Genomic DNA, 144179 nt, shown 5'->3' with positions numbered 1-144179 from the left:
CACCAGAGCTCTCACTTCTTCTCTAGTTATTGTGAGAACTGCAATAACTGATCCTCAATTTCTGCCCAATTGTAAATGCTGTTCCAGGATCCCCCTTCTCCTTTCTGGTCACTTGGCAGGGGCTTGCAGACAATCAGAGTTCTCTAGGTACCATTAGTCAGAGGCAAAACCAAGGACATCTCCCCGCTCAAAAGCTCCTCTTTTATTATTCCTTAACTCCACCTCTTCTATCACTCATCCCTCCAGGGACACTTTTCCTCTGTGTTATGTTTCATAAAAAAAAACCCTCCCACTCAGAGACCTCCCAGTCACTCCCCTCAGTGACTCTGCACAGGGATTCTATCTTCAGTAATCCGAATTCAATAAGGGATTACACCTATTTAGCAGCAGCTACAAACGCAAAAAGAATGTTAGGTATAATTAGTTAAGGAATGGAAAACAAAAATGAGGACGTTATAATGACTTTGTATCGCGCCATGGTGCGACCACACCTTGAATACTGTGTGCAATTCTGGTCACCGCTGTCAGGAATGCGGGAGGTCAAAATTATTGCTGGACATACTTATATTAATATGAAATCAGCTTGACATAATATTAAACTAGCTTCTGACCTCTGATAAACTCTCCTCCCTCCCCCTCCCCTTCAGGAACCATTGAGGATGAAATGGACCAAATGGTGCTCAGAGAGGGATTTCAAACAGGACAACCTGTGAAAGTTGTCACCTTTCTTGACTTCAGAAAGTATCTGGAGTTCTGTAAAGGAAATAACTGGGGAAAGAGAAGTTTTTGATCTCTCTCTGCTTCTGTTCCCTCTCAGGGCTAGATGCACTAAACCTTAACGACCCTCTAACAACCCTTTAATGAAGGAAATTCCTAACCGTTGCATGCATTAAAGGCCTTTTTCCTAAGAAGCAAGCAGCTAACGAAAACGGAATGAAAAGGAGAAACTACCATTGAAATGTGGTCAATTCGGAATGCACTAACCATACCGATGATTGCAATGAATCATTTACCGTCAGAAATTTTATGTGTGCTCAGACCTGTCGTTAAGGCCCCCTGCACCATAAAAATCCAAGCCAGCATGTTTAAAAAGAAAAGTGAGATACAAACACAAACACGTGGCTCTCCGCTTTCCCCTGCATCATTACAAAACAAAACATACTGCTTCTCCCTGCAGCTTAAAAATCCTGTCTCTCCCCTTCTCCAACAGCTTTGAAAATTAACACTCTATCCCCTAAAGCCAATTTTCCCAGTACTGTAAACAAACTGCAAAGAGGTCTTTTGTTACAAAAGGGGATTTACGAGGGTCGGTTGTTCTTTTTAGAGTTATCTTCAACTGCACTCTTCTGCTAGATCAGACAGCTAAAAGGCTTGCAGGTCGGGATCCCCCCTCGCACGCCCCAGTCTGACGTAAGCAACCTACGTAGGTTTAATGCGTTTGTGGCTGCTCTGCGCATGCTTAAGAAGCAAATTAACGACGGGGATAAGGTACGCTTGATACATTGTACTTTTCAATACCGCACCGAACATTTCTGAGCTGTTTTTTTGTGCATTCTTCGTTGTTTCAAATTCGTTAAGCACTTTTATGATTTAGATTTTTTAACGTTTGGTTGATGCATCTAGCCCTCAGTTCTTATTAGGTATAAAGCAGAGCTCATGAGGGCACTAGGGCTCTCTCTGTCTTTCTCTGTGCAGCAGAGCACAGAGCTCAGCTTGGGGTCTACTGCCCCCCCCCCCTCTCTGTCCCGGGCACTTCTCTGTGTCCAGGGCACTACGTTTCCCTCTTTCTTTCTCCCTGCAGCAGAGGGCATGGGATTCTGCTGGGCTGTCTTTGTTTCTTCTTCTTCTTTCTCTGCACACCTCCATCTTTAGCCACCAGAGCACCTGACTCTGCTCCCCCCCTTCTCAGACAGCCCTAGTCCAAGGTTTCTTTCTTCCTCTAAACAAACACCCTATCCTTTCTTTCTCCCTCCCTCTAAACACACACCCCAAGACAGCTTGTACCCTTTTTCCTGTACTAAGTGCTGTGAGCCAATACATATATGCAAATAGAATATACTTTATATATCCAAATCCATGTGGATTGCGTATTCTTTGGGAACCCACTGCCTCTGTGAAGTGGACCCCGGGACCAACCCTAGACAACAATTGCTGACAACCACATCTTAAAAAAAGATATAGTGGAATTAGAAAAGGTACAGAGAAGGGTGATGAAAATGATAAAGGGGATGAGACGACTTCCCTATCAGGAAAGGCTAAAGTGACCAGGGGTCTTCAGCTTGGAGAAAAGACTGCTGAGGGGAGATATGATAGAGGTCTATGAAATAATGAGTGTAATGGAATGGGTAGACATGAATCTCTTGTTTATTCTTTCTAAGAATATTAGGACTAGGGGCACACAATAAAAATACAAAGTAGTACATTTAAAACAAATCAGAGAAAATACTTCTTCATTCAACATGTAATTAAACTATGGAATTCTTTGCCAGAGAATGTAGTAAAAGTAATTAGCTTAGCGGGATTTAGAAAAAAAGTTTGGATAGCTTCCTAAAGAAAAGTCCATAAGCCATTATTAAGATGGCCTTGAGGAAAATCCACTGCTTATTTCTAGTATAAGCATCATAAAATGTATTGTATTGTTTTGTGATCTTGCCAGGTACTTGTAACCTGGATTGGCCATGGTGGGAAACAGGATGCTGGGCTTGATGGAACTTCAGTCTGTCCCAATATGGCAATACTTATGTTCTTATGTTCTTACTGGCACTGAATATCAGCTGGCACCTGCATAACTTCTGGGTACTGACCCTGAAGTGTTCCGATCCCCTCCCCCCCCCTCAAAGCAACAACATACTCTCTCCCAATCCTCCCTCACTCCCACCCCTGGAACATCAACAACCCCCCCATTCTGATCTTCATTCCCTCCCTCCCAGCTCCTAGAACATCTACAACAAATCCCCTTTCTGATCACCCTCCCTCCCACCTCTCCTAGAGTATCACAAGACCCCCTTCCCCAGGATCATCCTGGGCCTACCAGTCTGATCTCTAGTAGTCTAGTGGAGAACAAGCAGGAAATACACCCACTTGTTCCTATCCATAGAGCATGCCCCTTTGAAATGGCTGCCGTGACCTCTAATGATACAGTGAGAATGTTGATAGAAGTTATGGCAATCATTTTGAAAGCACAGCCACGATGCGCAGGAGCAAGTGAGCATTTATCCTGCCGATTCTGTGATATATCACCAGGGACTGGGCAGGAAAAGCCAGGGGAATCCTGGGGAAAGGGGTCTTCTGATACAGGGGAGGTGGGAAAGAGGGAGGGTGAATATTGTCAGTAGCACACGTGAACTGCGAATAATTAACACAAGAGAACTTACCATCTGCTATTTAGGAGGCACTAAGTACTCCCCTAGTACATCTGTGTTATCCAGTTAGTGTGCGCTAGTGCTAGCTGGATAATGCTTCCATACTCACTCCCTGCTCCTGACACATCCTCTCCAAAAAAATAACACACAGCACATAAAATGCTTTACTGCATTTTGTGGTAAGTAGGGGCGTTGTTAGCAGCCCATTTTTGGGGGGGCTCCAAGATAGATTGGGGGGCCATCCTTTCCTCTCCCTCCCCCATTAGAAATTTTATCTTTGCTGTTAGGGATGACCAAGCCTCATCAACTGTAGAGCTCCACGGCCTGAACCTCCCCTGGTGCAAAGAAGTTGGCAGCGTGATTTGCAGCCGCTGATGCTGACACTGCTTATGCATGCTGAGTTCATGCATGCAAACTGAGCATACACAAGGAGTACCGGCATCAGCATCTGGGAAAGCACACCGCTGACTTCCTCATACCAAGGGAGATCTGAGCCAAAAAGGTCTTCAGATGGCAGGGCCATTCAGTGTACTGCTGTTTGGGGGGTGGGGGGAAGCCCTGACCTTGGCGCCCTGGCTATACCACAGGTGGTAAGAGTTTTCTCACACTTAAAGTATGCATTGGTGCTTAATACCTTTTAGTAAAAGGGCCCTATATTTGTTAAAGAAATCCATCATCACCTGCAGCTTATTTTTGAATTCTGAAATTTTTTTATAAATAATGATTTTAGTACCTTTTATTTCTACCAAAAGATTATTGGACAGCACCGTGAAATCCTTTGAGGCTTGTTGCTGTACCCCTCTTCAAGCTGGTAAGTTGCTCTTTCCAGACTATAATGTATAACCATGACCTCTTCTTCTGATGTGGACTGCTCAGACCTCTGGTGCAAAAAAAAAAAAAAAATCAATTGGCGTGTTTCTTGGTTTGGCAGCCCTGTGCACAACAGGTCCTTTATGACAGCGATTAAAATTAGGTTCACTTCCAGATGAAAGGACATTAGTCAGCAAGGAAGAGGGCAGTGAGGTGAAACATGAGGGTGTTCAGGAAAGAGAAAATTCACTAAACTGAAAACCAGCTGATGGTCTAAGGCATCATCTTTTAGTGCATTAACACAATAGGGGACCTCTAAGTGGGAAATGCAGAAGCATAATGGCTGGATCTCTAAGGCTTCATAACTATTTTGATTTTAAGAAAGAAAAATAAATCTCGGACAGCCTGTCTGGCTTGGTAGAAAGCAGAACTAACAATATTAGCTTACTGAAACATCCTCTTAATTATCCAAAGTATTAGGGCTAATACCAAAAGTTAATTGGTACAGAGTATGATTTGTATCTCTATATGTTATAGAAGCAAATAGAATTTCTTAACTTAATTTTTTAACTCCTACCAATGTTTCACTTGAAGGAGAGGCTACTAATTCCTCTAGAAAAACAGAGTGGTAAATTGAACAAACGGCAATAAATCACAAGGGATTTAGCAAGGTTATGAAATGATACTCAATCTCCTCTTCAGAATCAATGAATGATTCTTTCTATGAGAACTGAAGCATTTTGATGGATGTATGGAACAGATTAACAAAGCAGTAATCTTAGACAATGTTTACATATTTATATGTCTCTGGACCAGTCCCATTGAAGGGCAGAAGTGCACATAAGATCAAAACCATCACAAGCTGAGAGACCAAGGTCCTGAACTATTATTTTTTCTTGCAGAGAGAGGGGCATTGTAAATATGATGTCTAAGTCCAACTTTGGACATTTTGCTCAAAACGTCCAGAATCCAAATAGCAAATATAGCCATTTTTGAAACAGTAAAACATCTTTTTTTATTTTTTTAAATGAGCACTTGCTGGATGTTTTGTGCTATGTGCATTTATCTTTTTGGTCCATTTTTGAGAAAAAAAAAGTCAAAGTGAAAAATGAACAAAATCAAGCCATTGGGATGTAGGAGGAACCAACCTTCTTATGTAGACTGGCCACACAGACATCCCAGCAGAGCAGAGTGAACCCTTGGAGGCACTGCAGTGGACTTCACCTAAAAGTTCCCAGGTACACATCTCTCCATTGCTCACTTATATTGTATAGTGAGCCCTCCAAAACTCACCAAAAACCTACTGTAACCAACTGTATACCACTACAATAGTTCTTATGTCTGTAGGTGTCTCCTATATATATGAGTATAGTAGGTTTTTGGTGGGTTTTGGAGGGCTCACACTTTCCATCACAAGTGTAACAGTTAGAGTGGATTATGGGCCTGGGTCCCCTTCTCCATAGTGCACTGCTCCAACCATTAGGCTACTCCAGGGATCTGTTCGCAGCTCTAATAGGACTGGCTATAACAACTGAGGCTGTCATAGAGGCTGGTATGTACTGTTTCTTTTTCATTTTGGGGTGGTGAGAAGGGGTCAGTACCCACTGGGGGAGTAAAGGAGGGTTACCTTTATTCCTCCAGTGGTCATCTGCTCATTTAGGGTACTTTTGTGTAACTTAGACATTATTAAAACAGGTCTAGTTCAAAATATCTTAGTTTTTGTCCTGGAAATTTTTGTTTTGTTCCTTTATGGCTGAAAAATGTCCAGATCAAGGGAAACCCAAATCCTGCCCTTAACACACCCATGACATGCCCCCTTGAGATTTGGATGCACTCAGACGAACTGCATAGAAAAACATCTGGAAAATGGGTTTTGAAAATACTGATTTGGGCATTTTGGTGAGAAGAACGTCCAAATGCTGCTCTAGATGTTTTTCTCTTTGAAAATGAGCCCCATGGGGTCCTAATGCATAAACAGCAGTGTTTGACAGCTTTATGTGCCTGAATATTTTTAAAAGATGTGAAACTTGGCCATCTTTGTAGTAAATTTAGCCAATTAGCAACCATATGAAACTTGATGTAAATTCAAAATTAATTAGCTGCTACAATGCAACAGCATGTAGCATAGCTCATAATTTAAGAATATTTTGAAAAACAACAATGATGAGTGGAGTGGAACAGGTGGATGTGACTAGGGGGCATGCGATGAAATACAGTGTAGTAAATTAAAACAAATCGGAGAAAAACATTTCTTCACCCAACGCATAATTAAACTCTGGAATTCGTTGCCGGAGAACATGGTGAAGGCGGTTAGCTTAGCAGAGTTTAAAAAGGGGTTAGACGGTTTCCTAAAGGACAAGTCCATAAACCACTACTAAATGGACTTGGGAAAAATCCACAATTCCAGGACTAACATGTATAGAATGTTTGTACGTTTGGGAAGCTTGCCAGGTGCCCTTGGCCTGGATTGGCCGCTGTCGTGGACAGGATGCTGGGCTCGATGGACCCTTGGTCTTTTCCCAGTGTGGCATTACTTATGTACTTATGTAACATGAAAAAAATATCTTTTAACCCTGGTTTTCATAAAATATATGTAGTTATATGGCATCCATAACTAATTTCTTTGTGTACATTTTGTATGCACCTCTTTTACATCCAAAGAACAATTGCATGTGAGGAGGCAGCTAGCCTGTGGGAAGTCCCATGGAACAGTACATTGTCCTCTAAGCCAATTACCTCAAATTATACTTGGCTATCCTACAAAAAATTACGGGGTCAATATTCAGTGGGTCTCACTCCGCTTAAGATAACAAGATGACTTATGAAGGTTATCATTAGGCGGATTTTCAGCATACTTTTCTGCTTAAGTTGTTCACTGAATGTGTGGCCCTAATCTTACATGGATAGGGTATGGAGGGAGGAGGCACTCGTGAGCTATAGGAAGATTGATGTGGGAATGAGGGGCTCTGCAGTAAGCAAGAGAAATAACATCATTTCAATGCTCTTGGTGTGGAAAGATGTGACAATCATATCCAATATGATTGCACAAAAACCTGGTACAATAATGTTTTTACACTGAGTTCTAGGGGAAAATGGCAAAAACAGATCCTCCTTTACCACACAAGGCCCCAGCAGAAAAGAAACATTGACACCAATATGACAGCGATTACCGAGCAATTGCAAAACATCATGACATTACTTACGGGAAAAAAAGTCTGTAGTGAGGGACATAAGGGCACATATTGTTCAAATGAAGGAACGTTTTGCCAGCTTTGAATTGTGGATGGTAGCAGTGGAGAATCGTATAATCAGTCTAGAAGACAATGCAGTGCAGTGCCAACAGACTTACAACATGGTACCTGTCCTATAAGAAGCTTTTGAAGATGCAGGTAACCACAACAGAATATATAATTTACATATATTGCGGATTCCTGAGGACTGTGATGGTGCAGACCCAGTTTAGTTTTTAGAAGACTGGTTAAGTAAACTTCTCCAGTTAAAACTTTCATGCCCCTTTGAAACAGAGCATGCCCACAGAGTTCATGCATATCCAGCAACAGGTCGTAAGATGCCTCAGCCTTTTGTGCTTAAGTTCCTCAGTTTTCCACAAGTTGCTTGGATCCTCAAAGTCATAAAGAATAACCTGGTCAATATTCAGCCAGTGGTGGTCAGCATTTTGACTGTCGGTGGCTAGATTAGCCCCAGGACTAACATTAGGTCCTTGGTGGTCGAGATGGTCATTGGGACAAGAGTGGGTGCTGCCTTAAAATGGGGGAGGTGACTCTAGCAGCAGTCTTGCGGTACTACCACTAGAGGTTAGCCATCCAGTATGGATGACTGACCTCTAGTGGTAGTACTGCAAAACTACCACTAGAGTAGCATCCACCAGTTTAAAGCAAAAAAAAGTACACACCGAGCACTATTCTATAAATGGTGCTCTGAGTTGGGTGTCATTTATAGAATAGTACATAGTGCCAGGATCCACACCCAACTTTGGGTACAAGGATTTATATCAATTAAAACCTGGTGTAAATTCTTGTGCATAAATTAGTGCGTAGATCCTGCAATACTGCGCACATCTATAGTGAACGCCTATGACCCACCCATGTTCCTTCCATGGTCATGCCCCCTTTTCAGTTTCGTGCTATAAGATTTGCCGGCACATTTTATAGCAAGATGCACATGCAAATCCAAATTGTTGCCAAATATTGTTAGCGCCCAATTATTGGTGCTAATTGGCTCATTAATTCTAATTTTGGGCGTGCAATCGTTGGCACCATATATAGAATCAGGGGGATAACACATATGTAGATATGAGAGCCTAGTTTATAGACTTGTTCTATATAAATTTAAATTTGTTAAATTTAATAGATTTACCACCTAGAAACAGTTCCAGTTCTTCCCAATCCTATTTAAACTGACATTACCCAGATTGCTATGGCCTAAAATACATATCTACCTATGCATCCAGCTTCTCTTTCATTGGCACACAGCTATGGAATGCTTTGCCCAAATTCTTAAATCAACTCAGAACCATCTAAATTTCAGGAAATTACTGAAGACATCCTTATTCCAGAAGGCTTATCCTCCAGACTCAACTTAAGTTACTGCTTTTTTGTCACAGCAAAATTTTTGGACCTTATTGATCTTTTATTATCTCTTATTATCTTTGTTGTTTTATACAATACCTATACGATCACTACCTTACTTTACACTGTTTAACTGTATTTTACTGAACTGTAGTCTGCCCTACGGTATTGTGTAAGCAGTGGTGTGCTGGAGCAGGCTCTCACAGGCTCGCAAGAGCCGGTTGTTAAGTTTTTAAGAATTTTGGGAGCCGGTTGTTAAAGTAGGGCCCTCCATGGCTACTTTAACAACTGGCTCCCAAAATGTGGGCTTGGGTCCCCTACTGAATTCTCTTTTACTTTGCTGGTGGGGATGCTGAGCCCTGCCAGCCAAGTAAATAGACTGCTGCTCCTTGTTTGCAGCTCTGAGCAGCAGGCTGGGATTTCTCGAGCATGTGTGAGAAGTTCCAGCATGCTGCTCAGAGGAAGACCTTGGGAGTGGTGGCAGTCCATTTATTGGCTGCCAGCAAAGGTATGCCTAGCGTGCCTGCACGAAGGGAGGGAGGTGAGAGAGACAAACATGTGGACAATGGGGAGCCGGTTGATATTGTATATCTGGATTTTCAGAAGGCGTTTGACAAAGTGCCGCACGAAAGACTCCTGAAGAAATTGCAGAGTCATGGAATCGGAGGTAGGGTATTATTATGGATTAAGAACTGGTTGAAAGATAGGAAGCAGAGAGTAGGATTGCGTGGCCAGTATTCTCAGTGGAGGAGGGTAGTTAGTGGGGTCCCGCAGGGGTCTGTGCTGGGTCCGTTGCTTTTTAATGTATTTATAAATGACCTAGAGATGGGAATAACTAGTGAGGTAATTAAATTCGCCGATGACACAAAATTATTCAGGGTCGTCAAGTCGCAGGAGGAATGTGAACGATTACAGGAGGACCTTGCGAGACTGGGAGAATGGGCGTGCAAGTGGCAGATGAAGTTCAATGTTGACAAGTGCAAAGTGATGCATGTGGGTAAGAGGAACCCGAATTATAGCTACGTCTTGCAAGGTTCCGCGTTAGGAGTTACGGATCAAGAAAGGGATCTGGGTGTCGTCGTCGATGATACGCTGAAACCTTCTGCTCAGTGTGCTGCTGCGGCTAGGAAAGCGAATAGAATGTTGGGTGTTATTAAGAAGGGTATGGAGTCCAGGTGTGCGGATGTTATAATGCCGTTGTATCGCTCCATGGTGCGACCGCACCTGGAGTATTGTGTTCAGTACTGGTCTCCGTATCTCAAAAAAGATATAGTAGAATTGGAAAAGGTACAGCGAAGGGCGACGAAAATGATAGTGGGGATGGGACGACTTTCCTATGAAGAGAGGCTGAGAAGGCTAGGGCTTTTCAGCTTGGAGAAGAGACGGCTGAGGGGAAATATGATAGAACTGTATAAAATAATGAGTGGAATGGATCGGGTGGATGTGAAGCGACTGTTCACGCTATCCAAAAATACTAGGACTAGAGGGCATGAGTTGAAGCTACAGTGTGGTAAATTTAAAACGAATCGGAGAAAATTTTTCTTCACCCAACGTGTAATTAGACTCTGGAATTCATTGCCGGAGAACGTGGTACGGGCGGTTAGCTTGACGGAGTTTAAAAAGGGGTTAGATAGATTCCTAAAGGACAAGTCCATAGACCGCTATTAAATGGACTGGAAAAATTCCTCATTTTTAGGTATAACTTGTCTGGAATGTTTTTACGTTTGGGGAGCGTGCCAGGTGCCCTTGACCTGGATTGGCCACTGTCGGTGACAGGATGCTGGGCTAGATGGACCTTTGGTCTTTCTCAGTATGGCACTACTTATGTACTTATGTACTTATGTACCCCCGGCCACCCCTGGCCCTTCCAACTGCAGAGCTGGCTATGTCCAGAGAAAGAGCCTGTTGTTAAAAATTTACCAGCACACCCCTGTGTGTAAGCCACATTGAGCCTGCGACTAATGGGAAAATGTGGGGTATAAATGTGTTAAATAAATAAAATAAATAAACTACATAATTCATTTTGGGTATCAATTTCATAAATCTTTTCCCCTCTATGTGGAAGAATACTAAACCAGAAAAGCAAATTAGTTCTTTTTATTGTACTTATTCAGTCCGTATGGCTCATGTTGTAATTCTATGTTGTATTGTCTTCTGTGATGTGTGATTAGTTGCTGTAAGTTTTGAAACATTCGATCTTACGGGGCAGAAGCTCTATTGATGGTTAATTTCCCCTTCTGCCTCTGGATATGCCCTGCACCCATTTCCTGACATAGGATGTAATCTTTTTCCAAATCAGTCACCCTTAGAAACAGGGCATGTTGCAGACGTTGTTTATCTTTAGTATAAGGCTCCACTTCAGCAAAGGACTCTGAATTGACATTGAGACAACTATTTCACTGAGACCCCCAAGAATGCATCACTTTTTCACATTGAGTTTCAATCATTCCTATACCTAGAAAGGTTTGTTGCAGTTTATTTTATGGACCCAGGCTTTGTAGTAGTACCCTCCATTCTATTTCATTTTACAGTAGGTTCTTCATTCAATTGCTTTGTAATAAAAAATATTTTGGAAATTAAGAAGCAGGTCACTGGATGGTTGAAATCAAAGTCAGATGTTTAGCTATCTGTCATAACTACACAGCAACACACAGAGTGAGGGTACAACATTACTTTAGGATTAAAAGTAAATTGTATTGTATTATAGTGATCTGTATGTCCCTATTTTCTTGGCCGTCAATGAAATTAGACCTATATTGGATGCCCTTGGCTTGTTTTGTTTTGCATTAACTGGGTCATACTTATCAATTATGTAAATCTGATACTAGACTCAGAGATTTCTTCTAAGACATTTTTTTTATCACATACAGTACATGCTCTGTTTAATGCAATAAAGAACATTGTTACCAAAACTAATCAGGTAAGACCAAGGTATACTACAAGTGGGGGGATTATTTTGGTAAACATTCCCCTGCAAATGTATTCTGAAATTTAAAAATGTGAAATATCATTCCTACAGCTCCCAGCACAAGCAGGTATTTGCAGAGGAACTCTCCACCCTTCTAAAAACCCATGCGGTTGAACCTGTTCCACCAGGGGAAGAAGGGCTGGAATTCTATTCCAGGTACTTCTTTGTGCAAAAGAAAACAGGGGAGATGCATCCCATCCTAGACCTAAGGGCCCTGAACAAATTCCTAGTCCGAGAAAAGTTCAAGATGGTTTCCTTGGGCCAGGGGCGTAGCCAGACTTCGGTGGGAGGGGGTCCAGAGCCCGAGGTGAGGGGGCACATTTTAGCCCCCCCCCAGCCATTATCGACCCCCCCCCCCCCGCCGCCGCCCCCCCCCCCCCCCCCCCGCCGCCAAATGTGACGACGTTGTACATGCAGGACATCAGACTCACAGAAACAGAATGAAGCCTGGCTGATCTGCAACGCTTCATTCTGTTTCTGTCAGAAACAGAACGAAGCCTTCGCAGGAAGAAGAGGACCTCCTTGGCTGGCGGGGATAGGGTCCCCAACCAGCAAAGGTAGCCCACGGCGAAGGCGGGGGAGGTTTGGCAGCAGGAGGGGGGTCGAGAGGGTCATTGGCAGGGGGGGTCCAGGGCCAAATCTACGGGGGCCCAGGCCCCCTGGCCCCACGTAGATATGCCACTGCCTTGGGCACTCTTCTTCCCATGATTCAGGAAAATGACTGGCTATGCTCTCTGGACTTAAAGGAAGCTTACATTCACATCCCAATACTTCCAGCTCACAGGAAGTATCTTCGGTTTCAGCTGGGAACACAGCACTTTCAGTACCATGTACTGCTATTTGGCCTGGCGTCTGCGCCCAGAGTGTTTACAAAGTGTCTGGTGGTAGTCGTAGCGTCACTACGCAGACTGGGAGTGCAATGTGTTTCCTTATCTCGACGATTGGCAGTTGAAGAGCACCTCGATGGACGGTGCTCTGGAATCCATGTGAATGACTTTTCAGGTGCTGGAGCTACTGGGGTTTGTAATAAATTACTCCAAGTCCCATCTCTCTCCTGTTCAAAAATTATCAGATACTGCATACAGTTCAAGCTTCTCCTTCTTACCTACAAATGTACTCAGTCTGCAGCCCCTCATTACCTCTCTACCCTCATCTCCCCTTACGTTCCCGCCTGAAACCTCCGCTCACAGGACAAATCCCTCCTCTCAGTACCCTTCTCCACCACTGCCAATTCCAGGCTCCGCCCATTCTGCCTCACCTCACCCTATGCTTGGAATAAACTTCCTGAGCCCTTAAGCCAAGCCCCCTCCCTACCCATCTTCAAATTCTTACTCAAAACTCACCTCTTCAATGTTGCTTTCGGCACCTAACCTTTATACCTTTCAGGAAATCTAGACTGCCCAATTTAACGACCCCTACTTGTCTGACTGTACATTTTGTCCTTTAGATTGTAAGCTCTTTGAGCAGGGACTGTCCTTCTATGTTAAACTGTACAGCGCTGCGTAACCCTAGTAGCACTTTAGAAATGTTAAATAGTAGTAGTAGTAGATGCACACTCAAGACTTGATGGGTGACAGAGTTGTTAGGGGTGCTGTATGTGTGGTACTTATGTTCAGGCCTGCGGGGCATTCTCATGCACTGGATCATTTGTGGTTCCTCCCGGCGCACACGCCTATAATGGCACCATAGGGTCTCCAGATCTTGGTGTACCCTGAAATAGCTGCAAAACACAAGATAGTAGAGACAGGGTTCAGGTGCTTGGCCTTCTTGCCTTCACATACTTAATTCTTTATTAAGACATGTTATGCACTGCTCGTCATATGGCCTGGGACAGATGGCAACAGGCAGATTGGAGGGGAGAGGCATTACACAACACAGATAGGGTGTGAGCTGAGGTAGGCTTTGGGACAGAGGGTAGCATGGGGGGCCTTGTTGTGGAGCATGTGCCTATGTTGCTGGAAGGTGGGGATGGTCATTAGGGTAAGGCAGGTGTGCTTTGGGACTGCCTCACTGTACTTTAGTGAGCTGTTGTAAATGTAACCATCAATATGTAGGCATGGGCCAGGATGGGGGTTGAGGTGAAGGGGTACAGCCCCTCATTTTAGCTTTGCATGGTTAGTGGAGGGGGACCCTATTATAACTTGTCATTATGTATTCTGCACATTGTGATTTCAGCACTGATTATTTTTTCTTTCATCTGAAAAAGCAATTACATGTTTTGGAACAACACCCTGCCTATGTATGGTGCTTGCACATGAGTGGTGCTGTGTTCCTGGGGATCTTGCTGTACACTGAAATAGCTGCAAACATAGTGTATTTTCAATTAGCGGAGATGTTTTTTGCCAACATGTGGGGGAGTATTGTTTCAAAACATATACTTGGTGTATTTTGGAATCTTGGGAAATGCTTATATATATTTTTTTCATTATGGCCTTTGACTTTTGATGTTTTGTGATAAATATTTCTGATGTCATTTAGGTGTCATATTGATAATGCCCCTCCACAACTTTCTTGTGTGCATTATAAAAGCATATTATTCATAAAAGCCTTACTGTGTATATTAAAGTAGCCTAGAAAGCCATTTCGAGCATCCTAAAGGTACCATGATCTTAATAAATGAATTCCATATTAGCATGAGGATTTAGCTTATGTGAGGAAAATAATATAATATTCACCTTCTGTGCTATTTAGCAAATTCTCACTAACAGCATGCTGTTTAATTCCTTTCTCAAACTAGGTGATAACTTGCTAATGTACACACTATTGAGAAAGCTCAGCAAACTGCTAATAGAGAACTTGAAAAATGAATGCAATACATAGAAGGAAACTCATAAAACTGTACTCATAGGCCCTTGAGGATGAAGGCACTTAGCAGCATTGTTTTTGCCAAAACAAAACACAGCCAATACATACTTTTTTCAGGAATTCTTTCACACTTACATTTATACACACATTATAAATGTTTTCTAATACAAACAGCTACACATGACAAAGGCTCTTCAAATTTTGTCTCACAGTTAATGATGTACTCTGTACAGAGATTTCATATTGATGTGTAACTGGACAGTCTTGAAGGCGCCAGAATCATTGATAGAATCCTCAGTCTCCTTGTTTTGGTTACTCCAGCTAATGAACGCTGCAGGCATCCATAGACATGGCAATACACAGCAGTTTGATGGGAGCTTAATTTCATCCTCCTCACAAAACCAGGAGGTCTCCTTCCAGGGGAGCTCTCCCTAGGGTGCAAGTGACAACCCAGCCTTTCTTTCCTCCCCAAATGAAAAAGAGTGTTTTCAGAAGCCAGCAGCAGCAGGACAGTGAAGACACAGAGGAGGAGCAAGAGGATAACAGAGTGAGAGAAGGAAATAATAATGAAGAGATACTGGCCCACATTTGAACACTTCAAAGTATAAGAACATAAATGTTGCCATACTGGAACAGACCAAAGGTCTATCAAGTCCAGGATCCTGTTTCCAACAGTGGCCAATCCAGGTCACAAGTACCTGGAAAGATCCTAGAAGAGTAAAACAGATGTTATGCTGCTTATCCTAGAAATAAGCAGTGAATTTTCCCAAATCCATCTTAATTATAGCTTATGGACTTTTCTTTTATGAAAGAACCAAACCTTTTTTAAACCCTGCTAATCTAACTGCTTTTACCACCTCTGGCAACAAATTCCAGAGTTTAATTACATATTGCGTGAAGAAATATTTTCTCCTACTTTGTAGCTTCATTGCATGCCCCCTAGTTAAATTGTTTTTAGAAAGAGTAAACAAGCTATTCACATCTGCCTGTTCCACTCCACTCAGTATTTTATAGACCTCTATCATATCTCCCCTCAGCCGTCTCTTCTCCAAGCTGAAGAGCCCTAGCCACTTTAGCCTTTCCTTAAAAGGAAGTAATCCACTTTAACATTTGAGGCACCCTTCTCTGTACCTTTTCTAATTCTGCTATATCTTTTTTGAGATGTGGTGACCAGAATTACACACAGTATTCAAGGTGTGGTCAAACTATGAAGAAAATACAAAGGCATTATAACAGCCCCATTTTTGTTTTCCAATCATTTCCTAATAATTTCTAACATGATATTTGCTTCTTAGATGTCACCGCACACTGAGTAGAGGGTTTCAACGTATCATCAACGATGACACCTAGATCCGTTTCCTGGACAGTGATTCCTAATATAGAACCTTGCATCACATAGCTATAGATTGGGTTCCTCTTTCCCACATGTATCACTTTGCACTTGCACATATTAAATGTCATCTGCCATTTGGATGCCCAGTCTCTCAATCTTGTGTAAGGTCCTCTTTACATTTTTCACAATCCTCTTGCAATTTTACAACTTTGAATAACTTTGTGTCATCAGCAAGTTTAATTACCTCACTAGTTATTCCCATCCCTTCTATCCATAGGGATTCCAAGATGTGTTTTGTGTCCTGCAGAATTTTTAGTCTATTTGATTGAAGGCCCTCTTTAACCATATAAAGCTACCGTCCACCAATTTGGTACACCCTATCACTGCACTATGATTTGTACTCTGGTATGACAGTGACCTATTGGTTATCTTCCTTCCACCAGGTCTCAGAGATGCCTATTATACCTATCTTTTCATTTAGTGCAATATATTCTAACTCTCATATAGATATTTCAAACAATGTGTGTTGTTCCTATTTACAACTTGCTCAGCAGGTGACAATGATAATTTGCAGTTTTTAAAATCTACCTGCTCTGTATTTAAAGACACCTGGAGGGGCATAATCGAAAGGGATGCCCATGTTTTTCTGAGGACGTCCTCGCAGGACGTCCCTTGAAGGGGCGGGGAAACCCATATTATTGAAACAAAATGGACGTCCATCTTTCATTTCGATAATATGGTCGGTGACGCCCAAATCTGGAAATTTAGGTTGTTCTTAGAGATGGTCGTCCTTAGACTTGGTCGTTTCTGATTTTTGGCGATAATGGAAACTGAGAACGGCCATCTCAGAAACGACCAAATCCAAGTCATTTGGTCATGGAAGGAGCCAGCATTCGTAGAGCACTGGCCCCCCTGACATGCCAGGACACCAACCGGGCACCCTAGAGGGCACTGTAGTGGACTTCAGAAATTGCTCCCAGGTGCATAGCTCCCTTACTGTGTGTGCTGAGCCCCCCTAACCCCCCAAAACCTACTACCATCAACTGTACACCACTGCCATAACCCTTATGGGTGAAGGGGGCATCTAGATGTGGGTACAGTGGGTTTCTGGTGGGTTTTGGAGGGCTCCCATTTACCACCACAAGTGTAACAGGTAGGGGGGTGATGGGCCTGGGTCCGCCTGTCTGAAGTGCACTGCACCCACTAAAACTTCTCCAGGGACCTGCATACTGCTGTGATGGACCTAAGTATGACATTTGAGGCTGGCATAGAGGCTGGCAAAAAAATTAAAACAAAATTTTTTTGAGGGTGGGAGGTGGTTAGTGACCACTGGGGGAGTAAGGGGAGGTCATCTGGTCAGTTCGGGCACCTTTTCATGACTTGGTCATAAGAAAAAAAGGACCAAGTAAAGTTGTCCAAGTGCTCGTCAGGGACGCCCTTTTTTTTCAATTATGGGTCGAGGATGCCCATGTGTTAGTCACGCCCAAGACCTGCCTTCGCTATGCCTCCGACTTGCCCCCGGGAACTTTGGTTGTCCCCGCGACAGAAAGCAGTTGGGGACGCTCAAAATTGGCTTTCGATTATGCCGATTTGGGCGACCCTGGGAGAAGGATGCCCATCTCCCGTTTTGTATCGAAAGATGGGCGTCCTTCTCTTTCAAAAATAAGCCTGCTGGTCTACTATGGTCTTTACTGCAACTTCGCTATTGAGATGCCCTATCTTCTCTGTTTTTGGTAATATTTTTAAAGATACCTTATTCTGAACCATGTGCTTTTGAGTGACTGTTGGCCTTCCCTCCAGTTTCTAGTTTAAAAGATGCACAATCTCCTTTTTAAATGTTGATGCCAGCAGCCTGGTTCCACCTTGGTTAAGGTGAAATCCATCTTTCCAGAATAGGCTCCCCTCTCCCAGAATGTTGCCCAGTTCCTAACAAATCTCAAACCCTCCTCTCTGTACCATGTTCTAATCCAGCATCGAGACTGCGGAGTTCTGCCTGTCTCTTGGGCCCTGCGCTTGAAACAGGGATTACTAATGAAAATGCTATCCTGAAGGTTCTAGATTTCAGCTTTCAATCTAAGAGCCTAAATTTGGCTTCCAAAATCTTCCTCCCACATTTTCCTATATCATTGGTATCCACATGTACCAAGAAAGCAGGCTCCTCCCCAGCACTGTCTAAAATATTATCTAGGTGACATGTAAGTTTGCCACCTTCTCTACCATGTTCTTATAGGTCTCAGCTCCTCCATGTCTGCTACTTTAGCCTCCAAATATTGGATCTATTCCCTGAGTGCTAGGAGCTCTTTGCACAGAGTACACACATATGATTTCTTACCAACTTGGAGATAATCAGACATGTGACACTCAGTGCAATAGACTGCTTCCTGCTGCTGGACTGCTACTTGCATCTTATTATTGGTGATTTCTTAATTAAGTTGCTCATGGAGTGGGAATATTTAAACTAAAGTCCCCTAAGACTGCTAGTTATATGATAGGCTATGCTAATATTTATTTTTTATTAATATTATTTTTATGTTATTTGTAGGTTCCCTTCTATGTATCTAAATAAACTGTGATTGCAGTTTAATGTTTAATGTAAATTTGCTATACCAGTTCTCATGAACTAGCAAATCAAAGTGGTGCTAATCAATATAAAAAGGGAAAAGAACTCCAATTGTATGATAGGACAGAATAGAGAGAATCAGGGATCAGACAGAGAGACCATAATCAGGATGATGTCAAACTCAAAGAGAGAGATAAGGGAAAGGGACTATAAAGGGACAGAGAGCTGCAGCCACTAACTCTGACCACAAAAGAATGAGCTTACTCTACTCTTCCTCAGAGCATCTGTTAAATCTCCAGTGTCGAGGAACCCTGCACTCAGCATTTGTGTCTTCTGAACACTTATCGGCTTCTGCGATGAATACCTAATATCTTTATTACCATGTAATTTAAATGTGCTGTATCAAGGTTTAGGCACAGATAGCTCTGCACAAAACTCCTTTTTATATTATGTTCTACAAAATTGTGTGGTAAAACTGAGCTAACCTGTGCACAAAGCCTAGAGAGCTTGATTGCAATGACCCCACTGTTAGCTGACTTGCTGAAAGGGGAATGACGTGACATTGGCTGTGTCCTAAAAAACGGCTCAGCTGGAGGATTCTTTTAATGGAATTCTGTCAGCTCCCAGAGTGACTGAGTCTGAATTCAACTCCTGACCTTGCTAAGAGAAAGAGACTTTTGAGACATATTATACACTCTCAAGGGTTATTTGATGAATCACTATAGAGATGATCAAATAATGGTTCTTCGAAGGCTGCAGATGCATCCACTCCAGACTCCGTTCCTTTTATCTTGTTGCACCCTATGCCAGGAATAGACTTCCTGAGTTGGTACATCATGCTCCTTCTCTTGCCCTATTCAAATGCAGGATAAAAGCCCACTTTCTTTTTTTTTTTTTGGGGGGGGGGGGGGACGGAAATATCTTTAATAGTGAATCAAACTGTACACATCAAATGAGCAAAACTAATTTTAACCCCATATTCACCTGTTCAGTACTCATGTATGTCTTAATCATTCCCATAATAAATAACTTTATAATCCCGTATTTGTCCTGTTTGTCATAAATAGAATGTAATCTCTGGTGAGCAGGGACGTCTCTTAACATGTTTGTGTACAACACTACATATGTCTGGTGGCGCTATAGAAATGATAAGAAGAAGTAGTAGTAGTAGTAGTAAATGTACTTGCAACTTTGAAAGCTTTATAGATAAATGCATACAATGTGTTTAGATTTTTTTTTATTAAACAACACTTCTACTAACATATAGTCATGCTTAAATAGAATATTTTAAATCTGTAAATTTGTATGAAAGGCAAATGAGAAGCAAAGACGATGTGACAAGAAGACTTTTTTCTTGCTCCTGCCCAAGTAGCTCCTTCAATTGAAATGGTTGCTGGCAGCCCCTAGTGGCAGCACCCTTATTTGACCAACTTCTAGCAGTAGCCCTATAAGACAACCACTAGAAGAACACAATTATTTTTTTTTGGGGGGGGGGGACCTTTTAGTAAGGTGAGGTGTCCCACAGTAGTTTTGTGTTTGGCGTGTGCTATCCATGCCCTAAAATATGGAAAATATTTTTTAGCACTGGGGGTGTGTTTGGGGGCAGAGAATAGACATGCCCAGCACTAATTCGTTAGTGCAGCTGCATTGCCACATGCTAACCAAATAAAAAGTGATTAGCGTGTGAGCCCTTACCACGTAGTAAATAGTTGGTGCTAAGGGCTCCTGTGCTAATGGCCATGGGCTAATTGGGAAATTTGCATGTGACTATTAATGAGGGAAATTGAAAATGCAACCATTTTACTGCCACACTAAAAGTGGCCTCAGTGCTTAGTAAAAAGACCCCTTGGTTTGCATTTATAATACACAATGAAAAGGAAATTGAGAAATGCTAAAAAGAAACATTAATACACCAAATAATAAACGTAATATGCAGCCATATATAGCCCACAAAGGAAGGGGAGGAATCTTATCCCTTCTCCACTACTGCCAACTCCAGACTTCGCGCCTTTTGTCTCGCTGCACCCTACGCCTGGAATAAACTTCCTGAGCCCCTACGTCTTGCGCCATCCTTGGCCACCTTTAAATCTAGACTGAAAGCCCACCTCTTTAACATTGCTTTTGACTCGTAACCACTTGTAACCACTCGCCTCCACCTACCCTCCTCTCTTCCTTCCCATTCACATTAATTGATTTGATTTGCTTACTTTATTTATTTTTTGTCTATTAGATTGTAAGCTCTTTGAGCAGGGACTGTCTTTCTTCTATGTTTGTGCAGCGCTGCGTATGCTTTGTAGCGCTATAGAAATGCTAAATAGTAGTAGTAGTAGTAAGATAAAGCTCAAGAAAAGGGGGGAGGGGAGAAGCCATTTTGACTGAGGGAGTCACTGGGGCAGAAATGAGGGGGGGGGGGATCACATTCCTTGATTACTCTGAGTGAATCAGGGTCCTAAAAATGGGTAGGAGCAAGGAGTAGAACAAGCCTCAGTTATTGATGAAATGGGCCAGGCTTATGGGAGTCTCTTTCCCACATTTTAAGAATGTGACACTGTGAACTGTAGTATAAATTACCTTTCCACATGGATAATTTTTTCAATGGATTATTATAATTAATTTAGATAATGGCAGGTAAAGACCAACTGGTCTACATAATCTGCCCAGTTAGTCTGGTCCACACTGCTGATGTTCTACCAAGATTATGCCCATAGAAGCTTGTCCAAGTCAGTTTCTGTTATCTTCTTCATTGATTATTTTAACCCGATGGAGGCTTAAGTGACTTGTCCAGTGTCACAAGGAGTTGCAGTAGGAAAATAAATAAATAAATAACATACCTGTTTTGGGATCTTGCCAGGTACTTGTAACTTTGATTGGCCACTGTTGGAAACAGGATGTTGGGCTTGATGGACCTTTGGGCTGTCCCAGTATGGCAATACTTATGTTCTTATGTTCTAAATGCAGTGTAGTGTAAATGGCTAGCTCAGAAGGCCATTATTTCCATTTGTAGATACACCAAGGTGCAGAGATTTCAAGGGGACTGAAAAATTCTATATGTAGATCCCATATTATAATGGAAATTGTAATTAAATCAATTGAAAATAGGGGCATTGATTTTCTGTGGGAATTAACTGGGTAGGAACAGCTTCTACTAGGGTCAGTCCTGCTCATTGGGCCCATTTATGGAATTTCAGTGACATTATCCAGAAGATGCCACTGATTATCCAGTCAGGTCTCTCTGTTACTATCCAGGTATGGCTGGGGCAGTCCGGAGGCAGATCTCAGGCAGAGACAGGAATTACTGGTTAGTGACAATTTTCAGTCCACTAATTGGATAACTGCTCGGATAAAGTCAGGACAGAAAAAAGTCTGTCCTAATTTTATCTGGTTACCTACCTGGATACTGCTGTGAACATCACTAGTTCTCAGTAAGTATTGCTGGCCAACCTACACACCTGAAATGAAAGCCTAATGATGACCCCACTAGCCAAATCTCTGGCCAACCAAGGCCTCAACCCATACATCTACGCAGACGATGTCACGGCGGGGATAGTGCTGGGAAGACTTATACGGTCTGTGCCAGAGCCGGTGGTTGGGAGGCGGGGCTGGTGGTTGGGAGGCGAGGATAGAGCTGGGCAGACTTATACGGTCTGTGCCAGAGCCGGTGGTGGGAAGCGGGACTGGTGGTTGGGAGGCGGAGATAGTGCTGGGCAGACTTGTACGGTCTGTGCCAGAGTCGGTGGTTGGGAGGCGGGGCTGGTGGTTGGGAGGCGAGGATAGAGCTGGGCAGACTTATACGGTCTGTGCCAGAGTCGGTGGTTGGGAGGCGGGGCTGGTGGTTGGGAGGCGAGGATAGAGCTGGGCAGACTTATACGGTCTGTGCCAGAGCCAGTGGTTGGGAGGCGGGGCTGGTGGTTGGGAGGCGGGGATAGTGCTGAGCAGACTTATTCGGTCTGTGCCCTGAAGAGCACAGGTACAAATCAAAGTACGGTATACACAAAAAGTAGCACATACGAGTTATCTTGTTGGGCAGACTGGATGGACCGTGCAGGTCTTTTTCTGCCGTCATCTACTATGTATGTTACTATGTTACTATGTTAACTCAGCCTAAAAATCATGAACTCATGGGTGGATGCATTCCAACTAAAACTTAACGCAGATAAAACACACTGTCTCATCCTCTTATCCCAATACAACATGAAGAAACCCAACTATATAAACATCCCAGACTACACCCTTCCTGTATCAAACAGCCTGAAAATTCTCGGAGTTATAATCGACTGAAACCTCACGCTAGAAAGCCAAGTGAAATCTACAACAAAGAAAATGTTCCACTCAATGTGGAAACTCAAAAGAATAAAACCTTTCTTCCCAAGGGAAATATTCTGCAACTTGGTACAATCCAACCTTGCAGAAATATCTGAAAAAATAATCACTGGCATGAACATCTTAGCCTCCTGGGCCAATGCCTTCAAAATGAAATTGAATAAAGGAAAAACCTAATGCTTAATCCTCACATCAAGACACTCCACTCTACTCCCAACCACCCTGATGACCCCTGACGTCACAATCCCAATATCTGACAATCTAAAAATCCTAGGAGTAATGTTAGACAACCACCTAATGCTAGAAACTCACGCAAAAGCCATGACAAAGAAGATGTTCAACATGATGTGGGTACTGAAAAGAATAAAACCATTCCTCCCCAAATAACCTTTCCGCAATCTGGTACAATCCATAGTACTCACCCACGCTGACTACTGCAACAGCATCTTCATTGGTTGTAAAGCCCAAATCCTGAAAAAACTCCAAACCACCCAAAACACGGCAGCCAGGCTCATTTTTGGTAAATCACGATTTGAAAGTGCAACACCACTCCGTGAAAGACTCCACTGGCTCCCTATCAAAGAACGAATAAACTTCAAAGTCCACACATTGATCCACAAGATCCTCCACGGAGAATCTCCAAATTACATGACCAACCTAATCGACCTTCCAGCAAGGAATGGGTCCAAATTTTCTCGAACATATCTCAATCTTCACCTTCCCAATTGCAAAGGTCTCAAATACAAAACCTACTACGCATCCAACTTCTCCGTTATAGGCAGCCAACTCTGGAATGCCATACCAAGATACATCCGAACAACCAACAAACATCTACCCTTCCGAAAGCTGCTGAAAACATACCTCTTCAAACAAGCCTATCCAAACAACCTAACTTAATTTACGAACCTAATCCACACCATTAACATTAACATACCTCAATCCTTCCCCCACATCTCTTCCTCTTGTTCTTCTCTATACAATTGTGTTATTCTCTGTGATACTTTGTACTCATACATCGTGTTATCTCTGTGATACTTTGTAACCACACATTATGTTATCTCTATGACACTTTGTACCCATACATTGTAGTATCTCTATGATACTTTGTACCCATACATTGTAAGCCGCACTGAACCTGCTATAGAGCGGGAAAGAGCGGGGTATAAATGCTACAAATAAATAAGTAAATATGGTACTAACCTGCTTATTTTCGAACGAGAAGGCCGTCCGTCTTCCGACACAAATCAGGAGATGGCCGGCCATCTCCTGAACCCGACCAAATCGGTATAATCGAAAGCCGATTTTGGCCGGCTTCAACTGCATTCTGTCGCAGGGCCAGCCAAAGTTAAAGGGGGCGTTTTGGCAGGGCATGGAAGGCGGGACGGGGGCGTGGTTACAAGATGGCTGGCTTCGGCTGAAAATGGAAAAAAAGGCCTGCTCTGACGAGCACTTTGCCGGCTTCACTTGGTCCATTTATTTTTAGGACCAAGGCTCCATAAAGTGCCCCAACTGACCAGATGACCACCGAAGGGAATCGGGGATGACCTTCCCGTACTCCCCTAGTGGCCACCAACCCCCTCCCACCCTAAAAAAAACATTTTTTGCCAGCCTCTATGCCAGCCTCAAATGTCATACCCAGCTCCATGACAGCAGTATGCAGGTCCCTGAAACAGTTTTAGGGGGTACTGCAGTGCACTTCAGGCAGGCAGACCCAGGTCCATACCCCCCCTACCTGTTACGCTTGTGGTGGTAAATGGGAGCCCTCCAACCCCCCCAAAACCCACTGTACCCACATGTAGGTGCCCCCTTCATCCCTAAGGGCTATGGTAGTGGTGTACAGTTGTGGGGAGTGGGTTTGGGGGGGGGGGATTTGGTGGGCTCAGCACACAATGTAAGGGAGGTATGCACCTGGGAGCAATTTTTGATGTCCACTGCAGTGCCCCCTAGGGTGCTCGGTTAGTGTCGTGGCATGTCAGGAAGACCAGTGCACTAGAAATGCTGGCCCCTCCCACAACCAAATGCCTTGGATTTGGCCGGGTTTGAGATGGCCGGCATCGGTTTACATTATCGGCGAAAACTGATGCTGGCTATCTCAAACCCGGCCATCTCTGACATTTGGCTGGCCTCAACCGTATTATCAAAACAAAGATGGCCGGCCATCTTTTTCAATAATACGGTTCGGGACTGCTCTTTGCGGCGCCGGCCATATAGATGGCTGGCGCCATTTGATTATGCCCCTCCATGCTACCTAGACTACTGTAATGGAATCTACATGGGATGCAAAGAACTAATCATAAAGAAACTCCAAACAGCTCAAAACACCGCAGCCAGATTTATATTCGGAAAAACAAGATTTGAAAGCACCAAACCCCTATGAGAGAAACTACACTGACTCCCAATCAAGAACATATTGCGTTCAAAATCTGCACCTTGGTTCATAAAATTATCTACGGTGATACCCCAGGATACATGACAGACCTCATTGACTTACCAACACAACGAGATCAACACGCACATACCTAAATCTCCACTTCCCAAGCTGCAAAGGACTCAAATACAAATCAACCTATGCATCCAGCTTCTTCTATATAAGCATGCAACTATGGAACGCACTACCAAACACTGTGAAAACAATGCAAGACCTATCAAACTTCCGGAAGTCACTGAAAACTTACCTGTTCAAAAAGTCATAGCCGAATGATCCAACTTAAATGCCTAAATCCCGCAACACAACGAATCTAACACTCAAAATGGACATAACATAACTCTTCTCCTTTCCTATTCCATAATGTGTCTGTCACACATGATCTGTACCATAATAATATACTTGTCATACTGGAACTGGCGATCGCCAGCACGGTGCTATGTAAGCCACATTGAGCCTGCAAATAGGTGGGAAAATGTGGGATACAAATGCAATAAAGAAAATAAAATAAAGAAAATTAAATTAAAGAAAATTATATAAATGTGGCTATTTTACTGCTGCACTAAAAGTGACCACAGTACACAGGAAGCCCATGCAATAACAACAGTGCTGGCCAATTTACAGTGCTGCTTAGTAAAAGGGCCCGCAAGAAAATTATTAAAGCGTAATTCCAGAGAATACAGATAATGACGTCATCCTACTATTGTTTACCCAATGAAGTTAATACCATTAATATCACTCAGGCAATGTAAATGTGTGTAGTAAAAAAATTCCTGTATTGACTTTTGCATCTCATCTGTGGCACAAACAATTGCCAACTACCAGCAAGTTTGTTTCTGGGATCTCCACCAGTAACTGAGGAGACAATTGTGCTAACCTCTGTGGTGTCTACCTTCTGAAACCATCTTGCTGTGAAGCACTGCAGGAAGTCTGGAGGTTTGGACTGTGACAACTGTTCCCTATCAGGCATATACCACCTAGCCATCCCCTTCATGTGTCTGGAACTGCTGTAGATCTGAGCCAGTGCCTTTGATGTACAGTTGGATACAGAGGGTTTTTGGTGGGCTCACAATACAGTATAAGGGGGTAATGATGAGATGCGTACCTGGGACCTTTTATGTGAAGTCCACTGCAGTGCCCCCTAGGGTGCCCCATTGCTCTGATTGGATGTCTGTATGGCCAGTCTACTAAGAATGCTGGTCCCCCGTACATCCCAATAGCTTGTTTTTGTGGGTTTTTCCCAGTTTTATCAGAAAATATAGTAATTTCCAACTAGAAAAATAAAAAGCTAAACTGAACAGTCTATATCCCATATACACTTACAAAACTTCAAAGATTTGATTGCAAAATGTATTGAAATGTCCTGAAGAAATGTCTAAATGTTTTGGGGTTTTTTTTAAATCATTCTCTCTTTATCTATAGGTATACTGCCATCCACAGGACTCATTGGATTGGAATGTCTTTCTCTGGATTTCCTAAAGATTAGGAAAGGTGAATAGTGGAGCTAAGAGTACATTAGAAAAGACTGCAGGAAGCAGATACCATTATCTTCCTCTAGTTCCTCACAATAACAACAATTACCTTTGGCACAGAAATCCTTTTCTGTTTCACATAACGGCTAATTAGTTGTGTTCATCAGTACATATTTTGGAACATATAGACAGTCACAGTGTTCTGAAAAGGGCTTCTACCTTCTTTCACCATCCAGGTCACTTATTTCTCCAAATCAATTCTGAACTACATGGAGGAGTGGCCTAGTGATTAGGGTGGTGGACTTTGGTCCTGGGGAACTGCGGAACTGAGTTCAATTCCCAGCACAGGCAGCTCCTTGTGACTCTGGGCAAGTCACTTAACCCTCCATTGCCTGCCACATTGAGCCTGCCATGAGTGGGAAAGCACAGGGTACAAATATAACTAAATAAAAAGGTATACATCTATATTATATACAGACCATGGCAAAGGCAATAGATTCACAACACATGGAACACAATATTCCAAAGCAATGATTGTCTCCTTTCATTTTCTCAACAATTAATGACGTTTAATTAGGTTTCAGGTCATAGGGAGTAGGAGAAGGACAATAAGAGAACATTGATCTACAAGCAGACCTTGGTTTTAATGTAATAAATATATAAACAAATAAAAGGAACTCATGGAGTGTATTCAAATAGAATGAAAACATTTCAAAATGGAGGGTACATAAATGTGACCGACTGGAATTAATGTAGCATTTTGTGTCTGAGTCTTGCCACATGATGAAGCACGACCTTGGATGCAGTTTTAAACAATATGTTGTCACAATATCAGTAATCTGTAATTATCCAGTGTGCTTGTTTTCTAGAGGTTTTAAAAGTTAAAACATGGTTTAAATCATTTCCAGTCCAGAGGGATTTATCTCCTGGACAACAAAAAAAGAGAAATCAAAGACAAAGATTACAGGTATTTCTGCCCTGAAGAAATAAACATGTTTTTTTAAGTCAGCACTAATTACAGTTTAACAGAGCGGTGTCTAGTACCACTGTTCAGCTATACAAGTTCATAAAGGTGTGTTTTGCTTCTCTAGCTGGTCACCATGACAACTATAAAGAGAATTCTATAAGAATTAGGTGCTCAGACTTTGTTTATTTGAAAGGTTTCTAGCATATATGCCTCTACAAAATTGTTGAAAATGTATCAAGGAAATAGGATAACAAGAAAATGGTATAGATAGATAGATAGATAGATAGATAGATAGATAGATAGATAGATAGATAGATAGATAGATAGATAGATAGATCAAAAAAGGGAACATAAAGTGATACCATTTTTTGTACTAACAATACATTTTCCCCCAAATTCTATAAATGGCACCTTAAGTTGTGTGCACTAATTTGGCCACATGGCCAAATTGCGCACACAACTTAATTGATTAACAAGCCAATCAGCATCAATAATTGGTACTTGACAACCAATTAGCAGCACTAATTAGTTTTAATTAGAATTTACATGGTGTGCATAAATTCTAATGCACACAGTTAAAAAGGAGGCGTGACCATAGGCGTGGGAATTAAAAAAAAAAAACTTTGCACACCATCATAGAATACACCCGATCTGTGCCTAACTTAGGTGCAGGTATTTAGGCCTGGTTTTATGTGGCCTAAATGGGTGCACCTAAATTTTAGGTTCAAGAATGGTGCATGAGCATGTTCTATAAACTATGCCTAACTTTAAACTATGCCTAACTTTACACATAGTTTATAGAATCACGTTAACCATATGGTTTTATGTGCCAATTTTTAAGGTGCCATATATTTAGAATTTCCCATTTTTTGACTAGTTTTTGGAGGTTAATACCTCCTTCCTCAGGTCAGGACAATATCAGAATCTCATTATGTATGTACGTGGTGACTATCCATTTAATTTAGACCTGCAATTGGGAGGCCTAAATTAAACAGATAACTTATCTGTTTAGCAGCTGAATATTGCTGCTAATCAGATAAGTGTTGGCTATGCCTTTGCTCCTCCCAAGTGCAAGGCCCTTATTATATGGCAAAATATGGCCTTCTAGCCTTTGGCACCTGACAGAAAAAAACCTATTTTGAATATTGGCTCTGATGATTTATTTTATTCCATTTACTTTTTTCCCCTGTTTAGAAGAGATCAAAAAATATCTATGAACACCAGGGCAATATTTTGCCATAACAATACCTATCAATTGTAAAGCATTACTGAATATACACAATACTGCACAGTGGAGACAACTATTCAGATATAATATGTCCCTACCCCAAAATAGCTTACATTCTAATGGGTTACCTGAGACAATGGGAGATAAATGATAAAGATGATAAAATACATATTCTTCTTCCATTGTCCATTAATGGGAAATTCTATAAGCTGGCACCTAGAGGTACGTGCCACTTAGGCACATTAAAGGTGCTAATGATTGGCAGGCATCAAAGCTACACTGGCTCCCACTTAAAGAACGCATCATGTTCAAAATATGCTCCCTAGTTCACAAAATCATTCACGGAGAAGCCCCAGCCTACATGTCAGACCTGATAGACTTACCACCCAGGAATGCTAAAGAATCATCCCACACATTCCTTAATCTTCACTTCCCCAACTGCAAAGGTTTAAAATACAAACTAACGCATGCGTCAACCTTTTCCTACTTGAGCACTCAATTCTGGAATGCATTGCCGCGTAACTTAAAAATGATCTATGAACTAACTAACTTCTGTAAACAACTGAAGACCCATCTCTTTAACAAGGCATACCACAAAGAGCAACAAATGTGAACTCTTCACATATATCCAGAATTGTCTTACAATATCTGCTTGTTATGCCATTATCATGTTTTATCATTATCATGTTACCCAAGACCCTCTGTAATACTAAATGTCTATTTTCTTGTTAAACTACTACCGGTATCATGTTTTATCACTATCATGTTACCCCAAATCCTTCTGTAATACTAAATGTTTATTTTCTTATATATTTCCACCATTCATGATGTATTGTAAGCCACATTGAGCCTGCAAAGAGGTGGGAAAATGTGGGATACAAATGCAATAAATAAATAAATAAATAAATAGACTAAGCACTATTTTATTAAGTAGCACCTATGTGCCACTGTGCCTAACTGCACAGGGGAGTATAAGTGGGCAAAACATGGGTGAGCCATGGGTGTATCTCCCAGTTATGTGTTTAGTTCATAGAATAGTATAAATTACACGTGTCACTTGGCACAGTTAGGCACACTGGTTTATGCCTCCCATTGACATTGTATAAGAGGGCATGCCTATGGCAACTTACACTAGTATTCTATAACAGAATTTTGACATCAAGATACCATTATTGAAATGTCACTAAATGCATGTCATTGGGATGCCTAAACTGAGGCACCAATTTATAGAATTGCCTGAAGAAAGAGCTGATGGGATGGAAAGACATATAAGAAGTGGAAAGACAGTGATCCAGGCTGAAAGGCGCTAATAAAATGGCTACTAACCTTGCGTGAAGAGTGTAAATAAAAGCAAAAAAAAAATAGCAAATCAATATGGTTCGCCAAACAAGTGACTGAGAAAATAAAGGCAAAAGAGTTGCTGTTTATGAAATACAGGAGAACACAGAAAGAATACTGGATGAAACTGAAAGAAGCCAAGAGGGAGATATGTCTGGTGAAAGCAGAGGTGGAAGAACAAATGACTTGACATGCAAGGAAGGGAGACAAGAATTATTTTCCAGGTATATTAGTGAAAGAAGAAGGTTAAAAATTGAATTGTGAGGCTGAAAGATGCTATGGACAGCTATGTGGAGATTGATGAGGCAAAAATGAACATGCTAAACAAATACTTCTGTTCTGTGTTCATGGAAGAATATACTGGAGAAGGACAACGATCAGCTGGTAAAGGTACATATGAGAATGCAATGGATATTGCAACATTCACGGAAGAATGTGTTTATGAACAAATTGAAAAATCGAAGGTGGACAAAGCCATAGGACCAGATGGGATCCATTCCATGATATTGAGGGAGATAAGAGAGGTCCTGGTGGGTCCCAAGACTTGTTTAATAAATCCTTGGAGACAGGAAAGGTTCTGCAGGATTGGAGAAGAACGGATGTGGTCCCTCTTCATAAATGTGGTGACAAAGAAGAAACTGGAAACTACAGGCCAGTAAGCCTCACTTTGGTTATTGGAAAAGTAATAGAAGCCAGAGACAGACTGACCATTCAGGCAACTGGGCAGTGCCAGAGGGCTCAGGGCAGTGAAGGGGGGGCTTAGTGATAACCTCCCATGTGACATGCCTCATGCCCACACCTCTATTTCTCCAGACTGTGATGCTCCCTCTCTTTCTTTGGCGCTCTGCTTCCGTCGGAGAACCCCCCCCCCCCCATCCTGTTTCCTCCATGCAGGAAGAGCAGCATCAGCAGCTACATTTGCAGATGCAGCTGATGCAAGAACTTCTCTCCTGTGGCCCATCCCCCTTCTGAGATAACTTCCTTTCTTCCTTCTGCAAGAGCAGATCACAGCAGAGGGAAGGTCCAGTATCAGTGGATCCAGGCTTGAGGACAGTGAACTGAGCAACTTAGCACTTGATTTCTCAGCTAGAGGAGGCTGCTGCTTCATCAGGGATTGTTAAGGTGAGTTTGCATGAGAAATGTTCTGGACTGTCTCAGATTCCTAAAAACTTAAAACACAAAGCACTACGCTAGACATTCCTCATCGTGGAAGTAATGCCTGGTGCAAGATTAGTCACTGTCTTAGTGTGTGCTGCTCCCCTCCCCTCTCATGTTAGAAATAAATGTTATGTTATCAAAATATTGTTTCAGTCACAAAGTGTGATGTGTGCATGGTGGGGTGGGGGGGGGGGGGGGGATGATGAAATGGAAGTGATAAAACTACATCTATCTTTAATCTCCCTCTCTTAGAACATCTACCTGCCTCCTTCTCCTTCATATGTTCCCTTATCCACATCTATAATACAACAGTCCCTGTTCAAATTCTACTTCTGTGCTTCAGAAGGTCAAAGAAATGTTTGAAAGTGCTCTCTACCTTAATTCCTTCACCAAAGCAGGTGAGACTTAGGATATCGTCTCACAAGACTCCCTTTATTCTCTCAAGAAATCTAATGGATGATTTTAGTTTGGTTCTCTGATGAGATTTTTGTTGTTGGGTTTTTTGTTGTTGTTTACAAAACTATCTTTTTCATTGTTTGTGACATTTTCCACAAATGATTATGGCATTTCTTTAGAGGGGGATGTGTGGGTTGGGTAGCTGGTTGATGCTTTTATTTATTTGATTCAAGCTTTGCATATATCTCTAGCCCTGAGTTCTGTTCCCATTGCTGACCCACATCACTATAATCTGATTGATTTTCAAATGGTTGACCATCCAGCTTATAATCGAACGAGAATAACGCCCAAGTTCCGACCTAAATCGGGAGATGGGCGTTTATCTCACAAAAACGAATAACGCGGTATAATCAAAAGCCGAATTTGGGTCGCTTTCAACTGCACTCCGTCGCGGATGCAGACAAAGTGGACGGGGGCGTGTCGAAGGCGTGTCGAAGGCGGAACTGGGGCGTGGTTATCGGGCGAACAGAGATGGGCGCCCTTCGCCGATAATGGAACAGTTTTGAGCTAGAATTTAGGACACTTTTCCTGGACCCTGTTTTTTTACGAATAAGGCCCCCAAAAGTGCCCTAAATGACCAGATGACCCCCAGAGGGAGTCGGGGATGACCTCCCCTGACTCCCCCAGTGGTCACTAACCCCCTCCCACCACAACAAATGATGTTTCACAACTTTTTACTTTCACCCTCAAATGTCATACCCTCCTCCCAAGCAGCAGTATGCAGGTCCCTGGAGCAGTTGTTAGGGGGTGCAGTGGACGTCAGGCAGGTGGACCCAGGCCCATCCCCCCCCCCCCCACCTGTTACAATTGTGCTGCTTAATGCTATTAGTCGTCCAACCCCCCCAAACCCACTGTACCCACATGTAGGTGCCCCCCTTCACCTCTTAGGGCTATAGTAATGATGTAGACTTGTGGGCAGTGGGTTTTGAGGGGATTTGGGGGGCTCAACACCCAAGGGAAGGGTGCTATGCACCTGGGAGCTCTTTTACCTTTTATTTGGTTTTTGTAAAAGTGCCCCCTAGGGTGCCCGGTTGGTGTCCTGCCATGTGAGGGGGACCAGTGCACTATGAATCCTGGCCCCTCCCACGAACAAATGCCTTGGATTTATTCGTTTTTGAGCTGGGCGATTTCATTTTCCATTATCGCTGAAAAGCAAAAACGCCCAGCTCACACCTTGACGAATAAAACATGGGCGTCTTTTTCTTTTAAAAAATACGATCCGCCCCGCCCCTTCACGGACCCGTTCTCGGAGATAAACGCCCATGGAGATAGGCGTTTCTGTTCCATTATGCCCCTCCATATCAGAGTTGTAATTCTTCCCTGGTTTGATGCAGAACCAGTGATCTGAATGGGATGGGATGGGATAGTAAGAGAGGTGGGGCCCAATGATCCTTATTGCCCGGGGGCCCCAGATCACTGTTAGTCCACCCTTGATGGAAGCATTGCTGAAGGAAAGGATAGTGAATTTCCTGAAATCCCAATGAGTTAAAAGATCCAAGGCAACATGGCAAATCATGCCAAATGAATTTGATTGAATTCTTTGAATGTGCACTAGATGTAATCTACTTGAATTTCATCAAAGCCTTTGACATGGTTCCTCATAGAAGGCTCTTAAATCAAATTTATTCACAAATTTACTATCCCGTCCATCAGAAACATCTGGGCAGCTTACAATCTAAAACTTAAAGTGAGAGCAGAAGAAACACAATCACAAGACAAGAGAAAAAAGAGGGAGGGAGGAGGAACTATAATGTGGATAGGAAAGAGGGGAGGGGAAAACACATAAGGGGTACTGTGGTACACAGGCACCCTATGCAGGAAGTCAGGTAGGGTAAGATTTCAAAAATAAGTGAATTTTAAAGTTAGCCTTGAAAAGCACAAGAGTGGACTGAAGCCTAAGGTGGAGGGGGAATTCATTGCACAGTTCTTGACCTTGTATAGAGAAGACAGAGCATCTAATGAACTCGTAAGAAATTCTGTGAAAGGAAGGAAACACAAGTTTATTCTGTTGGAAGGAATGAAGGTTGTGGGGTGGACAGTAAGGAATAAAATACTGAAGGAGAAATGAGAGATGACTTGTGGTACAAATCTTGTATACCATAAGGAGGAGCTTGAATAGGATGTGTTGAGAGACAGGCAGCCAGTGGGCATCTTTCAAGAGAGGTGTAATGTCAGGATTGCTGGATGTCAGGATTACTGGATTAATATGAAACCAGCTTGACTTACTTAGATTAATATTAGACCAGCTTCTGATAACTCTCTCCCCCTCCCTGAGGAATCACTGAGGATGACATGGACCAAATGGTGCTGAGAGACCTGCTAGCCCTGGGTTGTCTTAATTGCTCCTGATTAACATACCTTTTGTCATATCTAAGAACAAAAGAAGCCAGACATAGAGGCTCCATGAATAGGGACTTCAAACAGGAGAACCTGTGAAAATGTTCACCTTTCCTGACTTCAGAAAGTAATCTGGAGTTTTGTAAAGGAAATAACTGGGAAGGAGAGAAGTTTTTGATCTCCCTCTCTGCTCCAGTTCCCTCTCTGTTCTTATTAGGTATAAAGCTGGGGCACTTCTCTCGGTTGGGGGCACTTCTCTCTCTGTCTCTCGGCAAGCAGAGCACAGGGCTCTGCTTGCACCACTTCTCTCTCTGTCTCTCCCCCTGCACCTACCCATCTCCAGCAACCAGAGCTCCAGCTCTGGTCCCCCTTTCTTCCCCAAAGCCTTCTCTCCCAGAGCCCATGGCTTAGCGTTCTTAGGCCCTGGTCCCTCTTCCTTTCTCTCTGCACACATATATACCTCTTGCAGCACAACCCCAAGGCTTCTCTCTTCCTCTGAACAAACACCCTATCCTTTCTTTCTCTCTCTAAACACACACCCAGAGACTGCCTGTACCAGTTACCTGTACTAAGTGCTGTGAGCCTATACATATCTGCAAATATAATATACTTTATATATCCAAACTCATGCGGATTGTGTATTCTTTGGGAACCTACTGCCTCTACGAACTCACTGCCTTTGTGAACTGGACCCCGGGACCAAACCTAGACAACGATTGCTGACATGTAATATAACCATATTTTTTGTGGCTGGTAAGGTGTTTAATGGCTGTGTTTTGTATAAGCTGAAGGCAGGTTAAATCTTGAACTCTGTCCCTGTAATACAAAGCATCGCAGTAGTCAATCCAAATAAGCATAAGGGAATGAAGAAGAGTATTCACAACAGAGGAGACTAAGAAGGGGCAGATAGAACAGTTCATGTGTAACTTGTAGTATGAACTTTTCACAACTGAAATTTGAAGGACAAGAGTTAAAGAACTGTCCAGGATAACCCCCAGGATTTTCACACTAGGTAGCAATGGAACTGGAGTGGTACACAAGATTAGAAGCAAAGCTAATGTCTGACAAGCTGAAGTTAGGACCCAGAGTGGTGAATTGGATTAGAAACTGGTTAACAGACAGCGCCAGATGGTGGTGGTCATTGAAATTTACTTGGAGGAAGAAAAGATGAGTTGCGGAGTGCCTCAAGGATCGGTGCTGTGGCTAATTCTGTTCAATATATTTGTGAGCAACATTGCTGAAGGGTTAAAAAGTAAGGTTTGTAATAGATTGAACACCCCAGAGGGAGCGGAAAACATGAAAAGGGATCTGCAAATGTTAGAAGAATGGTCTAATGTTTGGAAATTAAAATTTAATGCAAAGAAGTTCAAGGTGATGCGTTTGGGGAGTACAAATCCAAGGGAGCCATATATCCTAGGTGGGAGGCTGATATGCACAGAATGGGAGAGGGACCTTGGGGTGATGGTGTCCGAGGATCTTAAAACAACAAAACAGTGTGACAAGGTGGTGGCTATAGCCAGTAGGATGCTAGAATACATCGGAGACGCAAACAAAATAGGCAATGTGATAATAATGGGTGACTTCAATTATCCAAATATAGACTGGGTAAATGTAACATCGGGACACACTAGAGAGGTACAATTCCTTGATCAAATCAAGGACAGCTTTATGGAGCAGCTGGTGCAGGAGCCGACAAGAGAAGGAAAAATTCTAGACTTGGTCCTTAGTGGAGCGCATGATCTGGAGAGGGACATTATGGTACTGGGGCCACTTGATAACAGTGATCATAATATGATCAGTTTTGATATCAACCTTGAAGTAACTATACACAGGAAGTCAAATACATTAGCGTTTAACTTTAAAAAAGGAGACTATGATAAAATGAGAAGAAAGGTGGAAAAAACTTAGGGGGACAACTGAGAGGGTAAAAACTGTACAACAGGCATGGACGCTGTTCAAAAATACCATCCTGGAGGCCCAAGCCAAACATATTCCACAAATTAGCAAAGAAAGACGGAACTCCAAAGGACAGCCGGCCTGGTTGAAAAGTGAGGTGAAGGAAGCTATTAGGGCTAAAAGAAATGCCTTCAGAAAATGGATGAAGGAACCGTCTGAAAATAACAAGAAGCAGCATAAGGAGTGTCAAAGCAAATGTAAGGCGAAGATAAAGAAGGCCAAGAGGGATTACGAAAAAAGATAGCATTAGAGGAAAAAAGCATACTAAAAATTTTTTTCGGTATATTAAAAGCAGGAAGCCGGCAAAAGAATCGGTTGGGCCGCTGGATGACCGAGGGGTAAAAGGGGCGATCAAGGAAGACAAAGACGTAGCAGAGAGATTGAATGAATTCTTTGCCTCGGTCTTCACTGAGGAAGATTTGGGTGGGATACCGGTGTCAGAAATGATATTTCAAGTTGACGAGTCGGAGAAACTTACTGACTTCACGGTAAACCTGGAGGACGTAATGGGGCAGTTCAGCAAACTGAAGAGTAGCAAATCTCCTGGACCAGATGGTATTCATCCTAAAGTACTGATAGAACTGAAAAATGAGCTTGCGGAGCTACTGCTAGTGATATGCAATTTATCCTTAAAATCGAGCGTGGTACCGGAAGATTGGAGGGTGGCCAATGTAACGCCCATTTTTTAAAAAGGTTCCAGGGGAGATCCGTGAAATTATAGACCGGTGAGTCTGACGTCGGTGCCGGGGAAAATGGTAGAGGCTATTATTAAAAACAAAATTACAGAGCACATCCGAGGACATGGATTACTGAGACCGAGTCAGCACGGCTTTTGTGTGGGGAAATCTTGCCTGACCAATTTACTTCAGTTCTTTGAAGGAGTAAACAAACATGTGGACAAAGGGGAGCCGGTTGATATTGTGTATCTGGATTTTCAAAAGGCGTTTGACAAGGTACCTCATGAAAGGCTACAGAGGAAATTGGAGGGTCATGGGATAGGAGGAAAAGTCCTATTGTGGATTAAAAACTGGTTGAAGGATAGGAAACAGAGAGTTGGGTTAAATGGGCAGTATTCACAATGGAGAAGGGTAGTTAGTGGGGTTCCTCAGGGTTCTGTGCTAGGACCGCTGCTTTTAATATATTTATAAATGATTTAGAGATGGGAGTAACTAGTGAGGTAATTAAATTTGCTGATGACACAAAGTTATTCAAAGTCGTTAACTCGCGACAGGATTGTGAAAAATTACAGAAGGACCTTACGAGACTGGGAGACTGGGCGGCTAAATGGCAGATGACATTTAATGTGAGCAAAAGAACCTGAATTATAGCTACGTCATGCAAGGTTCCACGTTAGGAGTTACGGACTAAGAAAGGGATCTGGGTGACGTCGTCGATAATACACTGAAACCTTCTGCTCAGTGTGCTGTTGCGGCTCGGAAAGCGAATAGAATGTTGGGTATTATTAGGAAAGGTATGGAAAACAGGTGTGAGGATGTTATAATACCATTATATCACTCCATGGTGCGACTACACCTTGAGTATTGTGTTCAATTCTGGTCACTGTATCTCAAGAAAGATATAGTAGAATTGGAAAAGGTGCAGCGAAGGGCGATTAAAATGATAGCGGGGATGGGACGACTTCCCTATGAAGAAAGACTAAGGAGGCTAGGGCTTTTCAGCTTGGAGAAGAGATGGCTGAGGGGAGACATGATAGAGGTATATAAAATAATGAGTGGAGTGAAACAGGTGGATGTGAAGCGTCTGTTCACACTTTCCAAAAATACTAGGACTAGGGGGCATTCAATGAAACTACAGTGTAGTAAATTTAAAACAAATCTGAGAAAATTTTTCTTCGCCCAACGCGTAATTAAACTCTGGAATTTGTTGCCGGAGAACGTGGTGAAGGCGGTTAGCTTGGCAGAGTTTTAAAGGGGGTTAGACGGTTTCGTAAAGGACAAGTCCATAAACCGCTACTAAATGGACTTGGGAAAAATCCACAATTCCGGGAATAACATGTATAAAATGTTTGTATGTTTGGGAAGCTTGCCAGGTGCCCTTGGCCTGGATTGGCCACTGTCCTGGACAGGATGCTGGGCTCGATGGACCCTTGGTCTTTTCCCAGTGTGGCATTACTTATGTACTTATGTACATCGAGGGAGGCATAACCAGCAGAAGAAAGTCACTGGTGTGATCCCACCTGGAGTATTGTATTCTGTTTTGGATGTAAAAAGACTAGAAGTGGTCTAGAGGAAGGTGCCAAATATGATATGGGGCTTGTGCCATGAGACATGTGAGAAGAGACTGGAAAACCTGAATATGTAGAGCCTAGAGGAAAGAAAGGACAGGGAGATATGATACAGATGTTTAAATACTTGAAAGGTATTAATACAGAAACAAATCTTTTCCAGAGAAGGGGAAATGGTAAAACTAGAGGACATGAGCTGAGGTTGTGGGATGCTAGACTTATAAGTAATGTCAGGAAATTATTTTTCATGGAGAGGGTGGTTGACGCCTGGAATGCCTTCTTGAAGAAGGTGATAGAGACAAAAACAGTGACAGGATTCTAAAAGGTGTGAGAAGAACACAGAGGACCTCTATCTAGAAAATGGATGGTATTCAAAAAAACCCTTAACTGGCTGCATGTGTGTGTGGATGTGTGAGTGACGCTTGGATGGCGACTCTGGCTGTGGAGAACTAAGGCTGGTGCTGGGCAGACTTTGTAGGTCTGTGTTCTGTATATTGCAATTCAGTTTAGGATGGGCTGGAAAGGGCTTCAATGGCACACCTTCAGTAGCTGGAACTGAGGACAGTGCTGGGCAGACTTTTACAGTCTGGGTTACACAAATGAAAGACGGATTCAGATAGGCTAGAATGGGCTTTGATGGCACCTCCAGTAGTTGGAACATAAGGACAGATTATGGACCTCTAGGGTCTATGTCCCAGAAACACCAAAAAAAGACCGTGATCAAGTATATAAAATCACATTCATTGTTGATTCAATCATGAATTGATAATAAGTGTGACTGTTGGGCAGACTGGATGGACCGTTCAGGTCTTTATCTGCCATCACTTACTATGTTACTATGTACCTGTAAAACTGCTTACAGTAAGTTCTGCCTCCTATACCATGCCAAGTGCAAAAACATGACCCACTTACTCAAATACTGGAGGGATGATTACCTTTTGAAGTAAAACAAAAAACGGGATTTCTTTAAGTTGAATTTGTCTGCCTCCGAAAATGAATTTTCCTTTGACAAAATCCAGCTCTGGAAATGTTACTTTCCTTTTTATCAAAACAAAAAAAACAGCACCACGGGCCTTTAAAAATGGAACACAGTTCTTTAATGAATGAGCCTTGACAAAAAGACCCGACACGGGCCGTGTTTCGGTGACTAGCACCTGCGTCAGGGGTGACAGTGATGACGTGGAAAACTTGGGGAATAACTCAAATATATTCCTCTACAATATATTATTCCTTACTTGTTATTTTTCCGGCGGCTGTGACAGCATACAGAGAAAGCACTAAAAATGCTAGTGCACCTACAGGGTGGCTTAGTAAACAGGGCCTCTAATGTTTGGCAAAAGTCACAGATGTAAGTACTATTCTATAAACTATACCTAATTTTGGGGCCCTTTTACAAAGGCGAGGAGGGATAATGTGCAAGTAGCTGTTCTAACCTGGTTGTACAGCCTGCCTCACTGACACAGCACTAACACAGACTGTAACTGTGGATTCTTTTGGATTCGTATTAGGTAAGGGAGACTTTTATTAGAGGTTCACTTGTAATGTAGCATGATGTCAGTTCAATTGTCAGAATTAAATATGCAGCAGAATTATTGAAATATGTAGAATTGTGCTGAATCAGATACCAATATAAAAATACAGCTTTGAGATCAGCTAGCCTGAATTTCATCTCCCCCTCCCTTTTTCCTGGGAAACTTCTGACAAACACTTAACAAAGACAAAAAGGTACTGCTGCAAGGACCTCACCTCCCCCTTCCTCCCCCTTTAACAAAAGACTATTCTCAAGTAAGAGACTGCTTCAAAGTTTGAAATTGACTCTCTTCCTCTGATCAAAAAGCCTGGCTGATCAACACAACAAAGATCAAAGGTAACCAGTACAGGCAAGGAGACAGGCAGGCGGGAAAGGTGTAAAATCCAGCTACTAAAGACAAAGGACACCTGCTGGCCGCCCCAGACAAATCTTATCAGAGGAGTATCTATCATAGAGATTCAAGCAGGAAGCCTTGCACTTCAATAAACCATTTGTCAGCAAAATCCAGACAGGAAGTCTTGTGATGTCATAAGACATGAGACCAAGATACCACAATGCTTTGCAACTACTCAGGGTCGTGTGCAAACCAGGAAGAAAATGCACACAGGACATGCACTCATTCTTCCCTGCAAACTAAGAGTATAAAAGCAAAAGCTGTTTCCCCAAGACACAGATTCTTCCCTTCAACTGCAACTCAGATCCATCTCTGCAGAAGCCCAGCTCCCTGCCATGAGGACCCCTCCTGGGACCCTACAGCTCATCTCCCTGCTATGAGGACCTCTCCTAACTATGTGCTTACCTCAAGCTGCTCATACTTTGTAACCAGGACTTGTAAGTAACATAACTTTTGATCTAGACCTGCTACCTGGCTTTAAGTGCAGATTCTCTGTAAGACCCTTACCTCTTGCTGCCACATTAATCGCTGCAATTGTATTATAATTGTAACTTGAAATAAACCTTTTGAATCTAAATATATAGTGTTCCTGTTCTTTAAACCTGATAATGCAGGTTAATGTAATCCAATATATATTTAATTCGTGGCAATTGTGACTCTTGTTGCTGTAATCGGCAACTGGTGGAGAATTATTCAATATATATATATATATATATATATATATATATATATATATTTTTTTTTTTTTTTTTTTTTTAATTATAAACAATAGTGAGTGTTCTAGCTATCCCCAAGTATAAATTAATTCCTTTGTAACAGTAAGATATACACAATGATTAAGATATATACACAATGATTAAGCTATATAACTGAAATTAAACAATAATACCTATCTAGTTAAAAAGAAACAATCAATACATCACTGGTCCCTATATCCAAGCAAAGCAATGCTAGGAGTCTCATGACCAGGAGTCTGTTTCTATGCAATGCATCCATCCATAGATGAGCTTCTGGTTTCACTGTTAAAAGCTTCTCTTTTTTAATAGGCTTAGAAATCATGTTCAGAACTAAGAAAAATTACAGAATGCTTGAGAATTTCTCTGTTTAGGTAAACAAGCCGTAATGTGGGAATGTGGTCACATGTTTCTCAGTCCAGGTGGCCAGTCTGAACTCGAAACAGGCTCCACCTCTCCCTTCGCATATTTCAAATTAATTAGAGCTCTGTCTTATCTTCTTGCACATTCCAAATCATTTTCACATAAACAGAATTACTTCTAATCAAAAATACAAACCCCAAGTGCACTGTTGGTCAAGGCAGAGTTGAAAAACAAACTTTAAAATCTTCCATTACAGTAGCGCATGCCCAATTGGTACTACTGCCAGGGTAGCACATGCACCCAGCGGTAATTCTGATTTTGGTACACTCCAAATCCTGCGGTAGAAAATAATTTTCTACTTCAGGGGGTGTTCCTGGCAGTATGTCCATGCTGCAATGCGCTACATTTTTACCGTGTGGGTAGCAGGTGAGCCCTTACCGCTTGGTCAATGAGTGGCAGTAAGAGCTCAGGCTATACGTACTGTAGGTGAGCTAGTTTTTAATATTAGCACAGGCCCATTTCTCAACCCATTCAAAAATAGCCTTTTCCCAGCCATGATAAAAAATGGCCCAGCGTACGCCTAAAAAGATGCTCCCACACTACCACAGGCCACTTTTTACTGTGGCTTTGTAAAAGGACCCCTTTAAGTGTGAATAACAGAATAGCACTTTTTCAGTGCTGATTTTTTTTGAAGTCATACATAGAATTCACCCCTTAGTGCCTCCTAAACAGGAGGCAGTAAGTGCTGCTATGTTAATTTCTAGCAGATAACATACCATGCACTAATGACAACATTAGCACATGACCCTGAATTTTTTTTTAATTAAAATGCCCTAAAATGTACAATGTTAGATTTGGAGTTAACAAGTGTGAAATGCCACGTTAACTCCAACACATAACATATCTTAGTTAAGGGGCCCCATAGTAAGTCATCTTGTTTTTAAATGAAAAATCTTACCCCCCCCCCCCCCCCCCCCCCCCCATTTACTAAGCTGCGCTAGTGGCCATTTAACCCTACTGACTGTTTTTTTTATTCATCAACCAGTTTCTAATCCACAACAGAACATTGCCTCCTAATTTTCTTGAGTCTCTCATGAGGGACTTTGTCAAATGCTTTCTGAAAATCTAGATACACTACATCAACCAGCTCATCTTTATCCATATGTTTATTCATACATTCAAAGAAATAAAGTAAATTGGTGAGGCAAGTCTTCCCTTTGCTGAATCCATGTTGACTCTGTCCCATTAAATCATTTATGTCTATGTGTTCAATGATTTTATTCCTGGATCCCTTTTTAAAAATAGGCGTTACATTGGCCACCCTCCAATCTTTCAGGTACTACAGATGATTTTAACAACAGGTTAAAATCACTAACAGCAGATCTGCAATTTTATATTTGAGTTCTTTTAGTTCCCCGAAAGAACTCAAATATTTATTTATTTATTTATTTATTGCATTTGTATCCCACATTTTCCCACCTATTTGCGGGCTCAGTGTGGCTTACAATACATTGTGAGTAATTGAAATACAATTGGTCACAGTACGATTATGGGTACATTGTGAAGAGTTTTGGGAAGACAAAATCAAAGTCAAATAACATCTGGGAGTAGAACAATAGAATGTAGCAAAGGGGACATGATAGGGCGGTAGAACAATAGCAAGAGAACATTGGGTTTAACAATTTTATCTATGGTGGGGTTTTAAGTGTAATGAAAGTAAGGGGAGGAGCATATTTTTCTTTCATCTGGTTCAAGTGATTTACTACGCTTTACTTTGTCGATTTGGCTCATTCCTAGGTCTGGTCAATTTGCAGATGTTATCAAAACTGACCATTCATCTCCTTTTGCTCTGGGTACAGAAACCACAAATTGCACTTCCAACACCTCAGTTTGCAATACTCCCGCTTGGCTCACAATGCTGATCTCATTTCCTAGCAATACCCCTGCCAGAGTTTATGCCATCCTCACCAGTATTATTTGAAGGGGCAGCAGGCAAAATCTGGTCTACTCCTGCTTTCTGTCTTGCTGCATAGAAGACTATCATTCACTGGGTAGACACACAAGAGGAAATTGAATAAATTCAGGCAGAAACCTTCCCTTTCCTCTTTGGAACCATAAGGAAAAACAGGTAAAACACCCAGAGCAAACTTCTCCATGCAGCATGTCTCTGATCCGATTTCATTTCCCACCAATCAGTGTATTTTATAATAATTACATAGACATAAATGAAGTCCCTGCCTCCGAATGCTTATAGTTGGTATGGGTAACTGAAGCTGTGAGACAAACAGTGATTTCCCCAAAGTTACAATTGCTAATGCAGTCGCAGGGTTTGAAAATAGATTTCTTTGTCTCCATGTCAGTATGGTCACCACTTAGCCACGGGCAAGATATAAGCATTTGTTCCATGTAATATTGTCAACATTGCTCCATTACTCTTTAATCAGATGGTATTCCCAAAGTAAGTATATATATGAACCTTCTTCTTTGCAATGTCATCAGCATACATTTAAGTATAAATTATTAATTTTATTGAGCTTTTGAGGAGTCTAAGTTCTGTGCAAAATTGTATATCCTTTTAATTCAGAATTACTATTACTAATGGAATTTTTCCAGAAAGAGAGCATTTATTGCTCTTGTGAGGAAATAACATGAAATTGACATGCTTTACCCATTTGTTTCTAAGATGTCCACAATCTTTGATGAGAGCATTAGCTATTATGCAAACGCAAAATACAGATTTATGCAGTATTTGATTGTCAATGTTTAGAAAACTCTACAATGGAGAAAAAAAGTAACTGATTATTTAAGACAGACCCTGTTTAAACTAGTTATAATTTAAGGATATCACCAACAGCTCTCATCAGACAGTTTACATTTGCGTATTTATTTAGGGGCCCATTTACTAAAGTGTGGTAAGTTTTGCACTTACCTTCTCATTCTATATAGTGCACCAAAAGTTAGGCGCAAATTCAGTACGTAACTTGTACTCTTCAATAGCAGTTGCATGCCAAAATGGGGGTGAAACGGCAGGTACACATGTGTAAGTGCACTTTGGTACTATGTTCCCTTAGGCTTCCATGGCTGACATCATGATTGTTGCAGTTGTCCAAGTCTTGTTGCTTACATCTACTTACTCAAATGCAGCGCAACAATAACTTAGGTGCTATTCTTTAACTTCCTAATAACTACCGCCCTGTGTCCAACTTATGTTTTTTGTCAAAGATTGTTGAAAAGGTGGTGTTTATACAGTTGCAGCAATATGTTGACCAGGTTCATGCCCTTCACCCACAGTAGTCTAACAGGGTCAGGCTGTAGAACAGAGATCATTCTGGCTATTGTCCTGAGCAAAGTCCTTATTTCTGGATAGAAGCCTCATTACTCTTGCTGTCTCCCTTGACCTTTCAGCTGCATTCAACCTTATAGACCATACTTTACTTCTAAATCACCTGCAAATCCTGGGATTAACTTGGTTTTAAATTGTTTCTCACTGATAGGACATTCCAGGTTATCACATCCTCCGCTTCTTCATCCATCAGACCCCTTGCTTATGGAGTCCCCCAGGGACCGATCCTTCACCTATTCTGTTTAACCTGTTTCTTAGTCTGCTAGCCACCCTGATACAAACCTTTTCCACACCATTCCACTTTTATGCTGACAATATATTGCAACTCTGTCACACAGACCCTGACAACACCAATCTTGTACCTCTCCAACAATGTCTAGATTTTGTTGCACAGCAGTTAAATGAACATCATCTAGTTTTAAATACAGACAAAATTGTTTCATGCTGGCTTGCGGGACATCTATATTGCCCAAGTACTCCTCTACCCCCATTGAATACTGCTATTACCCCAGTTGATGGTTTTCATTACTTATGGAATAACCCTGGATTCTCAATTTTCTTTTATTCCTCAGATCTCTGCACATTGTAAATCATGTTTTTTCATCTTGCATCAGTTGCTTTCCATAAGATCTCTTTTTAATCATACCTCTTTTCATTCAATACTCCTCGATCTTTTTACAACTAGGTTAGATTACTTTAATATTGTTTATTCAAGTATTTTCTCAACTGCCTTACGGAAATTGCAGACGCTCCAGAACACGGCCATCCAACTTCTTTCTTATGCCCATAAATTAGACTGCCATTCCCTTTACTTAAAAGCCATCTTTGGCTACCAGTCCAAATAGAATAAAATTCAAGATTCTCCTCTTGACTTTTAAAGCTTTCCAATCTGGTGCTCCCTCTTATTTATCTACTCTCACCATTCCATACTCTCCGGTTCATGTTCTGCGGTCTTTGATTATCATATAGTTATTCCTGGACCTCGATCAAATCAACTGGAATCAACCACTTAGGTCTATGTGGTACTTACCGATGATACCGTCACCCAAGCGATCAACAAGTTCGCCAAATCCCACTGCAAACTGGACATATGTCCCAACAACTTAATAAAATCCACCCCTCAACGCTTCATAGTAGACCTCACGTCACACCTAAACTACATGTTATAAAATGGACTCTTCCCTAAGGATAAAGGAAACATATTACTCACCCCAATACCTAAAGATTCAAAGAAAAAACAAACGACATAACCAACTACCGCCCGGTCGCATCTATCCCTCTGGCAGTCAAACTAATGGAAAGTATGGTAACCAAGCAGCTTACTGACTACTTAAACAAATTCTCAATACTACATGAATCACAATCAGGATTTCGATCCAACCACAGCACCGAAACGGTACTAATCACGCTCTTAACCAAATTCAAACAAGCAATTGCAACTGGCAATAGTGTACTTCTCCTACAATTCGACGTGTCCAGCGCGTTCGACATGGTAAACCATAAAATACTATTAAACATCCTAGAATACTTCGGGATTGGAGGAAGCGTACTTAGCTGGATCAAAGGCTTCCTAACCGCAAGAACATACCAAGTGATATCAAATTCGAACACGTCATCACCATGGAAACCAGAATACGGAGTACCCCAAGGATCACCACTTTCACCGACCCTTTTCAACCTAATGATGACACCTCTAGCCAAATCACTATCCAACCATGGCCTTAATCCTTACAAATATGCAGACGATGTCACGATCTACATCCTGTTCAAACATGATCTAACAGAAATCACAAATGAAATCAAACATAGCCTCCAAATCATGAATTAATGGGCGGATGCATTTCAATTAAAACTTAACGCAGAAAAAACACTATCCTGCTTATAATCGAATGAGAAAAACGCCCAAGTTCCAACCTAAATCGGGAGATGGACGTTTATCTCACAAAAACGAATAACGCGGTATAATTGAAAGCCGAACTTGGACGTTTTCAACTGCACTCCATCGCGGAAGCGTACAAAGTTGACGGGGCGTGTCGGAGGAGTGGTGAAGGCGGGACTGGGGCATGGTTATCACCCGAACTAATTATCTGTTCTTCAAAGATTTTGGATGAAATCATATTAATATTCTCAATTAATCTTAGCATATGAAAACCTTTAAATGAGTAAGAGTTATGGGGGATAAAAGGCCAGCAGCATATAAAACCATGGCCAACATAATACAGTAGGAGGTGCAATTTGTTCAGTCCTGTTGAATGTAAGCATTGGCTCTCCGAGGACAAGCAGGCTGCTTGTACTCATGATTGGGTCGTCGTCCGCGATGGCCCAGGAGACCGGCAAATCTCTAAGCAAACAAAAACTTTCTAGAAGGCACTGGCGCGCGGGCAGAGCGAACCATGCTTGCTCGAACGGCTTCCCGCTCGCAGCGCGAGTGTGCTTCCTCAGTTCTTTTTCATCCGTGTCTGGAGTAACACGGTGTTCCGCTGTGTTCATTTTTGGCCCAGGAGACTTCTTCTAGTGTTACCGCTTCCCTTTTTCTTCTTCTTCGCTTTTGTGTTTTCACAGAATTTAAAAACAAAACAATTTAATTTTCCCTTTATTTCTTTAGTTTTTTCCACTAAAGTTCAAGTTTCCTTCTTTTTTTGTCACGGCCGGCTTTTAGGCTGCTCGGTCGCGTTTTATTTTCCTTTTTTGTGCCTTTTTAATTGGCACAATTGCGTCCTTTAATTTCGCAGCCGCCGTTTTTCCATCCATGTCATTGAGGACACCCAGCGGCTTCAAGTGTTGTACTCAGTGCAACTGGACCATCTCGGGTGCCGACCCCCATGCGTGGTGTCTCCAATGCCTTGGGCCCGATCATTTGCCAGCTGCTTGTAAGCTGTGTTCTTTAATTAAAAAACAGATCCAATGTGAAAAACTTTTTGCGGATCGGCAGTGGCGTTCCTAGGGGGGGTGGACACCCGGGGCGGCGCCCCTCCCCCCGGGTGCAGCGCCCCCCCCCGATGCAGCGCGGACCCCCCCCCCACAAAAGAGCCCCCCCCGGGTGCATGCCGCTGGGGGGGGGGGGTGCTGCAGCGCGTGCCTGCTGCGAGTTTACTAACGTTGCTCATTTGCTGCAGCTCCCTCTGCCCCGGAACAGGAAGTAACCTGTTCCGGGGCAGAGGGAGCTGCAGCGAACGAGAGAAGTTAGCGAACTCTCGCAGCAGGCGCGCGCCACGGCAACCCCCAGCGGCGTGCACTCGGGGCGGACCGCCCCCACCGCCCCCCTTGGTACGCCACTATGGATCGGTCCAGTCCTTCGATGTCGCATCAGCATCGGTACCGCGGTCAGCGGCATCAAGGTCGAAGGAAGTATCGACTTCGAGAGCGCGGGTAATGGCTGCTGAACGACCATATTGCACTGGGAGCAGTGAGGCATTGAGTGGATCTCCACCTGTCTCGCGGCCTACTGCTATGCAGACCCCCGGGATCGACCTTCGTTGGACCCGACCCCGAGGAGGCGTGAGGATTCCATGTCCTTCTTTTCGGTACCAAGGAGTCTCGATGACGGGTGTCGAGCGAAGGCTAAGAAGCACCCTCATCGATCTCCTTCTGTGCGCGGTACTGAGAGCTCCGGGGAGCCGAGGGATTCGGCACCCAAGAAGCGTTGGCACCAAAAGGACCGCTCACCCTCTATACAGGAGGTGCCAATGCGTTGGCCTTCTGGCAGCTTGGTACCAGCTCTCGAGCCCCCTCAGATTCTGCCACCGACTCCTGCACCGGCCCCTCAGCCTTTTCCGATGGAAGCTCATGATGAGCCCTTCTTCCAGATCTTCTGGAGGGATTGCTGTGCCAGTCTACTTCGGTGCCAGGGGTGCTTGCGCCTTCTGCACCGACTGTTGAAGTGGCATCTGGTCCTTCGCTTGTGGTGAGGTCCCCGTCCGCGGCTGCCATCCGGGTCGACTGTCCTCGGAGAATACCTGCTACAGGTATGTATCTTCACTGTTTTGGCAAATACTGAATCTGATGAATCATCATGCCCCCCCTCCCCCATTCACTTCCTTAACCATGTTTTTACCACCATCGGTTACACTAATAACCTTAAAGCATAGTTGTATGTGTCTACCAACCCTCCACCATTGCTCTTGTTTCTATTCATATATGAGCTGAGGTATGGAAAGCACATCCCATCTGTACACTTATGATACCACCCTTCATGAAAGCAGCAGCACGATTCACAATGCAATTATAAATACAAAGGTCAAGTAAGAGTTAGATGGAAGACAGAAAAGTAAGGCCACTATCAGCACCTCCCTCTCCCCCTCCCCCACATGCATCAAACACACATACCACCATTTATTAGACTTGATATATGCTCTTACTGGGGAGTAGTGGACTGTGAACCAGTGGCATAGGCATACTCAATAACTGACCAATCTATTTCTATAGCTTATCAACACGTAATTAATATACATTAAAAATGAACATCAGTGTGCCAAAAAATCATCAGTTAACTGCATATATCCAATTTGAGACATAGCCTGTCTATCTGAAAGGAACTGTTCACAAAAAAATTCTTTAACATCCTAAATAAAACGTAAAAAAGAATAAAAATGATTGTACATATGTGCTAAATGCAGGATGTTCTTTGGTAAAGGTTCAAGATTCATAACTTCAGAGACAAAAGCAATGTTTCATTAGAGATCCTTTTGTTAGACTGTGTTATTAAGAGAAAACTAGTGTAACTGGCCTTTCTTTCCAGATTTTGTTACTTATAAGGCAGCATTACGTTGACAGGGCCCATTTTTCAGTAATTAGTAAATGAAAGAATAGAAATAGTGCTCTTGTCTTCACAAAGCCCTGCTGCTCATATTGTAGCATTGTTATGCCATCCATACATAGCAAAATAACTGTATTTTCACAATATCATTTCCTGGATGAGGTTGAGATAGATGGCTTTGGTTGGCAATAATAGGGGGCAATCTAAGTCGACAGGTTTACCTGGCTAGTTGGTTCTCCTGGACTGGGAATGCCTGAACGAAGCTCAAGGATTTAATCTTCTTTTCCTTATCTGCCTTCAATGTTGCAGCTCCTCTGCCTAGTACGTGACATTTAAACATCCTGTAAAGCTGGGATCTTCACTAAATCTTGCTATAAGAAGTGAACATAAGGGTTGCCCTACTAGGTCAGACCAGGGTCCATCTAGTCCAGTATCCTGTTTCTAACAGTGGCCAGTCCAGGTGAAAAGTATTTGGTAGAGTCCCAAAAAGATCTCATGTTACTTAGCCCCAAGGATAAGGTTTGGCTTTCCCTAGGTCTACCTTAATAATGGTTCATGGACTTTTCCATCAGGAATTTTCCTCCAGGAAGTTTTAAACCTAGCTACATTAATTGTCGTTACCGCTTACTCCAGCAATGAGTTGCAGAGCTTAACTATAGGCATCTTTTAGTAAACTGTGCTAGCAATTCCTGCATGGCAAATGCGACACAGCCCTTTCAAAATGAATGGGCTGTGGCACATACACCACACTGGGAATTGCTAGCACAGTTTAGTAAAAGAGGCCCTATATGTTGAGTGAAAAATATGCTCCCCTATTTGTTTTAAATCTTCTACTATATAACTTCATGGATCATCTCTAGTTTTTGTACTTTTGGAGGATTAAGCAATAGGGATGGTCAGCCAGAAAATTTTCATTTTTTGTCATTTCATGTGTCATTTAGGGGAATTTTTGTTTTGTTTGGAGATCCCCACCTTGTGTCATCATAGCAGATAACACAAAATTAAAATTTTCTGGCTCTCTCTCCCCTATGATCCAAGCGCCCCCCCTCCATGATTGAAGTGCCCTTCCAGGCCTACCTCCTTGCTTGTCTAGCAGGGTTTTTTGGGACAGAAGTGATGTTGATTTGCTCTGTTCATGGCTGTAGTTGCAACTAATATGGCAGCCACTCCTTTTCTCAAAACTATTGCAGTACCACTAGTATAGTAGGACTATGGAGAAAAGTCATAGCCACAATATTAAATGTGGCTTCAGCCATAGGCAGGTGCAGATTAGTATCAGTTCTTCCCCAATGGACTCTGCTAGACCACCAAGGATGTAGGCTTGATGCAAGTGGGTGATGGGGCTTGAATACTGGGGGTACTTGGACCACAGAGAGGCATGGGGAGCCTTATATCATGGGGGGGGGGGGGGCGCTGTTGATTGCAAACCTGTCATTGACAGACAGGAAGACATGTTGTTGACCATTTCTTTCATTTTAAATGCATATCCATCCCTAATCAACAATCAGTTCACATTTACCCGTTCCACTCCATTCAGGATTTTATAGGCCTTTATCATATCTCCTGTTAGCAATCTCTTTTCCAAGCTGGAGAACCCTAGCCTCTTTAGCCTTTCTATAGATGTTGAATTGCTTTAATCATTTTGGTTGCCTTACTCTGTACCTTTTTCCAATTCCACTATATCTTTTTTGAAATGCAGCAACAAGAATTGCACACAATATTCAAGGTACAGTCTCACTATGGAATAGTAGAGGCATTATGTCATTCTTTGTGTTATTCTCTATTCCTTTCCTAATCATTCCTCTGGCCAGAACTGGGGCTTTTCCTTTGCGGTGTTCCACCTGTGCAGAAACAGAAAGTTGTATTAGAGGAGTTAGGACATCATAGAGGAAAGAGCCCCAAACCAGGCCCAGAGGCATTCTGCCTTAACTGCTGCTGGCACTGAAGATGTTTGGAGGATTCGGGGGATGGAGTTGTAATGGTATCAGTGGAAGAGACACTGGATTTATGGGGGATGGGAGAGAAACAGTAGATTTGGGAGTGTGGAGGTGGCAAGAGGGAGAGAAAGAGAATATGGCTGGACCTGGGAGGGAGAGGTCAGGAACAAAAAAAAATGGTGTTTATAGTTCTGGTTTTAGGGGTCTGCCTAGCCATTGAAAAACTTGGCCAGGCTGGCTCAAAGCTGGCCAGTCAGGAATTCTACCTGTACCATAGATTCTGTCTGAGAAGAGATATATACAAGACAGCTTCTCTTGGTTTCTGATGTGATTAGCAACCAGTGTTGTACCCTTCAGCTTTAATGTTTTCATTTTATGAGAATATTCTCTCATGGTGAACAAAGCGCACAACTGATCAAGCATCATAAAGTATTTTCAATTAAATCTCAAGATTTGGGAGAGGTGTAATAGATACTGCAACTAAAACTAAACAGTGTTTCACAAAAACATATATCACACACTGTGAAAGGTCTCTATATGTTCAATGGATGACATATAAGATTTATTAATGTGGTAAAGCCTTAAGCATAGCCCTTAAAAATATACAGGAGGAAGTCGGCTACATGACGTTCTGTAATAGAGCTTTCAGCTTTGCCTGATTGCATGGCAAACACCACACATATTGAAACACTCTGGCTGTTTCCTAATGCTTGCACAGTAAGGGACCTGAACCTTTTGACCTCAAACATTTTATTAAAGCCTTCACAGGACCAGAATGATGCCTCCCCCCCCCCAAAACAACCCCCCAAGAAACAACTGGGCTTATACTCATTCAAACAAGCCATTGCTGTGTGGAGCACCTTAGCTTTGATGTAAAGGTCTCTTAATTGGAAGGAAGTGAAGTGTTAGCCTGTCAAGCTATTAGTCTCTCATCACAGACTTTAAGGTATCTGAGCACTGAAGTTCTCACACTAGAAAAAAAAATCCACAGAGCAACCTGTTTTCTGTTAAACTAAAATATTTGAATCTGTCTGAAAGAAAATAAAATGTGAAATGTGTGCTTCAAGTTTTGCAGTTTTTTTCTTAAGACTTCTTGCCCCATCACCATTCTATTCTGTTGTCCCTACTCCACATTAAAAAAAATATTTCTCCACTTTATTTCATGCTTAGCGTATGTGTTATAAATAGAAATGTTCTTCTAGCTTTAACATAGTCTTCAAAATTCATAGTCAGAAAACATTGGTTAGCCATTATAAAAATAGGGCAAAGCCTATTTTGGACAGATTGTTCTGCCCCCATATTCAGTATATTTAGTATGAGTATTATTTGTATTTAATCACATTGTCTGTGTAATAGATAGCATTGTGTACTGGGGTCTCCCGTCCCCCTTTTGTTTGCAGTATCCTGTGCTTGACTTCTTATGAGCTTTCCCTATTGGCTGTTAGCTCTGAGCTAGGGCCAGCCTTCCCTCTCTGGCCCTGTGGACTGTGTGAGCGAGCCCAGACTTGCTAACATACCTTTGTGAACAGCAGCTGTTCAAGGGCTGATCCCTCCTTAATCTACTGTAATTCCATCAAGATTTTCACCATCTCCTCAAGTCATTCCCTATTCATTTTCTCATAGTTTCTCTCTCTTATTCCCCTTTGACTGTTTCAGTTTTACCTCTCATCTGGACTGCATTTCTGTCCATTGTCTTGCCTCTGAGGTGGCTAGATGCAGACTCTATTTGTAAAAGGCAACAATTCTCTTCCAAGCAACTGAACTGTAAATTGGATTTTCTATGTTTATAATTTTTTTATTTTATTTTTGTTACATTTGTACCCTGCGCTTTCCCACTCATGGCAGGCTCAATGCGGCTTACATGGGGCAATGGAGGGTTTAATGAGTACTACAATAAAGAAGATTTGCTTAAGAACTGAGAGTCTACTGGTAAAGCATCTGCTTGGGGATGGTTTAGCTGGTCATTTAGCTACTGTATACTTTGCCTAGAACAGCACAGTGAAAAATCTTGGACACTATAGTAAAAATCTCAGGGAGAGTAAAGAACTTTGGAATGGCTCAGTGGATTCTACTGACAAAGATTTTAGTGGACCTTCTCAAAGTATCTCATGTGTGGATAGCAAAGCATGTTCCAGTTCAAGTGCATGTATGCATGCAGAGTAATTATCAGCATTCTTCAATGTGAAAAGAGAGGTCCTGTTAGACTATCTCTGAAATGCTTTGATGTTCCCAAGCATAACTCCTACCCACCCCACCCTGTTAGAATATCAATGAAATGCTTGGATGTTTTACTTATATATACTGTCATCTACCACATTTGTTTATTTCCGATCTGACGAAGAAGGGCAACCTTTGAAAGCTAATCAAGAAATGTATTAAGTTATGTCCAATAAAAAGGCATAGGCGCCCCGTATAAGAGGCTTGGACAGGCTAAGCCTCCCCTGCTGTGCTCTGAGAGGTTTACATTGTTGATTTACCTCCATCCTCACAGCAGGAGCTGCAATAAAAGCCCTCTAGCCTTGTATAACCAATTGTAGAAATTGGTTTATGGTTTGTTTACCTTACTGCTGGGAGAGCAAGGGGGGTTGGCTGGAGGTGTCCTGGGTTGCCAGGGAGATATTTAACGAGGATGACTTCCTGACCTGCACTGAGGACAGATAGCAGCAGAATCTGATACTGGCCCAGCAGTATCAGACAACAAAGGTAGAAAAGATCATTTTATTTTCATTATAGTGTTTGGAATATGTCCATTTTGAGAATCAGGTGCTCAACATTAAAAGTTTATATTTATTTACTTATTTATGGCATTTTATCCCACATTAAACATGAATTAGGGTGTTTTGTGGCTCTACATGAGAATTGTGATGATATGATCCCTTGTTTCATATTGTTGACGGTCTGCATTTTCCGTATGGGTGGTATATTGGTGTATTAGGTTCTGCCCAGTGTAATATTTATGGTACAGTAAGGTTCTGAGTGTGTTTTTGCACAAAGTTGTGCATAGTGTTTTGCAGTTGAGCGATTGTGCTTAGAATATGCTTTGAGCAACCACTTTATTCTTTGACATATGATACATATCTAATATCTAAATTTAATAAGAGGTATTATTTGTGACTTTTATTTTTATTTATTTATTTTTTCTGTGTGTTATCAGACAATTATGGATTTAAGCTCCACCCCTGGCCCCACCCCTAACCCCACCCCCTTTAGCCTCCCCAAACAGTTGGGCCACCGACCGCCTATGTAAAAAGGTATCATCTTATTTTCTTTTACATGTTTTATTTTGTTTGATTTCTATTGATTACCTTCAATGTGAAAGAAAGAGCAAAGTTACAAGAGCATTGCTTAAAAGCTTCTAATGTATGACTTCAAGTGAAAAATAATTCTGCAGAAGAACTGTGCAGTGTGAAAGCTCTAAGCCTTGGCTCTATCTCTAGAAGAGCAAATAAAAGTTTGTTAAAATAAATTGGATTGCTTGAAAGTAATTGTGGTATCAGATTGAGGGGAAATTTGGACTGTTAAAGTAGAAAGCCATGCAGAGTCAGCTCCACCATTAAAGGACAATGAAGAATGTTGGTACTTACCTACCTTTGGTATGTTTCCACAAATCAGGATTGTGTTTGATTCCAGTGCTCAATTTCAACAAATCTCACTCAACAATGTGCTCCTTTCTGGGGCTTACATGCTCAACAGTCTAATAGGAGTTTTGATTTGCTTCAGAAAGGACCCCATCACCATAACAGCATATATCCAGCAAATGTTCTATTGCTTTGTTGTACAATCAGACTACAGAAACTACTTTAGATTCCTGTGGTACTGTGACAATGACATCAACCAGGAAATTGTGGAATTTATAATAAGAGTTCATGTCTTTGGGAACAGTCCATCACCTACAGTAGCAACCTATGGGATTAGAAGGGCAGCCCAAAAGGGAGAAATAGAATATGTCACAGATGCCAGGTGTTTCATTGAAAGAGACGTTTATGTTGATAATGGTTTGAAATCCTTACCTATTGAAGGAGAAGCTTTTGGCTTTCTAAAGAGAACATAAGCAATGCTGGCAGAAGCCAATCTGAGACTTCATAAAATTGCCTCCAACGGTCCAGAAGTAATGAAAGCATTCCCTGCAGAGGATCATGCCAAAGATTTAAAGGATCTAGATCTAATAGTAGATACTGTACCTCTCCACTTCAGAGAAGTCTTGGATTACATTGGGATCTAAAGAGAGACATTTTCACCTTTCAAGTCTTCACCCAAGAGGAGTCATATACATGCAGAAGTGTCAATAGTCTGTATGACCTACTGGGGTTTGTGGCTCCTGTCACTATTCAAGGAAGATCCCTACTGAGAGATGTTCCATTACTACTAGAAATGTGACAAGAATGGAGAAGTGGAGAGAATCTGTAGACTCTTGAACAACTGTATATCCCATGCATTTGTATCCCTGTAGAACTCAGTACTGCCTTTCACAAAAAACCTTCAGCACTCAGTACTGCCTCTCACAAAAAATTGCATCTTCACTTCACAAACCAGCTGATGAAAGAAGGGACACCTATCATCAAAGTGCTATCAAAAATGCAGAACTATAGATCATCAATCACAACTTGGCACCACCTGGGAACTTTGACACAAGACTTCCCTGGAAGACAAGGAACTTCTTCAGCAGAGCTATTACTGAGCCAGTGATCCAGATCAAAAAGAAATGAGGACACCATGGACTGTTGTCCACTCCAGAGACTGAAAGACTCTTTTCTCTCTTTTATGTTGCTTGTTTGTGTTGTCTGTCTCTCATTTCAGCTCTTGTGATATTGCAAGAGAGAAGTCTTCAGAACAATAGTAAACTGGAGACAAGAACATTGCCAAGTTTTAAGATCCAGATATTATGACAATAAAGGAATACCTTTAGCTGGGACCCCCCCCCCCCCCCCTACTACTACTAGTTATCACTTCTGTAACACTACAAGCCATACGCAGTGCTGTACACCATATGCTGGTTTATGCTGCTTTTGCTGGTTTTGTATAAAGGAAATTCCTTTTATCCTTGCCCTGATATATGATTTACTACCACTCTCATTTAATGAAGATATAGATTAGCCCCTGACGCAGCCCTATTGTTGGGCGAAACACGGCCTGTGTCGGGCATTTGTCTTACATACGGTATCTTCAATAAAGTGGTTTGAATATTATATTGATCTGCTAGTTTGTTTTCCACACCATACATGAAAAGGCAGTCCCTGCTCAAAGAGCTCACAATCTAAATAGGACAGGCAAACAGACAGAACAACTAAGAGGTAAGGGAATTAAAGAGGTGGGGATAAAAGGGTACAGGGCAAGTGAATAGTGGTTAGGGGTCAAAAGCAGCATTAAAGAGGTGGGCTTTTAGCCTGGATTTGAAAACAGCCAAAGACGGGGCTAGACGTACAGGCTCGGGAAGTCGATTCCAGGCGTGAGGTGCAGCGAGATAAAAGGAACGGAGTCTGGAATTAGCAATAGAGGAGAAGGGGCAGACAAGAGAGATTTATCCACAGAACGGAGTACCCAAGGGGGGGCGTAGGAGAGACAAGAGTGGAGAGGTACTGGGGAGCAGTAGAGTGAATGCACTTATAGGTCAGTAAGAGAAGTTTGAATTGAATGCAGAAACAGATAGGGAGCCAGTGAAGTGACTTGAGGAGAGGGCTAATGTGAGCATAGCGACTCTGGCAGAAAATGAGTCGCGCAGCAGAGTTTTGGACTGATTCGAGAGGAGAGAGATGGCTAAGTGGGAGGCCGGTGAGAAGCAGGTTGCAATAATCTAGGCGAGAGGTGATAAGAGTGTGAATAAGGGTTCTGGTAGAGTGCAGAGCCGCGAGATCCATCCAGAACAGGATCATTAACCATATTGAAGTCACCCCCCATAATAATGGGTATATCCACGACCCCGATCACCTTACATATAATAGTTTTAACCCAGGTATGGTCATAAACATTTGGTCCATATACATTACACAGTAGTAGGGTTTTTTTTGTTAACCAAAACCTTGATCAAAAGAAATCTACTGTGGGGATCTCTCCATGTCTGATGGATCACCACATCCAGCCTATTCCTAAAAAGAACCAGGAGCAGAGGCCCACTGCAGAGGCCTCCACCAGATTTCCCACCCACCAGCGTTTAAATTTAGAGTGCTCTACTGAGGACAAGTGGGTCTCCTGTAAAAATACATCAGAAGCCTTTTGACAATTTAAAGTTTGCAAAATTTTCTGCCTCTTAATGGGCAAGGAGACTCCATTAACATTCCAGGAGACCAATTTTACCTGCATCAGCAAAATAAACAAAGCGACCAACAAGCATGAATAGACTCTAACAGTTTAATCGGATGGCCGCCCCAGCCACCAGCCCCCCAATCCACACATGAGGTAAAAGGCTCCTGGGACCCAACCTTGTACCCCTCGCACTCACACAAAGAAAAATAAAAAGTTGAAAAAAAGAAAACAGCCCAGACACCCCCTCCTCCCCCCAAAAACCCACCCCCCTACAAAGACCCACAAAACTAATTACCTCCCAAATCCCACTCCCAACCCCTTCATTTCCCATTTATCAACTATGTCCAACCAAACCTATGGACAAAGCCCAGTGTGGGAACCCCCCCCCCCCCCCAAACCACAAAACCTACCTTCCTTAGTAATGCATCCAATCGAACCAGTATGTAATATGACTACACCAAACCTCATAGGCTAGAAGGAAAGATAAAGCCCAGAATCTTTCCTGAGTTTTTCTAGAATTATGCAACAACACCTCTCTAATCATTTTCTATTCTCAACCCCCACAAAAAAGGCACCCCACACACGCCCTTTCCCATTCAAACAAACCTACCTGTCGTAGGTAGCTAACAAAACTTCAACATAAAAAGCAAATAAACTACCCAACATGTACACACCCATTCTCTCCCCACCACCCAAGCCCAAGCACACACAAAAAAAAGAGAGAGAGAAAGGGGGGGGGGGAGAAGAGATCTATATTCTCAGCTTTACAATGAACAGAACAGCTTCAGCAAGCAGGAACATTAGATTTTGCTTCACACAAATTCTTATTACCACAACACCACTTTGTATTTGTTCTCACCGGAGTCTGCGAACGCATCTCCGGCACTATGTAAGCCACATTGAGCCTGCAAATAGGTGGGAAAATGTGGGATACAAATGTAACAAATAAATAAAATAACAAGCAGAACTCTCAACAATGACAAATTTAACCCCACTATCTTGTTCGGCCATCTCAGTTCAATCACTGGTGTTCAAAGTCAGTCCAGCATAGCAGCAGAAATCGAAAACCAGGGGAACCCAGACTCATCAGATCCCCCTGCGGCTCTAATCCAGAAACACAACTGATACAAACAATAAGCTGTTCTTGAAATGTAAAAAAAAAAAAAAAAAAAAGGATAAAGGGGGAGAAGAGGCATACATTCTCAGCTTTACAATGAACATAACATCTTCAGCAAACAGGAACATTAGGTTGTGCTAATGACATAAGGATAACAAGCAGAGCTCTCCGCAAAGGCAAATTTAACCACACCATCCTGTTAGGCCATCTCAGTTTTTACCCCTTTCAATCACTGGCGTCCCATGTCAGCCCAGCAAAGTAGCGGAGTCCAAGACCAGGGGAACCCAGATTCGTCAGATCCCCATGCAGCTCTAATCCACAAAAACAACAGACAAAGACCACAAGCAGATTGTTCCGCACAGGCAAATTCAGTCCCCTCATCTGATTAGGCGTTCACAATCGTCTTCTTCAAGTACTGATGTTCAAAATCTGCCCAGCAGTTTATCAAAAGTCCCAAACCAGGTGAACACATATTCATTAGATCCACTTATGGAAGTCATCCACTGTTCCTCATGCCATGTTCGCAGCTGGAGGCAAGTCCTTTAAAAAGGCTTGTGCAGCTTCAGGAGTATCATAAAACTTAGGCCTTCCCTCGGTAAAGATCTTAAGACGGGCCGGGTATAATAAGGCGAATTGCACATGTCGACGGTGTAGCTCAGCACAAACAGGTGAATACACCTGTCTCAAACCCGAAACCTGGGACGAAAAGTCTTGGAAGCATAGAACCTTCTTGTTTTCATATGAAAGGGGGGCCTTTGCTCTAATAGCTCTTAAAATTTCAGTTTTATGTGCAAAGTTCAGGATCTTGAAGATAACCACCCGTGGGCACGATTCCTCCAGTCTCTTTGGGCCCAACCTTTGTGCCCACTCTATACGGAGTGGGCCTCTCGCCGATTGCAGCCGCAGATTGGAAACTAGCCACGTCTGCAAAAACTGCCTCAGTTTCACATCTGCAATGCTCTCCGGGAGACCAACCAAACGCAGATTTCCTCTCCTCGAATGGTTTTCAATATCATCCACTTGTCTTCTAGTGCTCGTATTTTGCCTTGTAACTTGATGTTCAGGGATGAGAGTTGCTGCACCTGATCCTCCAAATCAGAAACGCGCTGACAGTATGCAGAGAATTTGCCTCTTAAGGATACCAATTTGCCATCTATATTTTTCAATTTCTCTGTCACCTCCTGTAGTCTTTTATCTAAAAAGTCCGCAATAGCCTTCTTCACTTCGGAAACTACTTCGGCCACCCACGCGGAGCTTACAGAGGCGCCTCTGGAGTCATCTCCAGCCGCCATCTTAGACTCGTTGTGCAGCGCTTTCTCCTCCTGCCTCTGTAGCTTAGTAGACATAGCTGCAGCAAGAAACAAATCTCTTTCACAGCCTCGCAGATTTCAAAGCTTATGCCCCTAGTTTGCTGGCTCAGACACCGATAAAAAGCTCTTGGAAGGTGTGATCTCACGATCCAGGCCCGGGAGCTCTCCCACCGCGCCTGCTCTCCTAGCACGGCATCATGTGACCCCTAAAGCTACTGTTTCAATAATGCTTCAGAGTCAACTATCATAATCAGAGCTACAATGCACATTTATTTAAAACTTCTACCTGAAAATACAGATAAAAGAAACTCCTTAAAGCATTTTTGTTTATTTTTTCAGCACTGATCTGTTTTTGCAGAATAAAAAAATCCACATAGAAATCTCCACAGTGTGAATAGTGTTTTGGAAAAGGCTGTTTGAAGGATCACAAAAACATTTCATTTTTGAAATTCCTAAGGTATAACTGTATTTTGACAGATAGCACTTGAAATCTTATGAGTTTATTTTGGATCTGCATTGCAAAGCTGCAATAAATCAACTGAGGGTTGTAATTCTGTCAGATGACAAATAGTTGCCACTGATTGACAAGAAAGGAGGCCAGTATTCAAAAGATTTGTTCATGTAAGTTCCAGAGTTACTCCCATAAATCTTGGTTTGATTTTAGTTTTCCTAGATAGGTCTGCTCTTCACCACTGTTTGATTAATCTGTTAAATTGGGCCACAAAAATATAGCTGGTTGTAAAAAAGGGTAATGTTGATCAGTCTGTAGTAAAAATGGGCATACCTTTAGTGATTTGGCTCCATTGAGAACTCAAGTTTCATTGAAAGTGAAAAGGAAAATTTTGAAGGGCAAATTTGTGGATTTGTTTGTATTATTAATCAAGGAGCAGGATTATGAATTAAGGAAAAATGATGAGGGCAAGATGCGGTTAAGAAAAAAGAAGGTTAAAGTCCCTAAGTCTATTCATAATTGGTTGCTGGGTTTTAACATCTATGCGGCTGTTTTAGGGAAAGCAAAGCCTGAGTTGTATCCCTCCTTCTTGTGGTATTTTGATATGATTTTGCATGACTATAAAACACACGATGGTTGGTCATGGTTAAAATATGATTTTCATTTTTTGAAACATTGAGCAAAAGATACATAGGCTGCAAGGGGATTTAGGGATATGGACATCTGGCTTATGAAAATGACTCCATTTTGACCTTGGTCCTTTCGAGGTTGTGGGCAGCAGATTGGGATCTCAGGATTTGAGGGTGGAGGGTGGTGGCAGGAAATGTAATGGGATCTAATTTTGGGGAGTCATTACAAGGAGGGTTCTCAGTATCTGGTACCAACTTCTATAGATCAGGTGTTGGGGGCAGGGGGACTGAATGTGGGAATGCCTGTTCCCATTTCAGTTCTGGGAAATGCTCACGTCAAGTGTGCAAATTCAGGCACAGATGTTCCATTTGCAGCCTTCCATTGTCAGTTTAAAGGAAGTGCAGCTTCCAAAGGCATTGGACCCAGAGTTATGCTCCTTCCCCAATTAATGTGAATGTTATGGAGGTATGGTTAAAGGAATATGCTATAAAAGATGATTCTATATTCTTGTTAGGCGGTTTTCAGGATGATTCAGGATTCCTTTCAGTGGTCCTGCTTTGGTTCATAAGTCCCATGATGCTCCAGCAGTACTGGTACATAAGGAAGTGGTCGTGGAGAAGCTACGTAAGGAATTGAAATTGGGAAGGCTTGCAGGACCTTTTTTACCCCCCCCCCCTTTGCCTAATTTGGTTATCTCCTTTGAGTGTTGTGCCTAAAAGAAGACAGCAACTACAAATATTCAATTCAAGTCTGTGAAGTAAATCCATAGATTTAAACAAAGTGAAGAGTGGGTTGAAAAAGCCTCAGGGACCCTTTTACTAAAGGATTGGCACGTGGCAACAGTCTTGCCATGCACCAATCTGGAACTACCACCGGACTACAGCACAAACCCGATGGTACTTCCCACCCCCGGAGCATGCCATTTCCAGTGCTACAAAAATATTACCTGGCGGTAATTGGACATATAGAAATACAGCAAGGCAAAGTCATTACTACTCTGTTCAGAAAACCCACTGACAGAAACACATTACTACACTATTCGAGTCATCATCCTGTACCCTTGAAAAATGGTATCCCAGTGGGTCAGTTTCTTTGAGTCAAGAGGTTGTGCACAGAAAAACAATCATATATCCATTATGCCAATCAAATGACCAGTAAATTTAAACAAAGGGGATATCCTAACAAAGTGATCAAGGACGCACGCAAGAGAGCATTAAATGCCAATAGAGATTGGTTGATTGACCATGGTCATGTCAATAGAAGGGCCAATAACAAGTTGCAATGTGTTTTACCCTATTCTTCCACAGACATTGCCATTTCCAAAATCATACAGAAACACTGGTCAGTGTTGCAGCTTCATCCACAATTTAAAAATAGACCGCAAACTACTTATAAGAAAAGTAGAAATATGGGAGAGGGATTGTCTATATTTAGACAGAAGCAAGATAGAGTACAATATCCTGGTCATAATAAATGTCAGAATTGTATTTATTGTAAACATGCAATGACTGTCAACAGTGTTATAAATCCAGCTACTGGGAAAAAATTTGTTCTGCGGTTTAGAACTGACTGTAACACTACCCAAGCAATTTATGCCATCTGTTGCCCTTGTAAAAAATGGTATATTGGTCATACTCGTAGGAAAGTTCAATTAAGAATTGGAGAACATCTCAGTAATATTTGAATCAAAGCAGAGGCACATCTAGTCAATCATTGGCAAGCCAACGGTCATTCAGAATCAGATTTACAATATGTTGTGCTAACGCGAGTCTTACTGTTTTGGGGGGTGACATTACATCCGTATTGTTGCAACAAGAACAGAAATTTATATATACCTGGAATACAGTTCATCCTCACGGATTAAATAAAGAAATAGAGTGGCTGACTCTTTAAGTTAATTGACACCTTGGTGGGAGTATCCAATAAGGATGATGTATAAAGTTGAGTTTTCCTTGTCCTGGGTCAAAGCAGCGGGGAGGAGTGAGCTGAGTAAGCTCTCCTGGTAAGCCTAGAACAATTTGAAAGTTTACAGTCTACAGCAGATAATTGAGAAGTATTAAAAGAAAAAATAAGAAGTTTAGTATGATTTATTGGTATATGCCTGTAGTTTGTTCCACAGATTTAAGCTATATCCCCTTGAAAAAGCTAAAATAAAGTGAAACGTGGCTCCGTGTTGGGGATAAAGACGGAGAATGAGGTTTTAAAACACCATGCACTGAATTAGGGTGTTCTGGAGATTACAGACCGCGCATTTGCCTGATTGATCAAGATAAATAATGAACAGATGCCTACAAAAGCTTATATACTTTAGCAATGGATGTTGAGTTTCACGTTCAGGAAAGAAGGAAAAGAATATCTAAAGATCAATAATAACTTATCCTCTCTATGTTGACGCTAGAAGTATAAATTTGAACAATAAGCAGGCAGGTAGGAAGGGCAAGTGCTGTGATGTATTGCGGCTGTAACCTATTCCAGTTAATTATTGGTTTAAAGGGTTCTACAGCATTACTGAGCACTGCATTATAAAATTTAAAAAATATAACATACTCATTTAGGAAATTTCAGTCTGGTGTAATTGTTAGAAAAGAATATAATTCCCAACACCAGTTACCCTTGATTTGATCCCACACGTTATTACTGGTAATTGGACAATGCCATGTGCTGCCCAGTAACTATCGCTGAGTTAGCATGGGAGCCCTTACTGCCACCTCAATGGTGGTGGTAAGTGCTCCCCCAAAATAACTATGCAGCAAGTGGTTCACTTACCGCATGGCCATTTCTTTTTCAGCAAAAAAGACAGCCTTTTACCCGCTGCAGTAGAAGGGGGCTTCAGTGTGTGTCAGAAACATGTGCTGATGCTAGCACCGTCTCTCTTTAACAAAGCTTAATAAAAGGTAGTGGCGTAGGAAGGGGGGGCGGTGGGGCGGTCCGCCCCGGGTGCATGCCGCTGGGGGGGGGGGGATGTTGGCTCCACTGGTTCACTGCTTTCTCTGCCCTGGAACAGGTTACTTCCTGTTCCGGGGCAGAGAGAGCAGGGAACCAGCGGAGCCGACGCAGCTCCCAGCGACGTGCACTCGGGGCGGAGCGGCCCTCTCACCCGCCCTCTTTGGTAAGAATGCGCTCTGGGGGAGGGGTGCACGCGTGCCGAGGGGGGGTGCGTGCATACGTGCGTGCGCCGAGGGGGGGTGCACAGCGGCGAACTGCCCCTGGTGTCAGCCACCCTCGCTACGGCACTGATAAAAGGACCCCTCAAAGAGCTTCATCATTGGCAAAACACCACACCACAATTTACATAAGTGCAAAAGTACCACTTATCTAGCTTTCTCCAGCAGAATAAAGTAGTCCCCAGACTGACAATGGTCAGCATTTCACACTGCTGTCTCATAGTCAGGACTTTTCTTATCTTGCGCCAGAACGTTTAGCTGCTGGAAGCTGCTTACCTTCAAAAGCTCATAAAAAATGTATTAAATTGGTCCAATAAAAAAGGCATCATTTTCTTTTCTTTACTTTTCTTTGTCTTGAGTTTAAGTGAGAAATCCTAATATCATCTATCATGGTAAAAATAACATCATTTTCCAGCATGTAATTACATCACTCCACTATTATGGGGTTTACAAGAATGCAAACCATAAACACTGCACATTATAAAACATTTCCTCCCCAGGTGAGAAAGAAGATTAGTATAGTGCCAGGTGGACAGTCCTCTTCTGTGGGTTCTGACCCTCTTGAGATCTCAGGCTGATATGGCTCTGAAACTGCTACTAAACCCTGCACATCCAAATTAACTTCTTTAGCCTCTTGTTATCGAACTACAGCTGTTGGGAGCTGTTTTCTCTAGGCTAGGACATTCATTACTACCATCCAGCAGTCTTGTCCTGGTGATGCAGAAAAATGGGCATCAAGTGTTTCTGTTGGCCAGTTTATTTTGCTCACACATTTTTCAGTAGTAGCTCAAGGTGAGCTACACTAAGGTACACTGGATATTTCTGGGTCCCAGGAGGGCTTATAATCTAAGTTTGTGAAGTGCTAACTGACTTCCCAAGATCACAAGGAGCAGCAGTGGGATTTGAACCAGCCACTTCTGGATTGCAAGGCTGGTGCTCTAACCACTAGGCCACTCCTCCACTCCACAGTTAGCTGAGACTCAGTTAAAACAGTAACCCCAGTGTAAGAAATATAGACATAAGATGGCAGATAAAAGCCAAATGGCCCATCCAGTCTGCCCATCCTCAGTAACCACTAACTCCTCCTTTTCCTAATGATCCTGTAATGGTATCAGTTTATTATATTTTGCTGGATTATATATACACCAATATATTTGTACAGCTTTTACACTGCAGCAGAGAAAATAGTTTCATTTCAAGCCCCTCTCTCCCCATTCCTTTTTCTGGGAACTTCTGAGAGCAGGGATAGTTAATTACAAACACTTAACAAACACAAAAGAGCTTCCTCTGCCCTCCCACCTAACAAAAGATGGACTAAGGTGGGCACCTGAATACCCCATTGAAAACAAAGAACTCAGGAAAAGCATAAACAGGACATTTGCTTGTCAAAGGTATACCTGCCCCTCCCATCAGCTTTCAGACATGTGCAGAAAGGAAGGACTTGTAATGTGTATCTGCCCCAGAGACTGAGCAGGACATCAAAAGACCATTTGCCAGCAAAGACCATTTGCCAGCAAAATCCAGACTGTAAGTCTCACGATGTCATAAGACATGAGACCAAGACTCAGGGGTCATGTGCAGACATGAGACCAAGATACCACAATGCTTTGCAAATGCCCAAGGGTCGTGTGGAAACCAGGACAAAGATCCACATGACATATCCTCCTGCAGCTTGCAAGGTATAAAAGGACAAGCTGTTTCCCAAGAGTCAGATTCTCTTTAACTGCAAGCAACTCAGACTCTCTTCAGCTGCAAGCAATTCAGATGATCTACTTACTGCAGAAGCCCTGTTCCTGTCCTGCAAACATGTGCTTACCTAATGCTGTTCATACTGTGTAACAAGGACTTGTAAGTAACATAACTTTTGATCTAGACCTGCTACCTTGCCTTACTTAAGCACAGATTACCTGTAAAGATCTCTTAAAACCTACCTCTCGTGTGCAATTGTATATTAAATCAACCTTTTTGAAGCTAAAAATACGGTCTCTTTGTGTTCTGAGTATATTGAAGCTATATATATTTAATTTATTTAATTTATTGCAATTATCACCTTTGGTGATTGGTGGAGAAATTAATATCCTAAAACTTATACATACAGCACCTGCTCTTAAATTATAAACAGTAGCGAGTGCTCTCTAGAGCTATTTTCCCCAAAATAAATAATTTCTTGTAACAATCCCACATGCCTGTCCCACACTTTCTTAAATTCTGACATAGTCCTTGTCTCCACAACCTCGACCAGGAGGCCATTCCATGCATCAACCACCCTTTCCATGAAAGAGTATTTCCTTAGATTTCTCCTAAACTTATTTCCTCTTAATCTCATCCTATGCCCTCTCATTCCAGAGTTTTCCTTCATTTGAAAAAGGCTTCCCTCCTATATATTAATGCCACTGAGGTATTTAAATATCTCTATCATATCCCCTCTCTCCCGCATCTCTTCCAGTATATACACATTGAGGTTCATGAACCTGTCCCTATGACAGAGACCATTGACCAATTTTGTAGCCATCCTCTGGACCGACTCCATCCTGTGTATATCTTTCTGTATGTGAGGTATCCAGAGCTGTACGCAGTACTCTAAATGGGGCCTCACCAGAGATTTATACAGGACACTGTTACCTCTTTTTTCCTGCTGGTCACCCCTCTCCTTATGCACCCGAGCATCCTTCTGGCTTTGATTGTTGCCTTTTATACATGTTTGGTCACCTTAAGGTCATCAGACACAATCACCTCCAAGGCATGCTCTTCTTTCTTACATAGAAGCACTTCACCCCCTATATTGTACTGTGCCCTTGGATTCTTATAACCCAAGTATATGACCCTGCATTTCTTAGCATTAAATCTTAGTTACCAATTATCAGACCATTCTTCAATCTTCGCTATATCCTTCCTAATGTCAACCATACCCTCCAAGATGTCCACTCTAATACAGAGTTTGGAATCATCCGCAGAGACAAACCTTAACAGACAGCCCTTCCACAATATTACTCACAAAGATGTTAAAAAGAGACAGCCCGAGGACTGATCCCTGTGGTATACCACTGATGTCTCTTTCCTCAGAGCAAGCTCCATTTACCACTACCCTCTGTCTCCTCCCATTTAACCAGTTTTTAACCCAGTCAGTCACTTTAGGTCCCAAACTGAGGGCATTCAGTTTATTAATCAGTTGCCTGTGCAGAACCATGTCAAATGCTTTGCTAAAATAAAGTACACCACATCTAGCACCCTTCCCACGTACAACTGTTCAGTCAGCCAGTCAAAGAAATCAATCAGATTCATTTGACATTACCTGCCTCTAGAGAAGTCAATGGCAAGGCCTCAAGCCACCCAATCTCTTAGCGGAGATTTGATGGCAACGCCGGTAATTGGAAACAAAACGGAGCTGGGCATTCTTCTACAGTCTATGCCCTGATCGTGACTGAATAGATAGGGATGGGCTGCAGTGTAAATTTTAAGGGGCTTCGATGTTGGCTTCAGAACTTAGTACAAGAACAGTACTGGGCAGACTTCTACGGTCTGTGCCCTGAGAAAGACAAGGACAAATCAAACACGGGTATACATATAAAGTATCACATACCATGTAAAATGAGTTTATCTTGTTGGGCAGACTGGATGGACCGTACAGGTCTTTATCTGCCGTCATTTACTATGTTACCACATTACTTGGAGTACTGTATTGAGTTTTGGAGGCCATATCTCATTAATGATATAAAAAGATTTGAATCAGTTCAAAGAAGGCAACCAAATGAAGGGGTCTGCTCCAGTAGATGTATGAAAAGAGACTTTGAAACCTGAATACATATATCCTAGATACCCCTAATCCCCATCATTAAGACTACAAAAATTGTGAGTGGCATGATATATTCTGTCTTAAACTTCCATCCAGATGGAAAATGGGTACAGAGAGAGAGAGAGAGAGAGAGAGAGAGAGAGAGAGAGAGAGAGACCAATTTAATGTTTAGGGTTAACTTAATTAATTTGCATGTATTGGAGATAACTAGGCACATGGGGAGAATAGCACTTTATTCTATAAGGGTTCAACTACGTGCTATAGCATGCAAATACAAGGAGGCATACACATGGGCACAGCTTGGCCAGGACATGGACGTACCTCTCATTTACATGCATAACTTATAGAACCTTACAGTCATACCGTAGATACTCTGCTATTCTATAACTGAATCTGGGTGTCCAGATGCTGTAATAGAATATGCACTTCCTGTGCTGCATTAGGGCACCTAAAAGGAGGCACCCACTTATTGAATTGACATCTGTATACAAATCTGTCTCATGCATATTCTTTATGGTAAATTCTGAAAAATCAGCTGGCTAGGTGTGCCTTCAGCAAAGGGATAAGAAACACACAGTAAAGGCTTGGCATAGATGTACAGCTTAGTACAAGGCTTCCTAAGCCCATTCCGGCCAAACTGTAATGGTTTGGAGACACCCACAATTAATATTTAAGAGATATATTTGTGTTCATTGGAGACAATGTATATGTAAATGTATCTCATGAATACTCAGTTTGGCTCTTCTGAAAACCTGGCTGGCTGTGTAGTCACCAGGACAGGGTTTAGGAAGCCCTGTCTTAGTGCATGGTTGCACATCATAGAATGTTAGAGATCACCCTGTCAAATCACCCAGGGAGACAGGCTGCATTTGTGTTGGTTTGACTAGCCAGGCAGTTTCTCCCTCACTATAGCAACTGTCACTGGGAAAATAATGACAGTGGGAACTGAACTTCTAGACTTGTAACAGAATCAGTTTCTCTGGAACAGAAGCAGAATTCCTTACATACTTGCAGATCTTGTGCTTACCAGCAGAATTTGTTTTTTTTCCTTTTCAGTTTCTTTAACCGTTGGTTTGAGTGTCATCATCACTGTTATTTATTTATTAGGATTTATTTACAGTCTTTTTGAAGGAATTCACTCAAGGCGGCGTACAGTAAGAATAGATCAAACATGAGCAATAGGCAATTACAGCAGTAAAAATATTCAAATAACAATACAAAGTATGGCGTAGTATACTACTTACAATGCCAACACAATATGTAATAGAACATTATAATTGATAGTAAGAAGAGTTAGAAAGTAAGGTGACTGATTTGAAGAAAGTTGCACATGAGGTCAGAGAGATGGTTAAATATTATCTCTTTTCATTCATATGTCATATGTTGTATAGTGCTGGGAGCTGTAGACTGATCCTAGAGTCAATCGTATTCTGATTTCTAAAACTTTTTGAGTTTTGTTTGCTTTTCTGCATCATCTCCTGCTCCTAATCATTATTTTTATTTATTTGGATTTATTCAGATTATGCATTTGTCCTTTTCCCTTTCATCACATGGTCATCCAAGGTATCTCTTGTAACATATTAGACTATGTTCAAGAACTCCAGGTTTCAGGAGCAGCTCAGGATCAGATTCTGTGCCAAAAATTAGAAAATTCTGCGGAGATTCTATTGATAACTTCAATAAACATGCACGCAGTCAATATTCAGAAGCACTTACCCGGATAGCTGTACCTGCCATCTAGTTAAGTGCCACTGGCTTGGCTATCTGTCAATTTTCAGCAGCAACATCAGAATATTACTGCTGAATATTATTACTGTCTGCCCTGGCACTTTCCAGATAGTGCTAGAAAGATGACTGGTGGAGCAAGGGTGAAGCTGGCAATTATCTGGTTATTGGCAATATTCAGTCTGGGTAATTCTCCAGATAGAGTTAGGACAGAAACATTTCTGTCCTAAATTTCTCCAGTTAGCTATTTGGATAAAAGTTTGAATATCACCATTATCTGGAAAGTGCAGCCACTTATTGCTTTATTCAGTTATTTAGTGCTATCATGATCTGGATGCTGGCACTGAATTTTTTTTGACAACCACAGAAGAACAAAGGACCCTCAAACAGATCGATACAAGCACGGCCATTTCTTTTCCAGCAAAAAAGACAGCGAAGGTGACACCAAAAAAGATGTAAAACAAAACGTCCAACGGGCTCAAAGAGTTCATATCAGAGGTTTTATATAAAGTATGCAATGGACTCGACACAAATCGCATTTCGGCCACAGAGGCCTGCTTCAGGAGTCCCTGTAAAGTGCAAATATTAACTTCACAGCGAAATGCAGCATCTCAAAGTAATGACCTAGTTTCTGGTGTATCAAGTACGGGAGCACCCACTTCCAAAATAGAAGCAACAATACAAGGTTCAAGGATTAAGGTTCAGTTTAATTGATACACCACCTACATAAAAAGTCTAAGCGGTTTACAATATCATGATAAAATGTGATCCTCTCTGGTAAAATATGACTGAAGTCTGGCGACTTGAGTCATGTTTTTTCCAGAGACAGTCACAAATAATAAAGGAATTGGATGGACAATACGAAATACAAAACATAAACTAAACGGTAATACAGTAGGAGAATAGGGACAGAAAAGTTACAGCATATTGCGAGAGGGAATGATAGTGAAAGGCTAGAACAAGGGTAGGTAAGACATCCTTCATTCAGTTGGGAAATTCTAACTATTCCACGAGGAAAAGGAAAATCAGTGGAGAAAACAATCAGCTCTGCAAAGCAGTCTGGAATGCTGCAGAAAAATAGTAAACTCTAAGCAAAGCTTTAAATTTGTATGTATATAAAAAATGTATGAAGAACGAAGAGTTCTAGTAGGACCCCCCCCCCCCCATCAGTACCAATCCCTTCTGTTGTGTGACTCCAAGCACCCTCCCTCTGATCACGCACCCACTACCTCTTTCTATCCCCAAATAAGCAGGGTAGGACTCCTTGGCCTATCTGCAATCTCTGGTGGTCCAGTGGGGTGATGGGGATAAGTGTCAAGCCCGTTTGCTCCCACCTCTAGTGGCTGCCTTTCCAAAATGGCTGCCACAACCTCTAACGGCAGCCTCACAGTGTTTGTATATGTTTTCGGCTCCTCTGTTTGTAAAAATAAAAAGTTTAAATACATTTTGATACCTTTTTCTTCTTGAAAAGATCAAAAACTGAACTTTATTGGTAAGGATTTACACGAACCCTTTACTGGTATAGAACATCTACTGTATTCCCATAGGAGATAAAAGAAGATACCACTCTTTTGTTTTGAATTTTTACTAAAGTGCGCTAGCGTTTTTAGCTCATGTTAAAAATCAGCTGGTGCTAAACACTGAGTCACCCATAGGAATATAGTGGGTATATTAGCCTTTAGCGCCAGCTGATTTTGAGGCCGAGCAAAAAACGGTTGTGCACCTTAGTACCTTAGTAAAAGCCCCCCCCCCCCCCCCCCCCCCTTTGTCTTAAAGAATGCATTTATAGTTTTAGTAAACCAAATACCCTTAGACAAGGCATATCATCTATTGGACTTATTTTAGAATAAAGAAAAAATATTTTTAGCCATAACTAATTAACGGTGATTAACATTATTTCCATTGAAACCATAAAATAATGGGGAAAAATGTTAACATTGTATAAAGTAAACATGCCAGACCACTTAAGGGAATCAGTGATTTGAGGGAGTTTTACTGAGGAAAACTAGTTTAGTAGTTAACAAATAAGAGTTTCTATAGGCAATTATTATGTTGTAACTAAGCAAGGCTGTTTATATAAAATGAAATTGATGATGTCTGTTCCATGGAACTAAATTTGTTTGCTAATGTTTTGTAATGTTTAACTGTACTATAATGATATATGACAACTATAGATAGAGACTTTCACAAGTTTTGTAAAAACTTGATGTGGGTCATCAGAATTATGAGTAAAATGGAAGTTCTGCTTGCAACCATGGACAAAATAAGCAGGATTATATTTGGTATAAAGATATCATTCTAAAGAGAATAGAGGAGTCAAACAAAAGCCACCACAATTAACAAGGGAGTGTGTTTACTAAGACCCTAAGTGATCCTATCAATCAAAACAATGGGAGATTCATGCTTTTGTCACCAAATTTACCCCTCCCTCTTTTACAAAGCCATGCTAATGGCTGCTGTGCGGTAATGCCAACACAGCTCATTCATTTTGAATGGGCTGTGTTGGGCGGCTTTGTAAAAGGGGGAAGTCAATCTGGTATCAAGCCACAACACGGGCATTCGGCACTCACTCAGACACACCCACTTCCATAACCAGCACTACACCAGAAGCCATTTACTTTGACAATGTGGATTTTATTTAGGCCGCAGCCAGGTCCTTAACATTGTATTTACCATAACGCATAACACCGTGTCCACGTTGTTCTCTAAGCCTGCTAGCATGCAGGCATACCATTTGCTCAGTATTGCAACTTTCAACAGCTCATTAACATACATGTAGTAAATCACTTCGCCATGTGTTTTCCAATGCGGTGTCTGTTACATTCAGAATGTATTTACCCTGAATTAGAAGGAAAACCTGCAATATAACTAGAACTTCTGATTATAAGTGGTGTTTTTGTTTGGAATTTGAGGTTTATTTTTAAGGCAATTATGTGTTTTCCCAGGGTAAGGAAAATAGGAGTTTGTCAGTGTATTTGAATTGTGAAAATAAAAATTGGAGTCTGCTTAGGTGGATTCAATTTTGTGACCCAAAACACAAATTTACAGCACCTGCTCCTTTTCTCCTACCCCAGCATCAGCAACAGCATCATAGCCCCTGTTCTTTTAGCCCCACCAACTGCTTCTTCTTCCAACCCCAGCAACAGACATCTATAACCCTCAGCCTCTATCTCCAAGCTCCAGAATCAACTCCTTTTCCCCAGCTGTCCCCAGCATTAGCCCCCTTCTATCCCCCTACCATCTGCCCCCTTCTGCAAGTCCCACTGTATTCTGTTAGTCTCAGTACCAGGGTTGCCAGGTTGAAAACATTTTCTCCGCCCAAAACCCGCACAAAGTTAAACCCCACCCCTGACGTAATTAACCCCTCCCCGACGTACCCTCGACGTCATCAACCCTTCCTCCTACATCTTTAACCCTGCCCCCGACGTAGCTGCCGACGTCACTAAGCCTGCCCCCGACGTCGTAAACCCAGCCTCTATGGGGCTTCTATTGGACCAAATTGGACCAATAGAAGCCCCAGAAAACCGCCCAAATCCGCAATGCGGCTTTTTAAAAGCTGCCCAATTTCCCACAGCCGGCAAAAATTGCCCGCAACGGGTCGCAGAAAGCCGCCCAATTGGGCGGGAAACCCACAGACCTGGCAACCCTGCTCAGTACCTTTCTACCACCTGCTCAATACCGGCATGCTATTCAGTGCAACAGGAGCTTGTTATCTCCCTCCCACTGCTCAGCCTGCCTCTTCTGATTTGGCTGCAGGCACCACAGGGGAGTTAAACATGAGGGCACTACTTCCTGTATCTGCAGGAAATACATGCTCTAGCAGCGCTGGCAAGCAGAGAAAGAGGCAGGCTAAACAGTGGGAGGGAAGCAGCAAGGTCCCACTGTTCTGAAGGGAATCCTCATACATGTGAAATGTTGAGTACCTCCCCCTCCTCCACACCTATGATGTCAACCAGCAGTTGTAGATTGACATCATCAGAGTGCTCCTGGACTGACCATTTTTGGGGGGAGGGGGAGGGAGGGGAGTTGGTTATAACCAGAAACTCCAAATTCCTCAGTGGAGGTTTTCAGTTATAACCAAAAATCAGAATCTATAAAAATAACACAAAAGTGTCTTGAATGTGATATGATATGATATCCTTGGGCCCTGTTTACTAAGCAGCGTTATAGGTGCGTTAATGTTTTTAAAGCACGTTAACCATGTACGCGTGTTAACTATGTACGTGCCTACAATATCCCTATAGGTTAGTATGTGCGCTAAGTGCAGAGCTGCCAAGGGGTCCCAATTTTTGAGAGGGAGATTTTAGTCCATACCCCCAGCCCCACCCAACTCGCCAAGTTTTAAAAAAGGTTCCAGAGGAGATCTGGGAAATTATAGACCAGTGAGTCTGACGTCAGTGCTGGGCAAAATGGTAGAGACTATTATAAAGAACAAAATTACAGAGCATATCAAAAAGCATAGATTAATGAGACGTGGAGAGGATTTTCAAAAGGGACGTCCAAGTTGCGATTTGGACGTCCTTGCAAAATGGCAAAATCCAGGGGCGGGAAAACCCATATTTTCGAAACAAGATGGACGTCCATCTTTCGTTTCAAAATACCATCAGGAACGTCCAAATTCTTAAATTTTGCCGTCCCTAGATTTGGATGTCCCTATACATGGATGTTTCTGACTTTCGGCGATTTTTGAAACCAAAGATGTCCATGTCAAAAACAACCAAATGTGAGCCATTTGGTCGTGGGAGGAGCCAGCATTTGTAGTGCACTGGTCCCCCTGACATGCCAGGACACCAACCGGGCACCCTAGGGGGCACTGCAGTGGACTTCAGAAATTGCTCCCAGGTACATAACTCCCTTATCTTGTGTGATGATCCACCCCCCCCCCAAATCCCACTACCCACAACTGTACACCACTACCATAGCCCTTGTGGGTGAAGGGGGGCACCTAGATGTGGGTACAGTGGGTTTCTGGTGGCTTTAGGAGGGCTCGCTGTTTCCTCCACAAACGTAACAGGTAGGGGGGGCTTGGAGCAGGGTCCACCTGTCTGAAGTGCACTGTACCCACTAAAACTGCTCCAGGGACCTGCATGAGCTGTCATTGACCTGAGTATGACATCTGACAGTGGCATAGAGGCCGGCACAACATATTTTTAAAGATGTTTTTTGAGGGTGTGAGGGGGTTAGTGACCACTGGGGGAGTAAGGGGAGGTCATCCCTGATTCCCTCCTGTGGTCATCTGGTCATTTCGGGCACCTTTTTGTGCCTTAGTCGTAAGAAAAACAGGTCCGGGTGAAAACGTCCAGGTGTTCGTCAGGCATGTCCTTGTTTTTTTCGATTATGGGTCAAGGACTTCCAAGTGTTAGGCATGCCCAAGTCCCGTCTTCGCTATGCCTCCAAAACGCCCCCTTGAACTTTGGCCATCCTTGCGACGGAGTGCAGTTGGAGACATCCTAAATCGGGTTTCGATTATACCGGTTGGTAGTCCCTGGGTGAAGGACGTCCATCTTCCGATTTATGTCGAAAGATGGACGTCCTTCTCGTGCGAAAATGAGCCCAAAAGTCAACATGCATTTAGTGAAGGGAAATCTTGCCTCACCAATCCACTACATTTCTTTGAAGAGGTGAACAAACATGAATAAAGGTGAGCCGGTTGATATTGTGTATCTGGATTTTCAGAAGGCGTTTGACAAAGTACCTCATTAAAGGCTCCAGAGGAAATTGGAGAGTCATGGGATAGGAGGCACTGTTCTACTGTGGATTAAAAACTGATTAAGAGATAGAAAAGAGAGAGTAGGGTTAAATGGTCAGTATTCTCAATGGAGAAGGTTAATTAGTGGGGTTCCCCAGGGGTCTGTGCTGAGACCGCTGCTTGTTAACATATTTATAAATGACCTAGAGATGGGAGTAACTAGTGAATTAATTAAGTTTGCTGATGAAACAAAGCTATTCAAAGTCGTTAAATCGCGGGAGGATTGTGAAAAATTACAAGAGGACCTTACGAGACTGGGAGACTGGGCGTCTAAATGGCAGATGACGTTTAATGCGAGCAAATGCAAAGTGATGCATGTGTGAATTATAGCTACATCATGCAAGGTTCCACGTTAGTCACAGATCAAGAAAGGGATCTAGGTGTTGTCGTTGATGATACGTTGAAACCTTCTGCTCAGTGTGCTGCTGCGGCTAAGAAAGCAAATAAAATGTTAGGGATTATTAGGAAAGGAATGGAAAACAAAAATGAAGTCGTTATAATGCCTTTGTATTGCTCCATGGTGTGACTGCACCTCAAATATTGTGTTCAATTTTGGTTGCCGCATGTAAAAAAAGATATAGTGGAATTAGAAAAGGTACAGAGAAGGGCGACAAAAATGATAAAGGGGATGGGATGACTTCCCTATGAGGAAAAGCTAAAGCAGCTAGGGCTCTTCAGCTTGGAGAAAAGGCGGCTGAGGGGAGATATGATAGAGGTCTATAAAATAATGAGTGGAGTTGAACGGGTAGAAGTGAAGCATCTGTTTATGCTTTCCAAAAATACTAGGACTAGGGGGCATGCAATGAAGCTACAATGTAATAAATTTAAAATGAATCGGATAAAATGTTTCTTCACTCAACGTGTAATTAAACTCTGGAATTCGTTGCCAGAGAATGTGGTAAAGACAGTTAGTTTAGCAGAGTTTTTAAAAGGTTTGGACGACTTTCTAAAGGAAAAGTCCATAGACCATTATTAAATGGTCTTGGGGAAAATCCACTATTTCTGGGATAAGCAGTATAAATTGTTTTGTACTTTTTTGGGATGTTGCCAGGTATCTGTGACCTGGATTGGCTACTGTTGGAAACAAGATGCTGGGCTTGATGGACCTTTGGTCTGTCCCAGTATGGTAATACTTATGTACTTATGCATTGACTCCACCCATTCTACATTGCTCCGCCCACTGGCATACCTCAAACCCACAGCCATTTCAGAAAATGTTTTATTTAATAGCATAATACCCTTTTCAATTAGTTTTCACAGGCCAAAACCTCTTGCCTCAGGTAAGGTCAGTATAATGCTGTTATGGTATCCTCTCCTGACCTGAGGAAGGAAGTGCTGCTCTCTGAAAGCAAATCAAAAATGTTTTAAACTCAGTGAAGGTATCACCTTATTTTCTATTTTATGTTTTATTTGCATTTATTAACCTTTATTAACATAGCTACCATATTACTTTATCCTAAATTAAAAATAAAATTATTTTCTGTACTTTTGTTGTCTGGCCATTTACTTTTTCTAATTGTGTTGCTCCCAGTCTCTTCAATGTGCTTTCCTTCATCTTCTTTTAACTCTCTTGCAAGGGTTTCCTGTCCATTTGTCATTTTCTCTCCTTTTTCTTTGTTTTCTTCAATATTATTCTGCTTCTCTCTCTGTTCAGATTTAATTCATTCTTACTATCCATTCTTTAATTTCCTTCTTTTAACTTCATCTACCTATGGCTTTTCATGTTTTTCCCACTCTTGTTCTCCCCATGCCCCTTCTTCTTATTCGCCCATCTTTCACTATTCTATTCTCTCCCCCTTTCCATCTAGCAGATCCCCTCTTTCTCTTCCGATCCTTCCAGTTTCTCCCCTTTCTTTCTGCATCCTTCCATCCAGCGTCTCCTCTCTTTTTCTCCCTACACTTCCATCCAGCATCTTCCCTCTTTCTCTCCCTATCCTTCCACCAATCTGCCCTATCTCCTGATTCTTCCATCCAGTGTCTCTCTCTCTCCCTCCTTCTTCTATCCGGTGTCTATCTCCGTACCCTTTTCTGTACAGTGTCCTCCCCCCCTCTCTCTCTCTCTCCACATCCTTCCAGACTCTCCCCCTTTCTCTCTGCATCCTTTCATCCATTTCCCCTCTTTCTCTCCCTGTCCTTCTATCCAGAGTCTTCCCTCTCTCCCTATGCTTCCATCCAGCTTCTTTCTCTCCCCATCCTTCCATCTATCTTCCCTCTTTCTCTCCCCATTCTTCCACCTGTCTTCCCTCTTTCTTTCCTCATCCTTCCATCTTATGTCTACCCCTTCTCCCGATCCTTCCATCCAACGTCTACACCCTCGCCAGATCTTTCCATCCAGTGTCTCTATCTCCTTCTTTCCATCCAGTGTATCTCTGTACCTTTCTTTCCATCCAGTGTGTGTCTCTCTCTATCCTTTTCCATTCATCATGCCCCCTTCCTTCCAGCATCTTCCCTCTTTCTGCTCTCATCCTTCCAGCATCTTCCCCCTTTCTTTTCCTCCTTTCATCCAATATCTCCCCTCTTTCTTTCACCATCTGTCCAGTCAGGATCCCCCTTTCTCCCCATCCTTCTCTCCAGCAGCTTCTCTCTCTCTCCAGCCCTTTTCCATGTCCCATCCTTCTCTCCCCATCTTTCCACTCATCTCTCTTTCTCTCTCTCTGTACCCCTCTTTTATTCCACTCATCTCTCTCTTGCTCTCTCTCTCTCTCTCTCTGTATCCCTCTTCTATCACTCTATCATTTCCTCCCCACTCTCTCCATTCTACCTCCTACCTCCCGCTCCCCCTTCCACCCAGTATCCGTTTCCTGGCCACTGCTGCTTCTCCTGTTGGGCAGCAGTTGCCGCAATAAAAAAATAAAATAAAAGTGCGGGACCACAGCAGTCTTCAGGTGTGTGCTGTCAGCTGTCCCGCTCCTCTCTCCTCTCTCTCTGCCCCTGAAGCAGGAAGTTGACCTCAACTTCTTGCTCCAGGGGCAGAGAGAGGAGTGGCAGAGCTGTCAGCACATGCCTGAAGGCTGGTACAACTCCATCATAGCTTTTTTTTTTTTTTTATCACGGCCGCTGCTGCCCAACAGAAGAAGCAGCAGTGGCCAGGATTAGGCAGCAGCGGCCAGGAAATGGATACCGGGTGGAAGGGGGAGTGGGAGGCAGTTGTTCTCCTGCCGCTGCTGCTCACTGGGAGAAGCAGCAGCAGTTGGGGGAAAAGTGATCTGACCAGTGGTATCTCAGCAGGAGATGACCCGCCAAAGTGAGAGTCTACTGCTGAATGCGGGAGACTTGGCAGGTCTGTAAGTGTAGGCACGCTAAAAACACTAACACACCTTAGTAAACAGGGTCCTTTATCAGTTCTAACAAATAAGCTATAATTCTAACTTGAGTGCAGCTTGCCTTCAAGTGCTGTGCACTTATTGCACTAAAAAAGATCTAGCATGCAATGAAAGCCAGTGGCCAGAAGAGGCAAAACAAAGCTAAATTAGATCAGTCATTTTCTGTTCTTCCATTTTAGGAAGAGACTGTAAGACAGGTTAGAAACCAGTCTCCATGGTCCCTTGCTGCAGATTTCAGAAAAAAGGCTCTGTAGCCCATGTTTCATGCTGAAAGGCAGCCGCTTGCTTCCTTAGTTCCAGAAGTGAGTTTACTTAAAGTTCTACAAAGAAAATCTAAATCTAAATTTAAGCTTTCCTACCCCCTCATCACCAGTTTTATTCAGTAGTGCAAATGGATAGAACATGTTGAAATATTAGATCCTTTGTATGAAAACTGAGTCAAGCAGCCATTCCTGCCAGCAGGGTTCTAGCTGTCTGTTCTATTAGTGCCAGCAGCCCCTTCTGTAGTGTATAGAAAAACATTTGGTTGTTTTGTGTGCCAAATTCAATTAAAAAGATCTGCAGTTTTATGCAGCTTCAGATGGTTTGTACAATTCACTTAGGATGATTTCAGCAAGAATCTCAGAGGCAGAGCAGAAGCAAGAACTAACAAGATGCAGAGCAGATCTATATTTCTACTTTAAAGTAAGCACGTGTAATAAAGCTAGGCATAGAATACATAGAATGCATTCTTTATTTTACACTGTCCTAGAGCATTCCTTTTAAAATCAGTTAGAATGCTGGGCTGTTTCCATTGAATATCGTGTTGGGGGAGGGGGGCTGTCCGATTTGGCTGCTAAATGCAGCCGGCCAGTGCTTGAATATTCATAAATAGCTGGCCAAATCATGCAATATAGACAGTTAGCTGCTATGCGCTAACCACAAATATTCAGTGGAGATAACTGGATAGCTCCAGCTGAATATTACTGGTTAGCTGGATAAATGATATTTAAGAGCCAGGAGCTGCTCCTGGCTGGTTAAATAGCGCTGAATATCGGCCAGGAGGAGTCTATTCTATAATGGAACCTAGGTGCCCGGATTCTAGAATATTAGTGTAACTTGTATTGGCACATCTACTACTTCTACTATTACTACTCTACTACTTATCATTTTTATAGCACTACTAGATGAACTCAGCGCTGTACACTTGAACATAAAGAGACAGTCCCTGCTTGACAGAGCTTACAATCTAATCAGACAAATAGGACAAATCAGGGATATGGACAAAGAGTAGCAAGATTCCATCAGAATCCCAAAGAGTAGCAAGATTCCGGCATCCCAAAGACTACTACTACTACTATACTTACCATTTCTATAGCGCTACTAGACATACGCAGCACTGTACACTGGAACATGAAGAGAAAGTCCCTGCTCGACAGAACTTAGATTCTAATCAGGACAGACAAACAGGACAAATAAGGGAATTACATAAGGTGGGAATGATAAAACAGACATGGGTTCTATACAAGCGAATAGGGGCAAGGAATTAAAACCATCTTCAAAAAGGTGGGCTTTTAGCCTAGATTTGAAGACAGCCAGAGATAAAGCTTGACATACTGGCTCAGGAAGACTATTCCAGGTGTACTGTGCAACAAGATAAAAACAGAGTCTTCATTTGGCAGTGGAAGAGAAGGGTACAGATATAAGAGACTTAACCGATCAATGGAGTTCCCGAGAAGCGGTGTTGGGAAAGATAAGAATGGAGAGATACTAAGGAGTTACAGAAGGAATGCACTTGTAAGTCAATAAGAGGAATTTGAACTGTATGCAGAAACGAATAGGGAGCCAATGAAGTGACTTGAGGAGAGGGCTAATATTTATTTATTTATTTGTTTGTTTGTTACATTTGTATTCCACATTTTCCTACCTATTTGCAGGCTCAATGTGGCTTACATAGTACCGGAGATGCATTTGCAGACTCCGGTGGGAGCAAATACATAGTGATGTTGAGATAAGATTAAGTTCATGTGGTGCAATCACATAAGGGAATCGTGCAACAGGAGAGTTGTGTTATGTCCGTTACGTGTTTTAATTTTGTTGTGATGCAGAGATCAGGCATTTATGCTGGATTGGCAGGATATGCCTTTTTAAACAGATGAGTTTTTAGTGTTCTCTGGAAGTAGCCTTCAAGGTTTTTGTTAGTGTGTTCCACAATTGCGTGCTTATGTAGGAAAAACTGGATGCGTAAGTTGATTTGTATTTGAGTCCCCTGCAGCTTGGGTAGTGCAGGTTTAGGTAGGTTCGTGTTGATTCGGATGTGTTTCTAGCTTGTAGGTCGATCAAGTCTGTCATGTATCCCGGGGCTTCACCGTAGATAATTTTGTGAACCAGAGTGCAGATTTTGAAAGCAATGCGTTCTTTGATTGGGAGCCAGTGTAGTTTTTCGCGGAGGGGTTTTGTGCTTTCAAATTGTGTTTTTCCGAAGATAAGCCTAGCTGCCATGTTTTGAGCGGTCTGAAGTTTCTTTAATGTTTGTTCTTTACATCCCGCATAGGTTCCATTGCAGTAGTCTAGATGGCTTAGCACCATTGATCGTATCAGGCCACGAAATGCTTCCCTTGGAAAGAATTGTTTCATGCGTTTGAGTTTCCACATTGAATGGAACATTTTCTTTGTTGTGGATGTCACTTGGCTCTCTAGTGTTAGTTTGCGGTGCATTGTAATTCCGAAGATTTTCAGGTTGTCTGAGATAGGGAGGGTATAATCTGGGGTGTTGATTATTGTGGGGTTGTCTGCTTTGTATTGAGATGAGACAACGGGACAGTGTGTTTTTTCTTTGTTGATTTTTAGTTGAAATGCATTTGCCCAAGAGTCCATTGTGTTCAAGCTGTTCTTGATTTTGTTTGTGATTTCTGTCAGATTAGACTTGTATGGAATGTATATTGTGACATTGTCTGCATAGATGAAAGGGTTAAGGCCTTGGTTGGTTAGGGTCTTGGCTAGAGGGGTCATCATTAGGTTGAAGAGGATTGGCAATAGCGGTGATCCTTGTGGTACTCCACAGTCTGCTTTCCATGGTGATGATATGTTTGAGTTTGATTTTACTTGATATGTTCTTGTGGTTAGGAAACCTTTGATCCAGTTAAGCATGTTACCACCAATCCTGAATTTATCTAGTAATCTTATTAGTATATTATGGTTTACCATATCAAAAACACTAGACCTTTCGAATTGGAGGAGGAGGATGCTTTTGCCTGTTGCTATTTCCTGCTTGAAATTGGTTAGGAGAGTGAGTAATGCTGTTTCTGTGCTGTGTAGGGGCAAAATCCTGACTGTGATTTGTGTAATATTGAGAATTTGTGTATATAATCTGTAAGTTGTTTGGCTACCATACTTTCCATCAGTTTGACTGACAGCAGGATGGATGCAACTGGGCAGTAGTTAGTGATTTCATTAGTTTTTTTCATGGTTCTTTTGGTATCGGGGTGAGTAGGATTTTGCCATTTTCCTTAGGGAAGAGACCTTGCTGTAGCATGTAGTTTAGGTGGGATGTGAGGTCTGCTATGAAGTGGTCAGGGGTGGATTTAATTAGGTAGTTGGGACAAGTATCTAGTTTACAGTGAGTGTTGGAGAACCTGCTGATCACCTGTGCAACTGTATTGACGGATAGGAGGGCGAAGTTTAACCAGGTTCAGTCAGCCAGGTATTCTTCAGTGGCTAGGTCCAGTTCATTTAGGAAGTTTTCAATGTCAATATTGTACTGAGATAGTGTGTTGCGTAAGTTTACAATTTTTTCATTGAAATATTTAGCAAGTTTTTCTGTGGATGGGATGTTTGTGTTTGATGTAGTGACCAAGTTGGTGTCTAGTAGTTTGTTCACGAGTTGGTATAATTTCTTCATGTCTTTGTAATCTGACCCTATTTTACTTTTATAGTATGATCTTTTGGTCTGCCTTAATGCGTATTTGTATTTTCTTTGTGATTGTTTCCATGTGTTGAGTGTGTTTTCATCTTTTGTTTTGCTCCATGCTTGTTCGAGTTTCCTGGTTTGTGTTTTTAGTTTTTTCAGTTCATCGTTGAACCATGGTATCGAGTTGTGCTTACGTGATGTTTTTGTTCGTAAGGGTGGTATTTCATCTAGTATGCATTTGCATCTTTTATCCCATTCCAAGAGGTAGTATATGGAGTCTGTTTGTGCTGTCCATTCATTGTTGTATATCAGTTGCCAGAATGTTTTCGTGTCTACGTGACATTTTGTTCTGTAGGATGTGTGTTCTTGGGTTTGGTGTGATCCCTTCTTCCGCCAGGATAGGTTTAGTTTGTAGTGATCAGACCAGGGTGTTTCTGCCCATTTAATATCTGTTATTATTAAGTTTTGGTCTGTTGAGAGTTTGTATGAGATGAGATCCAGTGTGTGCCCTTTGACGTGGGTTGTTTGCATTTGTGGCCAATTGAGATCACATAGGTGGAGGAAATCCTTACATTCTCATGTGTTGATTGAGTTTGGGTCTTCTAAGTGAAGGTTGATGTCTCCTAGTACTAGTACATTGGAGTCAGCTACACATGTGTTTGAGATGAAGTCCATGAAGTTGGTCTGGCCTTCGTTCCAGTTACCTGGAGGTCTTCACTGAGCATAGTACACTGGTGGAATATAAATTGTGCAGCAGAGTTTTGAACAGCCATAGAGCTGGCATAAGTGTAGGTGCTTAAATGTGGCAGAGATGCTTGGAACTTACAGTACTTTGTAAGTTACAAGTATAAGTGGCAGCCCTACCCACATCCCATTTACAGAGTAGTGCTTTGGCAGCATACTGGCATAAATGCTTGTATATGTGTATATACAAGCATATATGATTGTATTCTAAACATTCATATACACGATGATCATGTAAATGTTAGTGCCTACTTTATAGAATTAAGTTCAATATGTCTAAAGGGCAAGGGGGCATGGGGAGAGGGAGTGGTCTAGACAGGACAACAATACAGATGTAACATAGGGAATCTACATAATCTGCAGTGGAAAACCTGGATGTTGGGATTTAGACTTGCTCTGAGGCACAACTAAGTGCCTGCTGCAGGGACAGTGTCAAATTCCAATGTCACCAGTCCCACAAAGACAGGCTACCCTCACCTCTTCACAGTCCTACCAAAATGCTTACTTCCCTACCCTTCCCAGACACCATTACCTGACCCCCATCTGCATGTCAAACAGATTGTAAGCTCTGTCAAGCAGGGACTATTCCCCATCATCACACAACCTCAGATACCATTCCAAACCCTATTCCTGCCATCATCCAACTCCCAATTGCATGTCAATTCTCCTGCCCTCAATTGCATGTCAACCCCTCCATCACCTGACTCCATAAGCATTCCAAATCCTTCCCCTGCCATCATTTAACTCCCATTGTCAATAACCAGTTAATACACCGATCAATATATAATAAACTGCTACATAAGATCATCACATACAATCACACCAAAGTCCTGCTCCTCTTCCATGCACAAAAGTTCATCACTCCCTAAACAATATTGTTCTCTTGGGTTTTTGCAGCTCAAATGCATGATGCTGCATTTTTTAGCATTAAATCTAAACTCCCAAATTCCAGACCATTCCTCTAGCTTCGCTAAGTCCTTCCTTATGTTATCCACACCATCAAGGGTGTCTACCCTATTGCAGATTTTGGTATCATCTGCAAAGAGGCAAACCTTACCAGACAGCCTTTCAGCAATATCACTTACAAAAATGTTTAAAAGAACCCACTTCAGAACTGAACCTTGCGGCATACCACTGGTAACATCCTTTTCCCCAGAATGAGCTCCCCTCTGTTGGAGAAAAGACGGCTGAGGGGAGATGTGATAGAGGTCTATGTAATAATGAGTGGAATGGAACAGGTAGATGTGAATCACTTGTTTACTCTTTCCAAAAATACTAGGGCATGCAATGAAGCTACAAAGTAGTAAATTTAAAATGAATCAGAGAACATATTTCTGCCCTCATAGTATGTGAGTTCCACACATCCTGACTTAAGACGTTGGCAGTCCCCTCTGCCTATCCTTTCTAAAATGCCTTTCCACAGTTTCACATACATATCTCATGAATCTAAGCATAAGCATTTACATTAGCTCAATGAGGTATTGATCATGAGGTAGCTAACTTTACCAAGACTTTACCTATAAAGAGAGTACTAACATTTGTGCACGTGTGATTATGGGGCTATCTATGTATGATCATATAACCCTGACCCTGGTTACATTACACTGGTTGCCTATTGAGTTTCAGATTTTTTATAAAATATTAATGTTAGTATTTAAAGTATTGACCGGTAAGATTTCCCCAGTGGCTTCTGCTTCTTTGCACCTGCATCAACCTTCCTGTTCATTACAGTCTTTGACAGCTAACCTGCTAGATGTACCTTCTTACAAGGTAATACACGTTGAAGAATACAAGTCTGCTATATTTTGTATTGTGGTTCCTGTGCTCTGGAATGCTCTGCCTCCAAATATTCGTGCACTAAGGGCTCCTTTTACTAAGCGATGGTAGTAATATTTTAATTAGTTTTGTTTAAATTAGTAAGCTGGCCACAGTATAACCAACCTATTTAAAGTCACCATAGAGGAGTGCATGGAAGAAACAGAGCGGTCAGGGTTTTGCCATAGTGCTCTAACCACTATGCCACTCTTCCACTCCAGTTGTTTTAGTAGTTGTAAAATATGATCTTGAAGTTGAGCTATACACAAGTGCCTAGCCACAGTGTTTGTAGTCATTTTAAATTAGCTTAGTGATACCTGCATATATTATGTTACAATAATTATAACTTGAGTTAATAAATGCATAGAATAATGCCAGAAGGGGATCTTTGTCAAGATAGGAGTGAACTTCTCTAAGCTTACATAAAAAGAAAAAGCCCATCTTAAGCACAGAAGAAATCTGCAGTGAAAAAGAAAGAGCAGAAGCCAAAATGATATCAAGATATCTGAACGATGAAACAGGTGTAATGCATCTATTAAATAGGGTTGGAATACAAGTATAATTAAATCTAGGTGTCAAGACTCTTGAGGCTTGATAACTTAAGGCCCCAATATCTTGGAGTATAACCTTGGCACACCAAACACCCGAAGTCTCTATTATTTTTATGAAGTCTCTTTTATTGAATAAATCACAGATAATTTACTCACAGATAGATGTTCAGAGGTGCTGCTCCAGGACACAGAGACTCCTTAATCTGAGAGCTGTTGGGGGTGGAGATCTGAAGAGAGGTAGATATATTGCAGGGGGGAGGGGGGAAGGATAGTTGAACAGGTAGAAATGGTTCAAAGCTGGGAGACTAGAATATGTGATATCTCATTAGGAAGGAGATATTTTCAAGGTAAAAAAAAATAGGTTCATTACAGGGAGTTTCAGCAGGACAGAGCTGTCTGGAATAAGATGGTACATGCTCCATGTCTCTGGCTAGGTGGTGGGACAAAGAGGTGTTGAGGCTTCACGTGGGTTCAGGGAGGAGCAGATAGAGACCAATGGGGACAGAGCCTGCCATCGGGTAGCAAGGGGTGGTCCTAGAGGGCGGCTCTCGATTGGAGGGAAAGGTCATACCTGGCTGACCTTCCAGGACAGAGATAGTGAGAATGACCAGGAAATGATAGCAGGAAGACGAAAGAGCCAAGCTTGGCAGAGAGAGAGAGAGAGGAGGTCTGGGCAACCTCACAACCAGTGGTAACAGTTCTTACACAGCCAAGCAAGTGTGGTTGCACTGCCTGTGAACTACATTACCCACAGTGCATTGCTCATGTATCTTTGCAGTGAGAAACTGCATCAATGATAGTCCTTAGAACTGAGAATAACTGTAAAGACATTATACACATTTTAGGATCACGTTATAAACTAGTGCGAGGCTGTCGGAGGACAGAACACTAGGTAGTGCCAATAATTGATTGTTAAAATGCCAATTATTGGCACTAATTAGCTCATAGTGCACACCCAAACTGGGTGCCCAAATTTGCACACGCAATTTTTAGCCACTTTTATAGAATTAGGGGTTTTGTGCTAGCAGGGTACCTGAGCCCTATTCTGTAACAGTGTGCCTTACTTACATAGCATGTAAACATAAGGGGGAGGGGTATACACAGGGGTGGAACATGGGTGTGGCTCCCACTTACATGTGTAACTCACAGAATACTATGTTATGTTCATCCCTGTAGCATTTTGGCACTCACACATACACAAGGTCTATGGCTAGTATAATTGCAGGAGTCTAAATGCTAGATGCCACTTGGACCAAGTTATGTTAGTATTCTATATCAGAATCTAGGCACCCAGAGATCCAAGATGGTGTTGTACACAGAAGCCCGGACTAGAGTGTAGCTCTGAATGGGTTTACCTTTTTCTTGGGACAACCTTTCCTGTTGTAAAATGGGGAAAAGGATAGGCAAGGTCCAGCAGATTCCTCCGGCATTGGGCGGGACCCAAGTCCTGAGGCAGGCAACCCTGGAATAGTTTCATGCTCTTGCTCCTACAAACGAAAAGAACTGCATCAGTTTCGCTGGAGCTTCAGTCTCTCGGCTGCAGTGTTGGCGGGGTTTCCCTTATCCCTGCTCTGAGGTTGGCACCACCACAAGAGACAGTGCAGCAGTCTGGAGGGATCCCAGCGTCTGGAGGATCTCCCAGCTATGGCGTCCACCCCTGGGGTCATCACCACTCACCACTCCCTAAACCAGGGTTTTCCATCTCCTGTGAGTGCTGCAGTCGGTGTAGGGGAATTGACTCATTCGGGTATGGTGAAGGTACTTGTTAAGCCAGCAAAGATATATTTGGATACTCTATGGGAAGCCATGGACACAGTAAATTCTTCTTTAAATAAGGTAGTAACTACATTTTCTTCTAATTTGAATTTGCTAACTAGATCCCTGAATGTTCAGGCTCATGCAGTGCAACTACAGTCTGCAAAGGTAGTTAATTTGGAGGCTAAGGTTTCTGAGTTACAGAAACTCTGTGGGACTTTGGTTAAGGACAAGAATTTTGTTTCAAGGAAAATGGAATATATGAAGAACCATTTAAGGAAAAATACTTCGTGTTTCTTGAACTTTCCTAAGCCCCCTTTAATTGCTCCAGTTGATATGGCCAAGAAGTACTTCATGGAAGTGTTCAAATTTCCATCTGAGACATTACCACCTATAGTAAGAGCCGAGTACCTGGCTTGTTATATATCTTATCAAAATAATTTTATATCTTTAATGAACCCAAACATTTGTTGGAATTTTTGGTTTCAAAAGAAGAGTTGAAAGTAAAGATATGACAACCTATAGAGGGATTGGGAGCCACTGTTAACTGGCTGCGGTCTTGTTTGTATAAGATGTCTTCTTCTGATATAGTTATTTTTCCACTATTTGTTTTTTTTCTTGATATCTATGTCCCAATTGCCTAATTTAGTGGATGCAAGACTGAGGAATATTTTTATGCTGTTAATTTTCTTTTTATATACAATATCTGATTAAATATCTTTAATTGCATTCTTTGTAAAGTGATTGTAATATTTGAAATGTGGTAAATAAATAAATAAATAAAGAATCTAGGTACCCAGGTGGCTCTATATAGAATAGTCTCCCCACTTCATATCCTTAGGACACATAAATGGAGCACCCAGTTGTAAAAATTTCCCCCATAGTGATTCTGTATAACATGAAATAAGAGCTATCTTTAGAAATGCATATTCATATTATCCAGTATGAATCAATATTGAAACCATTGTTCAGGGAACTAAGTGTTACCTGAACAAAGCTTTAAAAATTATTTTTCCTCTCCTCCATGGATTTCCTAAAAGTTGTGAGGTTAGATTATTGGCTAGATAAATTATCCAGCTAAAGACGGGTGTAAAGAGAGGTGTGACAGGAACAATGGTTAAACTTAACTAGATAAGTTGGACTAGACAAATAACTGGCCTTAAGCTATCCAGATAAATTACCAGGATAATTTTAACTGGTTATATTGAATGATTCCACTAAAGTAGGTGAAGTCACCGAACAAACAATTAAAATTATCCAAATAATTCATCCAGATAACTTTATCTGAAAATCAGACTGCTGAGTATCAGCCACCATTAGTACACAGTATATCACTTTTATTTCATCTAGTTATTTTGCTCCATATAATTTAATTTAGATTTCTCATTAATAAATGAATCACTATTCAGAAAACAGAATGGTAGTTAAGTAATCCATGCAACTTAAACTTTGATATATGATACCTAATCCTACCTTCTATATTTTTACTTAGTGCTCATTCACATCCCAGAATACTTGAGGCATATCATATTTGCAGTCATATGTGATTTTCTACCATAATCCTGTTAGTGACATGTTCAAATGATAATGAATGGGTATATGCAAATCAAGTGCCATATTACTCCCATTCTGAAGTCTTTTAATTTGGAAATTCTTGAAGTCTACAAATGAGAGGGGAGTGGTACCTATTTGTTCCTGATCAACAATATGTATGGAAAAAGATATCACTTCCTTAATTTAAAAAGGCCACAAAAGAGTGCAAACCTTTGCTATCTAAAAGAAAAAAAAAAAGGTTTGTTATTCACTCAGCAGCACTTTTACAAGCCATCAATCTTTCAGGTATTTCTATTAGCTTTAATCATCAAGGTTGTTTACTTGGAGCAATTTCTAAGAGAATAAAAGTGCCTTTGGCCCTTATCTCCTGTCATCAAAGCATCCATTAGGAAATTCAAGCCCTCTAGGCAGGCTCAAGGGATTACTTAAAGAGGTTTTCTGAAACAAGCAAGAATCCTTCTGTTTCTCTTAGCTGCACAAGATTTGGGTTTAAACCATAATCTGAAAGATGAGGTTTATCTTTGGTTTTATACCATTTGAACAGGATTTTGCTATAGGCAAATCAAAAGATAAAAGCTTTTTAAAGTGAGATAAAACACAGATAAACATTCTCCACGATAGGGTGAGTTCTAGCCATCCTCTGTCAAGTATTTAATGCCTTCTCCATAGAAGCTTTCATGTGCAGCTGGAGCAATACAGTCTTCAGCTGACGTTTTCAGTTTCAAACATTTCATTTGCAACTGAATTGAACTGGTTTAAATGGAAGAATAAAAATAGAAAGTGCTATAGAAGAAATATCTCAGGTGTGTTAAAATGACTGTTAGACATGTCACAACAAATAAGTAGCTCTGTGGTTAGAGAAACAGGTGTGAAACAGTGAATAAAAAAAAATTCAAATCCTATGTCTCCCATTGACACCCTTTGGTGACCTTGGATTTGTCATTTTACCCTCTCTTTCCCCAGATACAACTAGTTTGCAAGGGAATTTCAGCAGGGAAAAAACTTGTATACATCATGATGAAGTTGTCATAAATCTACAATAAAATCCAAATCTGAGGACACCCGCACGTATCTAGAACAATTCAAATAATGTAGTTTTCTCAGGCATAGCAAATACTGTATGTGATAACCTATCTATATTTTTATGCATATTTCTCAAGTGTATAATGTATAATATTTGGGAATAAATTGGCAATCTTTGGAATAAAAGTTGAAGTTGTAGTAGAATAGCTGAGCTATCATATCAATGGTATTAAGTCACCTGGGCCACAGGACTAACTTCAAACCCAGGTGGTTGACCTACACAGTTTCTGAGCCAGGGTTTTTCTGCTTCTTGTGATGGGATATATATCTGTCACACCCAGCCAGCCTCTGAAGTGAATTGCTCCTCCCAGGATTAAACTGCTCCCTCAAGACCAGTTCTTGTATTTGATTCTTACTCACCAGTGTATCAGCATGCACTGTCTCAGCAAGCTTTCATGATAGTATAGTGTTGTAGAAAGAAGTAGGAAGCACACTTTATATAGTCTTCCTGTGTTGTGTTATGTTTTTCTCAAAATCAGTAATTACAATACATAAAAGAGATAGATCTTAAAATAGTGGTGTCGGTCCAATCCATAGCTCAATTTAATTGCCAGAGATCCTACAACCCAAGGACTCAAAACTGACCAAAACTGGGAATCCTTTCAACCACTAACAGTTGAGGATGTAAGACCAATGCTGTTGAAATGCTCCTGAGCTAATTGCTCCCTGGATCAATGCCCAGAACACCTACTCAAATGTATCCCTATGGAAGCAGTAAACTGGCTACTCGATAATCTCAGTGAGCTGTTAAAAACTGGCTTTCTTCCTCCTGACATGGGCAAAATTGTTCTCACTCCACGACTAAGGGATCTGGGCTAGACGTAACATCACCTGAAAACTACCATCCAGTGGCAAGCATGCCCCTTTTTTTACTAAAGTATTAGAAACCTACATTAGTAAACATCTCTCTTTGTATCTGAAAATTTTTCTATTTTACACTGGTCACAATTTGGCTTCAGATTGTCACACAGTACGGAAACATTGCTGCTAGCTCTACCTACATATGTCAAACAACATCTATGCAAAGGTGACCAAATAATTCTTCTCCAATTTGATATATTGACAGTGTTCGATGTGGTTGACCACACATTGTTACTCAAACGCCTGGATCAGTTAGGATTAACAGGGACTGTGTTCAAATGGTTCAGCAAATTCCTTTCAAATTGAAGTTATTCTGTCAAGCTAAACAACCAACTTCCAACTTCTGGTCTCCTAACTGAGGGGTCCCACAGGAATCTCCCCTCTTACTTATCCTTTCAATCTCTTTATGACATCCTTTGCCTCAATACACCTCAGACTTAATGAGCTACTATTATCCTATGCGAATGACATACTGCTTCTCTTACCAGTGACAACATCAAACATAGATTCAACTCAGTCTGTAGTGAATGGTAAGACTGCTGTCACCACCTGGGCCCTGACTAATACACTGAAATTGAATGTGCAAAACACCAAGGTCCTGTGGTTCTGAAATCAGGGAGTTGAGGTCCCATCATCAATATCTTTGACCAATGATCAAATCTTTACAGTCAATTCTGAAACCAGAGTACTAGGGGTCTTGCTTGACTCTTCACTCACCTTCTCTTCCCATATTAACCAGCTATGGAAGAAAACACTACTCAAAATGAGACAGCTACGTCTAAGTCAGATCATTCCTTGACAAAGAAGACTTCACACTACAAGTCCAAATGTTAGTTCTACCTCACTTGAATTACTGTAAAGTTATATTTCTTGGTATTAAGTGTCAATTACAGAAAAAACTGCAAATCATACAAAGCACAGCTGCTAGACTAATATACAGATTGAATAGATATACTAATGTTTCAACTCATCTAAACAAACTGCTCTGGCTTCCCATAGCAGAAAGACACAGGTTCAAAGCTGCTTGTTTAGTTTTTCAAATCCTACAGGGCTTCACCTTTGAACTGCTAAGACCACTTCACTATGTCTGGTCCAGTCTAACAGACTAAAACAATAATTGATGCTAGCATCACCGTTCCAAAAGACAGTTAGAAATTAGAAGATTTTTAGCTCTCTATTCCCCGTTCTTGGCTTCAAAATATGGAACTCTCTACCTATTCCCATCAGAACAGAAAACAGCTACCTCAACTTCAGGAAGAGGCTAAAAACCTTTCTCTTCCCAAAGACTACTTGATAACCCATCATGACTTCTACTTCCTAATATCATCCATTACCTACTAGTATCATCCATTATCCTTTCCTTAATGTTTTTAGTCTCATGTAGTATTCCAATGGTCTCTAATGTTTCTCATACCTAACACTAACACTATTTGTTTTTGCCTCACTTAGAATGTAAACCGCACTGAACCCTGGAAAGGGAATATTAGCGGTATGCAAGAATTGATTTGAATTGAATATGTAATGTGTCCATTCAGCAGAAAGGAAAACAAAGGGAAACAATGTATAATGGTAAATTAAAAGTAGAGGAATGAATTCCAAATGTCTCTCAAACATATAAATTAACGAAAAAATCTATGCAACCTGAAAATGTCTTTTCTTAAAGGGGTATTAACAACATAAAAATGAATCTTATATATAAAAAAAGATGTGAACATCTCTACAATAAATGAAGTGCTTCCATAAAAAGGGGAATAAAGCACCACTTTATAAAATTCAAAATAAGAGTTATATAACAGGGCATGGCCATCATAATGGGACTTGTTTACAAAGCTGTAATATCCTCACTGATTTAAATCATGAGAAAACAGTGAGATCCAACTTTTGGTTAGTCCCCTTGGACCAACAGGCTTACACATGTGGATGAAAAGACAACTACAGTGTCATAGCAGGTTAGTATTTAGAATACACAGTTAAGACCCCAGGGAAAATGGCACCTCTAAAAAAGGTCTTTTATCTAGGGTTACCATACGTCCGGATTTACCCGGACATGTCCTCTTTTTGAGGACATGTCCGGGCGTCCGGATGGATTTGGCCAGCCTGACCGTTTGTCCGGATTTCTGGACAAACTGGCTTGCTGGCGGGGGCGGGAGCGGAAGCGGAGGCGGGCGCGGGACTCCCTCCCCTTCCCCTCCCCACCGAGAGTTGAAGCAGCCTCGCGAGACTTCAACTCTTGGCGGCCATTTTGAAATGCCGAGAGCCGGACTCACACAGGATGCAGCAGGGCAGCTAGCAGCAGCGCTCCGGGCAGGAAAGAGGGGACTCTTTCCTGCCCCGAAGAGCGAAGAGGTACCTCTAGACCACCAGGGATAGTAGCGTAAGGGGAGGGGAAGTGACAGGGGAGAGGGAAGGTGATGGGGGAAGAGGGGGTGACTGGGGCGTGGCAATAGCGTAAATGGGGCGGGGCGATGGCGTGAAAGGGGCGGGGCAAGGGTCTGAAATGGGGTGGGGTGTGTCCTCTTTTTATGAGGACAAAAAATGGTAACCCTACTTTTATCCCACTCACAAATGCTCACCTTAGTTTTCTTCAGACCTTTAGACCCTTAAATGTGAAGGATTGGAAATGGAAAGGAGATGATATAAATCTCCCCTAGATGAGAACAGGCTAAACTTTAGGATACACATGTAATCCCCTGGTAAATTGGATTTGGGAATTTCCCCAGGGGATTATTAGACTGCTGCAGAACTCTCCAGAGTCACTGGGAGGTGGGAGAGAAAGCAGCATCAGTGGGTGGGAGTGATGCCCAGCCCAGAGGGAGGATTAGAGAGAGTAATTGACAATAGGTATCATAGTTTGGAGGCGAGTAGCAGGTAATAAAAGTGATAGGATTAGTAAGTGCATGGTCTTTGGTTGCCTTCACCCACACTAGGACCCATGGGAAGAAGGGCCTGCCAGGACTGGCCCAATAACCTAAGACTAAATAAAGAGGAGGTTTTTGCCAATAAAAGCATTAACTGGAGTGTGAGGAGTGCTTCACGTAGATAGAAAGGTTTAACCCAACCCAGGAGCAGAACAGGAAGAGCCTGTTCAGTGCCAGAGGTAGCAGCTCAGAGGAGTGCCCCTCTGGAGGAAGGACAGACAGGGAGGTCTGATCCTAAGTAAGTCCAGCAGCTGCATAAAGCCAAGCGAGATAGCTTGCTGCAGAAAATGCCACAAACTAAGCCTTGGATTGTTCTGCCAGAAAGGATGATTATGGATGGACTGGTGGATATTGTAAATATTTAAATACCCTGGGATTTATAAGAGACTACTGACCTGTACACCAAAAGTCTTGGACTTGCACTTAAAAACCCGTTTCATCAAACTGAACTGTTTAGATAAATATTGAACTGCTTATTAGAGAAAAGTATGAAGTCTGGATATCAGTTTGGATATCTGCCTGTTGCAGCATTCTATTAAAGGTTTGGGTTTGGATTTGTATAAAATAAAAATCCTGGAGTGAAAAGTTTTCTTTGGAGTGAGATTGAAGTCAATTTACTCTAAGACTATAAAGAGAAATAAAGTAAAAGTGGGCTTAAAACTCTATGGCCTTCTGGGATCAAGCCTGGCTCTGCCCTGCGCCAAGGTCAGTGAAATAAAACTTTTGTTTGTGGCCCTGTTTCATGTACCTGACCTGAAGAGCTAGCTGATGCTCTGAATTTTGTGGTGAGCTACAGGTTTACACACATAACAAAACATCACCAAGCCTTTACAACAGCCAAAAAACAATATTTCTCAATGCATTGAACAGGCTGCCAATTCAACCAAGCACCTATTTGGCATAGTAAATAGCCTACTGCAACCCCCACAACTGAACTGCAATGATTTTGATGCATATTTTGTCAACAAAATTAAACTTTCTATCAGGATTTACAGGCAGTACCACCAATCAGCTTATAATAGAAAAAGAAAAACGCCTATATTGCGACCCAAATCGGGAGATAGACGTTTATCTCACAAAAACAAATAAAGCGGTATAATCGAAAGCCGAATTTGGACGTTTTCAACTGCACTCCGTCGCGGATGCGGACAAAGTTGATGGGGGCGTGTCAAAGGCGTGGTGAAGGCGGAACTAGGGCGTGGTTATCGGCCGATCAGAGATAGGCGCCTTTCGCCGATAATGGAAAAAAATTATGCGTTTTTAGCGAGAATTTAGGGCACTTTTCCTGGACCCTGTTTTTCCACGAATAGGGCCCCAAAAAGTGCCCTAAATGACCAGATGACCACTGGAGGGAGTCAGGGATGACCTCCCCTGACTCCCCCAGTGGTCACAAACCCCCTCCCACCACAAAAATATGCCGTTTCACAACTTTTTATGTTCACCCTCAAATGCTATACCCACCTCCCTGGCAGCAGTATGCAGGTCACTGGAGCAGTTATTAGGGGCTGCAGTGGACGTCAGGCAGGTAGACCCAGGCCCATCTCCCCCACCTGTTACACTTGTGCTGGTAAATGGGAGCCCTCCACACCGCCCCCCAAACCCACCGTACCCACATGTAGGTGCCCCCCTTCACCCCTTAGGGCTATAGTAATGGTGTAGACTTGTGGGCAGTGGGTTTTGAGGGGGATTTGGGGGGCTCAACACACAAGGGAAGGGTGCTAAGCACCTGGGAGCTCTTTTACCATTTTTTTTGTTTTTGTAAAAGTGCCCCCTAGGGTGCCCGGTTGGTGTCCTGGCATGTGAGGGGGACCAGTGCACTACGACTCCTGGCCCCTCCCACGAACATATGCTTTGGATTTATTCGTTTTTAAGCTGGGCGCTTTCATTTTCCATTATCGCTGAAAACCAAAAACGCCCAGCTCACAAATTGTCGAATAAAACATGGACGTCTATTTTTTCCCAAAATACGGTTCGGTCCGCCCCTTCACGGACCTGTTCTCGGAGGTAAACGCCCATGGAGATAGACGTTTTCGTTCGATTATGCCCCTCCAAGTCTCCAATCAGCTAACCAGGAGCACACAAACTTGCCCCCTCCTGACACAGATATATGAGACTCTTTTAACCGAATAACACAGGAGGGCCTTGACAAAATCCTAAGAGGCCATCAACCAAGTACCTGCTCTCTTTACCCCTGTCCATCAAAGATGGTGCAGCAGGCAAGCAGGGGCCTCATAGATGGTCCCACAAAAACCATGAACTTCTCTCTTTCTAATGGGCAACTACCAACAGCATCAACAAAGGGCTGTGGTGCATCCATTGCTAAAGAAGAACAACCTTGATCAGGACAAACTTGAAAGCTATTGACCAATATCTAACATCCCATTTCTAGGAAAACTTATAGAACAGTTTGTGTTCAACTCAATGATTGGCTAGAAGAGAGAAACTGGCTAGCAGTTATGGAACAGAAAAGGTCCTTGTATCCCTACTAGATGATCTTCACAGAAACTGAGACAGGGGATTTGCCTCAGTAATAGTACTGCTGAATTTCTCAGCAGCTTTTGACACTGTGGATCATGATATCATGCTAGCACAATTGGCAAAAAACAGGTATCAATGGAACAATATGTGTTTGGTTTAGATCCTATCAGTTAGGCAACAGTCCATACTGTTTGGTAGCATCTCATTGCCACCAAGGGCACTGACCTGCAAGGAACCACTAGGATTGATAATGTCAGCTATTCTGTTCAATATCTACCTCAAGACACTAGTTGATCTGATTCAGTTGATGGACACTCAGTTCTACATCTATGTGGATGACATGCAGCTACTCATACCCATTGAACCTGACTTACCCATAACCCTGAATAAACTGACTACCTGTCTAACATCAATTCAAAAATGGGCTAAAAACAGCAAACTTTGCATGAACCCAAGTCAAACTGAGGAGCTAGACTCAGCACCTATGCTGATCCCCCACATCCAAGTAACCTTCAAGAGCTGCTTCTGTCATTTGCACCAACTACACTGCCTCTCTTCTTGCATTGTGAAGGCAAGTCTTGTCACAGTTGTGCATGCCAAACCATCAAGGCCGGATTACGGTAATGCACTCTACACTGGTCTGTCTGCAATTGATTCAGAATGCTTCAGCAAGCCCTTTTAGCAAAAACTTTACTGGGTACCAGTACGACTATGTGTCTGATCTTCAAGGCCCTTAAAGGAAATAGCTCAAAGTACTTGAATGATCTCCCTCTACACACCTCCAAGATCAATAAGGTTCTCCCAATGAGTAATACCTGCCAGTGAGTCCTCTCCAAAGTAGCCCCCACACTCTGGAATGTACTCTCTGAAAAGCTTTGCTTAACACAAGACTTTCTCTGCTTCAGGAGGCAGGTGAATGTTTGGCTCTTCACTTAGACCTTTAATGGAAAAAGTAACTAACATGTAGTCAAACACATACAAGGAGTGACACAGGCTGTATATACTATAGCAGGACATGTTTATCCCCTCCTACCCTGAGTTAATATTCAAGCACCTTTTTTACTTCACATGCAACTTTCTTTAAATTAGTGCCTTTTTTTCTAACTCCTGTTATTCTATTGTATCTAGGTATATTTTCCATCTTTGCTTACACCCTATGCTGTCTATTAAATTGTTTTATTGCTAGAATAGTCAAGATATAATAACTTTTGAACAGGTGGAAAAGAATTCTCAGAACACTTAAAAAATCTCCTTCAGGAACCTATGGAACATATCCCTTGGTGACATGGGAAATTAAGTATTCACAAATTTAAGTTGCTTGCTAAGTGTTCCCATCAAAGTCAGGAGTAGTACAGGAAAATCAGGAGGAGCAGTCACTGCAGGATATATCATCGGACAGTTTAGATGATTCAACATTGAATGAACAGACGGTGGAAGAAATTAAAATGAGAGCTACGTTGCTTGTTTCATTTGTATTTTTACAAGATAATTATGCTTTGTTGAGGCTATATCTTCAGAAATTTTAACCCATTTTTTTTAGGTGGAAGAGTTCAGATTTTTCCTGATGTTTCAAAATGGACTCAAGAAAGGAGGAGGAAATTTCTGGGGATAAGGCAAGAAGTGTCAAACAACACGTATGCAAAGACGACCAAGTAATTCTTCTCCAATTTGATATATTGGTATCGTTCGATGTGATTAGCCATATATTGCTACTTGAATACCTGGATCAGATAGCAATAACAGGACTGTGTTCAATTGGTTCAGCAAATTCATTTCAAATCAAAAGCTATTCTGTCAAGCAAAACAACCAACTTTCCAACTTCTGGTCTCCTAACTGCGGGGTCCTGCAGGGATCTCCCCTCTCACCTATCCTGTTCAATCTCTTTATGTCATCCCTTGCCTCAACCACCGAGGTGGAAAAGAACGATGATATCCCATGATAATCACAGGAGCAGATAAAGGAGTGGGAACAGAACTGGGCTCTTCAGAAAATAGACCGGAGACGTCCAATATTAGAAGTACTCTTTATTATTAGGAGACTCAACAAGGTACCCTGTTTCGGCACTGGAGTGCCTTCTTCAGGAGTCTACATGAATATGAAAAAATATATAAAAACATATGACCAATGGGTAAAAATAATAAGTAAAAAAATAAACTGAAACAATAAAAAAGTAAGTTGAATATTTACAAGCTTATGAACAATAGTAAAAATATAAAGTAAAACAATAATTAAGTCAAAATTAACATTTGACAAACGTAAAATACAATGAAAGAAAGGAAGATTTTGTACTAATGGCTTATGATGTGTAGGGTCTGTTAACCAATCCAGAAATGTTGTATTGCAAAAAATTGAACATTAAGACATATTAAGTAATAGAAAGGTGAGCTGAATAATAAACTGTGGAGATATACAAAATGATGAGTAAAACTGAAAAACACTGTCAAGATGACCTTTAAATTCATAGTGTGAATACTAACCTGGATACTTATTCTTGAAAAGTTAATGGACAAAGCTTGCAGGATGAGGTCTCTTGTTAGTGACGTGCTGGTCTGAAAACAATGTTGGTAAATGACTACTAGAAACGGTAGGAAGCAAGACCTTACAGTGAAGAGGTGATATCTCGGTGTGTGTGTAAAGTGAAAGGAGAAAAGAATATAAAATAAAAAGGAAACAAATAATAAGGAGGGGTCCGACACAATGGAAATAAATTAAATTAAATTAAACCAGTGGGTACTATGATACAAAGAATGTGTGCACTGCAGATAACTCAAAACGGAGGAAACACTGACATAAAGTGTAGTGGGATTAATAACTACTGCATAGTGTGATATAGTGTTAGAAATATAACTGCGGGGAAAACCAGCAGAGTGAGATAACGAGAAAAAACAGCAGGAAAAGCAGCGATGTGGCAAACTGTGAGAATAACTCAGGTATGCAAATGAAGCATAGGTATAGTTGGGGTAGGGGAGACTAAAGATGTCTAATTGGAACATTCTTACCTTAAGAAAGACCTTTGTAATGTTGTAGAGAGTATGGCTTCACTGTGCTGCTAGGATGCTATGAAAAAGCCGAGTGCTGTGTGGAGAGAGATTTAAAAGGCTAAAAAAAGTGCCAAAAGGGAGGAGCATGTGCCGTGAAGTATGCCGTGAACGGCACAGTGGATAGTGGTGGAAGCACGGCATAAACAATGGAGTGAGGATAATGTACAGGTGAAGGACATAGATAAGAGAGTGATAAAGTAATATAAAGGAACAATAAAAATATGAGGAAGGATTATATGAATGGTGCAATAAGATAATATGAGCATTATAGTACAGAAATATAGACGACTTAAATTAGGTCCTATTGTGAACTGAAACAGTACTTTTCAATATCATGTGGGAACTAAAAGTAATTCCACGTCTGGGTGATTAATAAGTACAACGTATTGAATTGAACAGAGGTCGCATGTGTACCAGTAGAATGCATATGTCTGAATAAAGTATTCCTATTGGCATGTGTTGATAGAAAACTATAGATTGCATGGTGGACATCTATGTAATATGAGCTTACAGACAGAGCTTGTAAATAAATTTAAGTGAAGTGATGGAAATTTGTCTCTGGGTGATTATTGAATACCTCATAGTGAATAGAAAAAATACCACTTGAATACTGTGGACTTAAACATAGTCTGTTTACAACATTTCGGTCATCTTGTATTAATTGAAAAACTATACATTGTGTGGTGGACATGAATGTCACATCAGCATAAATACTGATATTGAACAATGGTGAGACGCAAATACGTATTGAATATATAAACAATACAATAAAAACACATAGGTAGATTTTAAACATGAAACATAGGTGTAGTAGGTAGAAAAATCTTAAATAGAAGACATAATTAGATTGTGAACATAAAATACAGTTGTAAACTGTGCAGTATATGAAATACAGCAACCAAAATATGCTGAAATATAACCGTACATTAAAAGACATTATAATGAATATGATCGAATGTTAGATGTTTTGTACATTAAAGTATAGCGACAAACTTTACAGTGTATGAAATGTTACAAGTAATATATGTGGATATTAGGTTATTAAAAACATGTAGAGAAGGAGTACGGAACATGTACAAAGAAAACAATATAAAAATATGATATGAATCATGTGTTGGTATATCCATGCGATATTGAAAAAAACATATTCAATGGCCATACAGTTCGATCAGTGTATTTAAAATCATGATTGATGAGGATATGAAATTGCATTAATGCAGAGTATAATGGAAAAAGTACGATTGGATATTAAGTATCTATGTTCCTGAGAAGTTTAAGTTATCAAAACATGTGAAGGAATTGAAAACATATATAAAGAAAACAAAATAAAATGAGTCCTGTGTCATTGTATCTATGCAATGCTGAAAAATATTTTGGGGCCATGCAGTCAAATTAGTGTATGTTAAAATCATGATTGGTGAACTATAAAAAAGGGCGGAGATCTAGCTCTGCATTTAGGCTGAAAGGCATAACTGTATTGACTTTGTAAATGAGTTTCTGTCCTTCTCTTAACAATGCATTATCCAGGTTTCCTCTTCTGTTGTTGGGAACGAGAATCCTGTACACCAGAAACTTTAGGTTATCAATTGTGTGACCATCAGTATGCCAATGCGTAACAATGGGTGCGCTCTCGATATTACAATTTATGCAACTACGATGCTTGATGATCCTAGTTGTGACCATTCGTTTTGTTTTTCCAATGTAAAGGAGATGGCAGGGACATTGGATAATGTAGAGAACTCTGGAAATGGTACAGTCTGATGTGTGGTGCAATTTGTATATTTTTCTGTAGTTGGATGTAGGAATATCGATGTTTCCCAGGCATGTTTGCATACACTATAGTGTCCACATCTAAGGTGCCCCAAATGGATATTGGTCAGTGTAGGCTGTATGTCTGGAAGTAATGAAGGAACAAGATGTTCTTTTAAAATTTTATCTCAGGTATATGCTACTACTAATTTTTTGTTTTTAAAGCAGTTGTGATTCTCCAAAAGGTGCCAATGTCGTTGTATGATCTTCTGTACCTTCTGGGCAAGGAAAGAATATTGTAGTGTGCAGAGAATATCAGGATTATTTCTGATAGTTCTGGTCTGCACTTTGCGTTTTATAAATTTTCCTAGGTCCCCTATGGTGGTGCCAACCCAAATGATCAGAAAGTATTTAATGGAGATTCTGGGAATGCCGGAAAGTTCCTTGCCACCTATAACTAGAGCTTATTATATACAAACGGATGCGAAATCATCTGGAAATCAACAGCAACAAGGTGCAATGGATCTTACGGCATTTCTTGAGTCTTCTTTGGAAGTTATAACTCAAAGAACTACACTTTTGGTGACATTTGCGTTGGAAATAGATAGAGATGCAGTCCTTAAACTTTCCCTCAGACATTTGGATTCTCTGTTTTTGGGATCAAAGGTTAGGGTATTTCCTGACTTGGCTAGGGATACTCAACAAAGGCGTAGAAAATTTTTGATTCTACGTCCCAGAATAATAGCAATAGGTGCAGATTTTGTTTTGAGATACCCATGTATATGTAGAATAAAATTTCAATCCAGGCAATACCAATTCTTTGATCCAAAACAGTTGGAGGAATTTCTGTTAAGCAGAGAAGAGGTGAATGTAAAAGTCTAGTCACACATGCACCACTGTAAGGCAGCTTGGAGTCAGCCACTCGAGATGTAACTTGCTCTTTTGATTTACTTATTTGGTGATTATGCTTTATATCTAAGTATTTGAAATTTTCTATAACTCTTGGATCATTACCTTAACTTGGGATCAATAGTAGAATATACTAGTGTGACTGTTAGAAATTTTCTGTTTACAAATTGCTGTTATGTGTATTATCACTCATAAGGATTTATTATGTTTGATAAAAGTATATAAATAAAAAAAATAGTTCTGGTCTGCAGAAGATCTTGTCTGTTGGCAGCTTGTTGTGCTCTTTTTAAACCTGCAGAAATGTGCGCAGCTGGATATCCCCTCGTAGTGAATCTGTCTGACATGTTTTGGGCTTGCAACTTGAAGTCATCATAATTGGAGCAGATCCTTCTTAATTAGAGGAATTGGCACAAGGGTAGATTCCTCTTGAGACTGTTATTGTGGTAGTTTGTGTAATGTAAAAATGTGTTGCGGTCTGTAGGCTTTCTGTGGATGGAAGTGGTGAATTGATCATTCTCTATTGTAACTTTGAGATCGAGAACATTGATTTCACTTGGAGTGTACTAGATCTTACATTTTAAATTTGTATCCTGAGTATTCAGCCACTTGTGGAAAGAATGTAATGCGCTGACATCTCCTTGTCACAAGATGAAGATATCATCAAAGTATCTTTTGTAAAGCTTGATATTTGTCTTAAACAGATGTTCTTCTAAGTATATTCTTTTAAAATTGGCCACATAAAGGTTAGCTAGATTGGGGGCCATACTTGCCTCAATGGCTGTTCACTTGACTTGTTGATAAAAGTTGTCCTGAAAACGGAAATAGTTCTTGGTAAGTGCCATGGTGGCACATGTGAGGATAAGGTGACTGGGAATCCTTATGATCTGTTATTATTATTAGCATTTGTATAGCGCTACCAGACGTATGCAGCGCTGAACACCTGAAACAAAGAGACAATCCCTGCTCAAAAGAGCTTACAATCTAAATAATACAGACAGACAAGACAGTTATGGGTGAGGGAAGTAATGGGTGAGAAGGAAGGAAGGGACAAGGGGAGGGTCATAATGTCTGTTCAATGATATTCAGTGCTTACAGTTGAGGGATATTGGCGTACAATGAATCTATATCCAATGTAACCAGACTGTATTCTCCTCAATGACACCTAGATCTTTTTTGGGTGGTGATTCCTAAAGTGGACACTAACATCCATTAACTATGATTTAGATTATTCTTCCCACTGTGCATCACTTTGCACTTGTCCACACTAAATTTCATCTGCCATTTGGATGCCCAGTTTTCCAATGTCCTAAAGTTTTCCTGCAATTTGTCCCAATCTGCATGCTTTGTAACAAGTTTGAATAGTTTTGTGTCATCTGCAAATTTAATCACCTCACTCATCATTCCCATTTCCAGATTATTTATAAATATGTTAAATAACACTGGTTCCAGGACAAATTCCTGGGGCACTCCATTATTCACCTTCCTCCACTGAGAAAAATGGCCTTTTAACCTTATCCTCTGTTTTCTATCAACTAGTCCCCAATCCTCAATAGAACATTGTCTCATATACCATTGCTTTTTACAATTTTCTCAGGAGTCTCTTATGATGGAGTTTGTGAAATGCTTTCTGATAATGTAGATACACTACATCAACTGGCACACCTTTAACCACATGTTTATTCATGCCTTCTGTGAAATGAAGCAAATTAGTGAGGCAAGAATTCCCTTGGCTGAAACCATGTTGATTCTTGACTCATTAAACCATATTTGTCTTTGTGTTCAATAATTGTACTCTTTCTAATAGTTTCCATTATTCTGCCTGACACTGATGTCAGGATTACTGGTCTGTAATTTCCTGGATCACTACTGGAACCCTTTTTAAAAACTGATGTAACATTAGCCACCCACCCTCCCTCAGACAATTTTAATGACAGGTTACAGATCACTAATAGCAGATCAGCAATTTCATATTTGAATTGTTTCAGTACTCTGGGGTGTAAATCATCTTGTCCAGGTGATTTATGACTCTTTAACTTGTCAATTTGGCTCAGTACATCTTCCAGGTTCACTGAGATTTCTTTCAGTTCCTTTGTATCTGCTCCCCTGAAAAAGCATTTCTGGCATAAGATCTCTTACATCCTCTTCAGTAAAGACTGAAGCAAAGATTTAATTCTGTCTCTCCACTATGGCCTTGTCCTCCCTGAGTGCCTCTTTTACTTCTTGATGATCTAATGGTTCCAATGATTCCCTGACATGTTTTCTGCTTTTGATACAACTGAAAAAGTTATTACTATGAGTTTTTGTCTCTGCAGCAAGTTTTGCTTCATATTAACTTTTAGCCTTCTTTTTCAATGTTTTGCATCTAACTTGCTAGTGCTTACACTGCTCCTTGGGGTTTTTTTTTTCATTTGGATCATTTTTCCATTTTTTAAAAGATGTTCTTTTGGCTGTAATAACCTTTTTTACTTCACCTTTTAACCATGCTGGTTGTCATTTGCTCTTCCTTCCACATTTATTATTACATGGAATACAAGTGGGATGGCTTCCAAGATGATATTGTTAAACAATGTTCATGACTGATTGATTGATTGATTGATTTATTTTCCATTTGGTATACCTCAATAGGCAGTTTACAAAATTAAAATTGAGAGAAAAAAAGAGAAAGAGAAAGGAGGTAGAGATTATGAAATAGTGATACCAAAAGATTCTGTAAAAAGTTGGGTTTTAAGAAGGTTTTTTAAAGGTTGAAATGGTGGATTGGTTTCTGATATAAAAAGAAAGGTTGTTCCATAGTTTCAGACCTAGATAATGGAAAGCAGTATCATGTGAAATGTTGAGCTGGAGGACTGCGAGAGATTGAAATGGCAAGAGGTTATTGTCAGTTGAATGAAGGCAATGGAGGGGAGTATAAGGGTAAGTGAATTATTGAGATAAGAGGGAGCTGAGGGCAGGAGGGATTTCTAACCCAGGGTAAGAATGTTGAATTTAATTGGAGCTGTTATGGGTGGTCAGTGTTCAGAGCAGAGGAGGGGAATGACATGGTCAAAATGACCAGAATTGTGAAGAAGTTTGACAGCAGTGGATTGAATAAGTTGTAAACATCTGAGGGAAGACAAGGGAATACTGGCATAACAGGAATTACAATAGGCTTGAATGAAATCTTGGAATCAGAAATAATCCTAAGGACCTTGACCAAGTCTTCATAAGGCAGAGGATGACCATTAACTAAGGGAGCAGGAGGAAGGGTACTACAACAGGAAGAGAAAAGAAAGGAGATGGGATTTGACATACTACCTTTCTGTGGTTACAATCAAAATGGTTTATTTATTATATACAGGTACTTATTTTGTACCTGGGGCAATAGAGGGTTAAGTGACTTGCCCAGAGTCATGAGGAGTTGTAATGGGAATTGAACCCAGTGGTTCTCAAGTCACCACAGTAACCATTTTGAATATAAGAGAATGGATTCACATTTCAATGAAATAAGAAAGAGAAGATTGTATTTTAACCAGGATGAGACCGGTTCAAGACAAATATTAAAGGGGGGGGGGGGGTGTCACAGAGGAAGCAGGGTCTGAGATGCGGTAGAGTATTTGAATATCATTCACATAACAGAATGGTGTACAGCCATGATCTTGTATGATACTAAGAAAAGGAGAGAAAAAAAATATTAACGAGTGCAGGGATAAGGACAGAACACTGGGAGGACACCTGACTGAAGTGAAAACGAAGAGGTAGTTGAGTGGTTATATGCAAGCTGAAGCCTGAAAGGCGTGTTAGAAAGGTAGCCGGAGAACCAAGAGAGGACAGTAGCAGTGATGCCAACTGAGAGAAGCCGATGTAGAAAAAGTGAGTGATCAACCAAGTTGAAAGCGGAGGAAAGGTCCAAAGAAACAATAACAACAGAATTATAACAGTCCAAGGAAGTATGAATCAAATCATAGAGAGTAAGGAGGAGGAGGGTTTCTGTACTTTGATTGTAAAGAAAGCCTGCCTGATATGTGTGGAAAGCATTAGTGTGCCCAGTATACTGTTCCAATTGAATGAGGACTAGTTTTTCCAGGATTTTGGAGAAAAATAGAAAATTTGAAATGGGTGAAAACTAGAGGAATGCAGGGGTATAAATTAAAAATTTTTTGAGCAGGGGTCACACTAGAGCATGATTCCAGATAGGGGGGACCAGATACTTAGAAAGGCTTGACTCAAGAAGTGGGAGAAGTTGGAGAATAAGCGATTGAGCCAGAGATCTGGCAAAAGAAGAGGGCCATAGGTTAATGGAGGAAGAAGAGGGATTTAGGGAGGCAATCACACAGGAACAGGGAGTAGGAAGAATAAAAGAGGATCACGTTGCTGCAGGACAGGGTAATTGAGGGGTGGAGGAGGGTCATGGAGGGCAGAGAGGTTGAGAGAGGTAGCCAATGCAGAATTGTGAGAGGTGAAAAAGCTGGAGGACTGAAGTGAGAGTGGAAGGGAGGAGGTCTTTAGCCTTTCCTCATACAAAAGAAGTTCTATCCACGTTATCATTTTAGTTGCTCTTTGTAGAATCTTTTCTTCTAATTCCGCAATATCGTTTTTGAAATACGGTGACCATAATTGAATGCAATTCTCAAGGTGAGGTCACACCATGGAGCGATATAGAGACATTATAGTGTTCTCAGTCTTAACATCCCTTTCCTAATAATTCCTAGCATCCCATTTGCTTTTATGGCCACCACCACACACTGGGCAGAAGATTGTCTACAATGACACCTGTACCTTTTTCTTGGGTGCTGACTCCCAAAGTGAACCCTAGCATCAGGTATCTATGATTTGGATTATTCTTCCTAATGTGCATCACTTTGCATTTGTACACAGTAAATTTCATCTGCTATTTGGATTCACAGTCTTCCAGTTGCACAAGGTCTTCCTGAAATTTTTCACAGTCCACATGTTTTTTTTAGCAATCCTGAATAGTTTTGTGCCATCTGCAAATTTAATCACCTCACTCATCATTCCAGTTTCCAGATTGTTTATAAATATGTTAAATAACATCGGTCCTAGGACTGTGTGAATCCAGTGTGACTGTGTGTATGAGTAATATAACCAGCTGTGATTCTCAAATTCAGCAACTTCCGGGAAGAGGAACTGCTCTTTCATAGTTAGGGTTAGGAATTAAAAAGTTATTAGAATAAGTCAGGAATTCAGACATAGAGAAAAATGTATTTTATTTTATTTTATTTATACTAGAATATTCAGTTGAGGTTCCTGTGATAGGCATTAGATACACACACACTGCAGGGAGGCAGATTCTTTCCTATTATTTTCTTTTTAAGAATAAATTTAAGAAGAAGATCAAGATAAAGACAACCAGTACAGATGAAATTTTCCTAAAGTCAAGAAAGCTGAAATTCAAGCTAAGTACTGAGGAAAAATTAATTTAACTGGACTCTGAAACTGAGAGAGAGACATTTTATATTTACAGTGCTTACTCTTACTTACCGTAAGGAACTGAGAACCTGACTAAAAGAAAAAGAAGAAATTAAATTAGTTTAATTATTTATTAATAATACAATTGACTTGTAATACCATTAATGAATACTTACCTTAAAAGTAATTCCTAAAGGAGAAAAGAAAATTGGAGTTATTAAGTACAATTTTATTAGGAAATATTATGCAAGACTTGTAAACTGTTTATGTGCAATACTTACTTGTACTTTTTAGTAATCCTATGAATTTCTATAAGAAAGACAAATATTTTAGAGTATAAAAACTGGGTCCAGGAGGGATTTTAACTATTTATTATATTTAATATATTTTATCTTTTAAAATATTTGTAACTAGTTATAGCAAATTCTAAGTGCAATATAATCATTTATTTGCACTTTAATAAATAATTTATTTATATTTACAAATGGTTGTGCTTTGAATTTATGTAAACCAAATTGATTCTCTTTACAGAAATCAAAACTTACCTTAACTATTTTCATCCGGTAACACCTTTCTAAGGATGATGTTTTCTTATGTGCACTCTGTACTCTGTAGGCTAAATACAATTTAGGCCTTGGCATACACGACTACAAATAGAAAGGGTTAATTGGACAAACTGTGTGAAGCTCACAGAACAGGTGACACTACAATAACAAATATGCACCAAACACAGGCCCCTGTTTACAAAGCCATGCTAGCAATAGGAGGTGTGGTACTGCCGACACAGCCTGTTCACTTTGAATGGGCTGTGTTGGCAATACCGCATGGCAGTCACTAGCATGGCTTAGTAATCAGGGAGGACAATATTTTAAAATGTAATCTAGTCACTGTAGGTTTTCAATGCAGACTTTTCAAACCCAGGTCATACCTCCCCATACCTTGAAAATATGAATATGAGCAATTAATGTCATAAGAGCAAACTGAACATATTGCCAGTCCATAGTTGAACATTTAATAAGATCTCTTGTCTTAAACATTTTTTTGACCATGGTAAAAATATCTCTTAATACCTTAATAAGAAAAATACAGACCTGGTGAAATGCACTGAACTAACAGTGAAGGCAATGGATGTCATATGTGCTATAGGACATATAAACAAAAGATAAAAGCTTGAATACTTGAACTGAACATTTTAATTTTGTAGTACACTATTAATGATAAAGTTGGATGACGCTGATATTGAAGTCACAAGAATTGTTTAGTCAAAGTATATAAAATAAGAACTTTGCTGAAAACAGTAGTGGCTAAACAAATAGTGCATAAGAAATGAAAGGTAAAAAATAAAAGTAATAGGTGCTCAAATTCAACAGTAAAAACAGGTATGTCTAGCAAATATTTGTGAAAGGTAGAGACTAACCAGCATCAAAGTGTGGCATGATACTATAAACTCAGAGAAGTGAAGTTGAGGAAATTGAAAAAACATGTAAAAACATGTAAAAACTTAGAGAAGCAATGAGAACCAAAATGTAAAATATCAAGGTTCAAGGTTAATTAATTTGATAGACTGCTTAAGGACAATCATTAAAGTGGGTTACAACATTTAAAAAATAACATAATTTATGCAAACAAGATAAAGAATGCCAATCAATAAGAAAAGAGAGAAACAAAATACAAACACAAAGGTCTACTGTGTCACCAGAGCCCCAGACCCTGGGATACCACACCACCGTCACTACCAACTGAAAAAAAGAGGAAACAAAACTACTCAAAAATTAGAAAAAGGTCTCCTGGAAGAAGTGTGATTTAATCATCCACTTAAAGGTCAAGTGGTGTCCAAACTCAAAGAGGTTGGCAGCTGATTCCAAAGCTGAGGATCTATGACACTAAACATGGAAGTCCGCTATGAAATCAAAGAGACCTGCTGACTTGCCGGAAGGAAGGCACTACCACTGGCACAAGTGGATCGAGGAGCTCTAGAAGAGACGTGGAGGGGCATAATCTAACGCGAACGCCCATCTCCATGGGCGTCTATGTCCGAGAACGGGTATGTGAAGGGATGGGACAGGCCGTATTTTAGAAAAAAATGGGCGCCCATCTTTTTTTTTCGATAATACGGTTTGTGCCGGGCAAATGCATCGGATGTGTGCGGATTTGAGCTAGGCGGTTTCGTTTTTCAGCGATAATGGAAACCGAAGGCGCCCAGCTCAAAAACGAACAAATCCAAGGCATTGGGTCCTGGGAGGGGCCAGGATTCGTAGTGCACTGGTCCCCCTCACATGCCAGGACACCAACCGGGCACCCTAGGGGGCACTTGTAACAATTTAAAATAAAAAGTAAAATACCTCCCAACTCCATAGCTCCCTTCCTTTGGGTGCTGAGCCCCTCAGATCCCCTCCAAAACCCACTGCCCACAAATCTACACCATTACCATAGCCCTTATGGCTGAAGGGGGGCACTTAGATGTGGGTACAGTGGGTTTTGGGGGTGGTTTGGAGCTCTCCCATTTACCACCACAAGTGTAACAGATAGGGGGGGATGGGCCTGGGTCCACCTGGGTGAAGTCCACTGCACCCACTAACAACTGCTCCAGGGACCTGCATACTGCTGTGATGGAGCTGGGTATGACATTTTAGGCTGGCATACAGGCTGGCAAAAAAAAGTTTTTAAAGTTCTTTTTTTTTTGGTGGGAGGGTGTTAGTGACCACTGGGGGAGTCAGGGGAGGTCATCCCCGATTCCCTCTGTGGTCATCTGGGCAGTTGGGGCACTTTTGGGGGCTTGTTTGTGAGAAAAAAGGGTCCAGAAAACGCTTTTCTTTTTTCCATTATCAGCCGAGGGCGCCCATATCTGCTCAGCCAATAAACATGCCACAGTCCCGCCTTCACCACGCCTCCAACACGCCCCCATCAACTTTGTTCGTTTCCGCGACAAATTGCAGTTGAAGGCGCCCAAAATCGGCTTTCGATTATACCGATTTGGGCGCCAACCGGAGAAAGGCACCCATCTCTCGATTTGGGTCGAAATATGGGCGCCCATCACTTTTGAAAATAAGGCTGATAGGAAACCAACTGACAGGCCAAAAATGATAGGGGGACTGTCTTGCAGATTTTAAATACTAGCATCAAAACCTTAAAAGAAATGTGAAACCTCACTAGCAACCAGTGTTCTGCCATCAATACAGGAGTCATGTGATCAAACTTTCATGTCCTGAAAAGAAGCTTTACTGCAGTGTTCTGCATCAACTGAAGCCTTTTGATTTCCCTTTGATTAATGTCCAAAAACAAAGAATTGTAATAATCTAAACTACAATGAACAAAAGCATGAACAATAATCCGTAGCACCTCTTTAATAAATAGATACTGCACGGAGCGAATCTGTCTCAAATGATAGAAACACTTACTCACCATTGCCGAAACGTGAGAGCAAAATGATAAACAAGAGTCCAGGAGAACACCCAATACCCTAATCTCAGTTCTAATAGGTATCTGGGCCCCACAATTCAGCAGGGATGATCAATCCACAGTGCAGCCGGCTATCAAAAAGAAAAATGTTTTTGTCTTCTACATATATATATATAAATAAAATTTAACATCTTTATGGCTCATTTGGCAACCCTAATTAAGGTTGCCCAAAGGAACCATAAATATGTTAAATAACACAGGTGACAAGAGGGAACCCTGCGTCACCCCACAAGGAAGAGAGAAAGGTCTCAAATACTCTGAATTCCAAAGAGCCTAGTAGTTTCTATCCTGCAGGTACAACTGAAACCAGCTCAATACAGAACCTGAAACTTTTATATTAGCGAGCTGATGGAGGATCAGACTATGGTCCACCAAACTAAATGAAGCAGACAGGTGTAAAGAAAGACAAAGGGCCACTTCCCTGGCATCCAAGGCTGCCTGAACATCATTGATCATGCTTAACAGCACGAATTTGGTATTTAAAATGGGAAGAAAACCCACCTCATGTGGACGGAAGACTGTTTTTTCTTCAACAAGAGCAGAAAGGTGCTGTAATACCAATGCCCCAGCAAAAGCAAACTTAGAACCAAACAGTAAATGGGCAATTGAGTGGTAATTGGAAAGCAGGTCCCTGCTTAGCTTTGGGTCTGTCACGGTTGTGTCCCGGTCCCTGGCTCGCAGTTACCTCAGTCCCCGGGGTTTAGACCTGGGAAATGCTGCGAAGTGATGGTTTATCGTTTCCCGTGTTCCAGAAAATATGCTGGTCTGGTCCGGTCCGGATCTTCCAGCTCTCCAGATTGTTTTGGGAGTTTTTTGGAACCAAGCAGCACCCATACCTGGTGAACTCCCTTGTGACCTGCCTTTATTAACCACCTGGTAAGGTTCTTAGTTGCCTTGCAACAGTGTTCTTCAGAGGCGTTCCTTTGGTGTGAAGTGTTGCAGTGCCTTTGTGCTTTCCGTGTTGGTGACTTTTACTCTGCTTGTTTTTTGGACTATTCTTCTGCCTGCCACCTGCCCAGACCCGGATTGTTTATTGGACTATTCTTCTGTCTACAGCCTGCCCTGACCTGGCTTGTTTCTGGATTGTTCGTTTGCTTGCTGTTTTTCCTGGAACCCAGCATGTTTCTAGTGTTCCTGTTATTTGTCAGCCTGCTGCTGTGTCCTGCCTTGTCCTGCAAGTCCTACCGGCTGCCTGAAGCCCAGAGCTCAACTCTTGGTGAGGTGGCCAAGTGTAGGTGAAGCATTACTCCAGTCCACTGTGTTCCAGGTCCGGTCTGCCTTATCTGGTGTTGGGGTGATTCTCCTGCCGCTGCTGCTCCTCGGCAGTGGACCAAGGGCTCACAAACCCAGGTTCCTGCTGTGTATATGTGACAGGGTCTTTCTGATGAGGCCTGATAAATGCTTTTTTCCCAAGTAAATAGTATATAAACTACAGACAAGATCCCTTTAATCATAGAATAGAGAAAGGGAGAAAATATTACCTGCAAGTATATCAGTGAGAAGTAGGAAGCACATCATGAGGTGAAGTAGTGGAACAAACTCTCTGCAATACATGGGAAAAAGTGGAGGATGACAACTCAGGAAAGGCAGAGAGCAATGTCTCAGATACATTATGATACGATAAATGTTAAGATGGTCTGTAGATGCTTTAAAATGTAAAGCGATACATAATAAAATCTGAAATTTCCATCACCACCAGCAACTGTATCAACAGATTTTGATTTCTTCAGGACTCACTCATGACCACATTTTGTGATTTCTTTTGGGTTTGTAACTCAAATTTGAGGAACTGTTCTATTATGGGAAAAGTAGAAAGATGGGAAGGAAAGGTGGGAGACTAAACTGTCAAGGAAAAGAAGGAAAACCACATGAAATCTGGAAGATGAGATAAAACTAGCAGAAAGCAAAGGCTAGATGAGTAGAGTAGTACAGATATTCCCAATTCCAATCACTGGGTGCTGAAAACAGATCAGATTTTCAGGAGAATCAAGTTCTGCAAATTCTCTTTATTTTTAGCTTTATGGATGTCTGATGAATATTCATTGTGGAGACTGAATGCCACAATTTGCAGTCCTTGCTGAGTGTCCCTGGAATAAAGAGACCAACAAATTAAAAAACAACTTGGAGAAATTAAAAAGACATGAAAAATAAAATAGGAAAGGGGAAGAGTGAACCAAAATAATGTGTTCTCTTAATTACCTGATTGTTTAATTACACCACGTCACCATTGTTCTTTATGTAATTTACAATTGTATCTTCTACTCTGGAATGGTGATAGCCATGACAGAACAGTGTAAGCCACACTGAGCCTGCAAATGAGTGGGAAAATGTGGGATACAAATGCAACAAATAAATAAATAAATTGTTTCAGTGCATAACATAAAGCGCAGTTCCCTCTTGTCATGTAATAAAGATTGTTGGCAGCAAAGCTTAAATAGAAACGTGGCACCATATGACTGTGCTACGCATGCAATTTATGCTGCAGCAGTATAGTGGTGACATCTTGCTCTGTTTAGGATGTAGGCACTATGCAGATATCACTGACTGCTCAGCTACAGCAGTGTAGTATTGTTACACTCCTACCTTGTGGCTTCTGGCAGCGGCCATATTGAGAGGTTCATCTGAGGGGTGGCCATCTTGAAAGGCTCATCGATATCAGTTTCTGAAGGTCAGCCATCTTGAGAAGAGCATCTGCATCGGTTCCTGAGGGGCAGCCATCTTGAGAGGCTTATTCCTATGGGTGTGCCCAATGAGGTTCCTCGCCTGTCAGCTGTGGCAGGGATCTCCTGATGAGAGGCCTATTTAAAAACAGAACACTGTCATCAGTTTGCTTCGGCTTCTACTTTGGTGGAGTTTGTGGTGTTTCATGTTGTTTTGCGGATTTGATCATTGCCTGAATCCTGACCACCTCTTTGTTTGCTGCCTGCCTCAACCATTGTCTGAATTCTGACTACTTCTTTGTTTGTTGCCTGCCTTGACCATTGCCTGAATCCTGACTACTTCTTTGTTTGCTGCCTGCCTTGACCATTGCCTGAATCCTGACTACTTCTTTGTTTGCTGCCTGTCTTGACCATTGCCTGAATCCTGACTACTTCTTTGTTTGCTGCCTGCCTCGACTCTTGCCTGTCGTCTGACCACTCCCGGTTGGAGTTCGGAAGTCCTGTTGGCCCCCGGTCCTGGAAGGGGTCGCTCCAGGTGAAGTCTCGGGATTGTTTGGCTGTCCTGCGGAGCTCAGGTCCGAGCTTGACTCATCTGTGCTTCGCTGGTCACAGGGACTCACAACATAACAGCAAGCTGAAACCATGAGTTCGCCGGACAAGACTGACATGGCAGACCTAGCCCAGGTACTACAGCAACAGCAGACTCAGATGAACCAAATCTCCAGTGTGTTACAGGATGTTTGCTCTCAGTTGGCTACCATTCAGAATTCTAGAGGCACTGCTGCTCCGGCTCCCAGACCGGTTCTTCCGGCGGTTGGCCTGAGCTTGTCTCATCTGTGCATCACTGGGCACAGGGACTCACAGCATAACAAGTATAGACAGTCTTAGCAGGGAACTTAATCAAATGGGCATTTTCAACATTCTGGATAAATATCTTTGTGGAATTATTACAGTATGATTGTTCAAGTTTAGAAAGATGTAGCTTTGTAGCTGGGCTATGATTGAATTATGATGAAAACATATGGAAAGTGTAACGGCCCTGCTGTGACTCATGACCTGCACCCCAACCTCTGTTGCACCTTGTCTCCGTCGGGTCCCGAGGCATCCCTGCCAAGGCCTGTATTTCCGGTTCCCTTCTGCAGTTATGCGCTGTGCACTGCCTCCTAGGGTGTGTTCATGCTGAAGTGAAGTCTTGTATCTTCCTGCTGCAGCATTGCTAGAAGACCCCATGGGAAGTGTCACTTCCTGCCCCTATCCTTGTTTGTCTCATACCCAGCTTGACTTGCCTTGGACCCAGCCTTGCCTGCCTCAAACCCATCTGCCTTGGACCCAGCCTTGCCTGCCTCGGACCCAGCTTGCCTTGCCTTGGACCCAGCCTTGCTTGCCTTGCCTTGGACCAGGCCTTGTCTTGTCTAGACCGTGCCTTGCTTCAATCCTTGCCTTGCCTCTAGCTTCTAGCCTTGCCTTGCTTTGCCTCCATGTCCCTGCCTTGCTTGTGTTTCCATAGTCCTAGCCTTGTCTGTCTTGTCTGGCCCTGTTCAGTCTCATTCGGATCCAGTTCTTGCCCTGCCTTGTCTATACCAAGTTCTAGCCTTGCTTCCTAGTCTGTCTCGTCCAGTCTGAATCCAGTTCTAACCCTGTTTCCTAGCTTTAACTTGACTCACCTGGATCCTATTCCTATCTTGCCTGTCCTGCTTTGTCTTGTCCAGGTCCAGTTCTTGCCTTGCCCTGCCTAGTCTTGTCTGCCTTATTTAGCCTTGCTGTTGTCCTGTCTGCCTTGTCCTGCCTAGTCTTGTCTGCCTCAAGTTCCTGCCTTGGTCCCAGCCCTACCACAAGTTCCTGCCTTGGTTCAAGCCTGCCACAAGTTCCTGCCTTGGTTCAAGACTGCCTCAAGTTCATGCCTTGGTCCCAGTCTTGCCTCAAGTTCCTGCCTTGAATCACCTTGCATTGGTTTCTACCCTATACCAGCCCATGGGAATTGTCTACCGCAGTCGGGGTCCAGCTGCGGCCCAAGGGCTCACCTTCCCCGAGTCCATGACAGAAAGATTGGAGGAGAACAAGCACCTTTCCTGAAAGCACCAGATATTGACCTTTGATAAAAGAAAATGATTACAACTAACAAAAATAATTCCTCTTAAGGTAAGTTTCAGCAATGCTGTTTTCATTCAAGTACTATACAAAATAGTTTAAGTATAGTTGTTCAAGTCTAAAAGTGCCCCTCTACATATGTTAAGGAATATATGTTCAAGTCTGCCAAGAGACAAAGCTAGGCCCAGGATGAACAATGATAAGGGGCCTGCTGCCACTGCATTTCCCACCACTGCTACTGCCCCTACACCCCCTTCCTCCATGGTCCTCTACTTGCCTGTGGTCATTAAATGCCAGGCAACAGCAATAGAGAGAGACTTCTGACAGCCATAGGTCCTTCATCCTGCTATGTCCCCACCTCCTATGAAGTAACTTCCTGTTTCTGCATAGGCGGGACATCGGAGGAAGAAGTACCCATGGCTGGCAAACCAGTATCTCTCGATCACTGCTGCTTGCCATTCAATGACTCCAGGCAAGTAGAGGATGGGGGGAGGGAAGTTGGAAGGAAGAGAAAGACGCTGGATCTCATCTTGGCTACCGGCACCAGGCCCCCCTTGGAGGCTGAACCTGGGGAAATTTTGCCCCCTTTCAGCGGCCCTGCACATGTTGGTGTTTTAACTATTCTGCATACATCTTTGATTTCAGCAAATGCAAGCAGGTTTATCCTGGATGTGGGGCTAATCACCCAGCCCTAACATATCAAGGAAGGATAAACAATATGACATGATACCTGGGATTCACTTCCCTATACAGATCACATTCATTGTCCCATGGTTAATAAATTATCATAACTTCACCGAAGTAGGACCCTTCTTGAGACTTTCACTTATGATTTTGAAATTCTGAGCCAGGGTCTTTTGTAATTCTTTCTGTGACATGTTTCAAAAGAAAATCAGAACTCATATAGATCTAGTTTGTGACACTGATCCTTCTAGTAGTAGATATTTTTCCCACATGAGTGTAGTCTCAAAAGAGGGACCAGGTAAATTCTACCTAATACATAACCTCTCCTACCCAGCTGGTGAGATTAAAAATACAGCATACATTGTTTGATAGCAAAGTGCTTAGAGAATGCAGGTTTGATGCATTAATGGCAAAGGCTGGCACTGTGCCTGCATTTGATTTGATTTTCTTATTATTCCATTTATATAACCAACGTTAAAGTGGATTACAGCAGCAATAAATTATAAAATACAATTATGATAGGGTAAAACAAATAGGAAGAAATGTTTTTTTCATTCATTGAATAGTTAAGCTCTGAAACTCTTTGCCGGAGGATGTAGTAACAGCAGTTAATGTATCTGGGTTTTAAAAAAGGTTTGAACAAGTTTTTGGAGGAAACGTGTGTGCCCCTGATCTCTCCATTTTCAATATGGCCAGTCAAAACTACTACTACTACTACTACTATTTAGCATTTCTATAGCGCTACAAGGCATACGCAGCGCTGCACAAACATAGAAGAAAGACAGTCCCTGCTCAAAAACCCAGTTGTCCAGTTAAGTACCACTGAATATTGGTGGTTAGGTGGCTCTAAGGGGTCCTTTTACAAAGGTGGGCTGAAAAATGGCTTGTGGTAGTGTAGGAGTGGAGTTTAGGTGCACGCCAATCCATTTTTTTAGCACACCTGTAAAAAGGGCCTTTTAAAATGAAATTGCCGCACGTTCATTTTGGGTCTGAGACCTTACTGCCAGCCATTGATCTAGCAGTAAACACTCACGTGGTAACCGGACGGTAATGACCTGCGTGCACCAAATGCCTCTTGGTGCGCATCCATTACACATGCCTGAAAATAATATTTTTCAGATGGGAATATCAGACTCGCACCAAAAATTAAATTACCACAAGAGCCATGCAGTAGTCAGGCGATAACTCCATTTTGGCACACATTGGGCATGTGTAGACACTTATGTGGCTTAGTAAAAGTGCCCCTAACAGCCTTATTTTCAAAAGAGAAAGGCGCCCATCTTTCGACACAAATCGGGAGATAGGCGTCCTTCTCTCTGGGTCGCCCAAATCGGCAGAATCGAAAGCCAATCTTGGGTGCCCTCAACTGCTTTCCATCGCAGGGATGACCAAAGTTCCCGAGGGCGTGTTGGAGGTGTAGCGAAGGCGGGACTGGGGCATGCTTAACAGATGGGCGTCCTCTCCGATAAAGGAAAAAAGAAGGGCGTCCCTGACGAGAACTTGGACGACTTTACTTGGTCCATTTTTTTCACGACCAAGCCTCAAAAAGGTGCCCAAACTGACCAGATATCCACCGGAGGGAATTGGGGAAGACCTCCCCTTACTCCCTCAGTGGTCACCAACCCCCTCCCACCCTAAAAGAAAACATTTTTTTTTGCCAGCCTCTATCCCAGCCTCAAATGTCATACCCAGCTCCCTGACAGCAGTATGCAGGTCCGTGGAGCAGTTTTAGTGGGTGCAGAGCACTTCAGCCAGGTGGACCCAGGCCCATCCCCCCTACCTGTTACACTTGTGGTGGTAAATGGGAGCCCTTCAAAACCCACCTGAAACCCATTGTACCCACATGTAGGTGCCCTCCTTCACCCCTTAGGGCTATGGTAGTGTTGTACAGCTGTGGATAGTGGGTTTTGGGGGGGAGTTGGGGGGCTCAGAACCCAAGGTAAGGGAGCTATGCACCTGGGAGCAATTTCTGAAGTCCACTGCAGTGCCTCCTAGGATGTCCGATTGGTGTCCTGGTATGTCTGGGGGACCAATGCACTATGAATGCTGGCTCCTCCCACGACCAAATGGCATGGATTTGGTCGTTTCTGAGATGGGCATCCTCGGTTTCCATTATCGCCGAAAACCGGGGACGACCATCTCTAAGGATGACCATCTCTAAGGTTGACCTAAATGTTGGGATTTGGGCGTCCCTGACTGTATTATCGAAATGAAAGATGGATGCCCATCTTGTTTCGATAATACGGGTTTCCCGCCCCTTCGTCGGGATGTCCTTAGAGATGGGCGCCCTTAGAGATGGTTGTCCCTGTTCGATTATGCCCCTCCACATGATTTAAGCAGGCAGGAGCCTCTTCTGCCTGTTAAAATCGCTTTGTATATTGAATGGAAAGTTTATAGTTGAGGCAATAAGGGTAAAGACAACTTTTAACCATTAGCTATGTTATTGTTTCAGTAAAGTAATTCCTGGGTAATGCTCAGTCTCTTGTAGTTTATATATTTATTTATAGTTTACTAAAAGTTGATATACTGCTAATGCAATTAAAGTTGATTGAAGTGGTTAACAAAGAATAAACTTACAAATAAAAAAAGAGGGAAAAAAGGAACATGATTATCAATAGGATAGTGAACTATCACTCAAGAGAAGGATACAGAGGTGTGTGTGTGTGTGTGTATGTGTGTGTGTGTGAATGGTGGGGGGTATTGTGATGCCTGACACTGACAACAGGCCTCAATGCTTCCAGTGAGGGAAACAGCAGATCGCAGGTCTTTTAAAAAACAAGGTCTTGTTGGAAAAAATATGCTTTCAAAAGTTGCTTAAATTTTGGGAAGGAAACTTCAGATCTAATTAAGATTTGGAGGTCATTCTAGGGTTTAGGTGCTAAGAAATAGAAAGCTCAAAAGTATGTGGTCTCATAGTGTGCCAATCTGGGTGATGGTAGGGTCAAACGATTGGCATCTAGTGATCTAAGTATATGGTTGGGTGTATAGGGGATGATTAAGGAAGACAGGTAAAGGGGTAAACCAAGGTGAAGGGCTTTATGGACAAGACAAAAATTTTTGAAGATTGGCGGGTAATAGGAAGCCATTGAAGAGTAATCAATAATGGAGTAACACGGTCATACCTTTGGGCTCCGCATAAGCTGAGTTCAGACGGGTCTGCAGTCTTCATAATAGAGATTTAGATAAGCTACAGTAGACAGCATTGCAGTAGTCTAGGCATGATATCAAGAAAGCATGAATTAATGTATGAAGGGAGTTAGAACTAATATAGCTCTGAATGGATCTTAATCGTCTAAGAGTGTGAAATCCAGCTTTTATTAGCTGGACTATCTGTGGCTCAAAAGTCAATTTAGAATCAAAGATGACACCAAAAATATTGGAAGGTTGTAACTGTAGGAATAGGTCTATGAAAGAGAATGGGAGTAACTGAAGGTGAGGGATGGAATCCCATGATCCAAGATGTTACTGTTTTGGCCGGATTATATACAAGTTTGTGTCTTACCAGCCACTCAGCAAGGGCATCAAGACAAGCTTAATAAGGTAAGATCAGAGGAGATATGAGAAGTAGAAAAAATTAGCAAGATGTCATTTGCATAAAAGAAGAACCTGCTTTTTAAATCCTGCATTAAAGTGGTCAATGGAGTAAGATAAATATTGAAAAGTAAAGGGGGTAGTATTGAGCCTTGAGGAGTACCACAGTTCAGCGATTGAGGATGTGATGTGGAAAGTTGGATAGAAATACTAAAAGCATGAACAGTAAGGTAAGAGGAGAACTAGTTCAGTACCATAACTGAGAGACCAATTTATTTGAGATAGAAGAGTGGAGTGACAAACCAGATCAAATGCAGAAGACAGGTCCAAAGACACAACAAGAGTGATTTTTCCCTGATCAAGAATAGTATGAAGTTTGCTTAATAGGTCTGTGATTGTTGTTTCTATACTGTGGAGGGAAGAAAACCCCTTTTGACAGGGATGAAGAATGGAAAGTTGGTCACAGTGTGAAAGTAGTTGATCGAAGACAATTCTTTCACAGATTTTGGATATAAATGCAGTGGCGTACCAAGGGGGGGGCGGTGGGGGCGGTCCGCCCCGGGTGCACGCCACTGGGGGGGTGCCGCACGCTGGTCAGCTTCATTCGTTTCCATGCTCCCTCTGCCCCGGAACAGGAACCCGGGGGGGGGGGGGTTTCTTTCACTGTGGTGGGGGGGTGTCCTTTCGCCAGGGGGGTGGTTGTGCTGCACCGGGGGGGGGGGGGGGGCGCTGCACCCGGGGGGGGGGGGGCGTATCGGCGATCCGCCCCGGGTGTCAGCCCCCCTAGGAACGCCACTGTATAAATGGAAGATTAGAAACTGGACAATATTTTGTAGAACAGGAAGTGTCAGATGCAGGCTTTTTAATAATAGGGGTAACAACCACTTTTTTCCAAGGCAAAGGAACTAAGCTGGATGAAATACTTTCAGTAATAAGTTGAATACAGAGTGACAGTAGATCATAGAAAGAGTAGGTAAACCATTTAGATGGAACAGGGTCTAAGGAACAGGTTGTTAGGTGCATGGAATGAAGTACTCTAGTGAATTGGCATACAGAAGGGAGATTAATGTCATGTAAGTGATTTGCCCAAGATCACAAGGAGATATGGTAGAATTTGATCTGGTTTCCCTGGTTCTCAGCCTGCTAGAGTGCACAGACCTGGTAAGGCTACACAGCAAAAAATAAAATAAAACAGTATTTCATATAACATTGTCACTCACACTGCTTCCATGCTCACACATAAACATTAACCAGAAATAAATCACAATTACAATTTATTGTCACAAATTTGGCCTCTGCTTTATGTAAACATCAAACAACAAAGAACTAATAACAAGAGTCTAATCTCTTCCCACCCATCTCTGAGTGGCCTTTTACTTCAAATTGTTACTAGTCAAAGATGACCTAGCCACCAGTGCATAACTAAACACGTACAATATTCAACAACAAATGCATGCAACAAGTGTGAACTGTGGTGTCTCCAAGGCCTCATCGCCAAGCAGATCACACCCCAATTTCATTTCCACCTTTATTCCATTCACCCCCATAATGATAGTCACCTAGAATAATGATCCTTTCCTTCTGAAGTTGCAACCTCCTCACAGACACCACCCCAGTACCCCAACCCTTTGCTCACTCACACACACAACTGCTGCCTCCTCCTTCCACCACCACTCCCAAATTCAATATGAAGAGGTGAGGAGGGACTGGGGGAAGGGGGATTAAGTTCTAAAACCCACCCTTCCTCATGCCACCCTTCCACCAAACCCACTCATACAGTTCGGTCAGCAGTCTTTCTTATCATTTAGCCAATCCGAATCATTATCCAGTCCACCATTCCAAATACTTCACTATCATCCTAGCTTCTATTTTTAATTTCAACAATTCCCTCACATCACCCTTCTCCTTTTTAACTCCCTCTCCCCTTTTAACCTTACCATCCTCCTTTCTTCTGACCACCACTAAATGTCCTTCTTTCAAGTGACTTGGCCAATATTATTACCCACAGCCAATCCCATGAACCATCTTAATACTACTCCTACTACGTACCATTTCTAAAGTGCTCCTGCACCATATGAATACATATAAGAGAGATAATCCCTGCTCCAATAATGATAATGTAACAGTGGCAAATGACAGTCTTCAATCAGATCCCCAAAACACCATGCTTTCATCTATGTCAAAACGCAAAGATAGTTACTGTATTTTCCCTTTTCAATTCTACTGGGCCTCAATTCAATTGATTGGGTCCCATATGACCATGTTACCTGCCTACCACCATCAAGTAGCCCCTAAAACTACAACTACAACCACAAACAGACCAGTACTTGGAAATCTGGGCCTAATAAACTCCAGATCAGCCAATAAAAATGTTTCTATGATCCTTGATGCCATCAATGAATACCACTTAGACATCTTTGGAATAACTGAGACCTGGCTGGATGAAAGCAGAGCAACACCATTGGCTGAACTATGCCCCACTGGATTCATTAACCCTCACCAAACAAAACAAGGGGTGGAGGGGTAGCAGTCCTGATTCGAGAGACAATCAAACCGCACAGAGTCTCCATCCCCCACCTGAGTCAGAATGCTTGCTAATCCAGCTAGGAGATAAGGAACCAATGTGGCTGCTCATGGTCTACAGAGCATCTTACAACACCACATCATCTGTGCAAGAACTACTGAATCTGGTGACTGAGGTAACCCTGAGTTACCCTAGGTTACTGATTATGGGAGACTTTAACCTACACATCGGAACTCCAGATACCACTACTGCTGCCTTCCTTGATACAATGGCAGCTCTAGGATTCATTCAGGTGAACAAATCTCCAACCCATGAAAAGGGCCATATGCTAGACTTGGTGTTCTGCAAAGGAATTGACATCTTGGAACACAAGGCTGGTGGCATAGAGATAACACCTCTATAATGGACTGATAATTTCCTAATCAAATTTTCTATTAAGGACTATATAAAACAGATAAGCCCAATCAAAGTTTGGAAGGAAATCCAAGACATGAGAAATCTGACTGCTGAAAACTTCCTAGAGGCCTTGTCCTACTCCCATGTAGATGAAAAGATGATGACAGTGTCAGAACAGGTTGATATCTGGAATGCATGCTTAGCAATGGCATTAGAAAAAACACCCCCTCTCAAGAAGGTCTTTTGCTTGACAAACATTTCCTGTGGTTCTCTCCAGAACTACGGATCCTTAAGCATCAAGGATGTCAACTTGAAAGAAAATGGAAAAAAATCTCACCTAGATGAAGACAGGCTCAACTGTAAGAAACACATGGCAATGTACTGCCATGCCATTACAGCAGCCAAAGAACAATTTTTCTCAACAGATAGAACAAGCTGCAAATTCAAGCAGCTATTTAAAACAGCCTACTGGAAACCCCATAACGGACCCAGCCTTCCCAGTCACAACTAGCCAGAAATGACTTTGACACTTTGCCAACAAAATTAAAGGTCTCTATTAGGACCTACAGATAGTCCCATCAAAGCTCCTACCAGCTAATGAAGAGAACACTCCCTCTTCCCCACCATGCAAAGCTATCTGGGACTCATTCAATCAAGTTACAGAGAGAGATCTTGAAAATATCTTGAAAGGTCTACGGCCTACATCCTGCTCTCTTGATCCCTGCCCAGCAAGGATTGTACAATGAGTGAGCACAGGCCTCATTGAAGGGGCCACTAAAATTGTTAACTCTTCTCGTATGGAAGGGCAGCTACCAACAACACTAAAAAGAGCTATGACATGCCCTCTATTGAAAAAAGAGCTCACTGGACCAGGATAAGCTTGAAAACTACCATCCAGTCTCTAACATTCCTTTCCTGGCAAAATGTATAGAATGGACAGTCTACACTCAACTCAATGACTTGCTAATTGAAAGTGGCTAGACCCATGTCAATCTGGCTTCAGACCTGGGTAAAGAACAGAAACAGTTCTTGTGTTCCTTCATGATGATCTGCGCAGAAACCGTGACAGGGGATCTGCCTCAATACTCGTGTTGCTCGATTTCTTGGCAGCCTTCTACATCTTGGATCATAATATCATGCTTACAAGACTGACAGAAACAGGTATCAGTGGCACAGTATTACTTGGTTCAAATCCTATTTGTCAGATAGACAACAATCAGTTCTGTTCAGCAACAGCACATCATTACTTTGGACACTGAACTATGAGATGCCACAGGGATCTACACTATCTCCCATTTTATTCAATATGTACCTCAAGTCTCTGGTTGAGCTGCTTCAGTCAATGGGCACAACATTCTACATCTATGCTGATGATGTGCAACTACTCATACCCATTAAACCAGATTACCACAGATCTGAGTAATCTGACTGCCTGCCTAATCGCAACTCAGGAATGGGTGATCAACAACTCTGCCTGAACCCAAATAAAATAGAGATTCTTTGGATACCATACACAAGTGGAGAAATACCCAACTTCAAAATATCTTTTGGGAAGTATGAACTCCCCCTAAAATCACAGGTCAGGAATATTGGGATACAGATAGATTCATCACTCACTCTGATCCCACAAATTCAAACAATCTTAAATAATTGTCTCTATCACCTACGGCAGCTAAGAAATCTCTCACCATATATTGAAAAGATGAATCTGACCACAGTGGTCCATGCCATGATAATATCATGACTAGACTGATGTAATGCCCTGTAGACTAGCCAAACCAATAAGTGTTTGTACTAGCTCCAGCTAATTCAGAATGCTGCAGCACGACTGATAGAAGGCTGCAAGTGGTGTGACCAAATCACACCCTTCCTGCGAAAGCTACACTGGCTACGAGTATCTTACAGGGCTAAATTTAAAACTCTGTGTTTGATTTTCAAGGTCCTCGGACAAAATGGGCCAGAGAACTTAAAGAATACGCTAGCCCTTTACACTCTTTTGAGACCTCTAAGGTCCTTTCAAGGATCATCACTATCTGTACCTTTGTCAAAAGAAATAGTAAGAAGTGGTACCCGCCAGTGAGTCTTCTCAGGAGTAGTCTCCACACTCTGGAATTTACTCCCAGAGGGGCTACATGTAACTCGGGACTACCTCTACTTCAGGAAGAAGGTGAAAGCCTGGCTTTTGTCCCAAACCTTTAATATGTATGGTGACTGACTATACACTCATTCAGTACCTGGACTAACTTGCTACGCACACTGTAACATATCAGTTCCTTATCTCTTGCTTAACTATACAAAGAACTTGCCTTGAGTTTAGCTAAAAATCAAATTATCTCAACTGACTCTGTACCACACATCTTGTTCCCATCATATATCTGCTCTTGATCCCTCAGCTATATGGTAAGCTGTATTGTAGAAAATATTTAGCATCATTTCTATGTTAGTTTAATGTTCTAATGCATGCTTATTAGGTGTATCATTAGTATTACGCTAACTTTGCATTATATCGCTGGTATTTGAATTCCAGTGCTGTTAAATGTGTATATTTTTGATACTGTTTCACAGTAGTTCTATTACTAGTTTTCAATTTACTGTTTTCAAGTTTACCTCATTTATTGTATTTATTCTTTTTTTTTTCAATTTCAAATTTTGCAATCACATTATTACAATGTAACTAAATAAACAAGAAAAAAAGAACTATATCCGCCTCATAATCGAAAGTCTTTTTCGCATGGGTGCCCAAATCGGTATAATCGAAAGCCAATTTTGGGCGTCTTCAACTGCACTCCATCGCAGAAACGGCCAAAGTTGACGGGGGCGTGTCGGAGGTGTGGTGAAGGTGGGACTGGGGCGTGTTTATGGGCCGAAGAGAGATGAGCGTCCTCAGCCGATAATCGAAAAAAGAAAGGCATTTTTAGCACGAATTTGGGTCACTTTTTTTGGACCCTTTTTTTTCACAAACAAGTCCCAAAAAAGTGCCCTAAATGTCCAGATGACCACCGGAGGGAATTGGGGACGACCACCCCTGACTCCGCCAGTGGTCACTAACCCCCTCCCACCCAAAAAAAACCAACTTTAAAAACTTTTTTTTTCCAGCCTGTATGCCAGCCTCAAATGTCATACCCAGCTCCATCACAGCAGTATGCAGGTCCTTGGAGCAGTTGTTAGTGGGTGCAGTGGACTTCATCCAGGTGAACCCAGGCCCATCCCCTCCCTACCTGTTACACTTGTGGTGGTAGATGGAAGCGCTCCAAACTGCCCCCAAAACCCACTGTACCCACATGTAGGTGCCCCCCTTCAGCCATAAGTGCTATGGTAATGGTGTAGAGTTGTGAGGAGTGGTTTTTGGGGGGATTTGGGGGGCTCAACACCCAAGGGAAGGGAGCTATAGACTTCAGAGGTAGTTTGCTTTGTTTTTTTAATTGTTACAAGTGCCCCCTAGGGTGCCCGGTTGGTGTCCTGGCATGTCAGGGGGACCAGTGCACTACGAATCCTGGCCCCTCCCACAGCCCAATGCCTTGGATTTGGTCGCTTTTGAGCTGGCGCCTTTGGTTTCCATTATCGCTGAAAAACGAAACCGCCCAGCTCAAAGCCGCACAAATCCGATGCATTTGGCTGGCACAAACCGTATTATCGGAAAAAAGATGGACGCCAATTTTTTTCGAAAATACGGTTTGTCCCGCCCCGTCACGTAACCGTTCTCGGAGATAGACGCCTATGGAGATGGGCGTTCACGTTCGATTATGCCCCTCCACATCATCAATTATCATAAAAATGTTAATTAATCAATTAGTCCACAATTATTAGGTAATGGAATAAAAATTAAATAAATAAAATGAAGGAAAAAAATAATGGAATAGACACCAAATTCAGGAACAGTCTAGCCGGCCTAATGATATTCCCCAAAACTGTAAGAATCATGTCTGAACTTTCAATTCCTCTTTAGACACCACAGACTCCAACATTTGCTTAAGATCAGCAAAGACATAGAAATTATTTTGAAAAGTAAAACAAGTACAAGGAAACCAAAGCAAAAAATGTATTCCCAGAGCTTGAGGAAGACCAGGAATTCCTGTTGTATCCTCTGGGTATTCCTCGATAGATAAGGATATACTCTTATTTTAGATCCTAAGAAATTACAATCCAAATGTCAAAAATATAACTTAAGAACAATATCTCTGTCTGGTTCTAAGGCAAAAGTCACCAATAAAGTAGTACGTTGAGTTACAAATTCCAATGATGATATTTCCAAAAATTTTGTTAAATTAGCATCTTGATTATCATTTCTTTGCTTGCCTCCAGGTATGCCAGATAATTAGCTCTCACCAATGGAGATAAGGTCTCAGATGGAAGTTTTAAAACTTCTCTAAAATATTTTCTGGCCTTTTCAACAGGAGCTATCAAGGGTGAACTTGGAAAGTTAAAAAATCTTAAGGTATTCCTTCTTAACTGATTTTCCATGTATTCCGTCTTCCTACTAGTTAAAAGTTCTTATTCTTAATAAGAGCAGTGGCGTAGCTAGGGTAGTTGACACCCGGGGCCGGTCATTTTTTAACACCCCCCTCCAAAATCCAGTACTAGGCATACCGAAAATACAAAACACTCAGGATCTCTAGAACAATTTTACCATACCATAAGCAGTAATTTCTACGAGTCACATAAGGAAAAGGAAAGCATCTTAAACACTACAGTGAGCACTAGAACATCAATTCGCCTATTGTAAAACGTAACCAGACAGAATAGTACAGATCGTCGGTCCTGCACAGTCAATGCCAACTGAAAGCCGTGTCTTTTTCACAAACACAGATAAACCCTAAACCACTATAGAATAAGTAATCAAACTTTCTATTTAGACAAAAATTAAACTGAACCCCCAAGAGGCCAGACTGAGCATACAATGCAACACCACAGAAACAGAAAATAAAATACCACCATTTTATTGGGCTAATACATTTAGCTTTCAGAGACCAAAACCTCCTTCCTCAGATCAGATCAGTACAGTATAGTGATTTTACAATATCCTATCCTGGCCTGAGGAAGGGGGTTTTGTTCTCCGAAAGTTAGTCAAAATATATTAAAATTAGTCCAATAAAGATTACCTTATTTCCATGTTCTATTTATTAACACAGCTACAATACTACTTTATCCTAAAGCAAAAAAATAAAAATATATATTTTACTTGCAGTTTGTTGTCTCTGGTTTCTGCTTTCCTCATCTTCTTTTCACTGTCTTCCTTCCATCCAGCATCTGCCTTCTCTCTCTCTCTCTCCCTGCCATCCAGTGTCTGCCCTCTCTCTCCTGTTCCCTCCATCCAAAGTCTGCCCTCTCTCCCTGCCCCTTCCATCTAGGATCCTCTCTCCATGTGCATCTCCTTCCTTTGTCTTTCCTTCCCTCCATCCTTGTCCAACATTTCTCCTCTCTTCTCTCTTCCATCCATGTGCATTTCCTTCCTGACTTTCCTCCCCTCCATCTATCCATCCATGTCCAACAACTCTCCATTCTCCCCTGCACTCTCCTCAATCCACCCATATCAAGCAAATTTCCTCTCTCCCCTGCCCCCATTCATCCATCCATATCCAGCAATTCTCCATCTATGTCCAGGAACTCTCCATTCTCTCCTGCCGTCTCCTCCATCCACCCATATCCTTCAAATTTCCTCTCTCCCCTGCCCCCATTCATCCATCCATATCCAGCAATTATACATCTATGTCCAGGAACTCTCCATTCTCTCCTGCCGTCTCCTCCATCCACCCATATCCTTCAAATTTCCTCTCTCCCCTGCCCCCATTCATCCATCCATATCCAGCAATTCTCCATCTATGTCCAGGAACTCTCCATTCTCTCCTGCCGTCTCCTCTATCCACCCATATCCTTCAAATTTCCTCTCTCCCCTGCCCTCATTCATCCATCCATATCCAGCAATTCTACATCTATGTCCAGGAACTCTCCATTCTCTCCTGCCGTCTCCTCCATCCACACATATCCTTCAAATTTCCTCTCTCCCCCGCCCCGATTCATTCATCCATGTCCAGCAATTCTCCTCTCCTCTACCCTCTCCACCATCCATCCATATCCAGCAAATTTCCTCTCTCCCCTGCCCCCTCCATCCATCCACCAGCAATTCTCCTCTCTCCCTTGCCCTCCCCTCCTCTCCAGTGATCTCTTCTCTCCCCATGCCCTCCCCTCCCATCCATGTCCAGCGATTCTCCCTGCCCTCCTTCAGCTCTCCCACAGCCCTCCTCTCCATTCCTTCCTGCCCTCCCCTCCATCCATCCACCCACGTCCAGCAATTCTCCTCCCCTGCCCTCCCCTCCCCTCCAGTGATCTCTTCTCTCCCCCATGCCCTCCCCTCCAGTGACCTCTTCTCTCCCCATGCCCTCCCCTTCTCTCACCCATGCCCTCCCCTTCTCTCCCCCATGTCCAGCAATCTGTTCTCTCCCCCTGCTCTCCCCTCCCATCCATGTCCAGCATTCTCCTCTCTCCCCTGTCCTCTCCGTTCCTTCCTTCCCGCCCACGGCAGCCCTCCTCCTCTCTGCCCCCCCCCCCCGTATTATTACTACTACTACTACTTAACATTTCTAGAGCGCTACTAGGGTTACGCAGCGCTGTACAAATTAAACAAAGAAACAGGAAATGCGTCATTGCGAAGGCGGGGCACTCACTGTGTGAAGAGCGAAGGGAGAAGCTGAAGCTGGAGGGGAGCCTGCAGCCTTCTTTGTAAGTAACTGACGTCGCTGCCACTACAGGAAGTAAAAGGTTATGATACGGAGGGGGGGCGGAGAGGAGGAGGAGGGCTGCCGAGGGCGGGAAGGAAGGAGGAGGAGGGTTCTACGAGGCACCCATGGGGGGGGGACGGATTTTGGGTGCGGGGGGGGGGGGGTGCCTGGAAGCAACAGGAGCGGCGGAGCACCCCCCACCTTGTGCTGATACCCGGGGTGGACCGCCCCCTCCGCCCCCCCTTGCTACACCACTGAATAAGGGTCCCCCATAGTCCTTGTAATTCAGGCACTTTATTTGCCAGCATAGTCACTTTATCTGACTGTTGTTCTAAAGCCTGAGAATGGGCAGCTACCATTCCTGATACCACTCCAACCTCTGTAGAAAATTTAATAGCCACTTGTAGTAAAGACAAATTAAGAGCATTCACTGCATCCCACAGTGTGTCTAGTGTCACTTTGGTCAGTCTAACCAGCGTTTCCACCTTTAAATCAGACGTTCCTTCTCCCAAATTAGGTTCTATACTCACTGCTTGTAGTTGCAACCACTGCTGCAGGGAGTAAGAGCCAAGGATCACAGTGGGGGAAGAGGTGAAAGCTGAAGAGTCCTCCTGTGCAATCCCAGACAGAGAAATTCTTCAGGTCCACATTCTGACCAGCATTCAAAGAGCTTCTGGGTTGCGGTGGGGCTGACCTGGGAGCAGGGCTTAAAATCCCGCTTACATTGCTGCCGGTTTCTACCGGCATAGCGGAAGAAGAGACTAATGCTGAACAAGCAGGAATGCCAAAGGACTCCAATGTAGCTTGCCTCAAAGGCTGGGGTCCATCTGGCAATGGAGGCAACTGCCTTGTCTTCCCTCTCCTTTTCCCCATCAGATGATAGATAAGGTGCCAGCTCGGCAAACTAATTGTGGTTCCAAATGGAACTCCTGCTCGAGTGTTCATTCATGACGCCATCTTGGATTGTGGATCATATTTCGTTTATTCTTGGTTATTTTGCTATTGTTATGATGTTAACAAATTTGTAAGTTTTATGTTAAACTGTACCTGCTGTACACCATTTTGGGTGAATCTTTTCATAAAGGCAGTTGATAAATCCAAATAAAGCCCAATAAATAAATAAATAAAGCCTAATGCCCCGTTTTTTAATTTTTTTAATTTTTATTTATTTTTTTTGTGGACAACTTGACTACACATAATGAATGTTTGCTGAAAAAAACTGAAATAAAAACAAGGAAGAGAGAAAATAAGTGATACTTTTTGTTATTGGACTAACAATACATTTTGACAAGCTTTCGGAGGCAGAGACTTCTTCCTCAGGTTAGATATGAGCAAAAGATGACAATATCAAAATATAAATAGGGAGACATGAAAAGCATTGCAATGATAGTCTTGAGAGAAAGGTAAGGGTGAGGGGGGAGAAGGAGGAGGAGTGACAGGGAAAAACAGGGAGAGGTGGGTGGGCAAAACAGAAAATAACAAGGCAGTATAATTTTATGGTTTGTAATGTGATAGGAAACTTGGATCCTTCTAAAGTCCTGTCTAATGGGTGTCAACATATGTCATCATTTTAACTTCAAAGATCTTATATTCCTGGATTGTTTTAAAGTTACCTCATAGAATTCTGACTAGAAAGTCATTGATGCAGTGTCCAAATTCTGAGAAATGTTCAGCCATAAAGGTATCACTAATAATTGCTTTGTAGTTAATGCCGAAAAATACAAATTGAAAATAACTATTGTATTTTTAATGAGTGATATGTGTCCTTTATCATAGTTACTATGAAGTCCACAATATGTGTTTAACATTGAACTGTTACAACAAGCTACTGAGATGAAATTCCATTTTGTAATAGGTTCCTGGGCCAAGAGACAGCAAATGATGATTAACTTCTTCTATCACACCTATTTATTATTTTACAGTAGCATTCCTTTCTCTGCCTGTGAGATATGAGGATCATGACATATTACTTTACACTGAGAATAAAGAAATAAAATTCACTTTGTGACACTTTACCAGTTAGATTGCTCAATTGTCTTTATCCCAATTTTGTGCAGTGTAATAGCAGCAGACCGTTAAATTGCTCCAGTTATGTTTTATTTTATTGCTGCATGAGAAAAGAGTATTTATTAAGCTCAAAATTTATGATGCCCTTTTGTCTAGCAAGTTGAAAATGCACATTTGGTTAGGTAGGGAGGCTGCCAGCAAGGTAGATTGCTCTGAAAAAGTTCCCTGCTAAGATTCTGTATATTACAGTGCATGGCATTGCCTGCAACCTAAACAGAGCAAGACGTCACCACTGTGCTGCTGCACAGCATAAAGAACATGCTCCAAACAGCCATATGATGCTTCTTTTCTAGATAAACTTTTCAAACAGCCTTATTATATGACAATCTGAAATCTATGTACTTTGCACCAGAGCAATTGTTTTGGTATGTTCTTCCCCATTCCTATTTCATTTTTCATGTCTTTTCCTTACTCAGTTGTTTTTCTTTCTTTTTTGCTCTCTTTATCCCAGCGCACATATTCATGACTCAAACTTATTAATGACCACACATTGAATTTTCATCAAACATATTTGCAACCATAAGGCTAAAAACAAGGTGAACCTGTAGATCTGGTTGTAGCCTTCAGTGACTGAAGCTGGGAACATTTGTACTATCCTGTTCATCTAGGGGCCCCTGTTACAAAGGCACGTAAGGGCCTAAGCATGTTCAGTGTGCACCAAATTGGCAATACCGCCCTGCTACCATGTGCCCTGGGCAGTAATTCCAAATTTGGCACGCACTGAAAACATGCGGTAGAAAATATTTTATATTTTCTACCGTGGGGCACCTACTACTACTACTTAACATTTCTAAAGTGCTACTAGGGTTACGCAGCGCTGTACAATTTAACATAGAATGACAGTCCCTGCTCAAAGAGCTTACAATCTAAAGGACAAATGTACAGTCAGTCAAGAAGGGGCAGTCAAATTGGGGCAGTCTAGATTTCCTGAAAGGTATAAAGGTTAGGTGCCGAAAGCAACACTGAAGAGGTGGGCTTTGAGCAAGGATTTGAAGATGGGTAGGGAGGGGGCTTGGCGTAAGGGCTCAGGAAGTTTATTCCAAGCATAGGGTGAGGCGAGGCAGAATGGGCGGAGCCTGGAGTTGGCAGTGGTGGAGAAAGGTACTGAGAGGAGGGATTTGTCCTGTGAGCGGAGGTTTCGGGCGGGAACGTAGGGGGAGATGAGGGTAGAGAGGTAATGAGGGGCTGCATTTGTAGGTAAGAAGGAGAAACTTGAACTGTATGCGGTATCTGATCGGAAGCCAGTGAAGTGACCTGAGGAGAGGGGTGATATGAGTATATCGGTTCAGGCGGAATATAAGACGTGCAGCAGAGTTCTGAACGGATTGAAGGGGGGATAGATGGTTAAGTGGGAGGCCAGTGAGGAGTAGGTTGCAGTAGTCAAGGCGAGAGGTAATGAGAGCGTGGTAAACAGCACTTGGCACATGTTGCATACTTACCATCCAGGTAGCACATGAGACCTTACCACTAAGTCAATAGGTGGCGGTAAGGGGCCCTTTTACTAAGCTGTGTAAGCGTCTACGCTCGCCCAACACGTGCCAAAATGGAGTTACTGCATGGCTACCGCATGGCTCTTGCGGTAATTTCATTTTTGGTGCGCGTCCGATACAATCAGCCAAAAATAATTTTTATTTTCTGCCGCGCACATCGGACGCACGCCAAATGTAATTTGGCACGCGTTGGTCATTACCGCCTGGTTGCCGCATGAGACTTTACCGCTAGGTCAATGGCTGGTGGTAAGGTCTCAGACCCAAAATGGGCTTGCGGCAATTTTGATTTTGTCGCATGTCCATTTTCAGCAAAATTTTTAAAAAGGCCTTTTGTACAGGTGCGCTGAAAAATGATTCAGCGCATGCACAAAACCTGCGCCTACACTAAAACAGGCCATTTTTCAGCACACCTTAGTAAAAAGACCCCTCAATGACTAACTGAAAATAAAATAATTTCCTACCTTTGTTGTCTGGTGATTTTATTTTTCTAATCATCTTGTTACCAGTCTCTGGTTCTATTTTCCTACCACTGTGTGCTTAACAATGTCCAGGACCTCCTGTTTATGTGCTATTTTTTTTTTTACCTCCTTTCTTCTTCACTTCATACCCTACATCCTTAGCACTGTTCTTTCAACTTCTCTGCTTCCTTCCAGATCTAGTTTTCCACCTCTTCCCCTCTCTTCAATCTATGTGCAGAATTTCCCCCTTCTCTTCCCTGCCATCCATGGGTAGCATGTCCCCCTTTCCTCTCTGTCCCTTTTATCCATGAGTAGCATGTCACCCCTCCCCTCCCCTCTTCCCTTCCCTTCTATCCATATACAGCATGTCCCCCTCTCCCTTTCCTTCCATCCATGTGCAGCATGTCCCTTCCTCTCTGCCCTTCCCTGTGCAGCATGTCCTCCTCTCCCCCATTTCCCCTTCCCTGTGCAGTATGTTCCCCCTCTCCTTTTCCTCTCCATTCCCTTTTATCCATGCATATCATGTTCCCCTTCCCCTCTTCCCTTCCCATCTAGCCATATGCAGCACATCCCCTTCTCTTCCTTTCCTTCCATATGCAGCATGTCCCTCTCTCTCTTCCCTTCCATTCATCCATGTGCAGCATATCCCCCTCTCCCTTCCCTTCCATCCATGTGCAGCATGTCCACCTCCCTTCTTCTCTTCCCTTCCATGTGCAATATGACATGCTACTGCTTTCGACTCCTAACCATGACTCTCTTACTCAACACCCTCACTTATCACCACTGCAATTTCCCCACCCCTAACTGTCTGTTCATCTGTCCAATTTAGATTGTAAGCTCTGTTGAGCAGGGACTGTCTTTTCATGTTAATTTGTACAGCACTGCTTAAGTCTAGTAGCGCTATAGAAATGTTTAATAGTAGTAGTAGTATTTAGCGCACACTAAATCCATTAGCACACCTTAGTAAAAGGACCCCTTAGTAATTCTGTCTATTGTTTGTTTACATGTTTACATGTTTACATGTTTGCCTGGCTGCTACTACCCATAAATACTGTGAATTATAGCATTGCTATCCCCACCTACTGACCCGCAGGTGAAGTCAGAATTAGCTGGTTCCTCTTCTGTATAAATTTAGTGTATCTTCATGGTGTCATTACTTGTTGTTATTTAAAAGCTTCCGTTTGCTTGACTGCTCCTGCCCATAGTACTGTGAATCACAGAACTGCTTATATCATCTATTGACCCCAGAGGTGACATCAGAATTAGTTTGTTCCTGTCCTGTACAACTTTAGTATATCTTTGCAGCATTGCCCAAGGCACACAGGTTGTGCTTCTTAGTGCATTCCTTCATGCACAACAGAATGCACAGGTATTTGCATCATAGAGTGCTGCTATTTTATATTCTTTTAGTTTTTTGATAGGCCAATGTGGAAGGTTCCTTTGATCTGTGGTAAAAGACGCTACCGGATTAAGAGACACCTGCATAATCAGGTAGACTATACATTTAATTTTATTTTGCTACTTTCCAATGTTACCCAGACATCAACTTCTCTACCTTTAGTGTGTGCTTTTCACAATTCAATGAACATTAAATTAGGATTGCATAACGTTTGTTTCTTGTGAGAAAAAAACATTACCTACAAAGGGACTTAATTCTGCACATCACTTAGATATTCTTCGTCTCTTGGAAAGTTGGGTAACAGATGCAGAAATAGCCTAGTCAATTCAAGCAACCTTGACTGACTAATCTTTTAAGTGACATAATAGGAAGGGAAGAAGGGAGGTTAGAAATCATTTTTTCTAAAAGACTTGATATTAAGGATTTGGAAGTCTCCAGTGGTTCCTCTATTGTGCATCTAGAATTTAAATTTGTCTCAGTTACAGCAATAGATTTCTGTCTTATTTATCAACCTCCTCCCTACTCACATTCTTATTTATATGATTTCCAACTAGAGTCTCCATTTAGCCAATGTAATTGTGTTGGAAGATTTTAACATACACATTGATTATATCAGTTCTATACTTGCTAACATCATTGTCCACACTACTGACGGAACTCTGGCAGAGGAGCTCTCCTTTACCATCAGTGAAGTTATTCCATCAGCTCCCTTCCATCTTTGAGCTGCTTGGCGGTGCAGTATTGACCCCACCCCCTGGTGATATCACCAGCATCCCCAGCATCTTTCCTTGCAACTTGATTTAAATGCACCTATTTTGAGGTGTGCCATCTCAGGTGCACTGCTCAAGGGGCAGACCTAAGGGGCATATAATGCTCTTTAGTGTGTCCCTTAGTGGGCAACTTTGGGGGTGATTATAACTAATTTTATCTCCAGTTAATTATACCTCTTTTTATCTACTCTTATTAGCCATCATGAATTGGCTGATGTTTTGTTTGCTCTTTTTCCTGGGCCTTGGACCAAGTCATATAACTGATGTGGAGGGAATGACCTATTCCATACCAGTAATCTTCCTCCGTACCCTTATTGACTGTCTCCAATGATCTCAATGTATAAGTACTGTTTCTGCTTTTGGGAAAGACATACAAATTTCTTTAAAAAAACTGGTGAGGTAGGAATTTCCCTAGTATCAGTCTATTAGGGCCCTATTGCCAATTCCATGGGTTTTTTTTACACTAATGCTAGGTCACTATGCAATAAGTTATGCATAGGATTGTATGAAATAAGCTGGGTTTTATATTTATTACTGAATCCTGATAAACTTATATTAGATCTCTGCCTCTTAGGTTAGGAAATGACGTGCACTGGGGTGGGACCTACCGCTGAGCTCCTGCAGTAGCCCAGGTGTAATTCCGGATTGGCACTCAGCAAACCTGTAGCCACGTGCCAACCCTTTTGTAAAAGGGCCCCTAATTGCCTCATTAAAATAGTTTTAAATTTGTTGTATGCTGGTTGCTAATATAAAACTTGGTGCAGGGTTAGCAAAACCTTTTTATGCATGTTTGCCTACAAAATTGTGCCCTAAAGCTATGCTAACCCTGCTCCTCAGCCTCAAGATTTGTACGTTTCTCCATGCTATTAAACTCAATTAAGTTGAACTTCTGCCCTCTAATGTTCAAATGATGGTTACTTCATGAACAAAAGCACTTTTTTTTTTTTGTTCATGAAGTAACCATCATTTGAACATTAGTTATTTCATACTATCCTATGCATAACTTATTGCATATATTATCAAACCAACAAAAGCACTTTTTTTTGTTGGTTTGATAATATATCCAGTGAATAATCAGCATCAAAACTAGTTTCTCAAGTAGTAACAGAATATTCAATTTTTATCTAACCTCATGTCTTTTTCATTAGTTAAATGCAAGCTTCACCCCTATGTGTTCTTTGGAAGAATTATGAGTAGTGGTTTGCCACTGCTCCACAGAGAAAGGATGGCTTCATCTAGTTAGTTCTGTATGACATGGTGCAGACAGACCACTGAGGGTTCAGGAATTTAAGACCACAAGCTCTTTTCCAACAGCAGCGGTTTCCCCCTCACATAATTCTGCCAGCCCTGAACAATAGCTGTTTCAACACAGTGTAAGCTAGTTTAACCATGGGAAAAAATGTGTCTAAAACTGATAAAAACTGGCACAGCAACAAGGAAGGAACATGTAAATAGAAGTATACTGTAGGCTTGAAGATAATGGCTTCTTGCACTGGATTTCAGGCTTGAATATATTTTCCATATTTTCTATAGCTGAAAGATGAGCTAGAAATATCTATCCTCAATTAAATGTACAGCTGGGACATTTCCCTCACACCACAACAAATATAGTAAAGGAATAGCCGAGTGGTTAGAGCATCAGTCTTGACATCCAGAGTTGGATGGTTTAAATCTCACTGCTACTTCTTGTGATTTTCAGCAAGTCACATAACCCTCCATTACCTAAGGTACAAAATTAGATTATGAGCCCTCTAGGGACATAGAAATACCCAATGTACTTGAATGTGATTCACCTTCAGCTACCTACTGAAAAGGTATGAACAAATCTAAAATAAATATAGTCTTCAAAACTATATTAACGTGAATTACATGACAATGTGACAGCAGCATTCAATTGTTAGGTTTCAGATTGGCTCTTGGGATTTGATTTCTCTTTTGGCTGCTGACCATTTTTACTCTTAGGAACATATTTACTAAACTATGCTATGCTGCTAGCATATTAATTAGTGTGTAGTCTTAGCAGTAACTGCCACCATGCTGTTCGGATCATATTTTAAAGACACATCATTGAATATATTTGTGACACTTTTGTCAAGACTCCTGAAGCAGACACGCATGTGCCGAAAAATGGTACTATGTCGAGTCACTATCAAATAAAGTTCTTACTCATATATTGAGAGTCCTTGGTCTTTTTGGAAGAGCCCGATCCCTTTCCCATTCCTTTTTTAGATTGTGCTTTCTATGTGGGACTTTGGCCTTCTTTCCACTTTTGTGGTTCTCTCGCATTTACAGAACTGGGGATAAATAGCTTCCACAGCAAGGGGACTTACTGGATGTTAATTACTATGGGAATCTTTTACTAAGCCGCTTAAGTGTCTATCCGGGCCCAACACATGCCAAAATGGAGTTGCCGCCCGGCTACCACATGGATCTTGTGGTAATTTCATTTTTGGCGTGCGTTTGATACGCGAGTCCGACAAAATAATTTATATTTTCGGACACATGTATTGGACATGCGCCAAGTGGCATTTGATGTGCGCAGGTCATTACCACTCGGTTACTGCATGAGACTTTACCACTAGTTAAATGGCTGGCGGTAAGGTCTGAGATCCAAAATGGACACACAACAATTTTCATTTTGCCGCATGTCTATTTTTAGCAAAAATTTTAAAAAGGCATTTTTTTTAACAGATGCACTGAAAAATTATTCTGTGCACGCCCAAAACACGCATCTACACTACTGCAGGCCATTTTTCAGTGCGCTTTTGTAAAAGGGCCCTTACATTTATAGGGGTAGAATATGCACACTTTTGCACATGTGGAGCCGGTTTCTGTGTCATAAGCATTCTGGATTTCTAAGTTTCCAGTGGTGGCATTTATGAGGTCACCATTTATCTCCTATACATTTTTCATGCTTTTTAGATGTATGTGTGTGTGTGTGGGGGGGGGGGGGGGGAATGAAGACATATGCCAATTTTACTATGTATTTACATGTACCGCCTTGGTATTCTAAAATATGTCACAGATTTGGTACATTTTAGCAAAAATGTCTGTATTCCCACCTCCATTACTTATCTAAAATTGTACTGCACGTGTATAGAAATCCTGACATTTACTAATCTGCATATTCAATAATGGTGAGCCCTACAGCTAAGGCATCAGAAAAGAAAGACATTTTTTAGCTGGAACAAAGCTAAGAGATACTGAAAAGATTATCAGTCTAGACCTAAGGTTTTCAACTACCTAATTGCATACAAAGTACTCCCTGACCTGGTTCATCAGCCCCCATTGGAATAAATAACTGTGAGGCGAGCATGCTAGTCAGAGGTTCATATTCTTGAGAGTTATAATCTTCCAACTGACCTGGTTTCTTCTAATCACTCCTAATGAGCAGCTACTGCACTTTTAACTTCAGTAACAAGCCAACTGTTAACATTGGCTCCAAAACAATAGTCTATAATACATCTAAATGGGCAATTTACGAAGCAATTTCTGCAAGGAAAAATATTCAATTCTGTTCTGTTCTCAGCATTTATATCCTGCTTGTATCAACAAGGAATCTAAGTGGGTTGCAATAATAAATCTAAACACAGGAAGATTCAATAAAAAAGAACAAATCCCCAATAACAGATTGAAGTATTTATTAAATAAAAGGTTTTTAAGGTCTTATGAAAAGTCCAATATTCTGACAATGTTCAAATTTGAATGAGAATATTGTTCCCAATTTTACTAGATTGATACACAAAAGAACTATCAAGAAGTCTTTTCTCCTCAAAATCAGGTAAAAGTATGCACATGGAGAGCAATTCTATTCTGCAATTTTAGAGGGTCTTTTACTAAGGCACGCTCACGTTTTTAGCATACGCTAAAATTGTGGGTGCGCTAAACATTAGAGACGCCAATGCATTCCTATGGGCGTCTCTAACGTTTAGCGCGCTACAACTTTAGCGTGCACTAAAAATGTGAGCGCACCTTAGTATAAGACGTCCTAAATACATAACAGTGCACCCCACCACCAATCAATCTATACACTGCCTAGAGTTGCAGGATAGTGCAGAGTATAAATTGTTAAAAAAAAAAATAAATCTATTATAACACCATGTAGCTGGAATACTGGCACTTACACATATATGTACACACATATGGCAGCATTCTGGTCATTCATGCACTTTATTATTATTATTTAGATTTTTCTCACACCTTTTTCAGTAGTAGCTCAAGGTAGGTTACATTTGTGTACACTAGGTATTTCCCGTCCCTAGAGGGCTCACAATCTAATTTTTGTAGATAAGGCAATGGAGGGTTAACTGAATTGCCCAAGACCACAAGGAGCAGCAGTGGAATTTGAACCAGGCACTCCCAAATGTCAAGCCACGCTGTAACCACTAGTATACTTCTAAACTCTGCTCATTGAGGGCAAAATGTTGATGTCCTCTTTTATATTAAACAATGTGTATACTACCCATGTTTAAGAGCAGTGTTCCTGGGGCAGGGCTAGGAGCAGAGACTAAAACAAAAAGTGCATACTTGATATACCGATTAAGGGAATTCTGTCTAAGCGGTTTACATACAAAACCAATATAGATAGAGAATCAGAGAAAGGAGTAGAGCATTTTTGCATTTATGTGAATAATTTGAGACATGCCTCCTGAATCTCCTATTCTCTACCAAGACTGATGAATTCCATTTGAAATTATCTAGTGTGGAAATCCACAGATGACAATGTGGCTTCATACCAATCAGTACCAACAGTATTCTATGGATTCCTCAAACAAAAGCAGATTCAGTACTACAGATTGACCCATTTCTTGCTGTAGATTGAAGCTGACTACATGATAATGTATGGCAAATCAATTTACTGTTTAAAACAAGTGACCTTTAAGCTGAGGGTGAACAGCTTTCCCAAGAAAAAAAAGGCTGCTTTGGAATTGCTGCTATCGATTTATATGACCAAATGGTAATTGATTAATGTTATCAGAGAGGTCTTGATTAGAGACTTCTCCTTTTGTTTTGCTGTTCTAAAGGGACTTAAACCACATTGAGTTTGAATAATCCATAGATTCATTATATTTAATCTATCCATAGCTGCATTAACATTCATTAGATGATTTTTTTCTCTTGTCTTGTTAATTCATGAAATAAATTATTAAGCTTAATTCAGAGCACATAATAATGAGAATAGGAAAGTTGTCCATAGAACAAATTGATCTTCTTTTCAATCTTAGGTTATGCAGGTCCTATATTAGCCTAACTAGTCTGTTTATAGAACATACATTGCAAAATATTTTCAATTATGGCAGTAGTTCCAGTAGATTTGGCTAACCAAGGGGCCAGTATACTTACCTTGCATTACAGTAAGTGCACAGTTTGCTATTGCAAACAAATCACAAAACATTTGCTCCCCAATGAACATAAGAATAGACATAATGGGTCAGACCAATGGTCCATATAACCCAGTATCCTGTTTCCAACAATGGCCAATCTAGGTCACAAGTACCTGGCAGAAACCCAAATAGTAGCAATATTCCATGCTACCAATACCAGGGCAAGCAGCAGCTTCTCCATGTCTGTTTCAATAGCAGACTATAGACTTTTCCTCCAGGAACTTGTCCAAACTTTTATTAAACCCAGATACGCTAACTTCTGCTACTATATCTTCTGGCAAAGAGTCCCAGAGCTTAAGTGTTCATTGAGTGAAAAAAAATCTTTCTATTTGTTTTAAAAATATTTCCATATAACTTCATTGAGTGTCACCTAATCTTTGTACTTTTTGAAAGAGTAAAAACTCGATTCACTTCTACTCATTGTACACCACTCAGGATTTTGTAGACCTCAATCATATCTCCTGTCAGCAATCTCTTTTCCAAGCTGAAGAGCCTTAACATCTTTAGTTGTTCCTTATATGAGAGAAGTTCCATCCCCTTTATCATTTTGGTTGCTCTTCTTTTAAACTTTTCTAATTCCCCTGGTCAATTTTTAAATCTTCAAAGTTTTAACTCTTAATTTATAAAAGTATATGCTCATCTTATCTTTGAAGCAAGAAGTCAGCTAGGGGATATGGAACATTAAAGATTTAAAAATTAAAAAATTGACGTGACTATTCTGATATGTAATGCTCGTTGGTATAATAAGACCACTGAGTTGCATTGCCAAGGGCAAAGGAAAATATCTAAGCAATTGTTATTTGTGGAAAGCTGCATTATTTTTATGGATGCTTTGCTGAGATAAGTTATTGGATTGGTGCCCATTAAGATTTTCATTGCTTTTTAGTAGTTTTTTTTATAACATATTAATAGCATATAAAGATTATGATGGATTCAAATGACTGAAATAGATGAGGAGTTCAGGGATAAGATGGAAAAGGACCCATATATCACCTGGGGAGCAAAAGATGTTGAAGTTTGGTTGCAAATTATGACTATCAAGGGGTCCATTTGGCAGGTGGGAGTGCCAGCAGTCCCAGACAAGACAACACAGGAGCAGGATGGAGTCTGTTGGCATTACAATTTAACCTCTTGTCACTTGAAGGATTGCAAATACAAACATATCTGCTCTATTTGTGGAGCAGTCCATTCAGCTACAAAATGGCCCATGAAGCCCTCTTGCAAGAATTCAGTGCAGTAGCTTTGACTATCCCTTCTGAAAAGCCATCTCCCCTGTTCTCCCAATAGAATCAGGCCATGGTTGTTGCGATACCCAAGAAGCAGTGATATTGCAGTCCTGCTCAAAGGATTTAGGATCCTTTACTTGGGTCCCGTGAACAACATATACACAAATACCTCTTCATCTATTTCATGCATGGCCACAATGGTTCAAGCCAAGATTAACTCCGAGAGAGAGATGGGGAGAATAGAAGAGCCTTTTCAATCTAACTCATTCCTAAATATGATCATATCCCTATTAGCAATTATACCCCAAAAGGAGCCTGCAAAATTCAAATTAATACACAACCTGTATTATCCAGAAGGGTGAAAATTTAATGACCATTTGCCTCCAGAGGCATGTTCAGTACAGTACACCTCCTTTGACAAAGTAGTCAGACTTGTCAGATAATGTTGCAAGGGGGACATTCTTAGCAAAAGCTAACATAGAATCTGCCTTTTGGCTGCTTCCATTGCAATCTAATAATTTCCCAGTCTTGGGTTTCCGATTTCAGAGTCACTTCTTCCCATCCTCTTTCTTTTGGGTTTCACCAGGGTTCATTGTTTTCTCCACTGCTTTTTAATACCTTTCTCAGCCCTCTAACCACTATTATTCAAAATTTCAATATTCATTTTTCATCTATACTGATGACATGCTCCTAATATTTCTGACTTCTCCGTATGCTATTGACATCTCCCCTCTTCAACAATGTCTCTCTGCCTTGTCCTGATGGATGTCACTAATACATTTGTTCTTAACCCAGCTAAAATCATGGCATGCTAGCTCATTGGAATGCTCTCCCCTCCATCTTTTGATCCTCTTCTTTTGAATGTATCCATACCTGCTGAACATTCTTTTTGTTATCTAGGGGTTATCATTGACTCCGAGCTCTCTTTCTCCAATCAAATTTCTCAGATTATCAAATAGGGTTTCTTTCATTACATCATCTCTTCTCTATCTACAATTTTCTTTATTTACAATCCCCACACACTTTAGTTCATGCCTTTATTATCTCACAGATGAATTACTGTAATTCTATTTACTCTGGCATTTCTCAAACTCAGGTTCGCAGACTCCAAACTTATCTTGTGCTCGTTTTTTCTGTATAGAGCTAAAACGTTTGATCATGTCTCTCCTTTGCTGATTCACTATCACTGGTTATCTGTCTTGTTTTATTCACATTTCAAGATTCTGTGTCTCACTCACTTAGGGTCTCCTCCCTTCCTCTCTTCCTTAACTATTCCCTATACCTCCCTTTCATGCTCTTTGCTCCCTTGATTCTAACTATCTTGTTTTGCTCTCTCCCAGGAATACTCATCAGGAGTCCACTTGGAATTCAGCTTTTCATTTTGTTGCCCCAAAACTCTGGATAAATCTTCCCCTTCTCATTTGTTCTGAAATTTCATTTACTACATTTAAAATTTTGCTAAAACCCATTTTAAAAAAATTTGCTTTTGGCACATTATTAGAGTTTTGTGGCTCTGGAGTCTGATTATTATTATTTTTTTTTGTTATAGTCATTTTTAAAACATTTTTTATTATGTGTTCTATCCTATTTTGTGATGGTGTTCCTTCCTTTTATTTGTTTGTTTGTTATTTTATGTACTATAAACTGCTTTGATCCTCTTGCTGGAAATCATGGTTGTAATAAA

Source organism: Microcaecilia unicolor, chromosome 3, assembly GCF_901765095.1.
Source record: "Microcaecilia unicolor chromosome 3, aMicUni1.1, whole genome shotgun sequence".
In the NCBI taxonomy this organism is placed as follows: Eukaryota; Metazoa; Chordata; class Amphibia; order Gymnophiona; family Siphonopidae; genus Microcaecilia; species Microcaecilia unicolor.
This window is presented reverse-complemented; position numbering follows the sequence as displayed.